The sequence below is a fragment of the Aphelocoma coerulescens genome, chromosome 5, assembly GCF_041296385.1.
Source record: "Aphelocoma coerulescens isolate FSJ_1873_10779 chromosome 5, UR_Acoe_1.0, whole genome shotgun sequence".
NCBI lineage: Eukaryota > Metazoa > Chordata > Aves > Passeriformes > Corvidae > Aphelocoma > Aphelocoma coerulescens.
Window position 1 is genome coordinate 17,496,798 of NC_091019.1, and position 142,202 is coordinate 17,638,999.

A 142,202-nucleotide genomic window follows, 5' to 3' on the forward strand; every position below is an offset into this window, starting at 1 on the left:
GGGGTTGAAATTAACTTTCACCACCTACAGCTACTTAAAGCAGCCCACCTAGGGATTTTGGAATAGTAGTTTGAAGTAATCACTCTGAGCTCTCCGAGCAATCGTTATAGGTCTTGTAATTAAATGTTTACTATTACTTTAGACCATTTCTACATTTTATGTATGGATAGTGGCATGTCCTTCCACACATCAATTCCTTTTAGAGGGAATCCAATACTCCAGGATTTTTCCTGTTCTGGTTCATCTTTCTTGCTGCTTCAATTAATAAAGCTAGAATAGCAACAAGGTGCCCTGGCACGTGGCTGCCAGGCCACTGAACTTAGCCAAAGGTGTTTCCCCTTTCTCTGCATCCCTTTGTCTCCTAGACTCTTTTTGTGTCCTTTCTGTGAGTATGTCACCTGCACCTACACTTTCAGTTTAAGTACATTATCTATATATACAATTAATTTCTTTTAAAGTTTGTGGTTTTAAAAATACTTTTCTTTGTAAACATAAAAAAAAAAAAGAAAACCCAAACCCCAAAAGGATGAAGTAAGTTGAAGTTTTACTTGTCAGATGTGTAGTTCTGCAGCTGATGGCAGGTTCTACTCCCAGCATTTTGCAGTGAGCATACATACACAGGCTGTACAACACCATGCAGCTCACGAGCAGCATTTACACCCTTGCAGACATGGACACAGGGATTCAAGAGGCTCTCCTGACTTCTGTGCCGTTTTTCCTTACTCTCGCCTAACCGTGGTCTTATTCTGCACCTTTTCCTCCAGAGGGCGGTACCTCCATAAATGTAGAATGGATGAAAGCCTGTGTCGGGGGAGAGGGTTTTAAAGGAAGAGTGAATTGCTGCGTTGCCTGGTGCTGCGAACGACCCAGGGAAGGGTGCTTTATGAACACACTCACCACGCTGCTTTTAGGAATCCTGAACTCTCTAGAACAGTGTTTCCTTGTTTCCACTTCTGTAATGGGACTGTCATTTGCCACTTACTTCTTTTTCTTCACCTCTGAGCACTTAGGGGCTGAGATGAGACAGCAAAGCAAGTGGCTTCTGCTGAAGAATTTCGAGAGCAGAATAAAAAGAAGCCCTGTCTTCATGGATCAAGTGACAGATACTTAAAAGAAAAAAGTGACAGATCTTCTGAGTGAGCCAACATATTTGTGTTAAGAGCTGCTGAACAAACTGGGCTCAGGAATGAACAATCCCACTCTGTAGTACTGAATCATGAGGGGTAAGTTCTTCCACCCAAAAAATAGGTTTTACACTTCAAAACTCCCCACACCCCAATTTATTCTAATTTTAATGGCTATCAAACAAGATCATATGATAACTGTCAAATTAAAATTTAACTGCTGCCATATTATTATTCTGCCTTTAGAAGCTGAGTAAGGCTTCAGAGGCTACACAGTGTTAGTCTAACAGGAATTAAGCCTCACAAATCACCTTGCAGTACGAGTAGGTAGGCAGAAGAAAAGAGATCGGAGCTGGTTTTGCAAAGCCACAGGAGAAGGCATGAGCAGGGCTGGGAAGAGGGCTGAGGAAGCAGCCATGCTGCGTTTCCTGGCCCCACTAAGACAAAGGAATGAACATTATAAAGGTTTTTTTTATAATTGAAGCATTTATACAAAGCAACAAAAAAACCTCTGGTTGCATCTCCATGGGCAGCCTATCCCCTAACACCTTTGGGTCTGAGATGGGTCCTATCCCTGAGGAAAACTGAAAGTCTGGCCTTGGCTTGCACTGTCTTGCAGCCATTTCAGTACAGCCCTTTGCTTAGTAATGCTTCACTGCCATACAAACACATTTGTGAAGCTGGTTTAGCAGCGACTCCTGGGCTGCCTATCTCGTGGCAACAAGGTTTATTGACTTGGATAATGTCATCAAGCCTCACCACCACAGAATAATGTTCTTGGGTACTGCTTCTGGTCACTGGTGAGACTCTTAACCTTAACCCTTTGGAGTTAGGGGCAGGAACTCCCTGGGACTTGGCCCTTTTTAAATAAGAGCAGATAAAATGTGCTGAGGCAATGTCCTGTCCGAGTGGCAGCTAAGAGCCTCCCTGTTCACACATACTGATTCAGTAGCGTGGTACCATTAAAAAGACAAGTAATTGTTGGATATGAACGAACTCACTCTGCTCTCCTGCAGTGCTGCTTTGGGAAATACAAGCCCCATTTAAAATGGAAATGTATGACTTTTACTTTGAGTTCTAATTTCTTAATACTGCAAGATAGAGTACAGCCTCCTTAGCAATATGCTGTGTCCTTTCCTCCCCTGCATTCCCTTCTGGGTAAGGTTTTCAGAAGCTTGTGGAATAGGAATGAGTCCAAATTGCAGTGTCAAATCCCAGGCACTTAATTAAAAGCACAAGAAACCTCACTTCTCTGCATCTCTCCCCTTGCCACTAGAATCTAGGAGCTTCCACAGATGGCTGCAGCGCCTCTGCAGCATGAGTTTGAGGTGCCCTGAAGAGCAGTGTTTTCCCAAGCCTTTACAGGGTGAGGTCCTGCCTTAGACCAGTACTGGGAAGCCAGGAGACAGCATACACAGTAGCTGTAGCAGAAATGTGCTCTGTGCCCTTCTGCTCCCACTTCTCTCTCAGCTTTAATGGAAGCCTGGTATTCCAGGGTAAAAACACACCAATAGTTCTGCAGCCATTTTTTCTTGGACAGTGCCCAGCAAACAATTCCCTGGAGGAGGAGAAAACTCCCAACTGTCCATTTTCTCTCTCAAAGTGTAGCAGGCAATGACTGAGCTCATGCCTTTCATCTGCATAACCATATCCGACCTCCTGACTTTTACCACAGTTCTTTCTACACTCTCCTCTCGTGCCACTTACCTGCTCTTCATTGTTGCCCAAATAACCAGCAGCCAGATGCTACAAATACTCTGCTCTGGAACTGGTAACAAAACTTAAACAGCACCAACAGTTCTTCATTTTCCCTGGCTCTCTGCTGCTAGAAGTAATGCCTTAAAACATCACATATCCTATGAGAACACAGTTGTCTTTTTCTAGAAAATAAAGCCTTTAAAAACAGGTTCCAAACTAATTGAGTAGGCTTAAGAGAGAGAAAAAAAAGATAAAGAGTTCTCATAAGTGCTAAGAGTCCTTCAAACAGAGGAAGTAACAAAAAAAGAAAAAAAAAGGTCTGAAGGCAACCTTGCTGTAAAAAGAATAATGGTGAAAAACACATTGTAGCCTTCCATTGGGTTATTGACATTCTAACCCTCTATTAATGAAAAAATCCCAGAATGACTGTCACAGGGCAGGGATAAGTAGTTGTCTAGTGAAATTAGGATAATTTCAGTGGTTAAAAGTCATCTTAAGTATACAGAATTTATTGGTAAGGGTCACAGTAAATCTAGAAACACCATGACACTGGGTGAAATCTGTGAAACTAGGAGATGATGAGTCAAGCTCTTGTGGCCCTGAGCTACAGTGAAAGGTTTAATACTGTTTATTTACCAGACTTGGAGGGATAATTTCCAGATGAATTGGTACATCTGCACTGGTCTGGAAACAGTGTACATTAAACACTGATACTTTATCACAGCCTGCCTCCTTTGAGCTTCTTCACAGTTTGGGAGGGAGCTGGCTCCATCCTGCTTGGAATCAGTGTAATAGTATATACAGTGGGCATAAAGACTAAATCAGATTGTGATTAACTTCTAGACGGTATTAAAGGAGAGTCTAAAGCACAACTCAGGCACTATCAATAAACCACAGTATAAAAAGTGTTTTATAGATTTTATATTTAGATATTAAATCTTTACAGAGTCATTTGATTGAAAGAGATACAAGCTTTTGAGAAATACCTTTGGTATATAATTTTTCCTTCTGCATTTAGTCAGGCACGAGCATTATCTACAGTAGGGCTATGACATGTAAAAAATAACATGTTAATAAATGACAGGGGGGGTTTGAGAGCTATGTAAAAACCTCCATGCTGGTTATGTTTGCTTGATGTGTATCCTGTTGTATTTCACCCATGTAGTTTGTTTTCAACTATATTTCAGGATTCTTTGGCAGCAAATAAAAAGAAAAGTAGTTGTATACAAAAAAGTAAAGTACACAGATAATTCCTTAATGCTTCAGATGGAAAAAATGGCTCATTTTATTAAAAAAGGAAAAGCTCAATTTATTATGAAATAATATTTATTTACAGGTATTTTACATTTTTATAAAATAATAAAACTGTATTCTAAAATGCTTTATTTATTTTTATTACTTATCTGCTTGTACAAAAGAAGCAAAGACACTGTCTTCTTGTTCTAGCAGAACCTCAGGCTTGTCATATTCCAAAATAACCCCTCTCTTCATTACAATAACCAAATCTGAATTGAGGATTGTGTGTACACGGTGCTGAAAAACAAATAAACAAAATACCAAGTCAGTGGATCTATTCAATATGTTCCAGGATAAGACAGACTTCCACAAATTAATTTTCCTATGAAGTTCAAGTTTGATTAAGGCTACTTATCCTTCTTTTCATCCTAATTTCTGTGCAAATACTGCAGATAAATACACAGAGCAAGAGCCAGGTGGATACTCAAGGACCTAAAAAGTACACAAGTCCTTCAGTATGAAGAGTCCTGTGAGTTCCCAATAGAATGTCCCCAGCCCAGAGTCCTGCTATCAAGTGGTGTCAAAAGAAGGCAGCCAGGCAGAGTAGGAACTGGTCAAGAGAGTAGGAAATGGGCACCTGAGGAACAGGTACTGCCTGTGGGAAGTTGAGAATTCTCCCAGTCCTGGATTACATCTGGGTCTGGGGTGGTTCCTGAGTTGGTGTGGTTTGTCTATGTAGAAAGCTGATCTAGTCAGTTTCACAAGACTTGGGCCATGTCTTCTCTTGAGCTTTCACAATCATTTTGCATCCATATCCTTTGGAAATTCTTTTCCCATACTTCCTGCCTGCCATATGAACAAGTACTCCCTCCTTTTGTATGCTCTGGGCCTTGTTGCTCAGAGTTTCATCTGATGCCCCCTTCCTTGTGACTTTGCAGACCTCTCTCATGTTCTTACATTGTCCTTCTTCCAGGCAGAAGAGCCTTGGTCTGCTCAGCCTCTCCCCTTCAGGAGCAAATCCAACATCTCCAAAATCATCCTGTGCTTCTCAACATTTTTTAGTTGTAACGTGTTGTTCCGGCCATGGGGAGACTGGAACTACACACAATATTCAAGGTATGTGTGAACTGTGGACTTTGAGTTCAGCCTTCTTGTTTCTAATCATCTCTTTTATTTCTAAATCCATACAATATTTTTCTATCCTAACTCAAGCATTTCCTAAATAAATAGCATGCATTGTTTCCATCTATTTTTTTAAAATAAAATGCTTCAGTGATTTCCCTAATCCCTGTCAGATTCAATCTCCTTTGCTGCTTCTTTTAGCTTTTTTTCTCCCCCCATCATTTATTTTTGGGTTTAGTTTTCTGCAAGCCTCTTCATATTGACAGAATTCCACTTTTTAACCTTAAGTATAACTGCATAGGATCTTTTGGGTCTGCATTACTCTTGCAGGGATGTTTAACCTCTTAACATTATGGTTGCTGTTATACAGTTGCTCTTCACCCATAAGGTTCCTAATCAAGTCTTGGGCATCCTCAGTACCAAAACAAACTTTGTATTTCCTTCTCTGGCTTTCCTAGCCAGATTTTCCATACAATAACCACTGATGGCATCTACAAATCTCATCTCTTCTGCAGTTTCTATGACATTTATCCAGTCCACAGGCAGGGGAAAGGGACTGAAATATCACATTCCAGTTTAACCTGCTGCCCTTGTCTGATCTCTTTTAGTGTAACACAATCAGTGCTGCCACCCTGGTAATTGTGAGTAACAAAGAAGATTATAGAGAGCCAGTACTGTAACTCCTACTATTCCTATTCTTCCTAAACTGAATTTAGGAATATATGGCTTTCTCTGGGAAAAATACCAACACAAAACAAAACCACACCCCAAACCAACAACGCAAGCAAAAAAACCCCCAAAACCACTACCCATCCCACAAACCCCCTAAGTTATGTTTCTACTGCAGAACATTTGGAATACAAACCCACTTGCTGTAAACCACATTCACAATTGGAAGTAAAAACATTCAAAATAAGTTTATTACAAGATGCTGCTTGTTTGAACTGTGCAGTTTAAAACTGACTAAGGGAGTAAAAGACTAATAGAGCTTTTTCAGCCTGTCCCCAAGCAGACTGAAAAAGATACATAAATCCAGAATGCAGTGAAACTCTGAATTTTGATGCAGAGAAATCAGGAAATGTCATGCTTAAGATTCCTTTGCTCTTTTATAATGAGACACTGGATGGATACCATAAGATAAATTAGGTTTTCTATTACACATTTACTAGGTGAAAATAAATGATGCTCAGAGGTTCCTGAGCATACATTTCTTACGTTGAATTTTTGAATGTTAAGAAGCATACTGAATTCATTTCACCTCCCTGAAATGTGTATTTACTTGTCCTTATTTAAATGATTATTTTAGCTTGATGAAACTTATTCTTATGTTTCACAGCAGTCAAAGTATAGGGTATTTTAAAGTAGCCTAAAATGGGAAACAGAAGATAACATACTTAGATTATGTACCTTTACAGGTAATTTGACTTAACATCGTGCAACACATTTAAGAAGCTACTCATGAATTTAAGTAAGAAATTAAAAAATGGAAAAGAAAGCTTACATTTAAACATCACTTTAAAAAAAAAAGATGAATGGCCTAATTAACACATATATTAACACTGACAAGAAGTGACTAATGGGGCATTTCTGCTCCTTGTTTGCATGAGAACTGCAGCAGGGACTGTACTTACTGCTATTGTAACCACAGTGCGGTCAGCAAACGCAGTCATGACCACCTTCTGGAGAATGTTCTCCTAGGGAAGGAAAAACATTAGGTGCTTTTCAAACCACAGAAATTACATGATAGACAGACACTAAGAAGGCTTAAGTAACCACTGACTATTCCATGCTTGTATTTATCCTCTATTGCAGGATCTATTGCAGGAATGAAAAATCAGCGACGTACCCGAACTAAGCCAGAGCCTTGTCTCTCCTGCCATTCCCACTGCCTCTGGGGTTCAGCAGACACCAGAGCTGTGCTCTGGCCCCAAACTCCTGCTATCCTGGCCTCAGTTTTACAATGAGGAAATCCAAGGTGAATTCTGGGTGCTGCCAGGCTGCCTATGCTGGCACCTCTGTGGCGTGTCCTTCACCCCACTGCAAGCCCAGGAATGTTCCAGCACAGGGGGGACATCTTACACAAAGGGGTGGCAGGAAAAAGCAAGGGACTGTGCTGTACCTGGCATATTTAACAGTGGAGATGATATTTAAGATGGCCTTAACATACATAGCTCTCACTCAACAAGTACTCATCCTTTGCTATTTAGGAGATGCGTTCTTGCATTCCAAACTGCCTGGAAGTGTCACGAGCACAGAGACCTTCATTTTATTATCTGCTCTTTAGAGAAGTATTTCAAATGAGGAACTCTATTCTCAATGCATCAAAATTCAAAATGTATTTTAACTGGGCTGCATGCACTACAGTTCCCTTACTGAAGCTCAACACATGAACATTTTACTGAACTAAAAATTGGAGCTGTTCTAACAAACCCTTCCAATTATGTTCTTTACTTACAGCAGAAAGAAGACTGAAATATTTCCTGTAAAAACATAACAGATGAAAAAAATGTACTATTCTATTTGGCTAAAACCCAGTCACTGCACTATTACTGAATGCTTTAACATCTGCCTAGAAATCCCAGGCAATTAATGCAATAATCCAGTATGTCCTTTCTGTGCCTGTGTTTATTTCCTTGATTCTACTTTCAAACCATCTAACTTCTTGACTTGTCCTGTCAGCCATGCTGGGGAAACTTGTCATTTACCAATTCACCCTTCACTGACCATCCCATCTGACCATCCCAAGCTTTGTTTACTTTAGAAACTCCAACTGCCAATTAAAATAACACGCTTTATTTTCATAATGCAATCAGTTCTGGAATAACTACTAAATCCCTAGTAAAATGGTTTAAAAGCTCTTTAGATCTGTTAGCAACGACTCACAACTACCTGGGCTTGTAAATATGTCTGCACTAAATATGGTGTAAGCTTATTAAAGAATAGACAGAATTGCTTTCCACCTTTTTCTTCACGTATCAGTTGTCTCCCCCTCAAGGAAAAGGAAATCAGAAACAATCCAAACTCACTGTTGCCATGTCAATAGATGCTGTGGCTTCATCCATGATGAAGATGCTCGTCTTCCTCACAAAAGCCCTGGCCAGACAGAACAGCTGCCTTTGACCCTGGCTGAAGTTTTCACCCCCTTCTGTGACTATTGCATCTGGAAGTGATACAGCAAAAGCACTGTTTATGGGGGATATGTGTATGAGAAGGTCAGATCAGAAGATATGCTTGGAAAACAATGTCTCACTTTCAGCATAAAGTATATTTCCTAGGCCTACAGCTGCTGGTGACACATTTTTCCCTGCTTACTTCCAAAGTTCAAAACAATGAGTACTTTTGTCTCACTATATTCTCTCTATCTGTTAGACATCAAAGTAGCTAAGGATGTTCAAGAGTGAGTTTCTCTGAAACATGCACAGTCTAGGACACTGCACCCCCAGTCAAAGCAGCATCCATCACTTCTTTACCCTAAGGCTGTGTAACTTCCCATTTTAAGGGGGTTTATTGGTGGTTTTGTGCTTGTATCTTGTTAGGTGTTTGGTGGGGGTTTTTTTGGTTTGTTTTTTTTTTTTTTTTCTGCATGGCCAAATGATTCACACCTTGAAGCTTTAGAAATCTTCCTCCCTGGACTTGACTATTGGAAAATACAGAAGATCGTGTTCTAGATAACACCTGATTTGTTGACACCTTATTTGAATTCCCAAGACCCATAAACCTCAGTGCTTCATAAAAAAGACATACTGAAATAAAATAATTTTACCATTGATTTGAAAAGAAAGAAGATTCTGCCTCACAGGTACAGTTGGTAAAGGAGTTATACAGATATAGCACATTTGCCTGCAGGCACTTTTTTGTCACCTTCCATAAATGTTAAAAGCTCTTTCTTCATCAACTACCCTTTTAATAAATAACTGTGAAACAGGAATATTGTGAATGCTGGAAACAATATTCTCAAAAAGAAGTCTCATTACCTAGGCCCCCAGGCAGTGCCTTCACCACATGCTTGAGCTGTGCTATTTCCAGTGCTTCCCAGAGCATGCTGTCAGTGCACTTCTTCTCAGGGTCCAAGTTAAACCTGCATCGTGGGTAATTCAAGAACATCAGTCAGCAGAAACTGCTGCAATGGATTTCTTCTTTTAGTGTGCAGATACTGAGAATCCTGTGCTGAAGATCTGGGCCTGATTCTGATCTCTCATTGGTATAATTCCACTGAATTTTCCAGTCTTAGTCAACATTTATGTCAATGTGATTAAGACAAAACTTTGACTCTCAGTTGAGCAGAAAAGGAAAAGCTTCCTGGTTTTGGATATCTTTATGGTTTTAGAATTTATTTTGTTCTGTATAAACCAAAGAAATTCTCATGTTCTACTCGAAAAAGCTGTGACTGTACTCAGTTTAAATTAACATTCAGTTTTAACAAAGGCCAAAATTCTACCCTCTCTCTTTCTAAATACAATATCTCTTTGTTCTTTACCGCTATAGGAACATTAACAGAACAATCCAGCTTCATCCTGCATTATGAAATTTAAGTCTTCACTGCAACTGAAATCTTGGATTCATGAACCGATGAACATTATTTTAGCTTGCTGTGGCCCAGAAGTGACAGCAACAAATGTGAATTTCACATCATACTACATTAACATATGGAATGACAATAAAAGATTCAATGGTGCATAACACAATTTTTGTGTTTTACTCCTGCTGTACGAGTTGTGAAGGATCGATGCTGGCCTAAATATATTTTTTTAATAGGTTAATGTCTAAAACAAAGGAATACAGTCACATCAGCTTCCACTGTGTATGAATCATGCTCTGTTCAGGCATGTCCAGCAAACCATAGAAGCCTGTATCTTTTTCAGTGAACTCTAATGACTTAACATAGAAACTAAAACTGTAGGTGTGCACTGAGGATTGTACAGTTCCTTCCTAAGGGAAACGGCACAGGGAAGGACATTTGTTGGAAACTGGAACTTTTTGCCATTGTTTCTACTGCATCATCTTCTCAGAGAAGTAGGAAGAGAACGAAAAAAAAAAAAAAGGTATTTGGTGCCACAGATGTATTGGCTCAAGGACTACGGAAGAAACATAGATAGAGGCTCCAGGATAAAATAGCCCAGTCTCCCTGTACTTCTCATGTTGTTATTTTGCTTTTTCTTTGTCTACAGCAATTTTTTAGTCTGCATTTTTTACATCTCATATTTTAAGGCAGACAGATGAAAACAGATGTAGGAGAAAGAGGGTTTCAAGAAATGCTGGGTGGTTATGGGTATTTGATCAGTGAGCTAAACTGGTTACTGGATCCTGGAGGAATAAATACTGGCTTTCCCAACTTCCCAAGCATGTTGGTCTTCTGCCAGCAGTGTTCTGTCCAGGCTCAGGCACTGGGAAAGGGTAGTCTGGCAGGGGTTAAAAGCACAGACAGAAGGCAGTGATCCTCCCTGTTCTAACTGAGGAGACCAGAATTGAACAGCTTGGCATAAAAATCATTATATAGTACAATATATAGTCACATTACATGACATATAAGCAATTACATGGTTTTTATTTATTGCTGGTGCTTAATACTTACCGGATTGTTCCACTGAATAAAATAGGATCTTGGAGAATGATTGACAGCCTGGATCTCAGTGTCTGTAAGGGGAGCTTAGCGATATCTATACCATCAATGATAATCCTCCCTATTCAAAAGAAAGCAGACAGTGTGTTTATTGTGCCACATAGCTGCTGGCAAAGATGTGGCTCACTTCCAGGCTGAAAGGCAGTACAGCAGGAACAGGTCTTGTATCACATACTCCCTTCTTCACTAAAGAAATATGCTTTGACTAAAAAGCAAGCACAGCTTTCTTGAGACTAAGCCCAGCTGGAAAGCGTACAGAGTGTACCTGAAGTATCTTATGAATGATTAGATACACTACTTAACTTCTTGACCAATATACATCGATCAAACAACAAGGTCAGACATTACTTCAATCAGGGATTAATTACCAGGGGCAACAAGCATTTCAGAAAGCCAAATTACTGTTGAGCACCACAAAAATTTATCTCTGAGTACAACCATCTGTCTCTGCACGGGGGCTCTGTGGGTGATGTGGCTGGGAAACAGGCTGACATCTTTTTGGGATGCACTCTGTGGGGCACATGAACATGGCACACAGAGCAGGAAATATGGCAGGAAATTCCAGGGCAGCAGGCCAAGCTGCAACCCCCAATTGCTGAGTTTTCTGGGCCTAGTGGATCCCATCTGTGCCTTGAGCACAGATCCTTCATTACACTTGGACACCTTGCCCTTTTATGCTTTACTCCTAGTGTTGTGATTTAACAGCACAAAAGGCTAAAATCTGTCACTCTTGGACTTTTGCTTCTATCAAGCAGAATTTCTATTGATCTGACTTATAACTGGCACAGCTGTTAGGTGACAGATGATATCAGATTTAAACAGGGCCAGAGAGCGTGTCCTGCAGATTTGAGAATCACACTTCAGAGCTGCTGCTGTTAAGGAAAAGACTACCAAAGGAGTAGCTCCTGCCTTCAGGAGCTAAGCTTGACTGACACACAAAAGTGTTATCTTACCCTCAAAGGTGTCAACCATTCTGAAAAATGCAAGAGAAAAGGAGGATTTTCCACTGCCTGTTCGGCCGCAGATCCCAATCTGTAACACAGAAAGCAGATGAACATCAGGCAACGGAAACAGGAAACATCGGAAACGGATAACATCTGTACTTGACACTTCAGATGAGAGGCTGGAGGAGCTGTTCTGATTCACATGATCCTCTTCTCCTGACAGATCAGTCAAACTGAACCATAACAGAATCACTGTGTTGGCTTTTTTTTTGTCTTTTAGGGGTCTGAGCATTTAAGGATAATCAAGGCCAGTTCTATAACAGGAAAAACAGGAGAGTGGTAATGATGGGCATAAAGGCAAGAGAGCTATGTGAGAAGGATGGAAAGTAGGTCTAGCACAGTAAGGGCTCACTGTCACCTCTTTTGGCTGTGCTGTGTGCTGACAGGAGGGCACTGGGATACTGAGGGGAGGGGGATGTCTGTCTCAATACATCAAGGTAAGAATCCCCCACACTCCTTTCCAATGCACTACATTCTTTTTGAGAGAAAAAAAAATTACCTGTAATTCAGTCATCAAAACATTCTGTGGTATGTTTTAACTCTGATTTATGTGATGTGGTAGTCTAAAGAGCTTCTGAGAACCACTGCAGTTCTTTACCTTTTGTCCTGGTGAGATGTGAGCATTGACATGTTTTAGCACTGGCTTTAAGTTGCTGTCGTATCGGACACTGAGGTTCTGGATTTGGATCTCCCCTCTGTCTGGCCAGTTCTGGGGAATCTGTGAGGAAGCTGTACCAGGAGCACAGGGAGAAAAAAAACCAACATCAACCCTCTTGTAATAAATTAATTGGTTCATTAGGTGATTTACTACATTTTTCATGGCAACACACTGCAAAATCATTACAATTTCAGCAAGCTCTTTCTGCATGCCGCACAAAACTGCACTTACAAAGGAGCCCTTCGTAATTTTCAGCTTCTGTTTTGAGAAGGCCATTGATTCTTTTCACTGCCCCCAGCTGGATCTCCATGTCAGCCAGGTTACGAACCATCCAATTCAGATAGTTAGACACCTGGTGTAAAGCAAATACAGGACTGAATCCCAGATTTTTAGTAGTTTGCATCATTTGACCAGCATGCAGTTTATATTCCTACACAGGAATGCCTCAGTAAGTGGAAGTTGTGAACAAACTGGATGGTACACAACAGGGAGGCAACAATGACTAAGGGTTAAATTTCCTAACTGCAGTGCACAGATACTTTGCTACTATGGAGATCTGATCTACACTAACAGAAAAGAGGGTGGGGGAACAATAAAAACAGGTGAAAAGACATAATTTTGGTAACTTAAGTTTGGACAATCTAGAATGATGTTCCAGGGCATAATTACAACTGATGCACTGAAAATGTATTCTTTACAATGCAAGACAGTATAAAAAATTATGATGCAACTTGTCTGTGTTTTGTTGACATATTTGAACTAATACCTCAATGAGATTTGATCTCAAAGCTGAAGAAAGCATACACTCAAATATGTCAACCATCACATGTGAACTGAAGTAAACACATGGTTTCAGTGATATTACAGTACCCACTATAGATGTACAGACACCTTCAATCTTCCTGTTCATCTTTGTGCCCTGAAGAATTACAAAAAAATGTTTGGGAGAGACAGAAAGGATCCTGAGATTCTTACCATAAGAGCATAGGTTAGTCCCAAGCCTACAAGTCCTGAAGTGATTTTATTATACAGGCAACTGGTAATAGAAGTGACAGCTGCTATGAGTACCACACAAGCTCCAATGTACTCCTGAAGGAATATGAATAAGCTCCATCATTATAAGTCTACAAAGGATTAAAACGTTCTTATAATTTTTAATACCAAATAACAAACCCATTGCACAGTTTGGAATACAGGCAGAAAACCCCATGGAACTCCATCAAGACCCTGCCTAGGAAACCACTGTTACTGCTTTTAGTGGGGCTGTGCTGGGGAAGTCAACAGATATCTTAAGCATGTAATGGAGGTGGCTGAAATCATGCAGCTGTTACCTGGGATAGGAGGGAAATGCTCATGTATTCCATCTCTGGGGCTGATGATGAACTGCTGGGAGGCTTTGCTGTTGCTGCTGAGTTCCTACCATCCATAATTGCTCAAACAAGCCTTTCTTGCACAGCATGTACCTATTACCTTAAGGGGCTCTTTCTGCTTTAATTTAAATCATTGCTGATTTGACTTCCCACAGACAACTCTTGGAGTAAAATTGTGTAACAGAGTAGAAAACAAACCCTGTAGGAGGGAAACTCTGATTTGTCTGTGTTTGAACTGTTTAGTGATACAGGCATTGATCAGAATTAGGGAATTCAGGTGGTCTAGGCACGAATATATGAAAGGGTAATAATATTTTATTTAAGTCATACCCAGTATCTGAACTACAGTAGCAAAAGATCCCAGTTAAAAAGGAGTCCAAAATGGAGCTAAAGAGTGTGACATGAAAAATGAATTAACATACATTTAGCACTTCTAAAAGAAGCCCATGTTACCAGAATACCATTACTACACCTGCACTTAAAAATCTGATATAACATTCCACAACATAAAATTCCTTGACGTGTTTCTTAGGGAATTATTTTTAATAAACCATTTCTCATGCCAGGCCACTTCACTGAGCAGAAAACAGGCCACTGAATATCTCTGGTGTTCTTCAGATGACCCCAAAACAGACTCAAACTTATCTGCATCCTTCTGCTCATTAGGAGAGCTTCCAAGACATTGAAATGTTCCTAGGGGGCCACAAGGCAGAGGCTGCTGGCACTGACTGACATGGTCCCACAATGACATCCTGGCTGGTGGCACAGCTCAACTCTGATTCACTCTTCACACACAGAGGAGCCAATGTGACCCATGAAAACTATTCCTGACTTGGAAAAACAGCTGCAGGCTACAGGGAAAATTCATACCCCATCCAGTGTCCAGGATGGGTTGGGCATGTGCTCATTATAGTCAGAGAGACCTAGAGGGCAAAGGTATAGCTTTGAGATGAGGCTGGAAAACTGTTAGATGCCTCATCAGATTACTTGGAACAGAGTCAAAAATTCCTTGTGTATACACAACAATAATAATGTACTTGCCATGCGAACTTCCAGCCAGCGATTGGCAGCTGTGAGGAAAAGGGAGGCAATGTTGTTGGAATCTGTGTATTCAAGAAGTTTTTGTCGAAATTTGGCTTCATACCTAAAAAAAGGAAACAAAGAAAGGAAGAAAGCAGGAAAGCAAGAGGGAAGGAGAAAAAACGGAGTCAGGCCTTGGGGTCTTGGAAAAATAAAAAGTAAAATTTAATTTCTGAGGTATGTGCTTATGGACAGCTTGGCACAGGGTATAAATCAGCCTATCAATAGTTCAGAGTGACATCGCTTGTAGTCTTGTATTAGACACAGGCAAAGTGTATTCATGCACTATTCTGAGAAGTAATTTATGGATATTATTGCATTGATTATTGTATTGAAATTCTGTGGGACTTCCAGATCCCACTGGGCATTTTATAAATGTATTTTGTGACATGGTAATTGAGAGCAACAAATCTGAAACTAAAAGAATTTAAAATACGTATGAGAGCTATAATACATGCATGTACTTGTGAAAAGAAGTATTAATGCCACAGAATTCGTTTTTTCTCAACCATATAAACTCAGGTTTTAAAATTTGTATTACCATAGTGCCTAGAAATTGTAACAATTTAAAAAGTATTAACTCAAAGAACTTCCCATTATAGTAGAACCCATATTAAACAAATATATTTGTCCTTATCACTACACAAACGGAGCACTTTGGAGAATGGAAGTCAAGTACATGGCGCAACAAAAAGTATTAGATTGGAAAGAGCTGTGTTTCCCCTCCCTCAAGGAGTTACACAAAACAGCATTAATCACAAATAAGCCTGTTTACAATTTGTTATAGTGAATTTGCACCCACTCATCTGAATAGCTGCACCAATGAAATCTGCTGTGAATTCAACAGGTATGGGAGATGATTCCCTGCTGGCTCTCGGCAAGTGTGCAAGTCAGCCAGTCACCCCTTTTAGCTGGGCATATTTAATTGCATTGTTGTAAATTAAAGTGATGTTCATAATCAAGTATATCAACAATTACAGCTAGTAACGCACAAGCCTGGCACAAAAGTCTTTTCTAGGGTAGTAACATAAGCTCAAAGGCCTGAAGATTTAGTTTAAGCACCCACTGCCTTTTCCCCCCTTCTATTACATGATACATGATCAAATTTAACACACTTGATCTCCTCTTCTGAAATTTTACCTTATCCTTTAGCTATTACGGCTGCGACAAGCACTGATTATTTATAAACTCAGCTCTCCTTATACTGATATAAGAGAATGCCTAGTACATGGCTCATAGAAGCTTTCAAATTTGTTCACTGCAGGGTACTTTAATCCTTCTTCTGAGTACAGTAAAATAATGACTTTACATAAAAAGTTTATGATTTTGAGGAAAAGAAATAATTCAGCTGTCCACAACTTAGCCATATGCTAAAACATGAGACATGTCTGCTGTGTGCAGTGGGGAATCATAGAATGGCTTGGATTGGAAGGGACCTTTGGATCTTTAGATCATCTCATTCTAACCCCCTGCCATGGGCAGGGACACCTGTCACCAGAGCAGGTTGTTCAGAGTTCCATCCAGCCTGGCCTTGCACATTTCCAGGGATGGGGCACCCACAGCTTCTCTGGGCAACCTGTGCCAGAGCCTCAGCACCCTCCCAGTAAAGGATTTTTTCCCAACATCTAATCTAAATCTACTCTCTTCCAGTCTGAAGCTGTTACCTTTGTCCTGTCACTACTTGTCCTTGTAAATAGTTTCTCATAGGTTCTCTACAGGTACTGGAAGGCCACAATCAGCTCACCCCAAAGCCTTCTCTTTCCCAGGCTGAACAAACCTAACCCTCTCAGCCTTTCCTTGTAGAAGAGCTGCTCCATCCCTCTGATCATCTTTGTGGCCTCCTCTGGACTCACTCCAGCAGGTCCATGCCCTTCCTGTGCTGGGGACCCCAGAGCTGGATGCAGCACTGCAGGTGGGGTCTCACAAGAGCAGAGGGGCAGAATCTCATCCCTTGCCCTGCTGGTCACACTGCTTTGGATGCAGCCTAGGATCTGGGCTGGCTGTGAGCATGTTGGCGTGTTTGCACAGCAGAATGGTTGTTTCTGAAAACAGGCATTAGTGTCACCATGTCAGAGCTAGGGAGCCCTTCCTTTCCTCAGGGCTCATTGCCCTCAGTGCCCCACCATGCAGATGTGACTGTGCTGCTTCTGGAACCAATTCAGTCACATTTAACTTTCTTATCTCTATACCATGAGGAGTTGTGCAGATATGCCTCAGAGAATGTGAGGTATGCATCATGAGTCAGTCATGCATATGCACGTGGAACAGGGATGCAAAGTTACCACGGTTGCTGAACTGATGCAAAATACCAGAATTTCTCTTCAGAAAGTATCCCCAGGTTACCAGGCCTCTCAGAATACAGAGCAGTCTTTGCAGAAGCCTTCACATTTACATTTTGTCGATTTTTTAACATTAATGCTATCTGAAGTATAAAAATAAACTATAAATCAGGCCAGGGCATCTGCTGAAGGTGTTTTTGTAGGTGCAGCAGTAGCAGTCTTGCTGATCTCCCCCAGATTTTTTTGTACATTTCTTTCCATACGCATGCTGAATAAATTCAGGACGGAGATTAACCAAGGGTAAGGACGCTTCAGGAACAACTGGCACCTCCTAACAGAATGGATTCCTGAATTAGTGTTATTTTTAGGGATGCTCACGCTAGCAAGTCTAAACTCCACTCCTGCTAATATGTTAGGCAGCTGAAAAGCTACACAGTCCTAAAAATAACTGGGTTAGCAGCTGAGGCAGGAGGCTGGCAGACAGATGGAACACAGAACTCACTGAACACACTTGGCTGGCTGGGTCAGAGACACATCACTTACTGCAGGATTTAAGAAAAGCACAATTCTTTGACAGAGGAATTCATTCCAAAGTGACAGGAAGAATCAAGAGGGAACGCTCTGACAGACTGAAAATATTAGCTAGATGGCATTGAATATTGCTTTCTGTATCAACACCAGAAAATATACAGCCATAATGCTTCAAAGATCCTCTTTATCAAGTAAAAGAATATAGGAACAAGAAAAGCAGAAATTAAAAGATAAATTGATTTTCCTGCAAATTGAACATAGACATAACTATAAACTATAGAACACTGTTGGCACTTAATGAATTAAATATTCAGTAACAGTAATTAATAATGGAAAACACTAAGCTGTTCTACCACTCTTGGGTAAGCTACCTTCAATCCAAAAGAAACAAACTCTTAAATTGGTTCTTCTTTCATTGAGCTATTTATAACCTATATAAGATAGTTTAAGTTAACTTTGTGCATTGCTTCTACTATAAAATTACAATTATAGGAAAAAATAAGCACTACTTTTTTCAAGGACAGAAGGGTAACAGTAATAATGAACTGACAAAATTCATAGACATCATCTAGATGAGAATCTAGTGGAAAAGTTGACCGTGTTTGAGTCAATTGGGAAGAGACAAGAATAGCCCTAGTGCAGGGAAAGCAGCTGGTAAGCTCAGCAGTGGTTTTATTGGTACCTCTGAGGTATCAGCATGACTGCCAGTTTTCTAACACAGATACACAACCCAGGCACATTATCAGATATTCCTGGGCTGCTCTCCTGAGAGCTTATGTGGATGGGGAAAAAAAAAACAGGCAAGGAAGCACTTTGTCTCCAGCTTGTGCATTTCCAAAATCAGTGTAACCAGCCACATCTTCAGCTAGCAACCTGAAAAATAGTGTAGGGTGCTACTGTAGCCTCTGAAGTCACCAGCATGCACAGCTTAACTGCCCAGGACATCAACACAGATCAGTCTGTACAAGTTGGTGCATATTAGTCCTGTCATGGAAACTGTCCAAGCCCATCGTCTGCCACACCACACGCCACGCTGTGGTAATTGTGGGCTAATTTAGCTTCTTAAATCACATTTGCCCTCAAGTTCTTTTTTCAGGCTGTATGCAAGTGTCTGGACAGCAACCACAGGGCAGATGACCCACATGAGCTTGTTTTTTTTACAGCAACCTCTCTACATACAAAATGCTTAAAATTCTTCAGTGTTTGGAGCTCCCCCTTACCTGTGTTTTGGGGACTCTGGATTTTCCAGGCAGAACAGTGTAAGACATAACATTACCTCACTTTTGAATATCTATGTTTCTTAAAAAAAACAATACCTGAAGGCTCGGATGGTGGTAAGACCTTCAACAGTCTCTGAAAAATGGGAGAGTAATGGTAGCTGAGTGCTGTCATCCAGCTGCTGCAGGTCCCTGGAGAGGGTTATGAAAAGAATTTCGTAAAAAGCCACTTTTGTTGTGCAGTTATTCTCTTGAATCATGCCCAGGAATCAGTGAAAAGGAATAGCATCACAATAATCATATACATAACATTCAGACAGATTGCAAAGCAGTGCTGCAGGGAAATGAATTCCCCAGGAGGACTTTTCTTTTAACATTTAACTAGCTGGAGTTCTGAATGGGTCTTTTCACTGCCTTCCCTCGTTTCTCCCATATTCTTATTTCTTCTGCTCAATTTTGTATTGATTTAGACACCATTCTGTCTCTGTACTGAATGTCAATTTAATGGAACACTGCAAATAGGAGCTTGAGTTAAGCAGAAGGCAAAGTGCACCCCCAGATAACAGCACAGCTTCTCACTGAGCCAACAGTGTAACTCACACACTCAGTAAATGAGAGTCTGCACTCGTCATTAGCTTGCACTTCTCAATGTCATATTTAATCATCATATCAGTAGAAGCACATGCAGGGTGAAATCTATTTAGTCTCAGTTTCTTCCAGCAGGAAGTCAATTGGTTGCAGACTCCCTTCCAATCTGTGCATACATGAGGGGAATATATGTATTTTTGCACTGCTGCAAACACTTCACAAGGTGGAAGATCTATCACCTTAGAAGGAGTAAGGTTTCAGATACAATTAAAATTTTTCATCTTTTTAAAAACAAGAAGGGATCCAGAACAGGAGGCTCGTGCACACTGGATCCTTAATGGTCGGCAGTGCCACCATAGTTATATTGCATTCTGCAGCCTCTCCTTGACTTTACCTATTTCCACTTCCCCCTGGCCAGGCAGACTTCAGTTTCCCTGTCCTGTCACCACATTTTCTTGGACATACCCTTGGGGAGGACAGAATCCAGCTGGTTTTATTGTGTCCTGTGAACTGCAAAAACCTTTGATCATGCACAAAGACCCTGCTCATGCCTCCGAGAAGTTCTGCTTGAAGAGCTGCTGACAAAGGCACTTGTAAAATGACACATTTCCACTGTAGTGGATTTGTCCCACTTTCAGACAGTGCCAAATGTGATTTGGTCCTTGACAGGACCAAATTTAAACACGAAGCTCCCCTGCACTGCAGTTCTGCACTGCAGGAGAGCTTTCCATTGCCAGAATGACACCGGTCTGTGCTCTTACCGGGATGCAACTCGGAAATACTTCTGGATGAAGTAGCACATGATTGCCAGGGGAACCAGGGCAATGAGGAACATGGGTGTGACGTACGAGATCACAGCAAGGGCAGACACACACAGCAAGGTGGAACGGCTCAAGCACTCCAGGGTGGCTGGAATGTGCTGTACAGAGAAGAAAAAGCACACAGGATCTTCCATAGCATGCTACGTTTAAAACAATACTTCATTTTCCTTTCTCCTGCTTCCTCAAAAATTTGAGTCTTCGTGTATTTTAAGCACTAAGCATACAGGCCTGGACTTGAATTTACTGCTGGGTTTTGGGGACATCTGAGAGGATTTCTGTGGGGCTGCTTCACATCTGCATTGTGGAGCACAGTCCTCCTGTCAGAGGATTACAGATGGGATGCAAGAGATGATTTTAGCATCTGCATAAATCCTATGAACTGGCAGTGCAGTCTGAGGTAAGTAATGGTAATCTGAATTTCAGTCATTTTTATTCTGGGCAATAGCATTTGCCTTTTTCTCATTTCCTTTGCTCAAATGAATGTGTTTACCCACTTACAAGAAAAGTAGATACTCTAATTTGGGGATATCACTGCGGATATAATTTTGCTTCCCTTTTCTATACAGGACATCTTATCAAAATAAATATTTTTTCAATGTGTGTTTAAGATGAGGAACTCATTCAAAATGATAGTTCATCTAGATAACTCTGTAATAAATGAAACCTCACTTTTTCAGATTAAGATAGGACAACTTGAGAGCTCAAGTGTCTTTATTCAGTACCTGGTCGATGGTATTGCAGTCAGCTGAAAATCTGTTCAATATACTTCCTAGAGGTGTTGTTTCAAAAAACCTAAAAAGGGACAAGGAATGGCAAAGTTTACAATACTGATATTAGAACTGATCCATTTTATTATTTTGTCTTACTAAGCTAGGTACTATATCACAGAAACAAGCAAATAAATTGACAGCCACAGTAAAATTTCTCATTTTTCCCAGTACCTGTGGCTTTCCAATTGAATGGAAATGTCTTGAATTTACAACCACAAGCACGAACCTACAACCACTTAGAACCCTACAACTGCAAGCATGTCCTCAGCTCCCTCTACTGCCTAAGCCACGGACATCACATGATTACACTTGAAAAAATCCTTTCAGATTTTAATTTGAAGCCCCTTTAATTAATGAAAAATTTAAAAAAAGTTAAATCACAAAGTCCTGCATCTTTCTGGGAACAGAAAACTGTAACAAGAAGAACAACTGTTAGAATAATATATAAAAAGACATTTGGATATGCAAAACGCAAACTACATTATTGCTCTGCAACTTTTAGCTGTTCCATAATTCATGTGCAACCTGAAGTCTAATTTTATCCTGAAATAAAAACCTAAAAAAAAATTCTGAGGTTTTTCATGTATGTGATTTCTCCATGATTTCTCGGTCAGATATAGTTAGCTTAAAAACAGCAAGGTTTTTTTCCTAGAGCTGCAGGTTTGAATCAAGATACACCTTTCCTTTCATGCATGGGGGGGAAAAAAAAATACTTATGGAAGACAACATTCCTTTGCTGGAACAAAATACATCCCAGTGTACTCTAATGATGCCTGTAATGACACTTGTCCAAGCTCATTACCTTTCCTAGACTTGCACAGTCACTGCCTGACAGTAAATATTTCCAGTGATTAAGATGATGAAGAACGCTATGAATTATCTGTACAACATATTGATCAATAATTGCATTTTCTCCCTAATTAAAAACAGCAAAGAGAAATTAAACATGCAAGGAAGTAAATCTCTGAAGCCACAGTCGGGCAGGAGAGGCACTTGACTTGTGTCTAGGAACTCAAGCAGCCTGGGCACCATTTTCAAAAACTACTCAGAAATTTGACACCTGGTGATTTTTCAATGATATCTTAAAAAATATGCAATGCACAGTCATTTCTTAGTAAAAAAGTGCACTTAGCAGACTGCCTTGAAGTAAAGAAGACAAAATGACTACAATGTAATTTGCATTACAATCAGAGAAATACCTCATTGGAGCCAAAATGATTTTATTTAGTAAAGAAGAGTGCAGCTTTTTGGTGACTTTCAAGCCAGTCCACTCCACTGCTATTGATGTGACAAGACATAATACGATGCCAAGGCAGCAGAGAATGCTGAAAACTTTTGAATATGGAGAATGGTCAAATTCCTAAGAAACAAAGAGCAACACAATTATTCACTTTAAATTTTGTTTAAAAATTACTGTGAACACACAAGCACAAGAGCGAAAAAATGTAAGAGTATATCCTTTATGCTCCCTAAATTAAACTGTCCATGATTTAACCCATCTTAAGTCATAATTTATTATCCTCTGGAGAGGGAAGTGCTCACATGAAAATAAGTGATAAATTAGAAATTTTAAATCACAGAATACTATAAAAAGCCTAGGTTGCTATGAGAATGCAGCAGTACAGGGAAAAGAAAAAAAGAACTATGATATCAAAATTACTTTAGAGACCCAGGTTTAGGTACATCAGACTAAAATACAATAAATCTAGCAAAAGGAGAACAACACACCAAACTTAACTTTGTTTTACTGCACTGTGTATGCAAAAATGCAGTGAGCTTCAAAATACTCTGGAGTGGCTTTTTTATAGAAAAATAGCACATTGCATACAAATCTTGGAGCAGAAGTTGACACTGGGAGAACACCCCCCATTAAATCATAAGAGGAAGGTGAATGAGGCAGTGCCCACCATGCACTGGGTGCAGTTTTTTGTCTCTGGCTCTATCTTGATAGAAATGGCATGCTCGGTCCAGAGTGCCAGGCAGTAGTCGATGGCCACCATCACTGTGTGCTTCAGCAGCTGGGACAGGAGCAGCAGGGGCAGCAGGAGGATCCCTGCTGCACTCAGGTACTTGCCACAGGCTCTCCATGGCATCTTGGCTCTCTGATGCAGCACCGAAGACAGGTTGTCTTCATCATCACTCTCTGTTACTTCTTCTGCAAGGTGCAAGAAAAAACAGACAGCCATGCTGACATACATATCAAAGGGACTGGCCAGTGGCAGCTACAAACCAAGTCTTACCAGCCAGGATAAAGAGTGTCTTTAAGGTGAAAGTACCTGCTCAGGCCTGCATGTATTAATCTGCTAAAGTTGGTGGTAATGCACACTAAAAAATTGCAAAAAACCTCAGCACTTCATAATCAATTTCTTCAACCATGTTTTTGCAGTTTGAAAGTACTGGCTTGATAAAAATCAACTGCAATCTCTTTCCTATGTAAAACCTTAAGCAAATGTGTTTAGCTATTGACAGGTGAGGTTCACCCAGCATATTGTTTAATATAATTCTTCATTCATTATTAAATCATATTCACATATAAGAAAAAACCTCAATAGTCTGGAGGAAGGGACGACTTGTGAACGCTTGCAATCACTCTAGTCCAGAGGTCAAAGCAATGGAAACTGCACTCTTATAAATCATTACCCACATGAAAAATGATTTGTTCTCTTGTCAGTTTGAATGGTGTTAATTCATTCTAATGTAATTTAGCTGTGAAACAGTAATATACTGGCAATGGGCTCAAAGGGTGCCCTTTACCTTCATCCTCTTCATCATCTTTCAGCAATGCTTCCCGGGAATACATCGTCCTCCGGAGATTTGTTCTCTCCAAAACAGGGTTTTCCTCAATAGTTGTTTCCTGAAAAAGGGGCAATTAATGTATTTTCAACCAGAGAATTAATACAAAAAAATTACTAGTTGTGATAAAATTGTTTCCACTCAGTGAAAAATAGAAGTGGGAATCTCACAGCAGGCAGCCATAAGTGATTGATTTGCTACCTCCGTGTAAAACCAAAGGAGACAAATTAGATATCTAACATTAATTTCAGGTTGTCAATCCCAACCCTCTTGGAATCTCAGCTTGGACAGTTATCCCAGAATTAATAAGAACTAAGACTACTATCGCATTCTTCCTGTGTTATAAGTATGAAAGACAAAACATCATCATTTAAGGAACTTGATATAGGCACATCTGAAAAGCTTCAACCCAAAGCAATGGTTGAATGCAGGTATATTTACAAAACCAGTAGTCAATATTAGCAAAGCTTTTCCTAAAATGGCCCTATTTAATATTCCCTAGATAATAATATATTGACAGGGCTTCCTATCAAGAATGGATTGGAACAGTATCAAGGAAATATGAGATGTCCAGATGAAGGAATTTATCCTAAGAGATAAATAATAATGGTAACACTAATACTACATTCATACTAAGTCAGACATCACACACAGCATGTCAATTGGTGTTCATCCTTTCAAACTAAGACACAAAAAAAAGATGTTTTCTTGCACATATTGATTGCCCTGCCCATCAAAAACCTTCTCCAGCTCTTGATCTTGTCGATTCATTAATGTCTTCCAGTGTTCAAAGAGCTCAGTCTCTGATTTCTGAATGTCCTTGAGTGTTCCTTCTCTCTGGATGTTACCATCTTTCATTGCAATTATCTAAAAAGTCAGAAACACAAGTGGTGAGATAAATAGCCGGGTATGTCTATTTATTTTAGAGCTATGTTGCTGTGCTTTGACAGGATTTTCTCTTTTCTTAAATAAATAATATTTCCACAAAAAAAATCTGCCTTCTAAAAAGACAGTGACATTATCTCTCGACTCTATCCCTTTCATTCAAGATGCTGAAAACCCAGAAACTTCCTGCACTCTGTGTTTTCAGAAAAGGCTGCTTTTAAGAAAGAGGAATGGGATCCCTGTTGGCAGACAGGGGGGCACACTATTCCTAAATACAAGTCATTAGCAAGATAAGATTTTAGAGTTCTCTTACCTCCTAAAAGGAAAAAGCTTTTAGCAAGACATTGAGTGCAGTAGGTTTTGCCCTCATTCAGGCAATTAGATATGAGCATGATGGCTCCTTCTCTGATACCGTGGACTGATAAGGAAGAGCCAGGGAATTTGAATCCCTAAAGCTTTAAAAGCATAAATAGTGGACACAGTTTGGAAAAGAAAAACACATATGCAAGACAAAGTCTGCAGGGAGCAGTTTCAGGTTTGTGTCAGTGTAACTATGTTATACACACAATGTAACTATGGCCACTCTGGATCTGACAGGGACAATTGGAAAATGAGGCATGCAGATTGCAAACCCACATCATTAAAAATGAGTTAATGCACTATTTATTTTTCTCTCTCCCTGGAAACTAAGAAATTTCCAAGGGCAGGGGGTGGAGAAATAATCTATTCTGTTTATTGCTAAGAATTTACACCAGAGAGAAGGTAAAAATAAAGCAAACAAGGATCTTCTTGTGATCAGTTTATTCAGGAAACCTGCAATTGGACTGAACCTTGAATTCTTCTGAGGGTTTTGTTGAAAAGATTTAGGGGGACCATGACATATACTTCAAACTATATTTTTATTTAAAATTTCTTAATAAAATAAATATTCCCTCCTCACTCCATTGGGTAAGAATTGCTAAGGATTAATGAAACTACACTTAGGGAAAAAACATGAACTATTTTGTAATAAATATCTTTTAATTATAAATCATACAAATCCTTCCTTTGCTACCATTTGAAACAGTATGTTTCATAAAAAAAATACACATCTAGAAGACAATAAAAATAAAGCAATTTTCGTACATCTCATAAAACACCAACATATAGAAATGGGTCTTACATTCACAAAGAAAATTAAAACAACTATACTGATGAAAGGCCACAGCTGTATATACTTTAAAAACAATTGCAAATATGTAACAATAAAAAAAGTTGTTAAGATGGACCTCATAGGGAGGGAAAAAAAGCAGAAAATTCCTGTATCCCAAGAGACACTAACCAGAAACCAGAACTGTGTTGAGAACAGTGGTAACTCTTAAAGGTAAATAACTGAGGGACAAGGTCAGAGCAGAGACCATAAAGGAGAAATGCTGCCCACGAGAAACCTGATCAGAACAAGATGAATGTCTATCTGCAACTTTATACCAAGCCAATATGAAGCTCAGGAAGCAGCTGAAATATTATTATTTCTAGAGACCAGGAAGCTACTGCTATAGCCTGTGCAAGATGTGAAAGAGAGAAGTCCTGCTAGGAGGCATAACTGCAGTCATCAATCACCATGGGCAAGGAGACCTGGGATGCTGCAGAACTGCAGGACTAAGTGCAAGGCCAATGGGAACCAATGAATTAGAAAAAAAAAGAATCCAAACCCCTCCAAATTCCTTCTTCATCTTTGACATTTCCAATTACAAACCGGTATAGAAAGCATACCTCCATTTTTTCTTCTGTAAAGTAGAAGATATAAAAAAGAAACCTAACAGAACAATCAAATACAAAAAATTTCTTGAAATCTTGCCAACACACAAATGGGCAAAAATGTTTTTAATATCTTATATACTAGTACTAACCACAGGGAAATACTGGGTTTCTCCTTTTATTTCCATACCTCTAAATATCCACCTTGCATAAATGCACCTTTTCCTTTGATAGCACAAATTCCTAGTAACATCCCAGCAGAGGCAAAGGTGTTACTCAAACATTTCACTGTTTTGAGATTAAAAAAATTAGCCAAAATTTTCCAATATAACTAATATTTTTGGATACTCAGTATATTTTAAATGCAACCTGCTTTCATAAGAGTATTAAGTAGCTCTACGAAAATCCAACCTATTTAAGCATTCTAAGATAGGAATCTCAAAATTACGGCACCCCTAGCTGGCTAATTTTCAAAAGATCTTTAGTATACTTCTTCTCACTAAACTATTACTTGGTGGAGAGATGAAATGAAAGCATTGTTTGCAGCAAGACATGTTCCTGCCATGTTGCTGCCTCCTCAGAAAAAATGGGAAGAGGTTCCTTACCCAGTCAGCGTGAGGCAAGTACTGCAGCTTGTGAGTCACCAGCACAATGGTGCGCTTGTCCTCCCGCAGCATTTTCAGGATCCCTTCTTGCATGAGATGGTCACTCAGGTGGATATCCAGGGCAGAAAAAGGATCATCCTGTCATGAGGATAAGGGGTCAGCTTTTGGAGCCAGAACTTATGGGATCTAAGGAAACTGACAGGTTTTAATACCAGTAAAACCAGTTACATCAACATCAACATACAAAAGGGGCCATCAGATCAAAATTGTGCTGAGGAACAGCAAACAGAACACCAAACCTTCAGCTGTGTTTTTGCAGGGACTCAGAGATACAGTAATGCCAGCTGAGTCAATGCTACAACTCTTTGGGGTTTTCTGGGACCTGCTGCTCTCCCCAGATGTGTTCATGGCCCACACAGCTGGAGAATATGGTTTCTGTCAGGCTCCAGGCAACGCCCCAGTGTAGGTCTGTGGCAGGTATTGTATAGCTGCTCCAGGGACAGGGACAGTGACCATATTTCTGTTTCCCTTGTATATCACTGCTTTCAGATTCTTTTTTTTATTCACAAACCAATACTGTATTAACAAAGAATCACCAAAAAAATCTCAAAAGGAGCAATATTGATCATTTCCATGACTCAGCTCAGATGTTTGATTTGAGACCTAGATTGTCTTATTGAATCAATCAATTATATGCAATTCATTTAGGCATAAATTAATCTCTACCATCTTTTGGCAAACTTGTTTACCTAATCCTAATTTTATGGAATCACAAACCTTGCAATTTGATATTTCTGCTTGCTATAGCGATACTGGCTGTAGGATTTACTTAGAGTTACTATTTCATACTATAATACACTAAACCCAGGCTTTTAAAAATCAGAAATATCTGAAATCAGCAGTAAGATAAATACAACCACTTAGACTCTAATAAACCAGAGCACTTGGAAAGTGCTTTTGAAACACAGTAACTTCATGATCCAGAATTTTCTCTCAAAAGTGTGTGTGCAACTGTGTGTGCACTGTGCTTGCTGAGCAAGGATGTTGTCAGCTCTGCTGCTGCTCTCCTCTGACCTGGCACAGACCTAAAAATCACCTATATGACATTTATACTTGTGAGAGTGAAGTTTCACAAGCATTTCTTTACAACATCAGCCTTAAAAGAACGGAATATTTGCCAATATTGACATATAGGATTCCTGATCATTTTTAAAATATTAATAACTAGAAATAAAGTTTATACTGGAAATAAAGGTGTTTTTACATTATCAAACCATAAGAGAACCTGCTGCTATTAGCAGGTTATTGAGTGTCCTTCACAGAAGGACAAAAAGGGCAAAAACCAAGTTACAGCCCAATAGTGGATCTCCTGATTTGCAGCACCTGACCCAACTGCTCCCTACTCTCCTGCACTCTGATCTTTGCCTGGAAATGCCCTACACAAGAAGCAAGCACAGATTGATCAGGGAAAGGTCTAAATAGCCTCCTTTTCTTTTAGGGGTGACATCTAATGTGCACAGCTTTTCTAATCCTACGTGATTGATGTCTCAACAGCTAGATTCAAACCTTCCAGAAAACGGAGCTACAGAAGGAAGTCCTAAATTGGACAGCCAGCAAGCTCACTACAAGTGAGTGTGGAGGATGCATCTGTTTTCCCACCTGTGAAGCTGTTAGAACCTGCTGTCACTCTCTTTCCATAGCTGAAGCTGGGACAGGATATACAACAGGCAGTTCAGGGTGCAAAAGCAGCTTAGTTTGCTGCAGAAAGGAAACACCCCAGACACCAGACAACATTAATTTTAGGCCTGAGACAGCTTAGGAATTTCATGAATACAGTTGAAACTATTACATTTCGAAGACCCAAAGATAAAAACAGGGATCAAAGCGAATTTTCAATATACTGAGAGGGGAAGCATCAGCATTTCAATGTGCAATACCTATCTGTCTGCCTGCAGCATTTACAAAATGCTTCCTACCTGCAGGCTAGCTGACAACAGATATAAAATATACAGTGCACATTTGGCTTGGCAAAACACAATGTGCAGTGTGTGACCCATGAAATATTCTAAATGAAGAAGCATCTCCTGCATCTGCATGGAGCATAAACAGAAGGGCACCTACTCACCAGGAACACAACATTTGTCTGCTGGTAAAGTGCTCGTGCCACGCTGATACGCTGGCGCTGCCCTCCAGACAGATTAATACCCTGGAGATAAGCAGGAGAGAAACAATCAGACAGTTAAAGAAAACATCAACTGAATATTCATATTTATATTCTGACTGGATTATCCATAGAAGACTTTTCTGGGCAGAGAAAAAAAGAGAAATTTTTCCAAAATGTGAGCCTTCAATGTATCCCTGTGGTGTTTTAGGGGGTTCTTTTGTTTGTTTGTGACAGTGCCAGTATATGCTAGAGTAAATTGTTTACAAATCTGTGACTTCTGTTTCCTTTCTCATCACTCCCTAATCTTCCCTGATATGATAAAGCCATTGATTAAACACCTGCCCTTCTGTAAATGAAAGGGCTCTAAAAAAAAAAATCTATGTATTATTATTTATTCTTATGTTACTTCTAAAGAAACCAAAAAATGTCCTGTTAACTCAGGATATCTGCAATAGCAGCTGCAGAATAGTCAAACATTCTGACAGCAGCACATTTAAATCATTGCACCTCACATTAATGACAGTGTTTCCATATTTACCAAGCAGTGAGCTTTCAGACTAATGACCCAAACACACACTTAACTAAAAGATTACCTTTGTTGCCAAATAACCTGTAAGATTTTAAGAAGCAAAAAAATAATAAACTCCCCTCTATATATTTAAACCAAAAATAGAAGCCTGCAGCTGTTTACTGACCCTCTCTCCAATCTGGGTTTGGTCCCCGTGAGGCAGAATGTCAATATCAGGCTGGAGGGAACAAGCATCAATTACTGCTTTGTACCTGTGGAAACAAAAAAGGCAACAAAATCCACACAGATACTGCTGGAGAAGCACATTTCCTACCTGCAGAGGAACAAAACTTAACCAGCTGGAAAAAATCACATGGTGGAAAACATATTTGTTAGCTACTAATTGTTCTAATGGGATCTCTCTCCATCACAGGTAAGTAATATTTCAGCTAAGAAAAAGGATCTTAGGTCAGCTTCCCAAATAAAAATGTTAAATAGTTAAAGCCAGGAAAAACAAACGTAACTTCTTCCAAGGTATATTGCTATTTTTTAGCAGTTAATTGTTTTTCATGCCCAGGGCCTTTATTTCTTGTTTCAATATCCAAGGATGACAGAAAAAAAATGAGTCTAGGATGCAAATACATAGTCAACCACTTTTTTTAAGGGTGCGGGAATGGAATACCAGCAACTGATTGTAAATATTTTACAACATCTGGTGGGCATTTATACTGAATAAAAAGGCAGTCCATTAATTCTTTACAAACAACACTCCCACTTCCAAACAGGTGATGTCCTTCCAGGAGAGGAAAACTAGTCAATCAGGTGTGAGAATACTGCATGCTAAACAAACATGATCCTTGGAAATGAAAACATTTGTACACTTGAGTTCAAGTGAGACAAACCCTGTCCCTTGTGTCACTCAGGAAAAACATGGTCAAAGGGGGAGATTGTCACGTTCAGGCAGGTGCAGTAGGTTTGTTCCTACAGGGAGATGGGCACCCATGTGTGACCCACATGAACCCAATATTTATGGAAAAGGGGAGTAAAACACAACAGTGCTGGAACCTGTTACCTCTGTTTGTTAAAAGAGCTTTCAAATGTGATATTCTCTTCCACTGTGGCATTGAGCAGCCAAGGCTTCTGGGATGCATAAGCTACTGCGCCTCTTTTCCTGGGGAAAAAAACAAACACAAGAGTTCCCAGCTTACCAGTGCAACTGGTGCTTTTGGAAACCATTTTCTTGTAAATGAAGAAACTAGTAATAAGTCTTGAAGAATGTCTAATTTCTTTCTTTAGGACAATTTCCATCAAGGAAATACATAAACTGATAAATTTCCAAGAGAATACTGAAACTGTTTACCCAACTGAATTTCCCTTTGTTCCCTCTTTTCCTGCTGTGTGGTGGGGTTTGAAGAGTCTAGCTTAATAAAGCTGCCTCTCGAGCAGAGTGGGTGTCAGGAAGAAAATTACCAAAGACTGAATCCCAGCTCTGTTTGGACAGATTAATAAAAAAAATTCAACTGTGTAGCAGATCACTAGCTAGGCAACACATTTCAGGAGGGACATTGTAGAAAGATATTTTTCAAGTATTTGAAAAAGATCCAAACAACTCCACATATGCACAAAGGCAATTCTCTCTATCTAGAATGGGAATTATTTTTCCCATTCTAAGAAGAGAATTAGAGTTAGAAAGAAAATGAGTACATTATTTTTATGCCTATAAAGGCAAGAAAAGAGAACACAGACCAAAAAAATTTGCTAAATTTCCCCCAGTGAAATGGCCCTCAATGTACCATCAGAAGGGACAATTTACCAGCGACAGTCAACAGGATGTCACTCACCATGCATGTATTATTTCATAGAAATTACTATTATTATTATTACTACTATTTAAAAAGGAAAGTATCTGCCTACTAGAGAATTTGTGCTTTTGTTGCCTGTGGTGCATTAAGGACCCCAGTAAGGCAGAGCTGGGAGAAAGGGAACAACTCTTATCAGAGCAACTGATACTGTTGGAAAACTCATTGGTATATCAGCCTTTCTCCAGAAAAGGGCCAAAAGGGGATCATATGCCTAAAAGCATATCTGTTTTCTTCCTAGCTCTGAGCTAATCCAATAAAAAGATAGGACCTCTCACCCCAAACGTGGCCTTTGTCTGCTAGACAGCCATTATGGCAGCCTATTTCTAGTTGGACCTGAAAGCAATTCAAACTATGACTTGACAAAGTACATTTTATTTATCTTTATAGGTTAAGGTCATTTGCCCTGCTCATTTTTTTTAGGGTTTTACCAAGCTTGTTTAGAAACCAAGATAGGATCCAATTTTTGTTGATGACCTGAAAGAACACACAATTCCACTATTCTGCTAACATGTTTCCAAGTTGAAATTTATGATGTTCACTAGAATTCAATTATGCTTTATGTATCTTCTTTACTGGAAAATGAAAGAGAAATAGCAAAACAAAAGAAAAAAAAGACAGAAAATATCCCTTAGGCAGCCCAGGCTGCAGCTCCAAAATCTAATTCAAAGAGCATTCAGGTCTGCCTCAAGAGAGAAGCATTTTTCCAATTAGTATGAAATTTTCATCCCAATAATTGAAAAAAAATTGCTCTTAGCATTCCAAAGTAAAGATATATTCCCTTCCCCTCCTTTTCATTGCTTGAAACTGTGCCTTTGCAGCTCTTAATTCTCAATGTGATCGAAAAGTTACTGCTAATTTAGTTTTTGAAAAATAGCAGTGAAGTTTTGAGGAAAAAGCTTTTGTAACTTTTGCACAAAGTGTTCTTTGGTTGAGTGAAGATATGGGCCCTGGCAATGTGATGCACTCCATGCTGAGAACCAGAACAATGTCTGGGAATACCACTTGCAGTTGGATTACATTCTGCTTTTAGGACATCAGTGAGAATTCATTACTGCAAGGAACTTGGCAACAAGCAATGAGCTTGCCAAAACTGATTATGGACTGAGGATTTAGGAAGCTCCTCTAAATTAATCCTAATTGCAAACTGACACTAGGATGACATATCAGATCATATTTTGACATAAACAAAAAGTTTGCAAGTGTGTGTAAGCTTCTTTTTCACATATATATGAAATCTATTGCATGTCCATAGTACTGCTCACAGTAAAGAGACAATCAAACAATTGTTACTGAAACTGTGAGAAACTTGTGGCTAAAAATCCAGAGAACAAAATATTCTGCCATGAAATGTGCAAGACTTGCTCTGAAAATCTGCCTTGAACATACATAAGGGTTCACAGTTTTAGGACTGAATGCAAACCAATGGCTTAGCAGACAAAGGCATACAAGGGATTTATTCAGTGGGTGGAAGTGATTGCTTCCTGTCCCCAGACTGCATAAATAACCACGTTTTCATCAATGGAGTGTATGTTTTCCCCTCTGATAACACAACAGACTAACCATAGGCTCTTAATTATCACAGAAATGCAGACAGAAAAATTCAGCCTTACAATAAATAAGGACAACCTTCCCTGAACTCCCTGGAGAGTGTGAGCTTTGTCTAATATAGAATCAAGCCGGCTTACCAATTATGAATGAGATTAATTCATCAGAAACAACATTGTCAAAAGAAACAACATTCACTTCTTTACAGCGCAGGTGACCAAGCAACAGAACAGATTCTCCAGAGAGGGTGTGGAGTCTCCCTCACTGGAGATACTCAAGAACCATCTGGACACAGTCCTGTGCAATGTGCTCTGGGATAGCCCTGCTTGAACAGGGAGGTTGGGCCAGATGACCCACGGTGGTCCCTTCAACCTTACTCTTTCAGAATCTTTACTGATTCTGTGATTTTTGTGAAGACAGATTATTAAGTTTAAACAATCTCTACTTTCACATTTCATTTTATTAAGTCCAGGAGGCCTGCTACATCTTCAAGGTCAATGAAAATACAACTAGTTAAGGGACATTCATATATGCATCTCAGTGCCTTAATAAACCTACCAAATCTGAAATGTTAGCAATTATTAAAAGAAAATAAATGCAGTGGAGTTAGGATTATGATGATAGAGGAAATAATACATTGCAAAGACTTTCCTGTGTGTTTTGGGATTGCTCACTACAATTTTATCTTGATTTTGCACAATTCATTAACTTCTACTATCTGTCAACTCAAATTCAAATGTTCTCCAGATATGAGAGAAATGTGTACTGTTCTGTATTATCACTGCATATGCAAAAAATATGCTTCTTGTATTTTCAGCCTGATGGAAGGCATTGGAGCATTCCAGTATTGCCAGTCCTGAGCATTCAGGAAGAAATCTTTCTGCCATTATTAAACTTCAAGAGTCACTCGCTTGTTTTTATTTTAAATCTTGCAGTAGCTGCATACAGAGACATCCTGTTTGTCTTCTAAGGGGAAACATTAAACTCATTAACACCAGAGACTGCTGAACAATGTTCACAGAGTTACAGAATGGCTGAGGTTGGAAGGGACCTCTGGAGCACCCCCGTTAGTTTTTAAAATGTTGTACCTGAATTCCATGTCAACAGGAGATTCTTTCTCTGGGCTGTGGAAAACAAACACAAGGGTTTAAAAATAAATTAAATTCTTTCAGACAGTGCAAGTAGCATCACTATGCTATAATTAAAATACAACAAAATGACTGCATAACAGAAATACAACTCTTTTTATCCTAAAACTCTGCACTATGTGATATTGACCTAAAAAATGCATAGTTAAAGCTTCAGTCTTGAGAAGTGCTAAACAACCTTTGTAGAAAGCCTTCAACACCTATGAGCAAATGCTCAAGACCTCAAAAGACTTTGGCCCAAAATACTCTCTCTTCTGAGAACACCAAAAATGTTCTACAGGCTGCGAGTGCAACAAAACCACCAAAGATATTCTTACAGCACTTAACCCACTAGGATTCCCAGAACATATGACAATGTAGGTAATTGTTTCATCCAGTCTAATATTCTTTCCTACTTTTTAATGCTCTTGCCATACTGTTGTGCATGTTATCTCACCCTTTGCCATCCAATTCCATAAGAGTTTCAAACATGTGAATGTCTAATTCTGATCATACTTCTCTTGTATCTTAATGGGTTCAAATGGTTTCCCTTCAACTTGACCCAGAAATTTCAGTCTCTCTTAACACAGAAAGGACTGTGAGATTTTCCTTTACCATGAGGCTTAGACATGAGGTACATGAAACTCCCTCTTATACTACACACAGATGGGAGCAGCAGTTTTGCAGGACTCAGTCTGACAACCAGGCAACAAGTCTGAGAAATAAGGTAAATGGGAGAGAAGAAGCTGGAAAATCTAAAGAAAAGGCAGTGGAATAGTTGGAAAATCACAGAACCAAGAAAATATTCTGGTCAGTAAAAGCCACGCAATTTAGATTAAGTCAAGAAAAGAGAGGCAATATGGCACTGCTGATTTCAATAGCAAAGTTCTCACTGAGTCCAACAGGAACAGGATCATCACTTTTACAGGGTTCACCATTCTGGAGGTTTGTGCCTGCCCCAAAGTCATAAAGCTTTATTCTTAGTTGATTTGGTAGATATTCCAAAAATACAAGATAAGCTATGTTAATCAGGTAAAAATAATTCCTGTGCCAACAGGTGGACTAATCTCTTACTCTCCACACTTCTGTGTGTGTGCCTGAAGAATGGTAGGTGAGAAAATGTTATGACAGGATGTAAAAAAATGAAGAGAAGGGTAATGGGGAGAATTTGCTTTAATAAATGAAACCTTTAAATACTTGATACTATTTTTCAAAGTGCAGCATAAGCTGGTTCAGAACTTTAGAGAAAAATTTTCAAAGACATATCAAGATAAAATTTTCAAAGCCTCCAAATGGCAATGCTTTCATAACAGAAATCCAACTCTTATTTTTAATAACTTGCATAAGTGGTTTCAAAAGTTGTATCCTGAGATAATGCTGTTAAAATATCACTGATTTTCAGAATTCCGACTCTTAAGAACAGATTTAGAAACCTTTGGTTTTTTCTGCTGCAATTGATTTAGCAGGAAAACCAATAACTGCACACAGTACCATACCTGAAATCTTCCCCCGTCTCACTGTCAGAAGTGCAGCTGCATCACAAAGAGAAAGCAAAGACTGTTTACTTAAGTGAGCACAAGCAATCCGCCCCAGAAAGAAAAACTATTAAATTCCACTTAGTGCACAGGCTGCAAACATTACTTATCACAGGGCTGCAGTGCAGCATCTGTTCCTTCTACACAAACTGGCTTGATTTCATCAGGCAAAAAGATTTGGTGACCTTTTTTTTTTCCTTTATAGACATTAATTCGACTCAACAAATAAAATCACCTTCACCCTGTTCTGGAGGTGCTAGCAGAACTGAGAAGTCCTGCTGTGACAAGGATGCAGTTCCATTAAGAAAAGCTCATTTTCTCGAAAAACAAAATGATAATTTGTGATATTGTTTTTTTTTTCCCATGACAGTAACAGCACCTATGCTGCATATAACAGGTTAGTGTGAACCCCACATCCCACCTTCAGTTGCCACATACTCTTTCGTGTGGCAGCCCGATCCTTGGGATGAGGTGCCTGTGTTAATGTGGGCAGGTCCAAGGGACAGACAGGTTGTGCTTTTGCTATTTCTGAACACGTACAAAGATATTCAGATTTGTTTTGACAGGATGAGTGGGCATACTTATTACTGATGCTAAATTCAGTTCCATTCAAAAAAGTGAAAAATCTGTAGGTCAAATGACATAAACAAAATCAAGAAGGAACAAAGTCTTTCATGCTTTAAAGAGGACAATCTCATTAACTTTATGCCAACACAATTTGCTTATAAATATCCAGGAGAGAAAACTATACCTGCAGATTAAAAGGTTGGTTTGAGACACTTCCATAAAGTTTACACATGATAAGCAATGACCATATCTAAATCAAATTTACAATTTGAGAGCACCAGCCAGCCACCAGTATCTTTACTCCAAAGGTCTGTGTACTGAACAAAGCTTTTCAACAGTAAACTCACACTCCACTGGTCTTTAGTGACCATGTGAACTCAGTGGCCCCATCTCCAAAAACTCATGAGCTTGTTCCATATGATTAAGTAGAAACACATTCTTTACAGGAACTATTGATAGGCTGAAAGAGAAGATACCTTTTCCAGCCCTTCCATGCACAACACAAGGACCCTGAACCAACTGTGTATCAATTCTCTGATCTCTGTTTCTGCTCTGTAGCTGGAAAACAATTATTCTCCATGTGGAGTTTTAGCCCAAACTTCTCAACCCACTTTTTCTCACTTTGTTTTATCCCTTCTTTCCCCCTTTTCCTGCATACTCTTGGCAATTAAGGATGCCTTGACCTCCTACCAGTGCTGAAATGCCAAAGTAACATGTTTGATAATGAGGTCTAGATCTAATTTGTCAAGGTATTTTAGATGTCTAATGATGCAAAGATGAGCCTACTGAGATTTTCAAGCCTTTTCAAGACAGATCTTAATTTCCCACTTGAATAAAATTGAATATCTGGATGTTTCTGTATTTTTAAATTTTGTAACACGTATTTTTAAAAATCAATTTACTTCCAAGGTATAAAAACTTTAATTTTTTTAAAATTTGATAGAAACAGTCACAAGATGAAACCTACTGTTAACAACCTTAAACCCTCTATCTTCCTTCACATTATAAGGACTCAAGATTCACATGTAAGAATGTATGTCCTGTTTAAAACAAATGACATAATTACGTTTGAGCAAAGTATTTCTCCATTAGGTCTGTTTTCTGGTGTTATTTACTCCAACAAGACTTGATTTGGGACTATCAGAAGTGAGATACTGCCCAGAAGAAATTAGCATGGCATACACTGTAATTATTTACTCAAAACCAGGTAAAATCATTACCATTTACTACCTGTGCAGAATGTAAATAACGATTTCTCTATTTTTATTAAATCCCTAACCATATTATAAAATATTTATACTGAGATGCTCTCAGCCTGCTTTGGACAAGAGGGATTAATCTGAGCGGGATCTTCTGGACACACACTGTAACACAAACTGAAAAATCACAAATGAGCCATGGCTCACTTCTGATTATCTCCCTCCTAGCCCAGGAATAAATTACATTACTTTTCAAGGGTTTGAAACAAATAATTTTTATAAGAAACAAGCGAAGATGATATGCAGTTAATCCTGTTTTATTCATAAAGCATGGGGGCAAAGAGTAGGGAAATGACTTGTTATCCATTAGACCAAAGGAAGGCCCAGGAATAGCATCCTGATTTCCTGAGCACTGAGTGACATGTCAGCAGGATACATCCTTCATCTTCATAGCTACGGCCTTGGAGGAAGGGAAGGGAAAGGAAATTTGGATGAACTAATTCAGGTCTATTCTGTAACATGAATGACTGAAGCCAAGCATTCCCAAAGAAAGAGCTGTAACAAGGAACTTACTGATTTGGGTGACACTTTTCATGGCCTGAGCTGAGCCCTGGTGATTACTTGATAAGACTACTCTCCTTGAACCTGGAATAAGGTTGCATGTTCCTGGTCAAGCATTAGTATTTTCTTATCAAATTAAGGGAGCTTTCATCTGATAGCTTTACAACACAGGTGTGCAGCCCACACCGGCTGCATCCATCACTCTAAATAGGCCAGTGCACCTGGCAGCAGCTCTGAAAGATGAGACAACACATAATCTGTCCCAGTGCAGCCAGCACTTACAGTGCTCAGATTGTTTCAGCCACAAGTCCCTTTCTACATATCTGGCAGATAGCAGAGCAAATGTGATAACAACTGAATTTCACCTTGTGATACTTTGGCACATGGAGAAGACAGGAAAAGCAGTTCTGACCTTTCCACTGTTGTGAAGCACATACTTCTAAACAAGTGCTATTTAAAAGCCCAGCACAGTTTCTGATCAGAAACATCATGTCATCTGTTTTAGTTTAGCATCAGACATTCAAATTACACTTCTTAATCATGTTATGTCATCTGTAAAAAATTACAGCCTTGCTGAAATGAAATTAGTTCACCTAATAAGGCTGCAGGGATTCTGTATGGTTCCTCACCATGGTCTGATTTTCTGCTTAGGGAAGTATATTCTCATGGATAGATCACCACATTCTGGAACTTTGGCTTCTGTTCTTGTTTGCCTCACTAGCTGAAAGGGTCACCTTCTTATGTTTCATTTTCCCCACCTATAAAATAGACAACCTTCCTTCCTTCCTTGGACTATTGCTATAAAAGCACGTGCAATTCTGAGTAGTATGACTGGCACAAGGGCTGGATATAAATCATAGCTCTTTACAAACACTCAAGGAATTTAGAGAACTGTTCCACAAAATCACTGCAGAATCCACTGTGTAACAATGACACTTCGTCCATCAGAGTACGTGGATTAGATTTATAAGTGCCCTGTTTTTCCTTCATTCCCAATCAGTTGGAAATAAAATTAACTGTTTTTCTAGGTTCTTCTGCAATTTGTTGAGATTTACCTACAAATAATCACAGCCCAATGGGCAAAGTGCATGGGTATGAAGTCTGGAACTGTGAAATAAACAGGCCAAAGATGTTGACACACATCGATAAACTGTGTTTTAGAGATGGCAGGAATTTACTGGAAACCACATACAGGAGCTGCAACTTATTTTACCATCTGTCACCTTGCCTCAGGGTCAAGAGAACAAGTCCCAACAGAAGCTGCTGGAGTTCAGTACTAATTTTTTCCTTCCCATCAAGGCCAGTACAGAAGTTAGACACAAGTGGAATCTCTAAGTGGCTATCAGAGTCCGGGTGCTGCGTCCCCTTGGGAAAGGAGGGAAGGACACGACTGACTCACTCCTGTCAGACCAGGCAGGATGCACTGGGGAGGACTCTGAGGTCACTGCCACTTGAAAGACACTCTTCAAATTCTCAGGCATTAGCCTGGTGCTGGGACGGAGCACACATCTGAGCCAGGCACTGCTCCTAGTGAGCCAGTACCTCTTTATAGCTCCATGCAAAGACACGAGCTCAGGCCTGGAAGTGCAAACAGCATTCTGTAGCAGCACAACTCCTCAAGCAAATTATTTCTGATTCCAGATTAGTTACAATTTCACTCAGGTTATGTTGCTGGAGTGCAGAATGCCCAAGAATGGTTGTCCATTCCTGTTAATGGAATAGACAGCTTGTTTCACCCTGGCTGGGGATTCTTGCTGATGTGAGGGTAAGGTTTTTTCTTGACTGTGTATCTAGAAAATCCCTAACTCCACAAGTTCCCAGAATAGATTTTGGGCTTTTTCTGCATTACCGCTCTAGTCAAGCTGAATTTTAAACAAAACTAGAATTTTAAATTAAATGCCCCTACCTGCTCCAGGATATGTTCCCAGAGATCTTCTGCATCTCACCAAGTATGGCCAGCAAGAGAGATGACTTACCACAGCCCACCTGTCCTACAATCATTGTTAGCTGACCTGTGAGACAGGAAGGTATACACAAGATTATGATGTACCAAATACTTATGGAAAAACATCTTATTCTGTTTATCTGATGTAATTTTGTACCTTGAGGGATTCGGATATCAATATTGGACAATGCTGGAGGACCTTCAGGTGTCCAAGTGAAAAATCCATTTGTGATCTATACCAAGATGGGGAGAAAAGACAAACAGAAACCCAGCTTTAGAACTCACTTTTTTTCCCCAACATCAGAGACACTTCTTTTTTCCTTACACTGAGCACAGGAACAGAGTTAGCCTTTGCCCAATGCAGGAAATAGATCTTCAAGGGAATGACTTTGTAAAGGACTGTACTTCCATGGGCAGAAATCTCTGAAAACAAACAAGCACTATTAGACTATTAGAAGATTATTGAGAATTCATGAGAGAGAAAAAAATTGCCATTTAGCATTTCCCTTGTATTTATAAGGTGGGTACATGTAATAAGTGAAATGATTACAACACAATTAAATTACATACATGCCCAGTTTGCTCTCTGCAGAGCCCTGAATATCTCACTTGATACACAGTGCAGCTTATACAGCAATTACACCATCCACATTCGGAGCAGACCTGCAGAACCTTCCATGAAATTAGATGCTGCTGCTCATTACAGCATTTTCCTCTGTATTTCTGACATGATTCTCAGATAATCTAGGTTTTGCTAGATACAGAAATTGTTTCACTGGAATAGACTAAAACCAGGAAACAAAGCCTCAGACTTTAAATGGAGATTTCCATGGATACTGTGAAAAACAAGGAAGGGGAGACAATTTTAAAAGGCCTACATTTATACAGGACCCTCTTCTCTCACTCTTTCAGAGCCATTAAAGCCTTCAATGCCTTTCAGCTATGCAAAGTACAATAATTTTTCATCTAAGAAGAGTGGAAGGGGACACTTTTATCACACCCTTAAGAAAAACTGATACTCCTATCTTGAGCAAAAGCAAGCATGGTGTTCCTCCCTCTGGATTACCAAAGGCAGCCAGAGGATCCTCTCTCAACTAATGCCCCTTCCTGGGCAAGGAGCTGCAGACAGAGAGTACCTGCACAAGTCCCCTGACCCAGGGGCCGCTGGTGACAGTGGTGTCAGCAGATGGAGCCAAAGATTATCCCTGGGCGTAGCTTTCTGCTCAAGCCTTATAAATACTGTCCTTACAGATACTACTGCACTGGCCTCTCCTTTGTGACTAACTCCTCTGCTGTCACTCCAGGCTGTCTTTTGACCCAACACTGCCCCCAAAACCCTCTTTCAAACATTGCTCTTATTTTCCTGGAAGTCTGTTCAAGAAGGATCCTGCACCAATTCAGCATGCCTAAAAAAACCCTGAAAGCATTACCAGTTGTCCTACTTAGTCCCATGAAACTGAATTATTCATCCTCTTTTGCTGGAAATGCAAATGTAATAGCAGACTTCCTAAATAAACAGCTTCATCACTATAACAACCATCAGGATTTTTATTACTTCTGGCCATTTCCACAGCAAATCAATAGCATCAGTCTTCAAAGTGGCATGGGTAATTGTAATTTTTTTCTTCCAATAAGTTAGGTCTTTGGGAGTTAGTTTTTAATTTCATCTGGGGAAAGGCCACTAGAAATTCCAAAAGAGGAAGGGAAGATCCGTGATGACATTATTTTGGGAATATCTAGAACAAATTCTTTTCGATTTTCTTCATCCCGTTATGCTGTACAGACCCTGGAAATAGAAGAAAGAGTCTGGCATACATAAAAGGTTGGGCCAGATGATCTTTTGAGGTTCCTTCCAACCTAGGCTGTTCTATCTTTTGAATTAAGAATTTTGGACCTGAGAAGAGGGTAATGATTTAAACACTTGAAACAGAAAAAGGCTGGGTGAAATCTAGAGGAATAATTGCAACTAATCACAACCTAGAGATTAGTAGTTAATTCTTAAAAAGGAAGACAGACAAGAAAGGTGGAGGTTAATCTCTGACAAGTGCACAAGCGTCTGACAGTTCACACCAAACTCTGGTTCTTGAACTTGAAACTGCCATCAGAATACAAAAGCGACTATTAGGGAGCTAATATAAGTGTTATTAGAGTGACCTTCATATCACCTTTACACAAAAATCATCTGCTTCTGTGATGTTAATGGGTCTTCTTGTGTGAGAGCTGTAATTGTTCCAGTCCTCCCTGGCAGGCCTCTTGCGGTTCACAACCTTGAGTGGCTGTGCAAAATCAGAAAGACAGAAATAAGCACTAATTGGTGGCAGCATCAGCAAAATGTCCTAGACCCTAGCAACCTTAGTGTGAACGATACAGTTCAGGGTATTAAAATAGAGGTTTTGCAATTGCAAGAAATAATCAGTAGGAAATGGAGAAGTGAAAAATTTATTCTGAGTACAAACTACTGCAGCCACTTCACTGGCAGTGAGACAGCTTTACTCACCACTGCCTGGTACTTGCTGTGATTATCTGCGCTTCTTAGCTCTGAGGATTTATCATGCTCTTCTCCAATTTCTTCACTTGACAGGAATTCACTCAGTTTCTGCACACTGAAAGGGAAAAAACCACAATTCCCACCTCAACCTTGGAAGTAAAACTTCTGTTCGCTGCAATGTTTATTACAGAGCATCCCTTCTGGTGCTTCAGCTGCTGTCTGCTGCACAGTTTGTTTTTCTTGTTTTGTTACAGGTATATGAAAATATGCAATGGGAAGTTACTGCAAGGAAGTTTTCAAAACCTGTCCTGTTGCCTATTAACAGTGATGATTTTTTAATAGTTTGTGCCGATGTTCCTCAAGTCTTGTCTCTTCTGACACCACCAGAGAGATCTCACACAAAGGTTTTTTCAGGCACTTGGTGGGACACAGAAGGACTACAACTGTGACTTGTTTTAAAGCCACTCACCCAAGCAGAATTAATGTCATTCATGCTGAACAAGTGTGGCCCAGCCAGTCTTACTGAACAGTCTTATCAACACTGGCTGGCAGTCTGATGAAAGCTGTACACTGTGAGCCAAATTCAACCAGCTGTGGTGAAATATTATTTGCATAAGGTAACCAGATAAAGGAATATACTTTAACAGAATAGTATTCAACAGATGAGATATAAAAGGAATCCTGACAACCAGCAACAAAGAAGGCGGCATAAAATTTTCACTGGCTGCTTTAAGATTTAATTAGCTAAGAGATTATGTGCCTTTATTGAGACATTTAACAGGGCATCAATTTTATCTCTGTACCTGAGTTTATAAAATGTATGTCTAATCTACTTACAGGGACAGCAAATGAAATTTGTGAAAGAATTGGATTGAATCATGAACTCAACATCAAAGGAGCTCAATTAGCTGGAAATAAGTTAACTATCAGTCTTCAAAACGATAAAGTGCCAGAAGGCCTTGGGTTCCTAAAAATAAATTTATGGACAAGAGCTGAAAAAATTGATTTTAATCTTTAGCCTTAGGCTAAGTGGGGAGAAAGAGGCAAACAAGGCAACTGAAGCATTGTGATACGTGGTGATCTGTTAGGAAGCAAATCTTAAAAAATAAAAATAAACTCATCAGCATTTATTTTGCATTTCACTGCCAGGGGTTTCTTCTTTAAAAGGAGACTTAGTTTCCTCTTAGAAGCTCATGAGATCCCCCACTGAGGGCAAAATGTTGTTGTATCCAGGCATTACAGCACTGCCTGAGGCAGACTCCCTGTACAGTTAACACTTGTCCTGCAAGCAGAGATCAAAGTCACCTGGGGACTCCCTAGGAGAGAACTGGTTCTACAGTTTTTCTGTCAACCTGCCGGATTGCTAATGGCAGCTGAGGACTGACATCAGTCAATCTCTTAGTGCATTCAGTGGAGGGAATTTAAGTAGAGCAGGTACTACAATCTAAACAACAGAAAGGGGGAGAATAACTATTTGGGATGGGATAAGAGGAATAATTAATTTGGGATCAATTTTGGGTCAGAATTCCTTAATGGGAAGGTCTTTTATCTCAAAGGAAGTGATTAGAAGCTTCATTGCTAGAGATATTTACATCTATTTGCATAAAGCTCTGAAAAACTGGGCTAGGAATCCTACCCTTTTTATTCAGTGAACCAGATATTTAAAAGAAGACTTCGAATGTCTTTACATGGACCAAATGATGGTTTAGATGGTGCCTATATGGATTTGATATACAGCTGCACCTATATTCTCTGTATGAAAATTACACAGATATTTGAGAAATTGCTCTAAAGATAGAAGGAACAGACAGAGAAGTCCCCCATGGGTCTGCTCCAGGGTCTAGAGGGGTAGGAAGAGAAGAGAGCAAACATTCTCAGGCCATGCATATCCAAACACGACTATGTATTAAGCCATCCAACAATTTGATTTTATTTTCTAGTTGTGTGTCCATGTGCCTGTACTCTCTGCAAACCCCTGCCCAAAGCTCTGCATAATTCTGGAATCACTGCCCCTGAGGCAATTACTGAAGAAACACAGTAGAGCTGTGAGAAAATCTTGTGTTAGAGGCAAGAGCTCTTATTTCATCGACACCAGACTGTTCTAAACTCTTAAAGAATAGAAAAAGGACATTCTCTGCAGAGCTCTTGCTGACAGAGCAATTTCAGTATTCCAATATCTCCACAGGGGAACTTATTTTTAAGCCATAGAACAGACATATTGATTAAAACATGGTTATTTGCACAGCTGACTGGAAAGGTGGTTTGATACTAAACCCAGTAAGATACATAATGCCACTCTTGCTGCTTAACCTTTGCTGATTGAAAATTGCACACTGGACAATGTCCCTGAAGACTCACATTGAAGAAGTACATCAATTGGCTGCTCAGTTTTAATTTTCAACGGCAGAAGCACTCCACATATTAAAGAAACCCCAAAGCACCACTTTTCAAAGAGGTATCAGAATTTGTCACCTTCCTAAAGACTTTGAAGTTGCCCCTCTCAGAAGCAGACACCCAAGTCCATAACTTGACAAGTTTTCAGGGGTCCTACATGGAACAGCTTTAAATCGGTCAATCACACAGTGGTTTTGAGTGTCAATGACAATTCATAGGGATACTTTGCAACTGGGGACATGTGTAATGATCAAAGGTACCAGTGAGGTTTTTGGTCAATATTACTGTCCTTGATAGCATCTGGCATCAGAGACTGTAGCCAATATTAAAAGAGCAGGGTTTGTGAAGTGCCTGAGATGCAAAGCCAGTAACACCCTCTTACTATCCTTTACATGCTGGTTTCACTGCTGGATCATCTTCTGCTCCACTTAGTCCCTGTCACTACAGGAGAAGCTGTCTTTGCACACTTGCTAAAACCAGTAAGAGTATCTCAGCCTAAAGAAAGCTGAAATACAACTCTGCCAAGTTAGGTCACCTTTACCTCACCAGCTACTTATTAGCAAGAAGGTGTAACAGCAGGACAGAGTTACAGCAAGCAAACAATAGCTGTGCTCAATTGGTGCAAACTCGACCGTCTGCTTTTTAACATTTACTTAACTGTTTAAGCAAGCACATCTCTGCATGGGTTGTAAATTCCTGGCGCATGCTTCCAAAATATTGATCTGAAGAATGAGGCACTCTAGACAGAGTAGCACCACCAGCACTATGGAGCAATGCACTCTGGAACACTACCTGAGTGATAGAGACAGCCAGAAAGGCAAGGATCATGTCAGCTTTGATACAGAGTTTGATTCCTGTCTGCACCACAAATGGCAGGGCAACAGCCTGCCAACAAGAAGGTATCTACAGAATAACCCATGAAGAACTCCTAGCTAGCAACAATTAATACTTGGCCAATACTAACTGCTTTCAAATTGTTCCTGTGGCATTAACAGACACAATTCATTTGCAAAGAAATCCTTAGACAAGCCAAAATAAATGCCTGCTGGTAATAGGCAGCGTCAGTGCGGGCTCCCAGACACTTTGTTGGCTGTAATTTTTGCACGACAATTTGCCATGGCTCTAGGGACTACCTCAGTGGCTGCAAAACATTTCCTGCCAGCTGCTGATGCTCTCAGATTTCACACTCCTTAGGAGAGAGGACACAGCTGTGACTTTGCACTGTCAGGGAATTTTCAAACACTGAAGGTAATCTCAGCCTCGTGCTGTAGTCTCCTTTCCATCTCCAAAGCAACACAAAGGTAATTAAGCAAGGGCTGGTGTCCAGTATCTGTCCCACAGTTTAAATAAGCTCCTCAGACAGCTTCATTGGAGGTCATGAAGTTGTCCTAATGAAGAAAGAAGCCCAAACTCTGCCTCTCCTATCAGTCAGGTAGAGTTACACTGCATATGAAAAAGCATTAGGAGGTTTTTTCAATAATCTGCTGATACTCAAAATCCCCAGTGAAGCAGCAATTCTACTGGCTGTTGTTTGGTTAGCTTTTGAACACTCAAACTAACATGTTCATCAGAAAGTAAAAATTCCTCAAGTCTGGATTAGGCATTTAGTCATGAACTTACTGTGACTCTTAAAAGTGATTTTTAAGGTTTTTTGTTTGCTTGTTTCAGTCTAACTCTGCCCCAACAGGCAGCCTCTCAGGCAAAGGCTGAAAAACAAGAGATACACACGGAAACATGTCCTTTTACCCTTCTACGTGCTTGATGGAGGGGGAGAAAGGTTGGGAAGCAGTTTACAAGAACAGATAAAAAAATCACCATGCTGTTTCTAAAGCTGCAGTTGTAAAATGAGCAAAATTCTCAGAAACTGGATAAGTGGTAGCAAAGACATTAATTTTACAGTTCTCACCTTACTAATGCTTTGACAGTGGATCTAACCACACTTGAGAGCAGGAACAACGGAGACACAAGGATATGAAACAGGGAGAGGGAGGCAAATGCCACTGACGGGGAGAAGTCAGCCTTCCTTGTCAGATGAGCATGGACAACAAATGTCTACGAAGAGACAAACATCATCGTCAGTGCTTTGCCATAAAGAAGGAAACAGATTTCATATTTCACAAGCATTTCCTTTACAGAATCCTAAGTCATACTCTTTTAACAGTTTGGGGAAGTGCTGTGTGATCTGGCTGCTTCTGGTCCCAGAAGGCAAGTAGCAGGTTTGCATCCCATTCTCCCTCCTCAATTCCACATCACTTATACTTGAAAATGCAGTCATAATCAACACTATTTAGAAAAGTCCATACTTACTATAAGTACAGCTGCAATTGGTATTGCTGCATTCATAAAGACTGTGAAGGAAAACACATAGGAACACTTAGAAACAATTTTCATTCAGACATGCTAAATGCTAAAATACTACTAGCACTGCTTTACAATGGTATTTTCTAGGCTCTTACTGTCTGTCCCCTCTGTCACAACCTGAGGATATTATTTAATCACCACCTTTTCAATTTGACCTTCACTCAACTTTATTTCACATAAGTAAACTACACAGAGAAAGAATACAGACTCTAGAGCTAAAATAGAACACAAGCATTGGTACAGGTGTAACAGAAAAATGCTAGGCACTTCTTTTGTGTTTAAACTGTGCCTATCCTTTTCTCCTACCAGATAGAGCAACATTTAAACAGTAAAAGCTCCCCCCAGTTACTTCATCTGAAGTGAAGTGTCATTGTTTGACTCCCCTGGTTGACTGTTTTGCCATCCTTTTCTTGGCATAAACCCCTGAAGGACTTTATATAGTGTCAGATATTTCTCTTGCCTACATTTAGATGATCTTTAATGAATCCTCTAACATATTCATAAACTCTGTACTCGTGCTTATATAAAATAGCTGAGTTACTGCACAGAGCCCTAATTCCTTGTCAGAGAGGAGCATTTGAAAATATAAGTACATTAGTGTAGGTAATTGCAAAATAAAAGCTTAGGCTTTGAAAGACTAACATGTCTCGAAGTCTAGAAATGCATAGTTTACACCTCACCCAAGTTTAAAAAACCCATATTTTTCTGAGGCAAGTGTTCTTGCTGTGTTGGAATACAAAGCAGCCTCTCATGTCTCCTCAATGGTTCTACAACCCGACCAGTTTTGACATTTTGTATCAACTCAAGGTAGTTACAGCACAGAAATTGCAAAGAAGGGAAACTTGCTGCCTGCAACTCTGTCCTTCCAAATGCCATTAAATCCTTGCCTTTGCAACGTGCCTTTGAGACCACTGCAGTACACGGGTTTGCTTTTAGGAATGAATCTGGTGAGAGAATCTAGCAAAGCTGATAAACTTCTCAGAGATAGATCCTGCTCTTCTCCTGCCCACAGTACAAGATCATACCTGTCAAATACGAAGCTGGATGGAATAAATACCCTGTAGGGTTGGCAAAGCCTTCTGTAGTTCAGCCATCTAAACTACTTGGTGCTTCCCAAGAAGCTGATCTGAATTTTGCTATTATGTGAGATCACCAGTACATACAAGGACTTTAAACTTCTTTCAACCAAAAAAATAAGAGCCTTTGGAATTTGGGGGTTGTTTTCCTTTTTAAAAAATGTATTTAGTTTTTTTCAATTATGCAAGTGTCCAGAATAAAAAAATGTTTTCTAAAATAACTCCATTTTGCAGCTAAGAGTTCAATTAGATTTAGTCAAAAGGACTTTGTTATTGGAAAAAGGCAGACTAAAAACTGGGAATGTTGAGTTGGTTCTCAACATTTTAGTAACAGTAACCACTGTTATTTTCCTGTGAGAAAGCCTGCAGTTATTTTGCTTCTGACAGATTAGGCAAAAAATTACAGAAGTAGGAAAACCCCTCTTTTCTTTCTCTGTCTTTCCTGAGTTTTAATGTACTGAATACTGTAAAGATGACACCCAACTTTGATTCTGGTGGGGGCATTTCATTAAAATATAGGAAGAGCTAATTTCTATAATAGCTCTTTTACCACACATGAACAATTTCATGTACATATAGCCTGGATCCTGGCACAGGGGTGAGGCACACGAGATCCAATTTCCATGTGGTCTTGAAATTGAATTTTCTTGTGGTCTAGCCAACACTTCCCTGAAACTTGTAGGTATATTTTCTGTAATCCAATGCAAATCTCTTCCTTATTAATAAAATAGCTCCAACTCCATTCTTTATTTTTGTTAATAGCTATGTGTACTTAGAAAAGAATTCCAGACTCTATTCAACACTCTGTTAAAAGAACTATATATAAAAATCCCTTTTTTTGATTTCTTAGTGTTCTAGCAACTGTCTGCCTTCCTCTAGATCACAAACACATAAAATCTTGGTCCTCTACTGCCTTTTAATTTTTTTTCTTAAAGAAATTAAATCATGTGTTCACTATAATATTAGCTAACATGTTTTGGGCTGATTATGCCTCTCATTCTAATTATACTTATGGCTAGAGAAAAGAGCAAATTCTCCTGTATTTATATTCCCTTTTTAGTCTGCAAAGGTGCAAGTTTGCAAAGATAAGTGTAATTTCTGCTAAAGTCTAAAGGTGTAAGGAACTCCCAGGCTGAAACAATAAGAACCTTTATAAGGTCAAAATTATAAGCACCATCAACATAAAGCTGCATTGCTTTACCCAAAGCTGAGAAATTAACTCCTGTGTACACATAATACAAAATAAGAATGCAACCACAAACTTGGAATGTTTCAAGAAGCATCAGTAAATATTTGAAGTTGTTTCTCATAATACAGATTCTTATATCATTGCTTCACAGAATAATCATTACTCCTGGGATGAATACACTTTTCCTAGCTGTTACAAATGACATTGTGAGGATTTAAAATCCAATAAGCCTTCCCAGCCCTCCAGCTGAACCCTTGGCCCTGACTATAAATAGATTTTAATGCCACATGAAGCCCTGCAGACAAAGGGAACCCACCTATGTTGACCTGAGTGTTAGACAGAGTTTCTGGTCTCACAGCCTGCAGCTAGATTTTATGTCAAAGCAGAAACTCCTCTCCAAGCCCACAGTGCTTAGGATCACCAGAGAGAAATTCTGGTCTCAGAAGTCAAAGAACACCTCATTTTAATGTCACTTAAATTCAGTGGGATCACGATCTTTCCCTTAGAGTGCATTACCTATGTGATTACAAGGACTAGGCTTCCTTACTATTCCAGAAGGTGTTTGTACAGGTACCTTGTAGCACTCAAAAACTTCTTGCTAAAATTTTCCATTTCATTAATATCTCACAGATTATATATTCTTCAGTGTGACTTTACTGATTATTTCTAAATATTACAGTAACAATTATAGAGGTATTGCATATAATCTTCTCAGATATAGAGTTCAATTTGCTGTAGGTCTTTTTAGAGGCACAATAAAGTCTTAAAGCAGCTTGAAAAATAACAGGAGAGGAAAGAGTCTGGATACAGAATGATGAAATTGCCAGGATGCTCCTATTTTTCTTTCCAGGGTATAGAAATTGTTTTAAGAATCACTTATTTTAACAAGAAATCCAAGTTTTGAGTAAGAACATGTAAGTCTGTTGGAGCTTCAGTGCAAAGACAATGCCTGTCACATATTATTTGTATGCTCTGAATTGTGCAAAATGCAGAAAAAATCTCAACAAATAAACTTCAACATCAGCTTCCTTTTGAATGCTGTGTTCTAGAAGAGAATTTTGCTGGCTAAATACAGTCTGTGAAACCTTTGTCCCTTAAAAGCTTTTCTCCAGAAAAAGTCAATTCTATGCAGCACTGCTTTTCTCTTTTAGGCATATTTCCCATACAAGCAAAGTTCTACTGAATTAAATGAAGGGTCTGACTGGATGGAAAGTGAGGAGTATGGATCAAAGCCTAAAGCAACTGAAATAATCTTGACAGAGAAATGGTAAACTCATTAGTATCTAATAATTCAGTAGCACTTAGCTGAGCAGTGGGTTATAATGAAGGAACTTACTGGATATGGATGTATAAAGGGCAAAAGACTTGAGGCTAGTCATTTCTTTTTGTCTGGTTTCCTCCACACTGCTGTGAAATATGTGCTCCCAAGCATAGAGTTTAAGGAGCTTAATGCCTCGAAGCATCTCATTTGTCTTCTTCAGTCTCTCATTGGAGTACTCCTGCAACATTTACACACACATTTACCTGAAGAGTACAACAAAAACATCTGTTCCCTAGGCATAAGGACAACACAAAAACTGTAAGCAGCTTCCTTGCACAGAGCAGACATTTCTACCACAAACAGCACTGCTCCCATCTGCAGGAATTTCTAGGTGACACTGACTGTATGATTGGATGCTGTAGGGGACAAATGCCGTCCACATTTCTGGAAGGGTGCATACTGTTGATGGGAAGGAATTCCTTTTCACACAGGAAGATGCACAAATAATTCTCATTACTACCCATGATCTGTGGTAGAAGAGATTTCAGCAAGCTCTGGCTCCATTACAAGCTCCTGTGGCTTCCTTGGCAGTGCAATACTTGCTGAAAGGGGGAATAAAGTTCAGAGCAGCTGGGCATGGGAATTCCAATGAACCAAGGTAACTTTTTCAGCAGTGATGCAGGTGATTCAAATTATAGACAAGCCAAGTGAGGGATCAAGGAACAGCTTGTGACATAGCAGACCTCTAGGCTGCCTAGTTGAGGCATGCACTGTGGAAGTTAGGACTTCACAGGGTTTGTTTAAATAAATCAGTTTGATAGATTTCCACACTTGGGGTCTGAGTCTGGACGCAGCATTCCTACTTCCTTTCCCTTTGGACAGCTTGCCCTGCACAACTTGCTTATTTGTGCATTGTCCAAAGCTAATTCAGTCAATGACTACTGACCATTTACATTCGTAAGTTAGAAGGTTTTCATGTTCTTTTTGCTCTTAGGGAACCATGCTTGTTGAAAAATATAAACCCCCCAAAATAGGTTTTTACTGCTTACACTTACAATCTCACATTCTTGAACATTACTAAAGGTCTGAGAAGGAATTCTGGGTCAACATCCATGGTCAGCTTTGTAATTCCAAGCACAGACCAATACATAATTACCAGATATGATATTTATATAACAAATGAGTTTAAAGACACTTACCAACGTGCTTCTCTGGGCCTGTGAGAGTTTTGTTGCTACAAAGTACTGAACAGGTGCAAGGACTATGATTACTGCTGCTCCAATTAAGGCACTGATTCCAAGAAGGTAATAGAGCAAAAGAACTCCTACAATTATCTGTTGGGAGAAAAGAAGGTGAGGGAAATATTTTGGCTTCACTTGGGGTATGCACCACAAAGATCAATTTCAGGGAAAGAGACAATGTTCAACCAACAGCAGCTGCAGTTACACCCATCCCAAATGTCACAAGTTCAGCATTGCTGGTACAGCCAACGTGATCCGTCAGGGCTTCTCTCAGAGACCCAGACACCCAGCCAGTGCTCCTCCCCAGCCTCTGCATTCTCTGTATTTCTGTTTCTGAACTCCTCCCCATTATGTGAAGTAAAAGAAGGTTATACAGGTTTGTGTATGTTCTATAATTTAAGTCTCAAAGCTATTTAAAAGAACTTTATTTAAAAATATATAAATTAGTAAAAACCATCTTTAAATAAAATTTGATTTAAAAACACATCCAAGTAACACATTATACCACTGAGAACATCCACCCCAAATAATCTCTGACATAAACTGGCAAGGACCTGTTTTAAGGATCTACACTGACAGGCTGACAATTACTTTTGAAAAAGGGTTATAGAAACAGTTTAAAAAAAAGAAGCTTTGTCTTTGGATAAGTAGGAATCTAAAAAGAAAGCCACAGTCTGGATGGAGAGGGTTTACTGTAAGCAGCTCAATAAACACAAACAATATGCACAAGCTACCAAAGTTAATTATCACTATTCTAATGACTGACTCTTGAACAATCTCCAACATTGACCATCTATGTATTTAACAGTGTAAGCTGACAAATGAATCAGAAGACACAGTGACAGAAAATTAATTTCATACATCATTTCTCTTAATGAAAAAAACCCAATAACTGGAATTTCCTTGAAGTGTTATCTATTACTCTTGCTATGTTTGTACACTCTCATATCCTTAACAGAAACAGTCTCCCATCATTTCAAAGCTCAATGGTCATACACCTATTTTCACACATTTACAGGAACTGGCTGTTCACATGAAGAAAAGGAGTCTGTAGTTTCCACAATTCCATCTTGACAATTTCATTAATTTAAAGCACAGAGAGAGAAAAGATTTTTTTTTTCTTCTTAGGAACCCTCTGATGCCTCTCTACAGCTGAACTAAACTAAAACATGACTCTCAAAATGAGCCACAGTATTGACTTAGAAAATATGCAGTGATATGAAAGTAAAATCCTTTTGTACATGCACCACAAATATAGTGAAGGTTAAATTGCAAATTAAGAAATCTTTCAGTGATGAGTAAGTGAGCAATCTGTTTCCACCTGAAGCAAGGAAATTAATGAGTGTCTGAAGCCAAACAAAACACGCAGGGCCTCTGCCAGATACCCCTGTCAGAGCTCTCCCCCAAAACACAAAATGGTTTTGGTCTTTACAGATCAAGATTTTCATTCCCAACTGCTTCGTCATGGGCAGACACTCTGGGCACTCAAAATACAGGAAAGTATTGAACAATGAGCAGCCACTGCAGAACCCTGACTACCTGCTTCCCCTCACTACTGGTTGATTGTCAAGGACGTTATGGGACCACCTGGTTCTAAAAAGAGAGCATCAGCTTCTCCCACAGACAAGGAGAAAGCTATCCCAGCAGGATGCTGAGGGAGTTGCTAGCTCACAGCTGCTTTTCCACCCCTCATCCTAGCTATTGAGAGGGACAGTCTTTGCAACAAAAAATCCCATGTTTCCAATAGGTTAAATGATGCCATGGTGATTTTTTGCCTTTTCTTTTATACTCCTTTTATACCCCTTTTAATAGCTTTTGCATTCTTAGTGTTTTTTAGCCTACATTCTTAGATGTATCCTGTCAAGCTAGGAGACTAAAAATCTTAGAAGCCTCGTAGTTAGGGATCAGAAAGCCCCAGACCCCAAGGTCCTCTCCAGAACACATTTTGTAAACCAAGATAGAACCATCCAGGGGAAGGTCCCTTGGGGAGAGGGGCTCACTCGAGCCTCTCATTGGGGAATCTTTGATAGATGTGCTAATTAGTAAGACCTATAATGTCAGACCAGATCTATTGGGGGGTGCATTGTGGTGTGCATTGGGGTGCATTCCACCTGGGTGTGGTGCACCTAAGGATCCTGAAAATAAATACAGAGGTAAAACCCCTTTTTCCCTTCTAACTGTGTTTAATTCTTGATTTTAAGACCAGGAAAAGGCATCAAAAAATGATCCCATTTTCATCTTCTTCATAATGTAATAACACAGGCAAACTTATGAAATACATTCAGCATGTATGGAAAAAAAAAATGCAGATTGTATCTGAAAAGAGCTGAAATCTTATTGGACGTAATTCTGTATCACATCACAAAGTACGGAGTCAAGAATAAAGAGTACACAGATAATATCTGATCTCTGGAGGACAGTATCTGGCAGATGGGAAGGCTCTCATCAATATTCCTGAGAAGGCAAAAATCATATTTTAAAAAAAAAGCCTGTGCAATGAAACACTGCTTCTCTTTCATCAAAATCCCAAAGCTCTTCTCTGCCAGAGATATATATCAGGAGCGAAAAGCTCACCAGTAGCTCAGGTTATTTTGCCTTGATTATTTATTGAGGATGGCAAATACTTTCAGCCAGAAACTGCTTTGTGGGCAGTTTTGAAAGAGACAAATGTCCTTTCACTGCAAGTGTAAGCTATCCCTACCAACGAGCCAGAGATATGAGAATACAGGATTTTTTAATAATCACAATGAAATCAAACAAGGGTGTTTATAAAATGGAGGCACAGAGGGAAGGCCTTTATAAGGTCTCATTTTGCTCCCAGGGTTTGAGCCAAATTTACTGAGGGCATCTTTCAACTGATTGGCATCCCTGGGCCTCTTCTCATGGACTTCAGTAACATTCAAACAGTAACTTAAGGCAATGATAAAGCTCCCATTGACTCCAGTTAGAGCAAAGATGGGGCTCAAATTATCTGGGCCGTATAGAAAACCTAACTTGTCATGAATGGCTATTACAAAATCCACAGCAGATGCTGAAATGTTGATTTCTAGATTAAGAGCTACAAAACTATTAAAAACCTGTTTCAAATAATAATGGAGTTTGGGCAACTTAGTATTAGCCATTTTTCAAGTAGCCAGTAATTGTTTTCACTGCCTTATAAGACAAGGTACTGAATGAATGCTATGGAAAAATGTTTTGAAGAAGCCTTTGTGACCAATGTGACTCACTGATTTTGGCAAGGAGTGCACCATCCACAAAACAGGAGCATGATCCGGCTCTAATCGTCCTCATCTGGTAAGGAGCATCACAGGGGGAATTTTAATGCAAATATAATTAGATTTTCTGCAGACTGTCAGGAAGTCTTTATGAGTCTGTGACTTCTGGCACATTAGAGCAAAATGTTGTTACAGAATATGCAATGAAATTGGATTAATCTCAGTTGCACTAAAGTACTCTCTACACTGAGCTGTCAGAGAGTCCTTATAAAATAAGTGTAAATGAAATTGGTAGCTTGTACATAGTTTTTCTATAATAACTGATACTCTAGACATTGTCATTAATGGGATGGACTCTTCTTAATGCTGCATAGCTTTTCAGCTATACCATTTTAGCAGTCTACAATCACTGACTTCTTACAGTGCTTCCCATACATGGAATGAAAATACACTGATATCCAAATTATTATAACAAACTGCCAATATGTAACCATATTTAATATAATATTTCCCAACAGTTTCTTTTCATTATAGCTGTCCTCTCTTTTGCAACTGGACGTCAGTAGTAGGACATTTTCCTTGATCATTGGGTTTCTTCCCCCACTTTAAAATAATCTGGTTCCCATTTTTCCTCCCCCACCCATAATTTCATGGAAACCATGCCAAAAAAGTCAAATTGCTTTCTGAAAAATTCCAGACAATAATTGCTTATATCCATCACCTTCCCTTAATTCTAGAAAGCAAAATGTTTTAAACTGCCATACAAGTTCCTCCAGAGTAGATCAGAAAAACTAGTCCATACTTCTTGTGCAGGAGTAACTGCACTGGAAGAGGAAAATACAGTTATACTGTGTGAATGCAGCCACACTGTGACCTAAATATGGCTACAATCCCTTAAATCTTAATATTTTAACAGGCACAGTTCTATACACAGTTCTATCTCACACATGTAGAAAGCACAGTTAAAAGAAGCCATCAGTAAGTAAACTGCTGATTGTTTACACCTTAATATGCTCACTATCCTGATTTGAGGCTTTCCACAAGTCTCATGGAGCTAGCAAGAGTTTTATCAGAGACTCAGACAGATTACTTCTTCCTCCACATCCTACTTCAGTCTCAGAAGCACTGAGATAGTAGAAACCAGAGATAGTACCAGCACCAGAGATAGTAGAAAATCTGTGGTAGCACAACAGGTTTCAGACACGTGGCAAAAGTGTGAAGATTCAGAGTATTTCAGGAGGACGCTAATTGGTTTTTCAGAGACTGAACACTCCCCAAGATTAAGACTACACAAGAGGATACAAGATGAATTCAAAGACTCACTATAACTGATAATAATAAAGGACCTGCATAGCCCCTCCCAAGTATTTTCCTCAGTGAGGGAAAAAAATTCAGGGCAAAGAGTTAAATCAGGCTTCCCCCCCCCCCCAGGTTAGGAAATCAATCTGGTTTATCACATGATCAGATGTTCTGAAGACCTGATTTTAAGAGGAGTTGCTTATCTGATCTGTAGTAGCTTGACAAAAACCTCTTGCATTCAACAGGAACAAGTACAAAATCCACTCAATTCTAGTAAATATCTTTATTGTCAGAAAAAGTCCAGATTTCTGGATGGCCAGCAGCCTAACACCTCACTCTTTGAAAGACATTCATACCATTTACCCAATCATCTGAATGGCTGGCTTTTCTTCCTCATCCCCAGCTTCTCAATGTCATATTCTTACATGCTTAACATCTTGTAGAAGAAAATCACTAGTATAACATGCTGATGGACACAAACTCCTAAAAACCACATTATAAACTGCCTGGAAATACGATCTGTCAGTTGCAGTCTACATACAGTCTCATGAAAATAATTCAATTTTTGGGCAAGGGCAAGCAACCCAAAATGCAAAGCTGCTGGGTAGATTACTTGCAGGTTTCTGACTTACACACCAGCCAAATCAGCCTCTGTGTGGTGCTGGAAACAGACTGCCTTTGTGACATGAACACAATGAAGTTTTCATCATGTTTTTGAAACTAAATTATACATCTAGAAAATACCAAGTGAAATTCAACTTTACTGCCCCTTCTGTTTTTATTTACTGCTAGCATTGAAGCACACCCAACAAAAATGCACTGAACAGCTGGAAGAAAGCAGGAAGATTTGCTGGGTACTGAGATAGTCTCAGATGAAACTTTGTTCTTTACTGTCAGCTTTTTCAGGAAATTCATAAATGGAAGCATAGGATGTGGGAAAGGAGACTGAAGGGACTGGTATTTAGAGACAGGAGACCAAAGACATCACAGGATTAGTAGCAAAAACATTTCAAGTTACAAATATGTTATTAAAAAAAACCAACCTAAAACAACAACAAACTGTGGAGTTTGTCATCCAAGAAACAGCAGTAGTTTCAAGGGATCACATCAAAGCAATCATATTTATGCTACTTCTCTTGCTTCTGCTGGGATTCAGAAGACAAATGATTGCAATATCTTCCAGTTAACTCCCCTGATGTAATAAATGAATGCACTGCAACCTGCTGCACCCTATAAATTCTGGTTACAAATGCAAAGCATGCTTGGCAGCAACCAAGATCCTAATACAATCATAAATACCTAAAGTCCAGTCACAGACATGGAATCTATTGCAGGCAATGTTTCTAGATGTTAACAGCTTGACATTTTATTTCAAGTTATTCTTTAACTCCTTTAATATCTGCACTTCCACAAAATTCATATGCAATGCACCACCACAGACTCATTAAGAACAAAAGCACATTCAATCACCTTACCTGTACCGGCATAGCCCAAAGGTTAGGGCAGAGGAAGAAGAACCACATCAGCTGATTTGTGTCTATGGCAACCAGGTTACAGATCTGGCCTGCTGTCATCTCCCCCATAGACATGTTAGAAGTTGAAAGCTGCATAATTTTATTGTAAATTTTTGTCTGGAAGAGAGATCAAAAGGTGTTAGCATATAGAAATAAAATTAGATTTCTAGCTACATCCACAGGTCCAGCATATTGTGAGAAAACTACTTTTCCAGTAACTTGAATGAAGAGCCTAAAGTTTGGTCTTTTATGTTATTTTGTAAAATTTAAAGCTACTATTCTTCACTGACACAAAGCACAGTGCAGTTACCTGCATCATGGTTCTCTGAGTACTTACTTTTTGCATCTCTGTGCATCAATAAAAGAATGAAACCTTTACTGCCCCAAAATGCCCAAGAATCACATTAGCAACGATGATTTATACCTCCAGCATCTCCACAGAGTGCCCTTCATGTAACTAACACTAAGATACTATTAGGTTCAATATATAATCCTCAATGTATTAAAACCCTTGTTATTTTTCTCTGGCAATTGATGGAGGCTCCTGGCTGAGAATGTTGCTACATTTTGCTTAGAGAACTCATTTCCATTACAAAGTTTAATTCACAGACAGCGAATGTCCCAGGTACAATTCTGTATTGAATTAAGCAGTTGCCTCAGTGCAGACTCAGGCACTGGGTATAAAAATAACAGTACAGAATAATAAAAGCACACTTTTACCAGCTGGTTTGGTAAAAATCATTTAGGGCACACTGAACAAGTGTAGAGTTACACAGGAGAGGAAGAGAGAAAAGATTTAAAGAAAAATTGTAAGGAAGAAAATGTATAAAACCTCTGGCCCACAGACTGCCACTAACACTAATCTGCTGCTTAGAGTGATAGCTAAAAATTTTCCAATTTGGATAGTCCAACTGGCATTGTCTGAACCTCTAATATCCAGAACAGAGAATACAAAGCTTTTCTTAAACAAAGTTAATTCAGCACTATTTTCCAACTATTCCCCTTCTACACTTGCTGTGGTCCATGTATTTTTCAGTCAGTTGCAGCTCTTCCACTTAAGACATGCAAATTTTTTGGTCTTTTTGGGGTCAAGTTTTTATTCCTGTAGGACTGTCCTACTTCACTCTAGTCAGAGAAAACCAGTGGAAGGAATCCAGAAGCCTGGCAGCTGACAAGTGCTTCCAAGTGTAAGATCAAAAGAGAATTAAACAATTCTGCTGCTATTGAAAGCATCCATCCATCACGGAGACTCCCCACAGGATCCATGTAGCCCAGTGGATAAATAGTGTAACTTATAAGGCTGGCTTTCAGGCTGCCACAGGGTAGGTTTCAGCTAGTGCCATTGGCAATCCCACACTGTAATCTTACACCAAATTCTCTCATTTCCAGGCACAAAGCTTTGTATGCTACATCAAACTTTGATCTGCAGTTCCCAGTTATCCAGCGATTACAGACCCCATTTTTGCAATCTTATGTTCAGTGCTTACAGACTCCACTGTGCCTGGCAGATTTTGTGGCATGACCCATGGAATAAAACACTACTCCATGCATTGGGAATACAATCTATCCTTCTGTCCAAAGTATATTTACAAGACATTTTAAAGGTGCATTATTTGCATGGGATGTGATGTTACAAAAAAAATGGCTTTGAGATGGGAGAGGTGCACTTCACACCTAAACTATTTCAAAAGTTACATTCAGTTTTACTGTCAGAAAAATTTTTGCTTGAAAGTAAGAAGAAACCCAGCATCAGGTATTAAAAATGAACATTTATATAAAATCATCAAAATAAGAATGCAAAGGAAACAGAATGCAGGGCTAACACAATCTCTAATAGTACATTCAATACATTTCAGGAGAGCAGCACTTCAGAATTTAACAACTATAATTATAAATTGTATTTACAGATGCACATTTATGAGGGTGTGAAAAGGTTAATTAGTAATATATTGCATACCTGTATTGCACCTCTCAAGTTGATTCCTGTTTCAATAGCAACATAGTATGATGCTTGCAGAAATGTCCTTTGTAGTAGAAGGGCAAAAAATAAGAGTACAGCCAAAACATAAGCATTGGACAGGAACTCTTGTGACGAAATAAAGAAAACACCAAGAATTTTAATCTATAAAAAAAGGAGAAAGTTAGAAATCAGGTACAATGGTAATTGAATTACCTGCTTTGCATAATTAATAAGCAGAGATAAACAGTTTGTTACTTTGAAAGTGCTCCCAACCTTGTCTGAAACCTCACAGTTTATCAATTCAAAGACAGTCTCATAACATGCCAACTCAGTAAACCTCACTTAAATGCAGAATGACATTTATAGGATTTCTGATATCCTTCCAAAACTCTAGGACACTGAGTAATTCCATATGGTCATTTACCAAAAAATGTGCACTGCCCATCATCAGAAAGGAAGAGTTAACATCCTTTGGGAAAAATTACTCTCATTATTTTAACACCTCAGGTTTCTGAATACTAAAACCAACCTTCAGAACTTGTAAAAAACCCAAAATTCCTGGAACCATGCAAATGATTTTGGCCTGCAGCATCTTGTTCACTTTTATTTATGGTCATTACCTTCTAGCAAGCTCATGAAATCACCAAAGTGCATTTTGAAGCACGTCTACAGCTTAATGGGAAAACAGTGCATTTGTTTCAGACTGTATTTAACAAACTGACCCCTTTGGTGCAACAACAAGTTGAGAGATTGGCTAACCATGGGAAGCCTCCTGTAACTAAAATGTCTCCATCTTCCTCTTTCTCCTCTTGGCTCCTTCAAAACTTTGATTGCTGGATTGTGCTTCCATTTAAAGGCAAAATTAGGAAGAGGACTCTGTTCCCTCTCAGAGGGCTTCTTGCCATTCACACTCCTGCTGTATCCCTTGCTCAGCACATTTTTTCTTGCCTACATAGTTTCTTTGCTGTTGAAGTTTTCACAACTGCTATAACACTTAATCAGCTATATTTCACAAACTCTCAGTGTCTGTACATTTTATTAGATCTGATCTGCACCTTGCAGTCAACTTCATAAAAACCCCATATGGCAAGTTTATACAGAGGCAAAATTTAGTTTTTAAAGCAGTTCTTTTGGCTGAGCCAGCTGGAAAAGGAACAAACTTCTCCCTATTCTTATTTACACCTGGGTTGCTCCAACCTGCACACTTCTGCTGCTTACTGTGTACTAGCTGGGGAGCTAACTGGATGCCTTCCTGAGCCAATTCAAATCACTGAGATAAGAAAATCAGCCCAGGAAAAAAATAATAGGCCATATGAACCAAAAAAGTGGCCAGTCAGTGTCAGAGATACAAAGCAAAGGAGAAAATGGGAGCAGAAGTGACAAGGAATGTGAAAGAAGGAAGATTTTTTAAATCTGTATCAAGTGCAAAACTCTGAACAATTATAGTACATCAGCAATTATGTTCAGATAAAGAGACATTTAACTGCTATTTTACCTATTTGCACCCTAGAGGGATTTTAAAGCCCTAATTTATTATACCAATAATACCCATACCAATTCAAATAGGCTACAGCAGCATTTTATACTACAAATAGTCTATAGTACACTAAAAATTAGTTTCTCTTCCAGACTATTTACAGTCTTACAAGTTCAGATTTTCAGTGCTGTCCTACATGTACATCTGGCCAGTACTGCTAATTTCTGCAGCTAATACCACTTTTTACTGTATGTAAAATACATGTTTTTTTCCGCAACTGTGTTTGACAAATCATGCTTGTCTAGCAATGAGATTTTGGTACAGCAATGACTCCCATCAAAATATTATATAATAGACTAGGAGGGAGAGTGACATGAACATTCTCATCCTTTCTTCTACTACTCCCTTGAGAGAAAAAGAGGACAAACATATATACATAAAGATCACACACTTGCTGATAGCGCCAAGACGTTGTCCAAGTCTCAGATGCATTATCAGGCCATTATGGCTTACAAAGTCACTGAACATACCTGTGTTTACACTACAATAGGTGTCAACACACACTTGCCAGCCTGCAGAAAACACAGAAATACCTGAACACTTCCTGAACCTTTCACTTATGAGGCAAATAACCTTGTTTGAGAAGTTGATGCAAATAATTAGATGTTTTGTTTTCAGAAATGGCTTTGGGAATATTCAGTGTCCCACCTTCTTGACAACTTCAGGGTAACATCAATTCTTAAAAGTGGCTCTAACCAGTAAAAGGCTGAGCAAAAAGCTGCTTTTTAAAAGCCTAAAGACTCTGGACTCACACAATCCTAATGTCAGGACTGGGCTTTTTGCTACACTGGGCCCTAAGACTTCTAGAGCTTTTTAAATAACGCGTTTGGTCCATCTCTGAATGTGTTATGTCAGCAGCTACTCCCAATACTGGAACTGCTAATCCTAATATTGCAATGTGGAAGGTGCTACCAGCAAATTATAAAGGTTATCATTCTGTCAGTCTCTTCTTCAGTGTGAAATGATTAACACTCAGAGAAATCCGTGTCATAGGAACATTCTGGGGTGGCCATAAATATTGATACTGGAGTTATAAATAAACATGAAGAGCATGACAGAATTTAAGACTATGTCATGCTCTGACTAACTACAGCACTAACTAGAGCAGTTAATACTGCCTGTGACACCCATGTGATCTGAGTTACAGCTCCATAGTGGGTTATATCTGTCACAAAGGACCTGAGGAACAGAACAAGTATATCTCTTCGCCTTCTGTTTCACAAAGATTATTTCTGTTTGAAAGATACAGCTGACTCATTACAACATCTCAATCTAAACTATTTAAGACGTAGATGGGTAAGAGATGGGTAAAAGACACCCTCCATTGTACTCACACCTTATATTGCTTGTCTGATTCTGCCCCACTGTGTGGCAACTCTTTTCCAGTGCCCTCAAACTCAGCAGCACACCAAGCACAAACACTGTTTCCCGCAACTTATCTTTACCTTCCTATGACACCTTTTTAGAAAGCTTGTTTCTCACACCTATGAGGTTCACAGGTGCAAACAATAAGGCAAGGTTCTCTTCTTTTGACTCATTACAAGCAGGGATATAACATTCCTAGCAGTAGAGCTGGTGTATTTCTTTCCAAAATAGACCAAGTTGGCTATTTTCTATGGCTATGTTCACTAGGTAAGTGAACACCCATGGGAGTCTTCCTGAACATCCCAGTCTGCTTCCAGGTAGCTGGGATTGAAACCCTTCATTAGAAAGATATTTCATCTAACCCAGCAAAAGCAATTTTCAAACATAAATGTAGTTAGACACTTAGCATAAAAAACAATGTGTATTAATCAGGTCAAAACATAAGGAAAAGCCTCTTGGAGACATTTTAGCAAACCTAAAATACATCCTTAAGTGTCACTTGTGGACTACCACCATCAGTGATTATTGCTGTTAGGTGATGCCAAATTAGTGTAAATGACAACAGTGAGGTTACTGCTTAGCCAGTGAGTGAGGATACCAGGCTGGATGAAGCTCTGCTTAGGGCCTATAAAGGACCAGACCTGAACTTCTGTTTTCAAAGAGAAGCAGTAGCTGACACTTCTACAGGAAAATTAAATAGGACAATCTGTAAACTATAATCAAATCACAATTTCATCTGAAACAGTGTCCCAAACAAATTATTGAAAAGCAGAGCTCAAGACCTTCCACAGTACTTTGCTGCAACATAGCCCTATAGTCTTAATTTTCTCATTTCCTGCTAGAACTGGTTTGCACTGAACCTACTTGCTATAATAAAGTTTCCAAATATTAGGATAAGGATTGCAAAATGGACAAACAGTTAATTTTAGCCTGAGGCCTTTGTTAAATTTTCTGCACAGCAGCTGATGGACTTCAATATTTACAGTGGACCTAATCCAAAGTGTACTTGAATGAATGGGTATATTTCCATTAGTGTCAACAGACTTTATTTCTAAAGTCTTATATCAGACACTTAGTGAGCTGCAGGAATAAACTATCTATCTCATAGAAATCCAGCCTGAGTGACCTCACCTTATAATGAAAAGACGCTTCCTGAGTTACTTTTTTTTTTTGTTGTTAATCAAGAAATATGTCTGCTTCTTCTTGGAGAGTACTCATTTAAACAGCATGCTTTAAAAATGTATTTCAGTTGATAAAACTAACTTCCCCAAAGGCACTAGTGGAAATTCTTGGTTACAGTTAAATTACTTGGCATTTTATAATGATGACAAAACTCTGCTTTAATCCTCTTAGACATCCCTCATTTTTGGATATGAAAAGCCAAGCCTATTAAAAACACACTTTTCCTTTCTGGAAAGCACTCAGTCACATACTTGATTCAATCTCTACTCAAGACTATACCTAAATTCCTTATGATATAAATGGAATTCTGGATATGCTTCACTGTTATCTTGAATGTTATTTTCCAGAATGCAAGGCTGACTAGATGCATGGGTCACATATTTTGCCCCCAAAAGAATCACAGAATGGGTCAGGCTGGAAGGGACCACAGTCCTGGCCCAACCTCCCTGCTCAAGCAGGGCCATCCCAGAGCACACGGCACAGGATTGCATCCAGACTGTTCTTGAGTATCTCCAGTGAGAGAGACTCCACACCCTCTCTGGGCAACCTGGTCCTGTGCTCAGTCACCCCCCCTTTAAAGAAGTTCTTCCTCATGCTCAGGTGGAACCTCCTGTGCATCAGTTTCTGCCCATTGCCTCTTGTGCTATTGCTTGGCACCACCAAGCAGAGCCAGGCTCCATCCTCTTGACACCCTCCCTTTGGATATTTGCATACATTGCTGAGATCCCCTCCCAGTCACTTCTTCTCAAGGCTGAACAAGCCCAGCTCCCTCAGCCCATCCTTGTAAGAGATGCTCCAATCCCTTAGTCACCTTTGTTGCCCTGCACTGGCCGCACTCCATCACAGTATAAAAGTGGGGATCAGGCAGTACATTCCCACTGTCACTTCCAGCATTCCCAAACACAGTGCAGAGTGGCTTTCCTTGCTGAGGACAAACAATACAGAGTCACAGCATCACTTCCTTGACTCCTCTCTTTTGATGACATTTTGACAGTACCTGGGGGCGGATGGTGTTATTTCCTTTTCCAACGTTGTGAACAATCCCGGAGATGCAGAGTGGCCCGGCGAATCCGAGCAAGTCAGCCAGAATACGGAATGTGCTGCTGAGAAGTAAGGGTCTTCCAAAAGCACAGCAGAGAGCACGCCAAATGGATCTGGATCCTTGGGGAGATGATGATCTTTTGTTCTGGTCAGAATTAAACTAAAATTAGTAAGAATTATGTTATAAATTAGCCTCAGGTCTGATAAATCATTGGTATTTTTATCAGTGCTTTAATTCATTGACAACCATTTGTAATCTCTCAGCTAGAAAAGCAGAGGAACTACAACTATTGTTTCATTTCTTTTTATAGTGTCAGAACAAAGCATTAATTTGTACATCCCTCCACTTCACAAAAAGAACCATGATTTCTCTCCTATCCTTAATAGCAATCAAGTAAGTATGCTGTTTGTGGCCTGCTGAGGGAGGAAAAAAAGAAGAGGGAGGGAAGTGACAGTTTTTTATTCTCTAGTGAACACAGAGACTGGAAACCTACACTTTTTAGGCAGGATGCAAACAAATTCCCTTACAATCCTGAACACGCTCAGCTCCCACTGAGGAGCGAAAATTAATTTGAGCTGAGGTAGTTTCAGCCCTGAACTCTCTTATGGACAAACTCAAATAACATGGAAAAAAAAAAAATAGCCCTGTAAGGCCTCATTAATACTGACTCTTTAATTGAATGTTTCCAAGGTCTTATTAGGAAGAATAATGGTGTTCAGTGAACACAGTTCATGCTTATTTTACACATCAAAACAGAGGCCATATGCATTTGACACACATTTAACCAGTAATGTGTTTGACATGCACATTTGGTTAGAGAAATTCCATTATTGCACGAGGTACAACTGAGTATGTGATCTCTTGGTGTACGGGCAGCTATGCTAATGGATACTTCATTTGCATAATATCTGTTTGTATCACTTTGTATCATGCTTATATGATAAAAACTAATGAAAAACACAAGCCCTGAGTAAGCAGACAGACAGACATTCCATGCTTTGCATACCTTCTGTGCTTCAAAGGCCTCATTAAGGCGAATGTAATTGGTCAGAGCTCTCATAGCAATAGGAAGCTTGCCTATAGTTTTCAAGTCTATTGGTTTTTTATGGGCAGTCTTGATGAATGTGTTCATCCACCAGTATGTTCCTTTGGATAACAGATTCACAAAGGGCTGCAAGAATCGGACACCGAGATCCTGGAGATCCTCAGGAGGTTTAACTTCTTTAGGAGTTTTGAAGAAAACATACCTCTGAAATCCAGAAAAATGCCAGCAGAATCACAGTAAATGCATAGAAAATAAAAGTGCACAAAGCACAAATAAGAACATTGCAGATAATCAATGAATCAGTCTTGATTTCTCAAAAGACATTCAAATTCAACCAATACAGCAATCCAGTTTCCCCAGGTACTGAGGAAAATCAGGCATCCAGTCTAGAAATAAATAATTCTTATAATTTACTATAATTTCGCTTATGGTGCAAAAATTTGCATACTTGTAGGAAAAAAAACCCCACCTTACAGAATCAGAATCATCACAGTTGGAAAAGACCTTCAAGATCATCCAGTTGAACCACCAAACCAACACCACCATAATCACCCCTACACCATATCCCCAAGTGCTACATCCAGACACCTCTGGAGCTCTTCCAGAGGTGGTGACTCCACCACCTCCCTGGGCAATTTATTCCAGTGCCTGACCATTGTTTCAGTGAAAAAGTTTTCTAAAAACTAATCTGAACCTCCATGGTACAACTTAAGGCCATTTCCTCTTGTCCTTTCACTTGAGACATGTCAGAAGAGACTGCCCTCCTCAATTATTTAAACAGTACAGCCCCAGCATTGCTTTGAGTTCCAGGCAGCACAAGATGGGAGACAGGAGCTTAGGCACAGTCCTGAGGTTATCACTGGGATTCATCTCCCACACCACACTGCCTCACATTTGTTAGCTCAGCACATGGAGCTACTGGTGCTGAAGCAAGAAAATTTACATGAGAATATTTCTTTCCCTCCTAAAGTTAACTTTTGCACACAGTTGGTGAGTGCCACCTGAAGGGAACTTTGGCATTTATGTATCCAGAAGTCTCCAAAGTCTCAGTTTAGATTATGACTGCAGACACTGCAGAGGGGGAAAAAAAATATAGCTGGGAGGAACCCCAGTAGCCCAAATAAATCACTTATTGTGATTGTCTCCTGGAAAATGAGAGATGTCATTTGTGTGTCTACGATATTCTCTGATAGAGCAGACAATTCCTTTCTACCAGTCTTCCCTTGCATCAGAAACACTTGGCTGTCAGGACTGAAACAGAATCATTTAAAAATTTGCAACAAACTTGAACAGATGAAATTGATCTTAAATTAACAACAGAGTCTGGCATTTTTTGAAATTACAGATTCATCTGGCCTAGTAAAATAGCATTAACCTTTGATTGCCAAATAGATTTCTATTTCTAACTGGTTTTTCTTTCTTCTTTAGCAATGCATTTTACACCAAGAACCCAGAAAAGGGAATAAAACAACCAATATAAACCACAGAAGGGGACATTTATGATAGTTACTTACCCTCACCCTAATGACATTAATTTCTACAGCTAGTAGCATTCCATAAAGAACAACCAAGAGTCCTGTGAGGCAAAATCGAAGCTGAGAAAATCCAACCCCATTATCACAGAACTTTACAAATTTGATGGTTTTAGTTATGAAAGCTAAAGTCCAGTAGAACAGCAATGCTGTGGAGAAAAAAACAAAACAAATTAATCAGCTCATAGTTGCAAAAGCATACAATGGCACTATAAAATATAATTAAGGAAGAATGCAACAAAATATATAAAACCAGAGAGTGGCCTTTCTCATGTCAAACAGAAGCCTAATTCAATTCCACAAATATTAAAATATTAAGATAATGTTAGCTCTAAATGCCTTTTCTATTAGATTTAGTGATATTTGAAAAGTTTCACAAAGTCTGCTGAAGGAAATTTCCATCTGCTGTAAACATGTGTCCACACGATCAGCTCAAGGGAGGGTGTTGCTCCAAAAGTGAAGGTGCCTATGAATGATGTTCTTCAGACTTGGTTAATGCTACAATACAAGACTGCTACAAATGTAGCTTGAAGGAAAATTCCCTGCAAATATCTGGGATGTGTCAGGAACAGATATTAAAATACTTATCCAAACTGATGCTGCATTCTCGTTCAACACAAATTCCATCTATGTAATTCACAATGTAGGTAAAACAGTCACATCAAGGAAGGATACTCTGGCATTCACGGAATACAACTTTTACTTTTTAGTGTTCTACCAAACCTCTTGTCTAAAGGTGCTCGTGCTACCATTGGCTATAGATAAATAATCCCTGAGATAAGCTCTGGTGATTTGGAAGCACTCTCCATACCATTTGTCACACCCTAAGCCAGTTCCTGTTCCCTATTTTTAAGGAAATTCCTCCCAGGGTTATATTCTTTTAAATGAATCTTTCATTGCTGCTGTATCTGCCATGGTGCAACAGATGGAATGAGCTCTAACTGCCAAGAAAAGCTTGGATGTGCTTTCCAAGTGTCTTGCCGGAACATCAGAGAGAGACTTCAACCAAGGCATTAGCAACTCTAAGTCTAGCTTAAATATGGATAATCATCAGGAAGTTGCATAAATTTCAAAGAATTGGATGTGTTCCAGCTACCCTGAGGCACCAGAACGCTCTCTGGAGATGTACTCTGGGGCTACCCTTTCCAAGCAAAGCTAAATTCAATGCGGAGAATCCATGTGAGATTTGGGACTGCCAGTCCTGCTTCTACAGAAATCAAGTTAAAACCTCTCCTTTAAATGAGGACAGTAAATGGAACAGTACAGGAACACCGTGCATTAGGACATTTGCCAAAGGAGCCTCTCTTCCTCTAAAATTAACAGGCCAGTTCATAAGAAGAAAACAGAGTGGCCAGGTATTTGCACACTGTACTTCAGTGGTTGATGCAGTTGCAGAGAAGGTTTAAAAGATGTACTTACCAAATTTTTCTCATAAAACTTCAGGTTTTTTATGTGAGGTTTCCTACCATCTTCCCAACTTAGATTGTTTCTCATCCTGTTTCAAACTGCTTCCTTTCTTTGAGGCACTATTCCTCCCTATTTGCAATACTTCTGACTATAAAGTCTCACTTCACCCAAGAATTACATTCCATGCTGTTCTACTCTTAACCACCTTGATCTGTTAATCCCTGTTTTGTCTAATTCTTCTAACAACAGGCTGAGAACACATCCCTCTTGGAATAAAAGGGACTTAAATGTTGCACACTGAAAATATCCACCAGTAGAGGACTTCCAAGAAAACAACCAAGCCTACAGGCATTTGAGTATGGCTTGGAATTATAAATAAGAACTAGCAGAGCCATTCTCCTACTTAGGGTTTAAATAAGGGTTAATATGACCTTTTATTATTATTAACATTAATCTTTTATCTTAGAAGTATTAAAAAGTGCCAAACACAATATTCTCAGGTGATATGTGGCCACTTGCTGTCACAGTTCCTTAGAAGCAGTAAAGGAGTAAACTTGAATTTACTTAGCTGGTCATTTTTGAACACAAGTGTATCTAATCTGATCTGGACAATGCTCACAGGCCACTCAAAATAAGGCTCCTTGGAACATACAATTATGGCTCTATTCTTTACAGATGATGTTTTCATCATCTGGCCGGTGACTACATCTCGGCTGAGAGTTTTTAGAAATTATTTCTGAGAACTTCCACTGGTCTGAACTGTGAAGTGATCAGACCACAGAGGCATGCTTGCATTTACTGGATTGCTTTAGACCTATTCTAGATGCCTAAATGATCTCGGTTTTTCTTGGACCATGTAAGATACCTCAACCCACAACACCAGGGGGTAGATTCCTTCCTGGGTCACACCTCTGAAAAAAAGGCAACATGCAACTCAAACTCTTCTACACCTTTATTGAATTAAGTTAAATCTAAAAAGCCACACACTTAACTGGATGGGATTTACTAATTAACCTCTGCCTGTTTGGAGAGAATCTTTTGTGCTAAGCAATGTGTGTTACTGTTATGCAGGAAGTTCCATTTTAGAGAATAAACTAATTCCAAGGGAAACAACTCCAGTGTAAAGGGAGAAGAATTTTAAAGTAGAAAAACAGATCCCTGTGTAGTAGTAGTAAGGCAGCCATATGATTAAGATTGGTTAAAAAAGAGGACAGTTTTCTTAAATAAAAAAATTAAATGCGTTCCCACACTACCATCCATTTCAGATTAAAAACTCAAAGTCCGGTTGTTATTTAAAAATTTTCTCCTACTATTAATTTTTGAGGTTTTTTATCTATAAAACAAAGAAACTAACTTAAAAAATAGTGGAATCAGACGCTATCATTCAACTGCATATTTTGAATGTTGAGAAAGAAGGCAGGTTTTCCAATTCAGTATGAAAACTATTCTTAAATGAGTCCTGCTAAACTGTACAAATGTTATGCTTCCCTGGGGCACAAAGAACGTCAAAATCAGCATTATTATGAGAGTGCCCTGGTAAAGAGCATAGGAACAGTTACATTTGTTGAAATATAATTAATTACAGACCAAAATCATATAGAGAAAAACATATTCAGAACAGATCAAGGTGTTCCAATAGTTGGGACACTCAACTGCGTCCGTGGGCTCAATCATTAGCTTCAGTGAATAAATATTCCAAACCTTGTCAACTTTTTTTGATAAGAAATACCAAGAATGACTACTTCAAAATAGCCAAGTTCCTGGGCTAAAGCTGAAAGGCAGGCTCAGTAGAGGAACTTTGAGCCTTCCTTTTGCATATCCCAAGGAAACACACTAATCCCCATGTCTGTCATGGCATCTGCCTCTTACTTGTTTATGAAGAGCTACAAATGGTTTTGGTTTCTTTAAGGCACAGAGTGAAAAGGATCTTTAAAAAAAGAACACATCTTAAAATTTCAAGAGAGTGGAAAATTTCACCCTGTTCAGAATTAATGAACAGACCTTTAAGGGTCCACTGCACTGCATAAGTGAGAGTTACTCTGCTGGGTGTAATAGATTTTGGATAAGGCTCTGTTAGCCTTTGTTTTAAACAGCTACCATTCTTTGCAGCTGTGAGCATTCACCCTGCAGCTGAGGCAGATGATGCCCTGCAGTTTGCTGGAAATTCACTGATGCTCAGAAGCAGCAAGATGTCACATCAGCTCTTCTACTTTGTGTGTGTACATGTGCAATATTAGATCTCTTCTACACAAGCCCTGTTTCCCATACACCCAGCAAAAAGTTTATCACCAACTTTAGCTTTGCCTCGTGGTTCTCATTTACCTCATAAAATGAGGCTCCAAAGCTGCTTCATGGCCACACTGCACTCTAGTGGGTTGATGTCAGCGTCTGTCAACAAACGGGATGGGGAGCCTGGACAGCTGATTTAGCTGAATCCTAAATCCTTTTGCTTTGTTTTCTGAAGCCTGCTTTTATTTCTCACACCTAAAATCCTTTCCACCTTTTGTGTTTCCCCACAGGTTGATAGCTGAGTAAAGGCATAACTTAACTACCCATACTGGGCTCATTTGCATAAAGTGCTCATTGCCTCATCCCAGATGTCAATACAGAGTAGTTGCAATTAAGATTGAAAGATGACAATCCTCACAGTTTGTGCAGTTAAGAGCAAAGGATAGAGACTTCCAGAAACATCTGTCTTAAGACAAATAAAAGAAAAACAAAAGAAAAAGTAAAATAAAAATCAAAGACCATCAGCTTGTAAAGACTTTGGACTAAAATTCAAATCAGACAAACTAAGTGGGAAAGACTGTGATAATCTAATTTTCTTTTTTCCTAAGAGCTATTAAGATCAGATTTTCTGAGGGAGTCTATTCCCTGGAAATTCTTGCAAAATTAAAATTCATCCATAATACTTAAGTAAGTGCTGGTATTCACTGGTACCACTATTTAGTATTCAACAATTGTCCAGAGTTTATCCAGCATCACCACTCTAAACACTGAAAAACATTATCATAAAAAAGAAATCTCTACTGAGCAGGAATTATGGAAAAATGGGCAATGAACTATCAGCTGTAACTTTGTGCTACCCTTCTCAAAGACTTCACAGCAGGAATGTGGTAGTGACACTAAATTATTTAACACTGCATTATACATCAGAAATAACAACAAAAAGTCCAAACAACAAAACAACCACAAAAACAAAACCACAAAAACCACTGCCTGCTTTACAGGCAATTGTAGCAGTCTAGCAATGCTTCCTGAAGCGTAATGCCTTCCTGTGAGAAGGCATTAAAAGACTGTTGACTTACTTAAAAAGCAACTAAATGACCTTGCCTGTTCATAAAGGATAAAGAAGATCTTACTTAAAAGAAGGGTACAAGAAGAAAAGCAGTCCCAAATGAGAAGACATAAAGGTTGCTAAGCCTGGATAGAAATCTAAGTCTTCGGAAAGGACTTTTTTTACAAGAGGTACAGCCTTCTTCTGCAGAAGAGGATTCTCTCTCCCCACAGCACACAGTTCAAAATAATCTTCAGTATTTAAAACTTTCTCAAATCTAGTTATTACTGACTTTTCCCCACCTGACAAAAACTAGACCGAAGCTTTGAGCTACAATGGCACAAGACAAACTTTAGCAGGATCTATTGATACAGAAGTCCAGCCCAAACAAAATTTAATGAGCCAGAACCACCAAAGAAATAACAGGTAACAGGATGTGACTAAGCATGTAGACATCCCCAGCCTGCAGTCTGCTTAAACAGAAGAGAACACATCACCAACTGCATGACTGTCAGCATCAGTGGATCTTCTATAGCTACAGTTTATTCATTATCTTGCAAAATACAGAATAGACTAGGTAGCTCTCATACATAGCATTTTTCATTCAAAAGGTCTTAAAGCAGTTTTCAAAGGGAGTTTTAGGAACATGAAGCACAAGCAAGCAGGCAGAGTAATATATTCACAACTGAAAGTCAGGGATATCATTCCTTAACTCCTTGCATATTTCAACAGACCATGCATGCGAAGATTTCTTCACTCTTACATCATGCTTACACACAACATGCTGACAAGGAGGGGGTTTGGATTTAGAGTTAACAATTTCCAAGGCTACTTTTCCCACAGAAGTAGCTTTTCCTAGAGAAGCCTTTGGCTCATTGGATCCCCAAGAACACTACACAGAATATTATTAGAAGTTAAAAGCATTAAAAATAATGAACTGTTTGAGCATACAGAGAGGGGTAGCTTTGGTCGTACAGGACTGCAGTGACCTGTAACTGAGGGAGCAGACACACAGCACCACAGTCACACTTCCAGGTTCATAGGTTTTGAGACATACCTATTAACAGCTTGGGGAAATTGGATGTTTCGATATTGTGGTAATAGACAACTGATGTGATGGCTGCCAGGAATGCCATCCCAGCCGGCATGTATAGGTGTAAATGGCGGGATTCAGAAACCCTTCGAAAGAAAAAACATCTGTTAGAGTCACCTCTCACCTATTTAAATGTTTCCCTTTTAATTCATTAATTGTACCCTGTACCCGGCTCTGATGTAAGATTTTCTAGAATGAGTTATGGATGCAAACCTCTCCAAGTTTTAATTGAATTTATGCTCCTAAATCACACAGGTGGATTTCAAATTCCTCCCCTGTGCTTAACATGAAAGGTGTGTACTCCTATTTCCTACTGAAACCAATTGGAACATTGTTTAAATTAGGACAAGCAGCTCATCTCCAAAATGAGAGAAGTTAATTTAAGCTAAACTAGTTTGGGAGCTGTCCATCAACATATGCAGATAAGACCAACTGACAGCACAGTTCAAGATTTTCTACAGAAGCATTTTGTGGAAGAGTTTCATTTTTTTCAGTTTGGGAGAAGGAACAGCACCACAGCACAGGAATTACTTACAGTGAGGTCTGTCTTCAGTGACTGCAAGCCACCAAAAAAATCCCTATAAGATAATCATACACCCTGATGTTTTGTCCTGTAAAGCAAAACAGTGCTGATGCTTTGCTTCAGGTAGTAGCAAAAGGGGTCCTGCCAAATACAGCCCTTTGGGGCAATCTTGTTGGTTTGGGCAGCATTCAACAGTAACGTGATTTTCCCCCTTTCCTCCTAGTTGTTCTCTCTTCCTTCCCTCTCCCCTTTTCTTTCTTTCACAGAAAGAATTGGGTGCCCTAGGCTATCAAGACATACAACTTCCTCTTGTCTCCCAACCAGCTTCAGGAGAAGAGGCACCAAGATGACGACTTCAGGACACAAACATTTAGGGAAATTCACACCTTGTCCTCTGAATGGATTTCTTCTTTCTGCATCAAACACTAATTCTGTGGAGCTTGGAGAGATAAAAAGAACTGTGCTGGGAGGGAGATGGGAGATCATCATAGGACATCACATTTCTGAGAGCAGAACTTCCCAAATGTCTAGCAGAACCATAGGAGCTCAGGACAACCATTTCCTGCATCTCTGCTCTAGAAAGGAGAGCTCTCCCTCAATGAAGATTGTGGTGAACTCTGGCTGAAGCCATGCTGACAGTCTGTGACATGAACACTCAATTCCTCTTGCTGACAATAGCTGGATGTCAATACAGCAAAATGAGAAAGGATTCTCTGAAATTCCTAGTAAAGCCAGGAGGTTTTGTACATCAGGGCTGAATTCTCAGCAAGGACAAAAAAAAGCAACAGGAACAGATTTCTTCAGACAGCCTAAGCTTCAGTAGGTAACACGGCAGCAGTGGGAGGCTTTTTAAAATCTATTTATTTCACAGTTGCTGGAATTCCCCTATATAACTGTACCTCCAATAGGCTGCTTCCATTGCTGAGATGCCAAAGCCTTGAGCACCCAGTTGCTGTCAAAAGGACTCACCAGCACGATCCATTTTGGTTCTTAGAAAGCTGATGAGTCTCAAAACTCTCTTCTATTCACTGGAGGCCTTGCCAGCCTGCTGAATGCTTGGGAAGCATGACTGTGGGCTGGCACTCCCCCAGTAGAGCTCCGAGATTTGTCTCATCAGGTGACACCTATTACTTAACAGCAGTGTTCTGAGTCAAGTTAAACAGCAAATAAACATAATGAGAGGCATTGCTAAAGAGCAAAATAAGGGAGAAAACTCAAAGCAGGAGATTCTGCTCTGAGCATCCCACACCCTGATAACTCTGAACAAGCAAGAGAAAAAATCCTTTTAAAAAAAACTGGCACCGAGAAACATCCTATTTATATATGTTTAAGAGAAGTTAAAATAATAGTGATGATATAATTTTCTACACCAGAAGACTGCAGTGCATTTCACACTGGTTGGTGGATACTTGTTATATAGATGGCTAATCAAGGAGGTTTTGTTCTATTTAATGAGGAGCTTCGATTTCATAATCCTTGGGTTCAAACTCATAATCATTAAGAAAAATCATGCCTCTCTTCAGAGGAAGAGATCATATTCATTGTTATACATAATTAGCTTTTTTCATAATACATCACTCTCCTGTATCACTTGTTTCACTTGGAATAATTTTTTTCCACAGATTTCTGTTTAGAGACATCCTAAACTGAATAACAGATGATGGCTCATGCTCACATAATGCGAACTGCTCTGCTCCAGGTAACAGACGAGATACAGTGCACAATCATCAGAAGAAACTGATGTGTGACATAAGGCCAGGAAGATTCATTCCTTTTATTTAGATGAAGAGAACTCAGTTTGGGGGGGGAATGGTGTGACCTACTGTGCACATGGGAGTTCCTCCTCAGTAAGGACTGTGGGACTGGGTCCTTGGACATAAAACACATCACGAAAATGTCACCATCTGCTTGACTCATTAGAATTTATCTATGATTACTCTTTGGAAAGATAGTTCATTAAGTTGAACTAAAAATGATTAAGGTCAGTTGTGTGTGTGTACATCACTTGGCAAGGTCTGTGGAATTTCTGATACAAGGTTGGTAGGTTAATCACTAACAAAACAGATTATATGTTCATTACCACAAGGAATGTGATTTAGATGAGAATTTAGGCAGGGAGAAAATATCTACCCTGAAATGTTTAAACTGCTCAGTGCTACCAGGAGAAGGCAGACATACACTTACCCATCAGACACTATGCCCTCGGCAATTTCACACACCAGCACAAACAAGAGGATAAAAGTCAGTATCCAGCGTAAATTGTGACCAGGAAAATGAAGCCATGTGCTATGATGTATATGTACTTTGGAACTCTGACTTCCCCATCCTAGAAGAGAAAAGAGAATTATAGAGAGCTTTCTTAACAAAAGTGACACACAAAGTTCCTGCATACAAAAAAACCCAAAACACATATGTAACAACCTAGCATACCAACGCTGACACAGCTGTGCTGTTAAACACACATGCATTTGAATATTATCAGGACTGTGTTCTCATTACCTCACTTCATATGGAATAAAATCAATAATGCAGACAGGACAAAGCCTTAAATTCCTATACTTCTAGCAACTTACTATCAAGTAATTACATGCACTAAACATTTTCCAAATCTATTCACAGCTTTAATGAACAACAAATTAACATTTTGACAAATACACACAAACACTATAATAAATGCACTACTTCTTTTCTCTTCGATTCTTTTAAAGAGTTGGAAAAAAAAAAAAGAAAGAGAAGGTGTGAAGATTTATCTCGCTAAAAATTAGCATTACTGAGAGATTCCAGACAAACGCAGAGGACCCGAAGCAGCTCTTCAGTTGACCCCGTTTCCACAGTCGTGCTAGCTGATTTTCCCTCACCGGACCCTTTACACAGGAGCGAGTGTTACCCCAACCCGTGCCGTGGCTCCCCGCGGGCCGGCCCAGGCTGGAGAGAAAGGTACCCGGAGCAGTGACAGCCCCGTGTGCTGAACCACCGGGCCACCTACCGGCCCCGCCAGGCTTGTGACATCAAATCACACCCTCCGCAGGTACCGCAGGAGCCACTGCCGCCGGGCAGGACTCGCAATGAGGGGGGGCTGCCCGGCGGTGTGACCCCGCAATAATTGCTGGGAGTAACGTTCCATAACGCAACACTTACTTGTCAGGTTTCCTGGGCTTTTAAGAACACATTTATTTCTGCTTCCCCCGCTGCTGGGCAAAACCGGCAAGGCAAATCCTGCGGTCTCCTCCAGCATCACCCATCCCTGCCCTGCCCGCGCAAGGGGTTTCACCTGCGGAGAGCCCCGCGGGGAGCCCCGACAGACGGAGATGGGCCCCGCTGCCCGGGCGGAGAGCGGGCGGTGCGGGGGCAGCCCGGGAAGAAGCGGCCACCGGAGCATCCCGCAGCTCGCACCGCATCCCAACACCCTCCGCAGCCTCCCCGCGCGGCACAGGGGGCAGGGCCAGGCCGGGGGATACGGCAAGGGGAGGCCAGGCGGACGGGGGGAAACGCGGCACACACGCGGCAGCGCGGGGGAGGGAAACCCACGGCGACACAAAGCCGGGCGGGGGGACACGGCAAGGCACCACCGGGGGTGGAGGAGCAGAAGGAAAAGGCGGGGGAAATAGGAGAGGCACAGGCGGAAAGGGCAAGGAAGAGCCGCAGGCACCCACCGATGAAGAGGATGGGGAAGGTGATGAAGAGCAGGAAGACGTGCGGCACCACGTTGAGCGCGTCCACGAAGCAGCCGTTGTTGAGCACGCCGTGGTCCACGTTGTAGGCGGTGGAGTTGCCCTCATCGCCGCAGAACGCCAGGGCCATGGCGGGACCCTGCGCGCAGCCGGGCGCCGCCTCCGCCTCCGCGCACATCAGGCGGGGCCGGCGCGGCCGCGGCTCTGCCCGCACCTGCCGGGAGCGGCGGCGGCCCCGGCCGCGGCCCCGGCCCCGCGCTCCGCCCGCCCCAGAGCTGCCCCGCCCCGGCACCGCCCCCGTCCGCCCCGCGCAGCGCCTGCGAGCAGCCCCGAGCGGGGCGCTGGGGGAGCGCTCCACGGGGACGGGGGCGGGACGTCCCTTCACTGACGCGGCTGGGACCGATGCGAACGCACCGTGACAGCCCTCGGTACCCCAGAGCACAGACCCCAGTGTCCCAGCTCTCGGGACTCGGTACTGAGCGCTTTTTGCATCGTTAATATGACAGAACGCTGAAAACCCGACACTAAATTAGTGATGACAGAGGAATTATAGATTGCATAAAGTGTGTTCTTTCAACCTTTTCATCTTTGGCTTTTTTCTCCACTATGATAAAGATATTATTAGATTGTCACGTATTCAGTCATACCCTCTTCCCAAAGGAGACTTCAACATCATGTCCTGAACAGCTGTTGTGTTTGTGCCTTACCTTTTTTTACCCCTAAAATGAGTTAAACCCTAACTGTTTTTCCCCCTTCACCAAGACTGCAGCAGTCTCTGAGAATCAGACCATTAATTTGAGTGGGCTTCAAATTACTCCCTAAGCATTTTTATGGACACCAAAGTAATCTACAAATCAAGCTTTCCAAACCCTTTTTTTTTTTTATTGAGTAGAAGTTAGGCTCAGCTGAGCCGAAGCCAAACAAAAACGCTGATCAAATACCTCCCTGCTAGGGGATAGTACTGGAAAGTAAAACATGATGTGCATCAGAAATCTGCACCTGGCACACAATTCCCAGCACAGGCTCTGGTGTGTAGCCATGAAATACTCAACATAAAGATTCATAGCCAAATCCTTTCCCTTGGAGCTCTTTTCATTCCTAGACATGCTTCTCCATTGCTTTGCTGAGTATTTAGCACAACTTGCCACATCTTACAAAGAGAAATGCAAACAAATAATGCCCATATATCCAGGCTTCACTCTTCAAAATGAAAAAGCTACAAGTTGGGTAAATGCCTCTAAGGGAAATGACCCCATAAATGAAAAATTTCCTTCTTCTTCCTTCAATGTAACAGAGTACATTCAATTTCTAGGACAGACAGCTCCACTAATAGACCTGAAAGCGACTTTTGTCATGCTGCTTGTATTGACCTTGCTATCGGACAGGAGCAAAGAAAAAGCAATTCTCTGCATGGAACATTATTTCCTATATATGGTCTTTTGGAGCCACAGCAGTGTGGTTAAGAATAAAAATTAAAATACAAACCCCAAGCCAAATCCCGTGTATATGTATTCTCAAATGTGAAAGTTACACCCACACTGGAAAGACTATAATTATTTTAAGTTTTGGACACAATCCAGCATTCATTTGAGCTTCTGGTCAAGCTCAGCTCTGTTATCCTAATAGTTATTTAATAAACAGTATGAGCAGTTTACATGCAGATAATTTAAAAGTCATTTACATTCTAGCATTTCCTGAGTCCCCAAGTGACACAAGATCTCTGTGTTACACACGAATAAAGAGCAGCAATGAACTCTTGACAGTTTACACTCTGGAGGCTGAAATCATGGTTAAGATTTGAGGAAGGAATAACTGTGGCCAGAGAATTTAACACAGAAATTAAAGTTTGCCAACATCTCCAAAGAAATCCAAGAACTGAGCTCACATCCGCAACCTCTGCATGTCTTCTGAACCTTTAGACAATCTTTCTTTACTACAAAGTGTCAAACATAACATTTAAAAAAGCATGTATCTCATACAACAAAACATCACAAAACCCCATGATTTTGAATTTGAAATTTGTATTTTCAATGATTTTCAGAGCAGGCTGGATTACATAATGTGGTGGCTTAAAATTAATGGTTTTGGTTCAGGTCCTACAACAGATCTGCACCTGTGACAGTGCTAAAGCTGAGTCAGAAATGTGTTGGCACCCTGAACAGAAAGATGATGGATTAAATGGGGAAGAATCTTCAATTATAATTATTAACTTAATGAAATACAGAAAAAACCCAGAGTGACAGGAATCAAAACAGTTTGTAAACTGAAATTGGTAAGCTGAACATTCATAGCAATAAACAGGGACATGCACACACACACAAACTTTAAATAACTCACACTTCCAATAACAGTGTTCCAATTTTGTCCTAGCTGTTACAATGAAATCAAGTGAATAATGTGGATATATACTGTTTTTCCTCACTAAAGCATCAAACAACAGCTTCTTTTTCACTGACAAATGGTGAAACAGCCATTCTTTGACTTCACAAAATAGTGCTAAGACATAGTTTGATCCTTTTCTTAGGACAGGCTTAGATGTGATTGGGGTATCAAAGGACTTCTTACCCAGACTCTCTCTGCTAATCCTGTGGGCTTTGGAGCAGGTCACACAGGAACAAAACTGTAATTTCACAAAGCTTTGTGAAAGCAAAATTACTTTTCAAAGTACAGAAAAGGCAAAGAAAATACGACACTAACAGGTAGACAGCCATGTTTATCTGCATGGTGCAAATGCAACCTAATTTTCCACTGAAGTCCCTTTAGATCTTATTTGTCTTACTCCTGACTATTTCCATTTCACAAGAAGTCAGTTTCCTACTTTATTATTTCAGTATATCTATTAGAAATGAGACATCAAGTTAGATGCTGGCAGCCACTAGCACATTCAGTAGGTGACTGGAAATATTTTGAAAGCATTTTGATTATGTAAAATTGACTTCCAGAGAGGCAAGGGCAATATTTTTAACTCAAGGAAAAATCAGTTTTTATGCTTGCCTTGGAATTTGACTTTGTCTACAGGATGCAGACAGGTTTGGGTTTTGTAGTAAAGCACTGACACTTCAGAATTCAGTTGTTTTTAACAGATATTCATTTATGCAGGAGCTTTCATTTTTCTTTCCTACTTTTGTCATTTGTTTCTCGCTCCTCTTATTCAGCTGCTTCACACAGACCTCTCTTTCTCATCAGTGAAGTGCTCTCTTCCTAAAAATCATGGTTTGCTACTGTAGATCACTCTGCAGCTTTGTGCTTTTGTTTGCATCTAGAAACACAGATGCAAAAACCCCCAAAGTTTTGAAAGTTCTGAACAGCCACAGCCTGTGTTCAAAGTTAGAATAGTTAGGCATATAAATTTAGGCATCAAGCAGGAAAATTTCACTTTCCTGTGTATTTGAAAGTTATTAATAAGACCAATTATAAACAGGAAATCTTAGGGAAAAAATGCTAATAAAGCAAATTCTCATTGTGATTTAGAGTTAGCTAAACAAGATGCATTTAACTATGACTTCTGGTTCCTATCAAATTCTGCTCTTGGAAGAAGACAGGAAAAGCAGTATCCATGTGGGAGGAAGCCACCAATCCCTTTCTGAAGCACGTTGGGAAAGGTTGAGGGGAAAAAATTGGAGAAAATCACCTCCAGAGAAAACTGTTATTTTATTCTTGTGGAACAAAAAACTCTGTTCTATCATTTCATAGAAGACATCACTTAACAACAACAAAAAAAATTCTTTGTAAAAATAGCCTAAGGTGGTGCTATTAAAATTCATTCAAAAAGCATAATCATAGAATCCTAGAATGTTGGGGATGGAAGGGACCTTAAAAATCATCCAGTTCCAACTCCCCTGCTATGAGCACCTTTCACCAGACCAGGTTGTCCAAAGATCCATCCAACCTGGCCTTGAACACTGCCAGGGATGGGGCAGCCACAGTTTCCCTGGGCAACCTGTGCCAGGGCCTCACCATCCTCACAGTAAAGAATTTCTTCTTGATATCTAAACTAAACCTGCCCTCTTTCAGTTTAATAATAGTGCAGAGATTCACAGAAATAGCTGTTTTTCTCTAAATAAACCTTATTAATTTTTAATTACAGTGCCTCATTAAAAATGAAGAATGAACTTATGAGTAAGCAGATCTATCTTTGAGTGGAAACAAAATACAAACTCTTTGTTGGACAATTATCTTCAGGCAAACGCTCAGACAAGTGTTTTAGATTGGAACAGCTTATCTTTAAGTGCGTTCAGAGATGTTGTGGCTTCAGCCACATCCATGACCTCTATCATTGTCATTTTATGAAGCACATTCTCCAACAGCCAATATAACATTCAGGCAATTATTCTTGCTTTGAACAACCTCCTCGTTTTAACAGTACCTTCCTGGTTCAATAGAGCCAGAGCAGTGCTTATTTGGCATCCAAAACCTGGTGAAAAACTCGCTTTTCTGTTAATTCACCCTCCTTTGCAGTGTTAAGCAGACACTGACACATTTGGGGCTGTCTGGCACAAGTCAGGGTGAATTACCTGAAGGGCTGTAGGCTATTTCCCTTACCAGCCTGACCTAAGGATATGCCTGATGCTCCCCTGCCCTCCTGCATTAACCAGGATTCATGACAACAGCGACAACAATTCTAAACCAACTTCCTATTCACTCCTGACTATCCTTGTGTGCAGATGAACTTTTACCTCTGCATGATCTCACTGATCACCTCATACCTTAGTTTCTTCTCCAGTATCTAAACAGTTAATGTTTTGAGTACTCCCTGTGTAGTACTTGTAGTACAAGTGTTGTGTTTTCCTCAGGGGAATAAGTTGAGTGCTGTGAACTAACCCATGCCAATAAACAACTCGCGTGCTGGCTCCAGTGTGGTATTCTTCAGCAAATGTTATTTTAGTTACTGATTCAGTTAAGTGCTGTTATCATGCTTGCCTTTGTATATGGGCTCTTGTATATAAAAGATTATTTCGCCTGTTTGTACTAAAAGAATTACACACCCTAACAAATAACCATAACAAATATCCAGCATTAATTTCCAAAAAGATAACCCAGCTAAAAGTCACTGGCCTTTCTAGGAACCCTTTCAAAAACCAGAAATTAAACTGAAAACTAAGATTTGAATTGTTTTTCAAAGATTACTAGCAACAAACCAAAGATATCATCTTTCCTTTTCAGAATATAAAAGAGTTTTCTGCTCAGGCATACAGAGTTTTAACTAGTTAATTTATTTATTGACCACCAGGAATTGTTCCAGGATACCCTCATTTTCTCCAGTGGGTAAAATTGACACAACAATTAGAGAGAAACAAAGCTATAAGTTCAGACTTGGATTTGGAAAGTGTTTATCTTGTGCTGCTATTTGACAAAATTATATAGAAAATTAACAAAAAGGGTGTTGTAGTTTAATGAAGTTTTGCACTTCAGAATTTTCTTCTATTTATTTTTAATAGGTTGCAATGTGGCATTTATTCTAGCTCTTAAAATAATGACAAAAAAATCATATTATGTATTCATTAAAAAAAAATCGTGAGTATGCACAAAAGGTTTGTTCCTGTATAGCAAATACTGTTAATTCCCTGTGTGATTTATATCATATACCTAATTAATTTTAAAAGTCCTATTTCAGGAGGCTTTCCTCTTGAGTTCAGCCCACATGCAGACTACATTTGGGATTTTCAGAGGCTCAGGGGAGTTAATCAATACCTATTGAAGGGGGGATGCTGCTCAGCACCGGTGTGCCGTGACCTTCCTAGACAGAGCGTCCTGCAAAGAGCAACTCTTCCAGGGGCAATGGCAGACCTCCCTGGGCAGCAGGGGATTTCAGCAAGTGTAGCAATTTCTCAGCTACAAGTGATTCCAGTCCTTGTGATTCAGCTCTTTGTGAAATCACCCAAGAGGACAGAGAGACAGGAGCCTCATATGGCAATTCCACAGGGGCAGCTTTTATTGTCCAGCAGCCCCTGTGAAGGGAAGGCCAGGGACAAAAGCTCCCTAGTCAGGGGCAGAAACAGGGGCTTTTTATGGGAAAGGCAGGGGGTGGGGTAGAAACCAACCAGCCAACCGGGTACAGGCTATTGTCATATAGAAACAAGGCACGCTAGGGATGGTTCACTTTGTCACCATGACCTGGAGGAAGGTTGTCTATCTCTGGGGAGAGTCTTTTTGACATCAGGTATCTCTCCTCCAAGGGAGTGCAGAGGGCTCTTGTGCCAAGGGCTCACAGCCCTCCACAAACACCCATAAAAAATACAAAGAAAATTAATTTAATAGTTTAGTAATTGAACTTCCAGCCAGTAGTATTTTTTCCTATCTTTTTCCTATTTTCATGATGACTTAAACCTGAAGCTCATTATCTCTTGGAGTAGTACAGTGTTGTCTTTTTGTACAGCAGAGTGCTGTATCTCGGTTTGCAGGTGGGGAAGCCCTGCAAGAAATTGAATTGTCTATGACACTCTTACCTGGCAGCAGTAATTCCTGAATATCCTCACTTAGGGCAGATGTCCACAGCCTCAGCCCTCAAGCCAGCCAGAGATCCTCTGCTCTGGGTAACTATTCTTAATACTGTCAGTATTTAGGAGGAATTAAGTAACTTTTGTAAAAGGGCAAAAAATAAGAGATAGCTGTATAACTCCCTCCAGTATTGAAATCTGGCATTATTTTTCACTCTCTATAGCAAGAGAAAAAAAATATTTTTTAACATTGTCCACAAATTTGTATAGGAAAGTTATTGTAAAAACAAAAAATAAGACAAACTGAGTACCAAACCTTTTGCCTTAAGCTGGGCAAAATAATGCAGTATCAAGGGGGCTAAAACTATTTGCAAGTTTGGGTCCCATTTAATTAGTGTTTTTAGCCAAAAAAGGAAAATTCTAGACAGGAACAAAAGCAAATAACAGAAAATAACACCATGGCAGTCATGTTAGCACACAGGAAACAGGCTTTGCTGAGACAGGCCAGACTTCCAGCCTTTGAACAACAAATAGTTTGTCCTTAGGATTCAGGGTCGTGGAGTCTCTCAGTTGTTCATGCAAATGCCACAGGTCCCTCTCACTGTGAATAGCACAGAGGAATCACCTCACAGACTGATCATGCCCTGGTATTTTGAACATACTCCACTCATACAACTAGGAATTCCTTAGTGGCTGAAATAATGGGTGAGTGGGAGTAGTGGATATTCAGATTAGTTTTAATGTGTTATACAATGCATTTACAAGTTGCCTTTTTTAAGAGCAAATAACAGAAACAAGAGCTTTGTACAGCCACAGCATCCTCTAAACTTAGTGTAGTAGAGAATGGGTTGAAAATAATTGAGAGATTACTCTCCAGCAGTATTTAAAATACTACAGCTATCAGCAGTCCTGGCTCACCAGGGAGGTCCCAATTGACTGGAGGTTAGCGACTGTGACACCCATCTACAAGAAGGTCAGGAAGGAGGATCCAGGGAACTCCAGGCCTGTCAGCCTGGTGTCAGTGCCTAGGAAGGTCATGGAGCAGATCATCTTGAGTGCTATCATGTGGCACAAATGGGACAACCAGGGGACCAGATGGGTTAATGAAAGGCAGGTCCTGCTTGATGAACCTGATCTCCTTTTATGACAAAATGACCTGCTTAGTGGATGAGGGAAAGGCTGTTGATGTTTCCTACCTGGACTTCAGGAAAGCCTTTGACACCATTTCCTACCACATTTTCCTGGAGAAGCTGGCTTCCCATGGAGTGGGCAGGTGCACTGTTCACTGGGTAAAAACTGGCTGGATGGCTGAGGCCAGAGATTGGGGACGAGTGGATTCCATCCAGCTGGCAGCCGGTACCAGTGGTGTCCCGCAGGGCTCAGTGTTGGACCCAGTCCTGTTCCAAATCTTTATCAATGATCTGGATGAGGGGATGGAGGGCACCCTCAGTCAGTTTGCAGGTGACACCAGCCTGGGTGGGAGTGTTGATCTGCTGGAGGGCAGGAAGGCGCTGCAGAGGGATCTGGACAGGCCGGATCCATGGGCTGAGGCCGATGGTGTGAGGTTCAACAAGGCCAAGTGACTGGTTCTGTCCTTGGGTCACAACAACCCCAGACAGTGCTACGGGCTGGGGCAGAGGGGCTGGGAAGCTGCCCAGGGGAAAAGGAGCTGGGGGTGCTGGTGACAGCAGCTGAACATGAGCCAGCAGTGCCCAGGTGGCCAAGAGGGCCAAGGGCATCCTGGCCTGGATCAGCAATTGTGTGGCCAGCAGGACCGCGCAGGGATTGTCCACATGTACTCAGCACTGCTGAGGCCACACCTCGAGTGCTGTGTCCAGTTCTGGACCCCTCACAACAAGGAAGACATTGAGGTGCTGGAGCGAGTCCAGAGAAGGGAAACGAAGCTGGGGAAGGGCCTGGAGCACAAGTCCTGTGAGGAGCGGCTGAGGGAGCTGGGGGTGTTCGGCCTGGAGGAAAGGAGGCTCAGGGGAGACCTTATCACTCTCTACAGCTGCCTGAAAGGAGGCTGTAGCCAGGTGGGGGCTGGCCTCTCATGTGACAAGCAATAGGATGAGAGAAAATGTCTGAGACTTGTGCCAGGGAAAGTTTAGATGGGATATTAGGAAACATTTCTTCACTGAAAGGGTTTTCGGACACTGGAACAGGCTGTCCAGGGAAGTGGTGGAATCTGCATCCCTGGGGTTATTTAAAAGCCATTTAGATGTGGCACTTAGGGACATGGTTTAGTGGTGGACTTGGCAATGCTAGGTTAGAGGTTGGACTTGATGACCTGAGAGATTTTTTCCAAACTAAACAATTCTGTGATTCTGATTTTATTCCTATGTAGGATTATTCTCTCTCTGAAAACAAGAGTATTTAGAGGTGGGACAATGTTTAAAACATCAGGAATCTGATGCTGAGTGACACTTACATGCACTATCATGATACAAATGGTAGCAACAATTCTAGGTACCCACATCATTGCAGGATGTAAAGCAGCTACAGATGTCTCCGTAAGAACTGCTCTGAGGAAAGTATGAACTATTGGTAGGAATATGATGTGCCTATTAGGAAAACTGGCATAATTAAAAAAAAAACAACCCCTACACTGTTGTAGTAAAGAAAAAAGTTGAAAAAGTTCCTTGTGTTCCTGACAATGGTTATAAAGAGAGTAATTCCTGTTTCCTTCAAAAGTAGTTCTCCCCTCAATGTGTGTATTAGTTTTTCCTGACTGGCAATACCACACAGCTGAGGATAATGTTTTATATGCTATATCTCTTCTTAAAAGAGAAGCCATATTCTTTTGTTGTAGATTTTCTGAAAAAAATAAATATTTTCTCAAAGTTGAATGTTTTCATAAGAGCATATGTTGCACTGTTTCAATCTGTAGCATTAGGTATGAAAATAATGCTGACTGATGAGTACAGCAGTCAATTTGTAGTGTGCAAAAACTGTGAACACAACTGTGATTGGTAGAGCTGAAATTCACCTGAGGATAAAACGAGGATTGACCAGCAACATGAATGAACACTGTGTGGTGTTCTATAGTTTTTAGAATAAATAGCCTATGAGACCAGTTTGCAAGACATAGTAGATATAAAATGACTTTCTTTACAGGAATTAGCTTGTAGAGAGTTTGTAGTCTCTTTGGGTAGAGACTTGTCCTAAAACAGTCCCAGGTACTTCTCAGCCTAAATCATGGCTCCCAGTAGGTACCTGGGCAGCCATGTGCAGGCACAAACACCCTTGGCTGCCCACCTGACACTACAAGGGCATGTGTCAGAACCACCTATGCAGGACATAATTCCCACACTCTGATCTTCCCTCCCACATGGAATTACTCCAGATTCTCTCTTTCTCTCACGGCTGTAGGTAGCCTTTCTCAGCATGCTTTCCCCAGGCTATATTTGTCTCCTGTGATAAGGCAGCAATACGAGCCAGTGGAAACGTTCTGCACGTCTGCATTTTGGCAGCCCAAATGTGAAGGGGGATGTCAAGTGCTGAGGCTCAGCCATGGAGGTTTTTCACGTGCAACTCTCAGCTGTCTGTTTTTCATGTGCAGAGTAACAGGAACACAGGGGAGACAAGGACAACCATATCCAGCTGGAGAGCACTGACAAGGGATGATCTTCTCATGTGTGCCAGGGACACACCCTCAGGACACGATCACAGTAACTGGGCAGGAAAAGTAAGATCCTGGAACTGGCCATGGCTTTTTAAACAAGCTGAACTTAAATTCTGAACTGACTGTTCTTTTCACCACATAAAAAAGCACTTGCCATTTCCCCATTTGCTTGTAGTTTGGGCAATGAAAGCTCAAGATGTTGTAAGGTAAGGGATGGATCATGCTACAACTAGGCGAAAACTCCTCTCTCTTTCACAATTTGGAGCACAGCTGACTATAATGATCATTGCCCTGTGATTAAGAGACCACCTCAATATTAAAGAAAGAATAGTTGAGATTTTAATACTCAGGTGTTATCACTTCCTAGGAAAATGGTGATGTCCCTTGTATAAAAGTCACTTGCATTGTTCTAGTGCAAAGAAGAGTAAGCATTTCGTCCCTTTGTGTCATTTATAAATCTAGCCACTTTCCACCATCTATTTACTGTGATATTTTAAACATCTATTCATGTACACATGGGTTTAAAGAAACTAATAGAAAAAGCAATACCAGGTAATTTTATCCTTGAGAAGTTATACTCTTCCTGATGTACTTCAATAGCATAATAGAAAAAAAACATCTCTGCATCTGTTTGTCTGGCTGGAGACAAAGAAATGTGAATATTGTCACAGTTGACAACAAACACAGCTTTCCTGCAGCAGTACAATCTGGGACAGATCATTACAACTTAATGGCAGCTTAATACACTCAATTAACTTTTCTGTGTGAATAATCCAAGGACAAAATATGCCCACCACCTCTGTTTCAATCAGCTCCGTGGGTGTTAACAGAAATTTGTTGCAATCAAATTCTCCAAGAAGAAAAGCAACATTATAAATTTTGTACCCACCTGCAAATTCTGAAATGACTGATGAGAAATTTATATGTTAGTTGGAGAAAAGACTTGTGTGTCCTTCTCTCAGTCTGGATTCCTGCTACGTATGTCACTCCTCTGCATTAAGATGGAGCTGCCTTATTTTCACTGAAGAAGAGTATGCAATTTCTTCTGTCCTAGCAGGTTAGTAACATTCAGAGATCTGCTTCACCACAAATTTTCGTGAATAATCAAAACAGGAACATGCATTTCTCCTCTCTTTCCCTCTGTCCTTCCTTGCAGTTGGAATTGCTGCTAATCAAAATCTGTTACTGGGTGTCTCTGCTCTGAAAATTCCACATTTTATACTAGAGGGGGAGAAAGAATAACAAAAATACTGGTATTTGCAAAATTATAATCTACTTAGCTTCAAAGGCTAACCCTGAAAATTATTTCACCTTGTCCTTATCAGGGAAATGCTTATTACAAGATTTTAGTCAAAGCTTAATTTTCTCTCCAGCATTTCTAAAAATGTTTTATATCTAGTGTTCTTTGCACTCTGTTAAGTGGAATTAATCCTCAAGAGCCTCAAGCTGTTGCCAGCATGAACATGGGGTCTCAGTGCTAAAGCATCCAGAGCTGCTTAGGGGAAAGGCAGGAGGAAGAAAACAAAATTTCAGAAAAAGTAGTTTGAAACTCTCTTGGTTTTACATTTGTGTGTGTAGCTTTGCATACAGAATAACCATCAGCAACTTTCCTGCTCACTTCCTTACTGTTTAGAAAAGTCCTTGTCCTCAAAAGAGCTGTCTAATTTCTATCTTAGTTTATGTTGGGAGAATCTCAGTCTCTTTCTCCCAAACTTTACTCTACACACCATATAAAAAAACTGTTATAGCTATTGAAGACAAATGAGTTTCACTGATGTTTGAAAGAGAAATGATGAGAAAAGATAAGATGATGACAAGACAAGAAAATGGCGGGAGGAATAACCTTTAAAGATTATTTGAGAAAATGAGGAGGAGCTAAAATTCAGTATGAATACTTCTACTTCAGCATTAACAACTTTCTATACTAAGCATGTCCAGGACTAAGGCATCAATTGACTTCAGGCCTCCATCCAGCAAAATACTTAAGCCTGAGTAGGATTATTGAACTCAACCTATGTGAATGGGACTGGCTCATATGCTTAAATTTAAGCATGTACTTAAGTGCTTTGCTTGTTCTAGTCTATGACTGCTTTCTAAGTGGCAAACATCTATCAAGCACAATTCAGGTGTGCAAGGGATACCCATTGCTAATCATGCAGCAAGTTTTGTGAATCATGAAGCAGCTCTCTGCAGGATGTCAGACTCCACATTTTTTCCATGTAGACAAACATTCTGAGTTCAACAACAGCCATTCAGACTTACGTATCCAAGAGCTGCAAATTACTCAATGCCTTAAAATTTCCTTCTGGTGGCTTTAACACTATTATGGTATGCATCCATCATGACAGTTTGGAGAATTTTTTTCTTAGCTGTAAGCCATGATCCTCTGAAACTTCACATTTCAAAAACTTCCCTTCTAGATAACAGAAATTTTATTCATTGATTTTCCTATGTCTGTCTCCACTTCCTCTTTCATCCTAGATGATTTCAGTAGAGACCAAGCACAAGTTACCTTGTTGTAAATATAAATAGACCCTGATTCTCATCAAAGCGTTGTGTTATTATCTGTGTCCTTCAGTAACATATCAAATGCAGATCTGGTAATAGAGGAAGAAGTATTCCAGCAGAGGCCCCCAGTATTCCAGCAGAAGCAAACCTTTAGCTGCCTTCCCTAGGAAGAAGGAAGAAAAGCATCCTAGTCATCCTTGAAGGACCTGTGAACAGCCCACCTGGAGCCACCTCAGATCTCAAGTCTGCAGAAAAGCAATTTTGAAATCTGTTCCAGAAACTTCTGTCAGTCAGAAAAACAGAAACATCCTGAGAACAAGGACAATGGCTAAAGATAAAATTGGCAGAAAAGATGTGCCGAAAAACACTGAAGGTCAAACTCAGTATGAGGATCAAGCACTAATTAGCTTATCATAAATCGATTACAAGGGACTCACCTGATTTATAACCCCAAGGGTCAGGTCCTTACATTTAAGATACTGGTTTTTCTACACTAGACCTGGTTCTTAGATGGTATAAAGGTATCTGTTCATATGAACAGAGATCCCAAGGGGATATTTCTGTGGCTAAAAATTCCACAGCAGCTACCCAAAGTCTGACCACACTTTATCAGGGTCAACATAGAGCTGAAGCAAACAGGAGAACCTCTATCAACTATTGCATATCAGGCTCCTTACAACCAGACAGGCATCCTTTGATACAAAACCATGATTTTTCACTCTTTTTTTTTATGGTGAGAGTGTTTGTAACAACTTATTTTTATTCAGAGGTAATATCTCATATTTGTGAAGCTGAGATTCTTTTTACATGTGTGCTCCTCAAATAGTTGATTTTAAAAAACCTTATTGGTGTATGTACATGTATACACCCCTCCTTATGTCGTACATTTGTTTGTGAATAGAGCATTTTTTAGAAACCATAGCTTCTCTGAAATGTATGCACAATTTCTAAAAGATGCCATGGCCACATGACAAATAGTAGCTAAATTAAGAATTAGCAGAGCAGCAGTAATAAATAGATCAAAGACTTCCCTATGCTAATATCCATATGAGTAATAAACCATGGTATTTCCTATCCTGTAATGCATACCATGGTTCTGATCCATAGGGTCTCACATTTTTTGCCTGCACGCAGGCACGCACAGGCTCACAGAGCAGATGTGAGAGTCGCGAGTCTCTAATGTAATTCATGCTCCAGTTCAGCAGCTGTGAGGGGTTTGCTAAATACAGTGTGGCCAAGAAATTCCTGAGAGAATAAGAATGGTTGTTAACAGTTCTGAGAAAGTCTTCCTCTGGGTTATTATCCCAGAGAGAGAGATAGTGGGGTTTGGCGGTCTTAACCAAACAAACAGCTCTGAGAAACTACACATATTCCCTCTGAGATTACAGCAAATGAAAAACAAAAAACCATCTTCTCTTAAAAGTGGTTTGAAGCATTCGTGATACTGTCAGTGAAGTACTTGGGCTTCTTCCTGCTTCGTGCATCAGGTCACAGTTTCCATACTCCCAAAGGAAACTGAACATTGGCTGAAAAAGAGAAAGTCCCATTTACTAATACTGTTATCTTTTCAAAGCTGGCCTTGTTGAACAGGGGTGAGGCACAGGCACATGTGATGACTTACAGCCACCAAAGAATAACGCAGTAGAAATTCAAAATGGGCACCCTGTGTTTAAATTATTTACACCTGGGACACTCTGCTCACACACATCCAAGTAAGTGAAAATGAAGTTGCTTGAAAAACATATTTTCTTGCAGCATTTTCCAACCCCTTGAGATAGCTGGCAAATGAAAGATCGGATGCAGTCCGAGGGCACTGGAAGCCAGATATACAATAAAAAACTACCTGGATAATGGCTTAAGATCATTTTAAGATTTCAGAAGTTTCAGGCTCCTTTTTCCTGACACCACCTCCTTACATTGCCTAAAGTGACTCTGCCATCCTACCACAGGTTAAACTCTCAAAGCAACACTTTCTTAATATACCTGGAGTACTGAGCAGGAATTATTTCCTCAACTGCCTCTCATGCATTTTAAACTGTATCCAAGCAATTCAAGTTAACAGGGTAGATAGGGAAAAGAAAGTAGTTCTGTGACTAAGAAGCAAGGCTACAACTCAACTGCTGGTACTCCCACAGATTTCCCAGCTCAGTCTTCTGTGCTCCTTCTGCCTCTGAAAAAAATCACACCAGTAGAAATAGTTCTAATATCTAACCTCTAAGTTTTGTTGTGTTATGTTTCTTAGTGTGCTGAGACAGTGTTTAGCACAATCAAGCACTGGTTGCAGGCTGAAGTTCTTTACTGGTGCATTATTGTGCCTCTCTATCTGCTGGTACAAAACATCGGAGCAGCCCTCAAGGGAACATTTGATAGCACCACTTATCACTCTGATGCATTGTCATATGGTCCAGATGGTTGCAGTATGTAGGCAACTGGGAACCAAAGCAGCAGGAGAAGTACATCCTGCTGCAATTTCCTTCTGGTGCTGATCTTGATGCATTCAGCATTTAGATTAGTTTGCTGGTTAGGAAGTCTACAGCCCTGGGTAGATGCACTCTAAAACCTAGCAAAAAAATACACTGTAGCAACTGCATTCAGTAGCTTGCCAATTACCAAATGAACAGACTTGCCCACTACCAAATGGCCAGACCTGCCCTCAAAAACTCTGTAAGATTACTGCAGCTCAGCCAAGTGACAATAACCTTCTGTGCAGAGTGAATTCTGAGTTCCACAAGGGTGGCAATCTCTTGCAAATGGGTCTGTTATTGAAGAAAATCTCAGAAATCTGTGTACTTTAGCAGATTAACTATTACTATGATGTACAAACCCAGAGACAAACAGGAAGCTAGACTTCTTCCATTTGGCAAATGCAATTTTATTTCTGGATTAGTTGTAAGAGTTAAACATGTTAAATACTCTAACATATATACCTCACCACACACATTAATTGGCATATTGGAAGAATGCTGCAAATAAAGAAAGTCATCACAAATAACCATCTGCATATAAGTACAGAGTTCTTAGGAATGTAATTTTTCTTATTTTCTTATATTTGTTATTGTTATTTTCATGTGCTGGAGGAGGGCTTCCAAACCTGGAAAAGGCAAGACTTCAGAGGGAATTTGATATGCTGACGAATTATAAACTGTCTGTTGTTAGAACAGGTGCGAAAAATCTAAAAGCAACATGACAAACAGAATACAAACTGGCAGGTACAAGGAAGGAAGAAGACAATGCCATTTCTAGGGAGGTATCTCATTAATATCAGTCTACAACTGTAATAATACCTAAAGCCAAGCTGGTATCCATTTTATGGTCTTGAGGAATTTCTTCAGACCTAAGATACACAGTCACCAAGAGCAGAATGTTACACTTGGTGGCTTCCTGCACAGTTTAGCCACATATATAGGCTCACTGAGAACAAAGTACAGAACAGCAGATTGTGAATCACACCCAAATTTTCCACCCGTGACTATATGAGGGAGGAATTTTTGCCACCAATACAAATACTCAGTAGTATGACTGTGACTATGCATAATTATTTTATCTGGACTACTTGCTAGTTATTTACTCTGCTGATACAGAAGATTCTCTATACTGTATGAGAAACACAATCAAAATTATTCCTTATAATGCTAGTATTCCTGGTATTCCCAGTTCTTCCACCAGCAGAAATACAAAAATACTTTCTTTGTATTCAAAAAACCCTCACAACTAAGACACAAAAATGGACATTAAGCTACAAAGAATATGACTAAGAACAGAAGTTACCTGTGTACTTTCCCATTTTCTCAGAAAAATCACTATCTAAGAAGTAAAAATACAATCCTTTTCACACCCAAACTGGCCTGTGAATGTGTATTCACAAGTGTTGCATGTGGGAACAGACATCTGTGTTCTATCTTCATTTGTCATTTTAGAGTCTATTTTCAGGAAAACGGAAAGATAATTTTCAAAATTTGGCCCCTCAAAATAGCAAAAAGAGATCAAGCACTCTCAGACAGAACCATGCTGGTCAGTAGTTCTCAATCATCTTGCAAAAAAAATGTTTTGCTTTCTGTCTACAGAGTGAAAATAAATTATTTAAATTATCTGAAGAATATGAAGTCTCTAGTTCAATTTACAGGTCAGTCAATAAAGGTGCATTTCATGTGGTTATTGATTTCCTATTAATTTACTGAGCAGCAGGTTTCTGCAGAGGAAAGACTCCATTTCAGCAGTTGTAGTCTTCCTTAAAAAAATGTCCTGTGGGGAAAAAAAAGGAAAAAAACAATGAGAAACATGGTGTTAGCTCTCATGCAACTTTTAATCTTTCTAGTAAGCACAGTTTTGAAACTGGATCTTAAGTAATTTTGATTTGTATTATAAATAATAATTGAGAAGACCCACATGCAACAAAAAACATTACCTTGACACTTCTATAGATCTATGACTGTACTTAGAGTGATGACAGCCACAGAGAAAACATACAGAGTAAACTGAATTTCTGAGACAAGGATAATTTCAGAACAAACCCATTGTATAGGTACATGACAAACTAACAGAGACAAACTTCAGTGAAAACCAAACACTCATGAATACTTGTTTACAGGCACACTGTGAATAATACAAATGGAAACTTGTTCTTTGGACAAGCCTTCACAAGAAAATAATTTGTAGTTGCTTATATACTTATGAACTCACAAAGCCACAGCAGTGGTCCACAGATAAGGAAAAAACCTCAGGTTAATCCTACTTGTTTCAGCAGGGCCTATTTATTTAATAGTGTGGAAGGGGATAAACCAATTCTGCAGAGGATCTCTAAGGGACTTTATGAAGTAGAAACGAAATACTTATATTTTAATAGCACAGGCATGGCAAAAGCCCAAAGAACACTCCAGCTCCAGCATGCCAGGAACAAAAGCAAGCATGGCAAGCAATGCACAGGCAGGCACATGCTGAAAAAATAACGCAGCCTCACAATGGCCAGTCATGTTAAGCCAGGTGTGCTATTCACCATGAGGGACACTGCAGTGGCTACAGCTGCAGGAGATACCCTTGTCTGTACACAGGTGCACTGCCTTCAAAAACCTTTCTGTGTGTGTTGGGACTGACTGCTGATGAGGGAATGCTAGGGCTAAATAAACAGGATATGAAAACAAAAGTAACAGTGACAGTTATTTCCTTGCCCATTAGTTTATGCAGATATTAAACGAAATTTCACCTCAATCTGCAGCTGGTGTTAGCCAGTAAAACTGATTTACAGCAACTAATACTCCAGTATTCTGCACAGAACAAGAGCCCAGGTTAACAGTGATTACAAAACCTTACTCTGCCATTTTACTTGGTAGTAAGGATATCTTCAAATCTTTTCCTTCAAGCAAACTACAAAACACACCTCTTGCTTTTGAAACTGTTTGTCCAAAGTAAAGCAAGTTGTATAGACTTGATACCTCTACCACACTTGTGGCTATGGATTCTTCTGTTTCACACCTAAGTTGAATATCTTTAAGACAATGATTCTGTGAACATCACAAATTGCCAAGACACCCAAATCACTTAACCTCTTTTGAAAATGTTACACATAAATTTGAGCTTGTTAGACAAGAACAGTAACTGCAATCTAATTAAAAAAAAAAAAAAAACAACAAAACAAACCAAACGAGAATTAAATGTCTGGTTGTGATGTAGAATGCTTACGGGGTTTTGTTTCCCTAAATTATGATCTATGGGAGTATAGTAAATGATTCAGACTGAGGTTAAGTTTAACTTCTAAAAAAACCTGAAATCCTCAAACTTTAAACTGAAAGTTTGAGTGTGTAGTCACAGATAACCAATTCTGAGAATTACAATTTTGCAGTCTGGGAACCACTGCTGTAATGCATGACAGCTACTTGTAAATGTCAAATTAGCAACCACGTAAAGCAGGAGGTTATACAGTCTGCAAGAAGCCAATACTTGAAAAATGTCTGACAAAAAAAGCAAACTGACTATTGTTACTCAGCTTTTAATTCCCAGAGAGAAAAGCTTATGCACTTACATTTCATCATCATATTCTTTTGGAGGTGATGCTGCAATGACTAAGTCAATCCAATCCTGAAAAAGAAAAGCACAGGTAAACATGTGCTGCTAAGTACAGCTTTTAGAGGTGGCCAGTGGACCACCATGGAATGTCAGATAGAGAATCAGGGGAGTAATCTATTCCTGGAAAACCACAGGGAGCAGCAGAAAGGTCTCTATTAAAAACTTCTGTAGGAAGACCATTTAAAGATTGAGCTGGGTGATTTGCATCTTGAAATTAAAGAAAAATCCACTTGCAACAAGATTTAAAAAAAAAATTATTCTAAGAATCATCCTGTATTGGTCATGTGAGCAATGAATACAGTTCTTGCTGAGGAAACACTCGCTGTACAAGTGTTGCTTGTACATTGAGAAATCAAAAATAAGCTATTATAAGAAAATTCCGATCAGCTTGCAAGTAATTTTCAATATCAAAGAGTGATTCTACAGATAAAGGTACTATAATCACTCAGAATGTCAGGTGTTTAAATACCAGTCTTGACCTATGGATAAATGCCATGAGATTTCCCAGTCAATTACACACATGGCTTTCAGAGATGCTACATACCAACATCTTCTGCAGATTTTAGCTCACTTTGGGCGTACCTGACACACCCACTACTTTTGATGTTTGTAACCTTAGTTGTGTTGATGTGACAATGTCATGACAGAAAATTATCTCTCATATGAGCTCTATAGGTAGAATGAAGTAGTATTCCAGGTTACTTACCCCACCCATGTTCCAAGCTTTTGCTAGAGTTGCCTGTGCTTCTGCCAGCTTGCTGTCAATCAATATCTTGCCATTTACAGCCAGTATTTCATCCCCTTTCACTATGCCTCCTGGGGAAAAGACCAATATGCTATACATACGTATAAGCAAAACAAAATTCTAGGAGACTTTTCTGTGCCATATTTGTACAGTACTGACTATAATGAAAAGTGTTCTCACTGGATGTGAAGGTCTGCACTAAAAATTGTAGGAAGTTTGCTACGAACAAACCCAAAGGGAATTTTTAAGCATGGCAAAGCCAAACTAATCTCTTATTGATCATGACCAGTAAGAAATTAGTTCAGCAAGATTTTCCACAGTTTGCCTGTTTGGGTAATCCAGCTATTCATTTTACAAACTGTGGCTGACTGTAAGCTGCTACTACTATGCCCCATCCCTGGAAGTGCTCAAGGCCAGGTAGGATGGGGCTTTTGAGCAACCTGGTCTAGGGAAGTGTCCTGGACCATAGCAGTGGCTTGGAATTAGATTATCTGTAAGGTCTCTTCCAACCCAAATAATTCAGTGATTCTACAAATATGTCAAAATTAATTAAATTCCCAAAGGAATAAAATGGCATTTGTCAAGGGTTTGCATGACTCTCATTCCTCTGCAAGTGTATGTCTAATGTTTGCTCCTTAGAACTGATTTTGACTTGCCAGTCTGGAATGAAGCACAACCAGTTAACTGGGACTGGATTTGAAGAGGATGGTAAGGAGACAGCCTTAGTGGTGAGAGATCCTAAAAAGAGTGAAGGTTCAACAAGAGCACCAAGGAGACCAAATGGCTGAGATATTTTCACAGCAAGAGTGACTTGAGCTTAGGTGCAGGCTGGGACAAGGACAGCAAAGACAGTGTAAGGGGATATTGCCCTGTCTGTTGACCTGGTCATCACAAGAGTTCTCAAGAAAAGGATGGCAGATACTTCCCACCAGGTGCAAAGCCCAGATATGTTGGTGAGCATGTTCTTCTGCCTTCAGAAACCTAAGCCTCAGAGGCTCTGGCCTTTAGCTGGGTTTTGGGAGTAAAGCCACCTCTTTAACTAAACAAACTGCTGTTTAAAGTAGCATAAAGAACAAAACTAAGCAGCATAGTATAGCTATGGTCAGGTAATTGCTTTGCATGTGGAAGTACTACAAATGTCATTGCTCAGAAATTGTGAAACAATGGAGAACGTATTCCTTGATTAAAGAATACACCAGAGAATCAGGTGTTGGTTTTTATAAATTTTACATAATTATTAATTTAAGAAGCACATGTGGCTGCCCTTTGTCTTGAGACAGAACTTGGTTCTTTGGACAATCTAAGTGAGCTGTTTTCAGTACCAGGCTATGAAATCAGCCAACCATTCTCAGCCAGTGTAAGGAGACACTTTGCAGCAGCATTCAAATTCCCCTTTGTTGCTCACCATGTTTGTCTGCAGCACCATCCTCGTAGATGGCAGACACAACTATCTTTCCAATTGGAGAATCAATTCCTCCCTCAACTGCAAGGTCCAGTGATCCTTCCTATGAAAAAAACAGTCCTAGTTCAGAAAAGGCTGTTAATTTTTGCCACTAACAGGAGCTTAGTCTTCCCTTCTTCCCAGTAAATGATGCTGTACATCAAATGCTTACAGGAACCCTTTAAATATCAATCAAGCAACAGAGCATTTACCTTTTTTATTCGTAATAGCCGTACATCTTTTCCCATAATTTGGTCTGGGGTAAACTGTGAAAAGATACAATGATTAATCATTTCCACTTTGGAAACACAAAGCAATTAGGATGATCTATGTAGTTTCTGGGGGAAAAGGGACCTTTCCCTCCTCTAATATAATGTTATAGGAAGATCAGAATCCCACATCACCTTTTCCTGCAAGAACACTCCTGTTCAACATGACTAGAAAAGTCAAATACACAAGACCCAACAAGCAAGAATCTTACCCGCTCCCAGCCCTCAAAATCAAGGATTTGGCTTTTTCTCCAGTGTATTTCATATTAAACAGTGAGGCATGTTTAAATTCTCTCCTTACCACTGAATATGGATCAAAATCTTCCACATACTTCTGGAAGCCCTGAGAATAAAATGATATTTAATTGCAAAAACAGCAACTCACACACACACTTAACACACAAACTCCATCTTATTTATTAGTGAGAGAACATGTAATGCTGTAAGCTATGAAAGAAGACAGTAACTGGAGAAAAGCACAGAGAGACAGCAAAGAGTCCATCCTGACAGTCAGAAAACATTTCAAAACCTCACGGCAGATCAATAATTTGAGTTGGTCATATAATGGAGAAGTTCTGAGGAAGAATTTACCACTCTGTCAGCTCCACAGTTCCACTCTACACCTGACAGAACAGAAACAAATCTTGAAAGCATCATAGGCAGGTATGTTCTGCCACATTCTTTGGAGCAACATTTCTTATCAACATGTTGGATGGCAACAGGTAGAAATGACAGGCTCCAATTCATCTCTCAGCAACACTACTCCACACTGGGTTTTAGGATTCTTTTTCAGCCCCCTTCTCTCCTTCTTGATGGGGAGTTTCAGGGGGTCGGCTCCATACCACAAGCAAGCTCAGAACAACAGTTTGTTAGACAATTTGCAGGACAACACGATTTTTGTTTTCATATGGTTCTGTGGAGGACTTAAAAGCTTTGTCAGGCAATGTTGGAAATGCAGAAGATAATACTGCAGTTAGGCAGAGCAAGATTTAAGCTTTGAGATGGCCCACAAAACGTAGTGCTTAACACCTGTCAGACCAAGACTGCAGAGAAAAGCAGAAGTTGCCTTTTCTCAAGGATGGGAGCTCCTGCATCAGCAATCTGGAATGAATGGTGTTTGAGTGGCAGTTTCCTGAGGAGGATTAGTAGCTACTGGGTGAGACTGCATGGCCAATGCTGGGGATTTATAAAAGCTCTGCACTTATCCTGCATTCTAAAGTAAAGGACTTCAGAACTTAAGAAAATCTTTACTGAGGCACCTAGCTGCCATTCTTGTGGCCTCAAGCTGCAATAACCTGGTGACAGGGGAACACAGAACCACACAACCCTTTGCAGACATATATCTGACACAGACCAGTGGTTCAGTGCACAATCAAGCTTGATATATTCATTACTGGCCTCTTTTCTACTGGATCCATTTGACAACAAAATCTATTCCACTGGCGGACTCAGCTAAGCCTTTTTCCACTTGTAAACCAAACACACAGCTTCAGATTCCTCTGGTATGTTTTAGGGCTGGCTGTAAATGGCAAAGTTGCAGCAGAAAATACTAATGCCTTCTCTGCTATACTCTTTATTACCTCTCTCAGTTGCCTAATTTTGATGTGAGTATGAATGACCCTCTGGGTTCTGATCTCACCCTTAACAGCACTGCCTTACATTAGGTTTGTTACACTGCATTACATTTTTTAACCAGATAAATGGGAATTTCATCACAGACATCAGCAAGGGTAGAATTTCATCCTGGGGAAAAAATGTCAATCAATCATTCAATAATTTACAAAGTGTATTAATATGATGACCCATTTAACTAAAACTGTAAGAGAAACATTTTACAATGATAGCTACCTAAACAATTAATACTTTGAACAGCTGAATTAGTACTGCCTTTTGGAATCATAGATAAAGTAGATATCTATGGTTTTGGAGCAAGCAATTTAGAGAAGAGAACTCCAATCTCAGCCAAGTCACTAAGTCATTATGTAATCTAAAGGAAGTCAGTGAACTCTTTGTCCCAGGTTGCCCTCATGAAAAACAGATGTTGCCCTTGAAGGAAGTTTTCCTGGGAAAATAATCTTTAAACAGGAAAAAACCAAAAAACTCCATGAAAACAAACACACAAAATTAAAAAAAAAAAAAAGAAAGGACCACCAAAAAAACAACCTGCAAGCAAAAGTCATAGAAACATAGAATATCCTGAGTTGGAAGGAACCCACAAGGATCACCAAGTCCAACTCCTGGCCCTGCACAGACTCACACTATGTGCCTGAGAGCCTTCTCCAAACATTTCTTGGGCTCTGCCAGGCTTGGTGCTGTGACCACTTCCCTGGAAGCCTCTTCCAGTGCCCAACCACCCTGTGGGTGAAAAACCTTTTCCCAATATTCAATCTAAACTGTTGTCCACTTGGGTTCATATCACTATGTATCAGAGATATGACCTGGATCCAATAATGTACAAATATCTCTAAGACAGAAAAAAGACATGCACTGAACTGTAATAAATCTTCCCTGAAATGGGCACCACAAATTCAAAGATCAGAGAGTGCACTCCATATCCAAGCAGGCAGCAATGAACCAAGGAACACCGTGTGGAAAGCACAGTCCTAAGCCTACCCTCCCACCACTCAGGACATTTCAGGTTAAGCAGTTAAGACCATTCAAATCCCTTCTTGACTTACAAAAACATTCACAGGACTGAGCATAAGCTGAAAATGGAACATTAAAATATTTGATTGCACTGAAATAACTTCCTGTCTGGACTTCCAGATGAAAGCTAAAGTTACTATTTAAAGAAAAAACAACCTCCAAAACACAAGCACTTATACCAAAGTTACTGCTTCACAGGTTTCTAACAACAATAGTCAAGAGCAATTGAGACCTGAAATAACAACAACAAATCACAAAGAAAGAAAACCCAAGCAACAACAAATAATTGAAAGAGAAACTCATGACCATATATTACAAAATTTTCAAAAAACACCTCTTTTGAGAATACAACTCATATATCCAGAACATAATGGCATTCACTGGCAAATAAATAATCTTAAAGGTGGATCTTTTTCAGTCAAATGCAGTTTTCCCTTCAAGATCTAGACTGAAACTGATTAAAAGAAGAAAAATTTATTATTGCTCTTAATGGTTTACCACTCAAAAGCTCACACTGGGAGCTCACTAGTGTGTGTTAACTTTTCATATAACATGTCAATGCATCTAATTTAGCTTGGACTAACAAAGGGGTTTTGTATAGAAATGGGCACATTTTGCAGCAGCAGAGAAGTTTAGCATGAAGTTCACTTCTTCAAAGGGTCATCTATTGAACCACCAGTCAACCAAATGGGAGGAGGTGAAAACGTTATCACTGTGACAGAGGAAAGCAATAAAAGTACAGCAGGAAAACCCTACACAATACAGGAAGGCTGAATGAACAAGTGCTTTCCACCACCAGTTCCTCTGATTTCCCAACAGTAACTATGGTATGATGATAGGTCTATTTGTTAAACTAATAAAGTATTTTATTACTGAAAGCATTGCAGCTGGACACTTAGAGAAACAGGGAAATCTTAGGAATATCAGTATCAGATCAGTTATCAGTGTTCAACTATCTTAAAGGTTGCACTTAACCATGTAAGTAGTTACAGATGGTTCAACCTGAAGGATTTATTCCCATTCTTCTTCTGCTTAGACTAACAGGAGACACAGGCACACACTTAAAGCTTACAAAACTAGCAGGTCTCATGCACTAGGGCTGCCTTGCATCTTCTGTTTTAGAAACTGAGCAACAGGATTGGAAAAGAAAGTTTTAAATCTATGATCAGTCAAACAAGAAGTACCACACAAAACACGGAAAACGTTATTTTACTTGTTTTTTGTTAGATCTAAATGATGAATTGTAAACCACCATCCTTTTAAACATCTCTTGTGGCTGCAAAAGAAAGAAAATTGCCAAACCAGGTATTAACTTTTTAATGTAAATAAGTATCACCTACTCATAAATTATCTTACTGCTTATTTTGCTCTCCTAGCGACTGAATCACACTTGCACTTGTTAGTGCTTGTTCCCTGTATCATTCCAAAATGAGAGAACACACACAATGAAATAGTACTGGATGCAAAGTGGAAAGAATTCTAGAGAAACAACATAAATAATGCACATTTCCATACCACAAGATTTTTAAAAAATATTTTCCATTACTGCTTTTACAACTCTTTTCTTGTGTCTTGAAGAGTGCTTGGGTCTCTTATCCATGATATACCAAAAAAAAAAGAAAAAAAATCAACCCTAAACATGGACAAAATGGTAGACAATAATTTCCAAAATACTGAGAAGTCATGATACATACATGTTTATGCATTTAAGATTTGCTTTCCTACCAGAGATTTCCTATACTGAAGAGGTGAATTCCATTATTAAATGGATTTGATTTTGTTGTGTTTGGCTTCAAGGATTTAAATTCCATATTCATTCTGTTTTTCTGTCACTTCCACTATTCTAACAAAATGGTACACTGTAGCTTGGAATCACTTAAAATACAGAATATTTTATTAGTTTACAGAAGCTTTCAAAAATTAGATGGGCTAAATCCCCATATTATTATACAAAACACTACTGACACTTCCCCAGCCTCCACTCAAAACCTTACAGCAAATCAGGTAATGTATTTGAGTCTTCTGAAAGAAGAAGAACTTCCAACTCTGGAATTTACCCTTTCAAACTCAATTTCCTTTAAAACAAATTACCATGTGTCAGCTTCACTAAGGTTTCTCTCAGTGTCCTATAGTCCTACCATTACGTGGAAAAATATATTCAAGAGTTAATGAAATGTGGTTTGTGTCTAATTAATACAAACGATGAGTTTTTGTCTTGGAGGACTTATGGGCAAGTTTGGAAAGATTTTCCACAAATCCCTTTAGATGCTCTCTAAAAAAAAAAAAAAGTTCAGTTTCAACACAGATTGTTTTGGTACAGCTATAACCACTGCTAATTGAAATTTCCAATCCTCACACATCTTGCCACATGGTATCTAAGCACCTGTCTTGACTTCAGCCCTGCACAATCAGGCTTCAAAGCTTGCAAATTAGAGGAAAGCTTAAACATTTTTTTTTCCCTTCAGAAACTCTTCATCCACCCACAAAGGAATGAGAGAGAAAAAATCTTTTGTAGCAGCAAGTGCACCAGAGCCTTGTAAGTCACACAACAGCATGTTTGTGATAGATAGGAGAGCAGAGACTAATGCTCCTGGTGGTTTTGCTTCTATGAAAATCTCACCACTAAATCATAACAGTCCTCTCCTGTTCTCTGAGCCAAAATTTAATTGGCTTTGCCATAAATGTTTTCCAGTTCACTCTAGTACAGCTCACACCGATTTTGACTCAGAGCAGCACTCAGCGTTCAAGGCCATGCTTAAAATTTAAACATCTCCCATCATTTCCCTATTTATAAGTGAAAACAATTCATTTTCATCAACTGTTAAAAGACCTGGTAATTTTGACCTGAATTTAATTAATAAGATTATTTAAGCCACAACACAGACTATCTGGCCCAACTACCTTGCAGGTAATAGGAGGATTTTATGCATTCTTGCATGGCTGTTTTATTCTTAAGTGCATGCTTTTTCATCTTCTTTACTAGTGAATTGCTCAAGGATAGGCCAACTGGATTAGCTGCTTGAATCAATAAATCCATCAACCTCAGTTTCTAGAGTTTGGTACTCAGGACAGTTAAATTCAGGTAAAAAACAGGTAAAAACATTTATATGCATAATATCAAATTAAGACATAAAAGCCGGAGTTCCATAAGGTGTGTGAAATCTAGGAAGATGAGAAACCAGACAGCAAATGATATGTTGTCTTTGGTGATAATCTCCTCCACTAAGAAAAGCTGAACTGGTCCTGTATCTGAACAATGAACTTAAACACAAACACCCACAAAAACACACAGAGCAACCAAGCAAAATCCACTCCCCTTCTGCAAGAAAACTAATTATAATTCTTAAACACTTCTGGAGACAGGCAGGTACTGTCTTGTTTGTTTTGTCATACATTGGCCTTTTTTTAACTAATAGATGTAATCTCCCTCTTCAGTATCCATGCAAGTTTTACTTCACACAGCACTCTGACTTCATTGAAGTGAGGATGAATAAATACCCTTTACTGCAGTAAGTCATCAATGGAAGTACGAGTTATAGGTCTACCAAACCAATTTACAGACTGATCTTTCTCTCAAAGTCCTACCAGAATGTTGCTCCCACTGAAATTTTGATCTTCCAACTAATATAAGGCAGTTTGGGAAGGAAGATGATTGAATCTGAAAGATTTTAGCAGACTTGTGATTTGGAAAATGTGCATGCATGCATAACAAATCATAAGACATTTCCCTATGGAGGTGTCTTGTTGGCAGTTTCTTAAACTAATTGTATTTAGTCAGTAAAAAAAAAAAAAAAAAAAAAAAAAAGTAACTTTTAAAATTTGTACCAAGATTATTTGATCACACATAAGGGCATTATCAATTTTGCAAACTAGTTCACACATACACACTTTTTCAACAGCTAGATAATATTAACTGCAGATTATGACTTTTTTCATCCTTCCCCTAATGAATTTCATATTGCTTAGAGATGTTAAAATACTGAACACAATCAAAATGAGAGCTCCAACTGAAGGAAACATCTCCACTGGAGGATCTGAATTTATTTTCAGCTCATGTGCCTGCCTTCTCTTAAGCAACTTATAAAAACTGCTTCTAATTATCATTCAATTCATTTATAATGTAGAACCTTCAAAATGACTCTGGCTGTGGGAAAAGTGGTTACTAAGTATCACTTAAATTTGTTCAAAGTGTAACTGGGGAAAATAAAGGAAGAAGAGCATCTAAATTATTAAAATGAAAAATGACAAATCCATTGTATTTTAATGAAACACAGCTAGGAATATTGTGCATATAATTTATTGACAGAAAGAGCTTTTAATTAAATAAATGCAATGCAAATTCATTGGTTTTTCTGTCACTTACTATCTTACAAATGCATATATACATGTGTCCACAAACATGCATTACAGAACACTGATACTAACAGCATAAGCCACAGTGAACCTCAAGAATAAAAGCTACCAAACTGGTCCACCAGCTATTCTAGGTGAATTTCAAGGGCTGCCAGCTGGGAGTTATGACCTGTCTGAGCAATATTTCTCTTTTTTTGTTCAGTAAGACGTGGCTCACCTTTGCTCATATACTAAAATTCGCAAGGATGCTACATGGTTGGTCCTAAATATTTAGCCTCTGACTTTTCACTTACATTTGAAACAAGAAATGGAAAAGAAATGAGAAAAAGAAGCTGATTGTGAGTGAACTTCTCAGTAACACTGCATGACCACTATACTGGAGTCTGATATAACAACACATATTTTCCCCTGGAAATTAAAACATACATATAAATTTATATATATATATATATATGATAAATTATATAATGAGGCATATATCTTCAAGTATGTTTATGACCATTTACAAAGGAAAAATGCAGTTGGCTTAATTTTTATTATTTCGTTTCTGATGAATGAATTCAGAATTTATAAAAATAAAACCCAGCATGTGAATAAATGAAAAATAAGGTGTACAAATTCTAGGGCTTTATGCTGCTCTGGAATTATGCACCCCTGTATAAAAATTGTCACTAAAAGTGGCTTTTCCACTATGGAAAAAAATGGAAAAAACCTGTTTTGTACTTACCATTTGTGAGTGCTTGAAAACATACAGAAATTTAAGTTAGCAGGAAATGGGAAAAAGATTGTTCTTTGAGGACATCTCAAAGAACAATGTCAAAAACAAACCCTCACAGTACTGGAGCATTCAGAAAAAGAACATTAAAAGGCTTACCAGGGCCTCTGATTTGATTGTTGGCCTGACCACGAAGTTTGGGTCAGGATGCAGCATAACTGGTTTAGACACTATTGGTACCCCTGGATGACGTTGGGTAGGTGGACTTGGAGCAAGTTGCTATGGAGTTAATTTAAAAAAATTAACAGTTCTTAATGTAATTTGTGCAAATCCCTAATTTCAACAAGACTCCTCAATCCAAATGGTTTATCATAATGAATTTAACGACACTAATACAATAAAAAGCTTGCAGAATTATTTTAACTAAGGCTTACAAACTCCAAACCAAAACACCATTTCTCTTGCATCCAAGTAGTAGCTTTTCCCCTAAATTCAGGCTTCATCAGCAAGACTATGGATAAATCTCAGCCCTGATTTTAGCATTTTTCCCATAAAGGCAACAAACTGGATGAGAAGTTACAGGAAAACAAAACCTGCTAAAGCTGAGTGTAAGAACAGAGTGAACCCAAAGTAAGATTTTAACTAATCCATGGCTAAACAGATCTTTTAAGATGAAATTCAGCTGGACTGCAGTAAACTGCTTTCCATAGAGAACTTCAAGTTAAATTATCTTGATTTAACTGCAAGGGTTTGTTAGGTAAATACCTTGCCCTTGACTGCACAAAGTACAGATACCCAGAGGCATCTGAGACCTGATCATTCAGCGCACCCTAGGCCAATCCTACACTTCCCACTCAGCCAAAACTCCCACTGACATGAAGCACAGTTTTATTCAAGAAGAGAGTTCAAAACTGAGCCCTGTGGGTTCAGTTTCTGACTTGACCCCAGCAACTCTTGGGACACTTTTCTCAATGTTTCTCATAGGAAATGTGATGTATTCCAGAGATCATTCTTATGGTACAAGCTGTATCCTCTGAAATTATTTATTTGCTTCCAGCAAATGGGTTAAGCCACTTTTTGGGTTTGGTTTTCTGTTTGGTTTTTTGTGTGTGTGTGTGTGGTTTTTTTCCCCCTGTGTTTTTTTTTTCCCCTTTTCCTTTCTTAAATAGTTTTTTAAAAAGTTTGAATTAGATATTTGAAAGTCCCTGTGGATATCCCTCAGCTATTATTGTTCCACACTGCAAAATACTTTGTGTATCATTAAGCTTTCCAAACTTAGAAGATTCAGAATCAACAGATTCACAGATACCAACTTGTTAAAACTGCTCTGGAACTGGATAACTTCTCCTGGAGTTGCACAATTTAGCAACAGATTTTTCTGGAGTGCACAATGGAGAAACCTGGCATGTGACCATTCTGACTCAAAATCAGTGCAAAGGGATATCAAACAAATGTTGGTGGTTCTGAGACAGAACTTGCTTCTTAGCACCCATTATATTTAAAAGACAGATTGAACCTAGCAACTTTTGCCTTGACAGAAGAACAAAGCACATGCTCTGTCACATACAGACATTTGCAACATGCAGATATGGACTGTATTTTGCTCAACTGTTGAGATACGAAATCCTTGGACCATTAGGAGCCACTTCCACTACTCGTGCTCCCAGCACAGCAATGTATCCCCACACATCATTCCACGTGCTGGATTTTAAACAAATTAGCCATGCAGGGTGAAACTTTTGACACTTCCTTGCCATTAGCACTACATGGGAAGCTCATGAAGCTACAGCCATGATTAACAGCACGTGACATACCAGTGGGTTGCTTGACACAGAGGACGCTTTGCCGACGTGGGAGGTGGTTCTTACAACCTAAACAGCAACACACTTAATACTGGGTTCATATAAAGTGTAAAGCTAATAATAATTTTTTTCAGAAACAGACAATTTATTCCAGATATTTTAATAGCTAGTTCTCAAGAATGCCTCTGACAGGATTTTATTCCTTTTGTCAGGTTTTGTTCAAGCTGAATTGGAAATTAAACGATCTGGGTTAATACCAAAAATGGAGCAATGCAGAGAAGATTTCACAGCTTGAGTAATAGAAAAATGAACTTATAGGACAATTACAGTTGTCTTATCTTTTGGCTTTGGCAGGCGTAAACACAAGGTCTTTAATCCATACAGTCACAAAAATGCACTGCTTTTGCTTATCTGTGGGGTTAAAAACTCACTTTGTAAAAGGTAGCAAGGATAAATTCTCAAGCTTTGGATTTTTCTTCCATTTCTGAAACCACACCAGAAATACTGAATTATCTACTTATAAACCAAGCAGCTTTGGCTCAGAATTAATTTTACTAAGAGTCTAGTTATTTCCTCATATACACTAACTATATTCAGTGAAAACTGACATTTATTTAAAAAGCTAGGTTATTTGTTGTTGCCTAACATATTTTTCTTAATTATTAATTTCTTTTCTCTAACATACCCAGCAGTGACAAACTGCCAGAAACACATACTGAAATATATTGATTTGGGGTCAGATCAGTCAGGCAGTTCCTGTATTACTCCATCTATCTGAGTATTTTCTGTTATCTTTAGAAGAATGTATTTCTCCTCTCAACACTAGTATTTTGTACACTTCTGTGTCATTTCACATCATTTTTATTTTGCAAATAACTTGGGAAACCTGCTATCTGTAAGAACATATGATATTTCCATTTTGGTGGATCTAGCACACTCTTGGCATTTCAAATGTATAAACCACATAGATCAAGCACTGTCAGAGGTCCACATAAGTTTAAAAGAGATTAATGGGTCACATAATGGCAATTATTCAGAGAGAGAATCTATCAGTTTCCACCAAAAAGTGATAAATTTGCATATCCTTCCCCACCCCAACCAGAATCATGCAAACACAAAGACAATTTAGTAAACATGCAAAACCCCCAAAACTCAACAATGCAGTCAGTCATCCCATGCAAAAAAACTGTGTAGGGAACAAGTGACCATATGGGATCCTCTTCTGCTGCTTGAAACAAGAATCTTTTGCCAAAACAACAACTCACTACAGTGCTCAGCAAAGGGAATTAGGATGAATCAGCTGCTGTTTCTTTCCTAAAGCAAGATCTGCCACAAGATTTCTTTTATTTGACTCTTTTGGACTCAGATTGCAGTGAGGAGAATGGCACTGTTTTCTCAAAGGGCAAAAAGTCAAAACAGGTTACCAGCTCGCACTTTTTTATTTTACACAGTTTTGACCTTTTAAAAGTTTGAGCTTCCAACTTTAGGCCAATTTTCTTTGTCCTAACAAAGGACGTTCCTTCGTTCCTTCTCACCTAACAAAGCCATTTCATGACACATTTAAAGCACTTTTACAAGTCATCTTCACTACAGGGATGATACTTTTCTGAAATTTAACACTGCTGCCTGCTGTTATTTTTTTCTTTTTAATCAAGTCCAACTCATCTTTTTTTTAACTGATACATTCCACTGAATGTATCTGCAGGTGTTAGGGTTACAACATACATAGGCAGGAGAGCAAACCCCTCCTGACTTACATTTTAAAAATGTTAAAATGAAATCACCACTGGACTGCAATCCCTACAGAAAAAAATGAAGAAACCACCTCATTCCCTCTTTTAACATTGCAAGGGGCAGAAGGGTGGATCCAGTGGACAGAAGGTGACGGATCAGGGCAGGGAGGCACGCAGGGCAACGGTAAAGGCGCATGCATCCATGCAGATCCCGAGGTCACCTGGGAAGCCGGTGTCACCGACAGGGCTGGACCTCGTGGAACATTTGAGGCAGGAAGTGGGTGAGCTGCTGGTGCTGGGGTAACAGTGGGCAGTGGTGGTGGCGGAGGTGGTGGCGCGTGCTGTTTGGGTTTGTCAACTTCATCTAAGTTTATATCATCGAGGTCTGTGGTGTGCAGCTGCAGGCCCCCGGCAAAGCGCCGCATTGAGGAGGCCGAGGGAGAGGCAGAAGGACGTCCACTCGCCAGCTGTGTATGACAGAACAGAAATCTGCCTCAACACTTCTGCCTGAACCAGTCCTGAAGCGACTGATGGCCAGCCCTACAACACTGCTCAGCCTGACTGCTACTGCACAGGAAGCTCTTGGCTTCTCCCACACAGAACATACACAAAATTTTCTCCGAAGGCCTTTCTAAAAGCACTCCTTGGGATTCTAGTTTAAAAAGAAGAAAAATGGGAGTGGTGTTGACAGTAGCTGTTGGGGTAAGGGGGTTGACAAAAGAAACCCCACAAAACCCCAACAGCATGAAGCCTTCAGAAGGCAAAGTCACAGGGCAAATCAAGATAACACAACTCTTGCCTCTCTGGCTCTTATGAAGAGAAAGCAAGAATTATTCCTTGGAAAGGTGATTATTTTAAGAAAAATAATCAAAGACAAGCCCTGAGGTTCTATGTCATTAAAAAAGGGAAAGGGGTTAAAGTTGTGTAAACACAACCACACATTAGCACACAGAAGGAAACTAGGCTTAAGCAGCTATCAAAACAAAAATTTAGTGTGCTATGAAATTCAGATCCTCAAGGGGTTTGAGATCTTATAATTTATCTTAATCCACACCCGATCTATTGGGGGGCTAAACAACTCCAGAGTTTGAAAATAATGAGCAGCTCATCCAAAAAAACCCCCAATGTATGTGAAGGAGTCTACATATGCTGATAGAGTTGCTAACATTCCTTTTACCAGTGATCAAACAGGAATATTTGAGAAAATTCAGCCATTTTGCTATTTTGTAGACTCAGCTGAAGAAACACTACATGGATAAGCTGTCTGACAGACACATCCATCTTACTCTAATATGGCAACACTTCCCTCAAGTGGGTAACAGTTTTCATGTTCTTCTTATCTAACATGCTCACCCCTTTGTACTGAAAAATAGCTATTTCTTTGGCAGAGGTTGAGAGATCTTGACTGCTCTTGTTCCCAAGAAACAGTTCATGCCTGTAGCACCTGAAAACTGCTCAGCTGTACTTACCCCTAAGAAGCCCTCAGGTTTTATGTTTTACATGTTTTAGCTGCTTGGGCAAGTTTGTAGAAAAATCATAATAGAGCACTTATATATAATGTAATGGAAGAACTGATGGAGCAAATACAACACAGAGTGTTGTATTTAAATTCAGGTAGAGCTCTGAAAATGCAAGTGTTTGTCATCTGTAATGTGCCTTCTTACTTTACAAAGTAAGGGGGACAAAGTTCTAGCAGAACACGATCTGCCAAGTTTAGATAGTGAGAGAAAAACTCTGCATAATCATTCCACTAAAGACCTGTACTGAAAAACCACATGGATCTGAGCCTAGGGCCACGAAGAACAAAAGATCAACTGCTTTTTCCAGAGCTGCTCCATGTTGACTTGAAGGAAAATCATGGGAGTGTTCCCCAAGGTCCCTTTTGTGGTTGCAGTTTCTCGGGGATCCCACGGGAGCTCAGCAGATTGAAGTGCTCCTCTTGAAAGTGGCTTTCCTTGGAAGACAGCCAGAGCAGCAGGATGGTGGGAAAGCCTCACTCCACGTCTAGAGTCATCAGGCTCTAAGGAACAATTGCTATCTGCAGATCCCCTAATTAAAGGGGACTACTTAAAGCACAAGCCCAAAGCCTACTCCTTGTGAGTTTTGTATCTTTTTGTGATTTTCTTTACCTGCTCCTTTACTTCATGCAATACAAGGAAGCTTCCAAGAGCTCACTATCAAGGATATCAATAAATATAGCTGGGTCCAGGTTTTGTTATTTGTAGCATGCCTCAGGTAGCCCAAACAGCTCACGGATCAATAAAACTGTTCCCTCTGTGGTAATAATATACTTTAAAAGGTTAATACTAACAGTTCATTAAAACAATGTTTAAATCTTCATAAAATATAGGAACAGCAAATTCTATAGATATAGTCATCAATTACTGACATTCTCCCCCCTCTTAGAAAGAAGGCTGAGGGGGAAAGACAAAGATTTTTTCACTATTAAAACCTGTTGCTTTTAGGAGACAACTTTCAGTTATTTAGAGATCATGCAATATATGGAAAAGCCAGAATTTTACCTCAGGAGACTCATTCTCCACAGAGGAAATCTGTTCTAACCGTGTTTGACAAAGTCTTTCCACCCAGTGCTGCACCTTTTCTGATTCTTCCAAGTCTTCTCGTTCTGTCTCAGATACCTTGACCATAACATTGGTGCATGAGCAAAGGTTATAGGTGTGGTCACAATACAAATATGTTTCAGAAGTATGAAAACTCCACTAAACATAATTTTAAAATAATAATGCTTTTAAGAAGGTTTTCCTATTTTGCTGTCTTTCATTAAATTCATCACTACACATGGACACTCATTAACTGCAGAGCTATCCTCATTTGGGCAAAACCTGACTAGAAACAAGTAAACATGGCAACAAGAGTTTTGCAGTGAAACACCTTTTAAAATTTCATTATCTTTGACATAATTAAACAAGTGTCCTGCTAAAATAATTCCATTAAAAATCCACCTAATTTTCTTTCAATATAGTTTTGCACCTGATAGACCACAACATACCTCTTGCACAAGACGATTTATTTTCAGCTGTTTTTCTTTCTCCAGCATTCCTTCTTTCTCTTTGGCAAGTTTTTGCTCAAACTCCATTTCCTTTTTATTCTTCTTCTGTTCACAAAAACTATCACTTTTTGACTTCTTTCGTTCTTTCCCTTTCTGGGAAGGATTTTTAACAAAATTTTTTACATCAGCTAAAAACACCACAAACTTCAATTTTGGTACATGAGTGCCTGCCTTGAAAAATCTAATTACAGTCTATGCAAGTACGGAGATGGTCTTTTAAAAGAAAATCCAAAGTCCATTTACCCAGCAATTTGCAGGAAGTTCAAATTTTTGGAGGGCTTGTGCCCACTAAGAGATGTTGGATGAGATCAGAGAATTCAACTTTTTTGTTCCTCTGCAAAGTTACAACTTTAGGGCACAGAGGCCCACTACAAAACTTTGAATATTCACTTTTGGTTGGGTCTTGATTAGCCATCTCTCTGTTTTGGCACTTATATATATCTAAGACTGATTGCTTTGAGGTGACAGATGCTCATGTGTAAGTAGATGTGAACAGTCCATGCATACAACAGCTTCATGCATATGCCCTAAAATCACCATTGCATCCCCCAATGAAACTGAAATAAGGAATTATAAAGGAAAAGTTTAGATCAGTGCAGAAACTGAGTCGCTTCCAAGAAGGAACACTGCAAGACAAAGACCATGTAGCTCCTGGATAAAATCTACTCAGATGAGTTAACTAATACAGTACAAAGTGACTCTAAATTTTAGATGTAGGATACAAACAAAGGGAAAAGCTACACAGTCTTTTGGAAGCCTCTGTTCCTGTTGTCTTCAAAACACACACTGCTCCTTATTTCTACTTTAATGATGTCACATTTCTGCTACCCTTTCACATTTGTACAGGTACGACTTAGTTCATATTGGAAATGCCATGTTCTCCTTTTATTTATGGAAAAGAGGAGCAGGTGGCCACTTATTGTCAATTACTGCCACTGCCAGAAAGGCTGTGCCTCAGGTTTGATTTTATTCTCATCACCATCAGCTACTGACTTTCATGCTTTGAATTCCCAAAACCACCACAAACTGCTTCACATTAAATAGCATTATTTGTCTTCCTTTCCCCTTTTGCACGTTAATATTGATAACAAAGCCTTGGAAAACAGACATTTTCCCTGGCAGTTACAAAAGCCAATTCTCCCAGTCAAGCAGTTAACTGGAAATCTGTACTGCTGAGTTCAGTGGGATGTGGTCTATTGCTTCGTGGTTACGTGCTGGTGGTGTTGTAGAGAGGGGAGCAGGGGGAAAAGGAACCCCCAAAACACTGGAGATAAGGCTTAACAACAACAACAAAAATCTAGCTTTTCACACTAACGTTTTAACATAAACCTAATTCTGTGGCATATTTTATTCAGGGATAACTAGTTTTTACCTTAACAATTGCCAACATCATCCTCTAACAAATGAGAAGATACATTTAGTACTGTCTACTAAATGCAACACCAGGCAGGTCAACATTTGAAGAATTACTGAATTCAAAGGCACACTAAGCAGTACACAAGCCAAAGTCTTCCAGAACAAGAACATATATCTGACAATCTTAGCTGCATTCACTGCATTCAGATACAACGGGATGATTCATCCTTTCCTACAATTTTCCCCATGGATTCAGTTTACTTCCTATTATAGACATTTTCAGTACACAGTGAAATTTTGTTTTTAGAACAAACAAAAAAATTCATTAGCAATAGGGAGCAGGATGAAAATTCATCACTGCCAGATTCAAAAATATTTCTAAAAGCAAATTATTAAAAATACATCTTTTCAAGCTTCTAGTGCACACTGTGTGCTAAAGTTCAACTGGAATTGTGTAAGATCTTCATTAATATATGGAGAGGTATTTGGACATTCTCTGAACTATAATTGTCAGCATCAATACAAAAGATTACCTCTTCGTGTGAAGAGTTTCCATAATATGCACTTAAAATTTTCATTATAAAAATCCTAACTGCCCTGGCTTTCACACAGGTTGGAGATCCATGGTGATTTACAGTCAGCAGCAGTACAAAAAGGAATTGGAATGCACCATTTTCTCCTAATCTCTTTTAAGGAGAACAGACATACCCTGGGCACACAGAAGGTTAAAGAATAGTCCTGAAGAGTTACACGAATACTTCATCTGTCAGAAACAATCCTGACCTCCTCTGAAACCTTGAGTTATTGCCAGATACACACAAAAAAATCTTCATGGTGCTTTTACCACAGTTAGTTACCAAAAAACCCACCACCAAAGCACACCACGCAATCCCCCCAGAATATGGCTAATATACATTAAAAGCAATAAAGAGAAGGAAGCAACTGCAAGTATAAAATATTATTTGAAACTCTCAAATTGAAATTGCAATACTGCAGCAGCATCTCTGCAGACACAGAAGTATTCTATCACCTTAAAGATTGTTAATTTTTTTTCCTCATATATACATGCCTAAAAGCCTTCTGCCTTCAGCACTCCTCCTACAGGGAGGTTTGCAAAGGTATAACCATATAATTTTTGTCTCTGTACTGTTCTTATATAAATATATATATATATGATTGTGAATACTTCTGGAGAACATGAAGACATGCACTGCTCACCTGTAATGAACACCTGCTGCAAAGTACTGTTACACAACCCCCTCTGGCAGAACTCAACAGCCCAAAGGACTGAAAAGGACAAACTCCTAGACACACGCATCCCACAAACATCTTAATTTATGCACACGTTAAAAGAAGGAGCATTTGACTATAAAGAATGTTTACTAATAAGAGAGAAGAAGAAAAATGAGGAATTTCAATTCAAACACACAGCAAACAAATTTACATTTCAAACTTTGTACCTTACGGATTGTGGGAAATTTTCCTTCATACCGATAAAACCATCCAAAAGCTACAAAAGGTAAAGGAAAAGGTGTTTTTTGAAGAAAAGCCAAGGACTGGTTCTTAGATCAATCCATGCTGATATGTGTAACTGATTGAAATTTATTTGAAGGCTCAACACCAGAGGTTTGATATTACACCACAAGTTCTTAGTCAAATTCTTGATAAATGGTTCTAGTACATTTAGTCATAAGTTTCCCTTATTTTAATTATATACATTTCATGTCAAAGCAAATGCAACAAGTAATCTCCACACAGAACCACACAGGCATGTGCATTGCTAAGATTTTTATGGTCATGCTCCTACTTTACAGTAGTTTTAGCAAGCCTCATGAAAATTAAGCAGGTGTGCAAACTCATTCAAGCTTGTGGCAGAACAACAGGCTTTTGAGGAGACATGAAAAGCTCCATTTCCCAGGACAAAATATTTCAAGCCCAGTGCATAAATGTTACAAAGTATATTGCTAAGTAAAAACATACAAAACTTTATATAAGAAACATACATAACTTTATGTAAGAAGTACTGCTAACACAGAGCACTCAATATAGTCCACCTTTCTGCAGGATTGTTAGATTTCATACCAAGGTACCTTTAGAATGCAATGACAGCAGCAGTGTCAAAACCTTTCATCATTTACCAAAGGACCACAAATATCGCCCTAGGAAACCCAGATGGTCAGTTCAGTGTCAAGACTGACTGTCAGGAGGAGGTGAGACACAGGGAGAATCTGAATCAGGATAGGAAGCTTGGGCTGAGTGGCAAACCTGTTTGTCCTGCTTCATGTTCACTTCATCCATGTCATCTGTTTCAAGTTGGTCATGTGCAACTCCCTTTAAGTCTTCTAGAGAAACAAAGGAGGAAAGGAGTGAGGAGATAGAAGTGAGAGTCTAAATGGAGGTTCCCATGAAATGAAAAGAGATCAGCAGTGTGTGACTAGAAGTCTCCGGGAAATAAAAAAAACGTAGTTAGTGACAGGATGCTTTTTCTACAAAATTGTTAGAAAGAAAAACTGGCCCTATTAAATTAGTCTCCAACCTCCTCCAGCCCTGAAGAGCAGTTAGAATCTACATGTGGACAATTAGTCTGCTCTGTGATGAAGAGAAGCCTGCAGAGCTTGGTGGCTTTTCCTGTAATGGAACCATCAGAAGACTTTCCCAAAGTCACACACAAAATAATATAATAAAATAACATCAGGTTAGGAATCAGCCCAGGTCTCCTACAAATTATGCAACAAGCACTTTCCACGTTTTTCTTTGTACAATACAATTTTAGTACATTCTCCACATACAATTTGTAGATTCCAATTTAGCTTCTTAACTGCCAACTAAGCTCCAACTCCCTTGATTCCCTCCAGACCAGTAAGTCAGAAGGCCAGCAGCATCCTAGGATGCATCAAGAGCAGTGTGGGCAGCAGGGCAGGGGATTCTGCCATTCTACTCCACTTCAATGAGACCCCATCTGGAGTGCTGCATCCAGCTCTGGGGCTCCCAAAATAAGATGGATGTGGACCTGTTGGAATGGGTCCAGCAGAGGGCCATGAAGATGATCAGAGAGCTGGAGCACTTCTCCTATGAGGAAAGGCTGAGGGAGTTGGGCTGTTCAGCCTGGAGAAGAGAAGGCTGTGGGGAGACCTTAGAGCAGCCTTCCAGTACCTAAAAAGGGCTACCAGAAACCTGAAAAGGAACTTTTTAAAAGGGCATATAGTGACAGGACAAGGGGGAATGGCTTTAAACTAAAAGAGGATAGATTTAGATTAGATACTAAGAAGAAATTCTTTACTGTGAGGCACTGGAACAGGTTGCCCAGGGTAGGTGGTGAATGTCCCATCCCTGCAAGTATTCAAGGCCAGTTCTGGATGGGGCTCTGAACAACCTGGTTTAGTGGAAGGTGTCCCCACCCCACCCATGGCAGGGAATTGGAACAAGGCAATCTTTAAGATCCCTTCCAACCCAAACTGTGAAAAGTTTGACAGGCAAACACTGAGCAAAAACAACATGGAAAACAGTGCACCAAACCCCCAAGATAAAGAGGTTGATGCTTCAGAAAATTTCTTAGCACACTTCATTCTTTTTGCTTTTTCTGCTGCTGCTGCTTGTTAAAAACCATGACTATTTGAGTGGATCTAGATTTTGCTAGATAGGTACCTGTTAATTAAGAGCCATTAAATTAATGGTATGCTTCCAGCCTTCTGAAAATAACCAACTCATAGCTAGCTTGGCTTGGAGACAAACTGGTGATATATTCCATACAGCTCAGTGACGTGTCTGACACAAATACAAGGAGGCAGGCTGAAATCAATGACTTACTTTTGTGTTTGGAACGAGGGGCAGAGTGCACATCTGCAGTTACAGTTTTTAGAGACTTGGGTGGCTCTTTAGGACCCCAGTCTTCTTCCCACTCCTTTTTAAATTTCTCTTCCTCTGCTGTTATCCTAGAGGAAGCAAATGCAGTTACACATTCAGAGTGCAAAAACAACAGCATCAGTATATATTCATTACCATTATCATTTTTCAGCGTATTTGTTTTTTCTCTTTAATATAAGGCATAATTACCTGCTCCTTCCTCATAACCAAATTCCTTTCATCAATCTGTTTCATTTACTAAGCTATTAAGATAATTTGAAAAATACAGTGTAACTGAGTAAGATATTCTTGTTTAATATTGAGACTTATAAGGCCAGTTATATAAACATGTGCACAGATGCTAAGCCATGAATGATACACTACAGTACTGTCACCTTAAATGAAGTAAAAAAAAAAACCATCTCTCACCTAGTAATTTTTCATTTTTATAACTGGAATTACCTGTTAGAAAAAGTCAGTTTCAACTAAAACACTGAGGGACAGAACATCTACCATACACCCAAATCAGATGTCACAACGGTAAATTATACCTAAAAGGTGTGTGTCTTCCTTCTCTATCTTAAATCTATTTTGATGAGTGCTTCCTAAACACATAGTCCTAGGTTGCCATAAAAAGTAACTCTTCCCAAAAAGAATTAAATACTGCTGAAACATGAACCACATTAAATTTCTTATTCTAGGGGAAAAAAGGGGAAAAAAGAATAAAAGAGATGAGAGGGGAATAGATAAGTAGAGATAGAGGATGGGGGTGGTGCAGAGAGCATCACACTTCAGGAAAAGAGCATGCAAAACAAGTAAAGTACCAAGGAGGTACCTAGAATGGCACGATGATCAGAAAAAAGGACATTTCAAACCAAAAAACAGCAAACACCAAGTAGGTCACAGCAGAGATGCTGAATAACCTAGTAACATGTAGCTTCATATATGTAGCCTAAAGTGATCCAAGATCTATTCTTGACTATAGCTGGCCTTGAAAGGATAATGTGGTGCCAAAATTTACCAGGTCTTAGATATATATGATGCTATTTATACTTGGATTATCTTTTGCATCTCTAAATTAGCTAAAACAAATTGAAAAAATATTCACATGGAGTCAAAACACTCTTAAATCTGCAGCTGAGCTCACTATTTAAATTTGGAGGCATTATCAGGGGAACAACGGACAGAATGTTGTTTCATTTCATTTTAATTAAAAAAAGATGGTGTTACAATGCAACTTGCAGTACACAGAGTTAGGGACCTCTGCCATTCAGGCACATTTGAAATGTTTTCAAATCTAAGATACCAAAAAAGGGCACAGTGACTTCACACAATGAATTCCTGCAAGAAAGGATTTTTAAAAGAAGGTAAGGCAGGATCCTTACAAACTATTAATACAGAAAACCAACATATTTTAGCCTGTCACAATTGCTCATGAAATCTCAGCTTTTAATTTCATCTTTTTTCCTCTGGTACCATTCTCCCTCCTCCTCACCCAGGAGAGATTGACACTGACTTAACTGTTTGGATTGTGATATGGAAAAGCTTAAAAGTGCTTGAGTGACACTTGATAATTATACAAGGAAGTATAAAGCTGTGCTGGACCTTACACTAAGCAGCCCTCAAGGCATGAAAGCCCTCCCTGAGTGAGTAAAGATGCTCATAGTGCAGAAGAACACGGCAAACATCCAACATCCATTATAACAGACAGGCAATCTAGACTGGGAGAACAGAATCATCCTTCACATGGGATGGCCTGCTTTTATAGCAGCTTTTGGCTATTGCAGGAATTTCTGTAGAAGGCCACAATAAAGAACAGGATGTTACCAATTCCCTGGTATCAGAAAAGGGAAATGCACAAGAATTCATCCATGTGCTGCAGTACAGCCCACAGCAGGACTGTCAGAAGATTTTTCTCTTGTGACAGCTGGAGAATATACTTCTTTTTGTACCTTGGAAATTCAGAAATCCCTGCACTTTTTCTATCAGAAAATTTTAGCTAATACAGGTACATGAGAAGGAACTTAAGTGAATTAAATTAATTAAAACCCCTTTAATATATCAAAGGGGCAAAGCTGAAGACTTGAGGGTCAATCTTAGCCCTAAAGGGCTGAATCAAAACAGGTATTATTGTGCTACTTGCATTTTCATGCAATTTCCCTGCATCATTTAGAAGGGAAGTTAATTTTTGTGATAACAACTGATTAATTTCAAACTTCCAAATGTAAAAGAATGCTTAAGTAACAAATATAGTACTGATCTGTTTCTTAAAAGTACTATTTTTTCTGTTACAATTAAATGTAGTGTTTCAGTGACAAGAGAGTAAGCAAGTTCTAAGACACAGAACTTCCTTAATCTTAAGTTTCTCTATATATTAATAACATTTTAAAAATAAGTGCTCTACTTCAACTTTACATTGAATTTATTATTGCCATAAGCCTCATGTTTTCAAGGTGCTGATTTTCAGAACAGTTTCCTATTCTCTAACAGTCGTGTACTTACTGATCTGTATTGGATCCTACATTTAGCTAAATGGAAATACTACACAATTTTATTTGAAAGGAACATGCAGAAGGTTTCCAGCCAGACCTAATACACAAGCACCCTTTTCCAGGTGGCACACTGCCACCTGGAAACACTGTGGTTTTTACTCACTGCTCTATTTCTCTGCGGTATCTCTCTTCCTCCTCTGCAGCCTTCTGGGAAATCTCCAGCTTTCTTCTATAATAAGAGGAATTAGGACACCATGATAAAAATAGTATTTTCTGAGTAAGAACCTGAACAAAGTGTGTCAGCATTTAGTTAGTAAAAGACATAGACAGTAAATATGTATGTATTGGGGGAAAACACTCCTTTTTAAAAGTCATCACTAAGATACCAAGGTTTCAGTATGGTTTCATAGGAACCCTGAGGACATTCCTGACCACCTGCATAATAAGAGCATATCATCTACTTAATTCTCTAAGTCACTACCTCCTTCTGAGACAGGTCTATAGTGTGGTTTTTTATGAGTATAAAATTTCTAACTGTCTTGCTAAAAATAAAGCATGAGTGGATAGCATCAGGAAAATAATGAATATCACACTGAATCATTGGGGTACGACAGTCAGGGAGCAGAATGACCCTTCTACTCAGCATGGCTTTGAACAATATCAGCTCTGAAAGCCCAGAATATCAAGAGCAACATAGGATAAACATTTTACGAACAGAGACTCTGCAACAGCAAAACAAAGTTCTCTAAGTTCAGAATCTTCTCACTTCTGTGAGAAGCATCACAGAAATAATCATGTGCTCCTGTCTTCTGTGCCCTCTCCAAATCCAAGCTAAATTTTTCAGACTGCCCTGTAGAGAGCTCTTACAATCTCTCTTTCTCTTGCTGCTCTTTGATGATTTTGTTGGTCTCCAGCGCAAGCCGCTTCTGATGCATTAACTCCTGGCGTTCCTGCTCACGGAGATGTGCTTCTCTTTGCCTCTCTTCTTCAGTCATGAACAGCTCCTTTCCCTGGAATCAAAACCACCACCCAAATCAGTCATGAAAATATCTCATGAATGCAATTCTTCTAGGAAATAATAAAAACCCAGCTACACAGTAGCACATCTGCCATTTCCTTACACCGCTCTTCCTGAGGAACACACCCCAAAAGATCCTCAAAGATCTGACTGCTTACTCCAAGGAGCTATTCTACTTTCAGCCTCTAAGTTATTATGTGCTAAACACCTCAGAAGAGATTGCAACTACTGAAGTCAGCAACAGCACTGTAAGGGTCATGCCAAATACATGCTCAGTGTGTCACCCAGAAAAAACTTCACATTATACTTTCTTGAAATCTTACTGAGCAATGAAATGCCAGAGAACAGAACACTGAATGACTCCCAGTTTGAAGACAACTACACAGTTACTGTGTTTTAATCCCTGGTTGCTGCAGAAATGTGTCATCATTCAGGGAACCCAAATACAGGGAATGTACATCCCCCATACACTGTATAGTTTATGTATTTCAGTTGGTTTTGTTCTTGTTTCATTTGCTTTACAATTAAGACACCAGCACTATTTTCTGTTCAAGAAAGATATTTCCATTGTGCTATAGGTAGAACCCTTTGATAACATTAATCTAATTTTCATTTCTGAAAAGAAAATCCCATGGTAATTAGGAAGGTAGGATTTTTCCTGCCTCTAAAGCACAAAGTAGACATCTTGAACAAAACCAGGCACTGAAGAATGCCTTTGCATCATGGTAGGGAAACTGTTTCCTTTTGCTATCTGTTCTCCAGACAAAGACGTTTACTGAGGAGAGACATGCAAGGTGAAGGAGTGAGGAACAGAAGAGTTCCATAGCAACAATTTGCCATTTTAAGGATACCACCCCAGTGATGCATGCTGAGGTAGATCTCGTATTTTTAACAGTTGTTAACATAACTGGGAGTTGAAACTAAGTCCTTAGGATGTTGAATTCCTGGAGCTTAATCAACTAGCCCAGAGCTTTTGTTTAAACAATGTCTACAGTGCCTTTGGACAGCTTCATCTTTTGTTACTATAAGAGTAGATCAAATAAACCATTAATTCCTTAATGTAGCTACACAGTACACACATGCTCTTAGGAAGCAGCTGAAGTGACTTACTAAATCTTTTTTTTCCCCCTATTTAAGTCAGTTGCAAGGCAATTAGAAAACAGTCTTTTATTAGTCTATGGAACTTGATTATCCTCTTGTATTTAACTGCACACTTTGCTATAAGAAGGATTAAAGCAGTAAAAACATTAAAAAAATTATTGAAAGTCACACTGAAGTCAGAGGGAAGATTTAATTAATTTCATCTGATTTTAGATTAGGCCCCAAAGGCTTATAGTTCTGCTGAACAGAACAGTGGGAATGAAAAACTGAGCAATTTTCAATGTGTCAATACGCTAATGAGATCAGATTAACAGTTACAAAAGGAACTAATTTGGAATAAGACTTAGGCATCAGCTAGTCAGGATTAAAAATTATTTGTCTCAAATCCAACTTTCATGTTTCAGGAGATATCTGTTAGAACAGAAGCTCCCAAACATGAGGAACCATTACGATAAAGTTAATTTCCATTCCTTGTCAAGGGAACGGTTTTGCATTGGCCCACAATTATGAAACTGTTTTGAGAATACTTTGTGTAGTATGAAACAAGCAAAAGCCACTCAAACTCTCCTGGTTTGACAGAGGTATAGATCTTATAAAGAAACACAGCTTTTGTTCTTAACCATTCATTTTTACCATTTATTTGCCCACAGAGTAATTTTCACAAATATTCTGCTTTTAAAAATACACTACTTACAGCGCCTGCTACCACAGAGATAGTCAAAGTACGACTACTCTTGAGCACTCTGACAGCCTGCAAATTAAAACAAAACAAAAATCAGTGTGAATTAAGTGATAAAAGGCCAGTATATATTGGATGAAAAATGCTGGTTGCCCAGGCTGGAATTTCCACAACTAAACAGGGTGGTAGGTATGCAAATCTTCAAATTCCCATGTTCTTCAGTAGCCCAGTATCAAAACATACTTTTTGTGGACAGGGAAAAAGGACAGATATTAAGTAAACTGTCAACTACAACTTCAGAGAATTAAGAGGACTTGACTTTACCTCTTTATGATCCACATTAGAGAAGTCCACACCATTCACCTCAACAATCTGGTCACCAACCTGAAGAAATTAATGCAAATTTTAGTACAGATGCTAAGTTAGTACATATATTAAATGAAAACAGAAAGAGAGGTGCTCTCTAACATCCTTCATACAATGATCACAGGTACCAGCAGAGTGCAAGGGAAACAGACTGGAAACTGGCCAGGCTTGCACATCCTCCTACACTCAGATTTCCTATTGCCACTGCTTGGGATCAAATCCTGAGCTTGAAAGAATATTTGTCTGATCCAGGCCACTCATGTTCTTAAGATTTTAGCAAACTACCTTAATTTAAAATGTAGCCATAAGGTATTTCTTTCCCATGGGAAAGAACCCCCCACCAAACAGTAATACCAACACAGCTAGTACTTTAGAGAGATTCAGAATCCTAGAAGTTGTGAACACAAACCAAGAATTCCTTGTGGTACCTACCTTGGAGGTGGCAAACTTACCTCTAAGCCCACTTCTGCTGAAAGAGAGCCTGGCTTAACATTGCTGATAAAAATGCCCGGTTTTTGTGTTGGACCACTGGAAATACTGGAAATGTAAAAAAACTCCAGACATTAATAGGATAATATTTATGGAATAAAATTTATGAAATAAAATTTATGGAATAAAATTTATGGAATAAAATTTATGGAATAATACAGTGAGTAGTTTTAGTTGTTTTCTCGTAACTTGTTTTTGATTAAAGAATATTTACACTATTAGCCAACTCTGAAACAAACACCAAAACTTGCCAGTACACAGGGTTTATCATCCTATTTTTCTTTACAACACAAAACTGGTTTTAAAGAAAAAGTTAAAATAAAAATATTCAAGCTTCTGTGTGGGGAAACACAAAAGGTGGAAAAGCTTTAGGTGTGAGAAAAAAGTAGGTTTCAGGAATCAAGCAGAAGAGTTTAGGGATCAGCTTTGGCTGCGAAAACTTGATACAATTATATAACAAGCAAGGACATTAAAACAATGGTTAGGGTTTTTAGGTTTGGCTGAGATAGGTTTAGAAGTTGCAAAAAATATGCTTAGCAAGATAGGCAAGTTTCAGCTTAATAATGGAATATTGTGTGTTCTTATATAAGGTACAACAAGCGAGTATTGTGTACAACAGATGTATGTGTGCTGCTGTAGATTAGTTAAAACAGTTGTCTGTAACTTCTAGAAGCATGCTAATTGGCTAAGAAGCCTTTAAGAATGCTCTGTAACCAGGAAGTCTTTGGATGTCTGGGACAGCGTGAGCTTTGTACCACCTCTGTCTCAACTCTGTATGTGAGACTGATAATGGAACAAAATAATATGAGGCTCCTGGAACGCTTGTCCAGGCTCCCCGTCCCATTTGTTGATGAAAACGCCGGCACTTCTGTATTTCACCTTACATGCTGAAACTTCTATGTATGCTGACCTACACTGTCTAAAGGACCAGGACTAATGAGATTCAAAATCAAGAAAGCAACCCAATGAAGAATTACCAATTGTTCACTGAACTTCAAGAGACTGTATGTATAAAACAGTGTTATTTTCTTAGGATTATTTAATAGAAGCAAGAAGGATGTTTCATCCAGGGGCCAACATCTAGCTCAGGAACTTTAAGCTGCCATCTAAGCTGGGCCCAAACACAGAAACTACTTTTAGTCATGCTGAGCCACTCCTCCAGGTTTGTAAAATAATTTAAAAAAATATCTTTACATCCTCCAAATTACAGGAGAGAAAAGTCCTAATAATTTCAACTCTATATTTCTAAAGATAGAAGAAATCCTACAATATCCCTTCTACTCCAAAACCTCTGTAAGTATTGCAAGGACAGGAGTCCAAGAATCCCAGAATCATACTTCTAAAATCTCTTCCAAATTCAACACTAATTTTAGGAACTGGATGGTGTTTTAGCTCTGAAAAGGGTCACAGAAAGCACTCTAAGGGCAGGGAGTGAACCTGACAGTGGATAGTGCTGGAATTTGCCACATCACCGAGCAGAATTTTTAAGTATTTAAAAATGCAAAAGCATTTAAAAGATCCAATTCCATCACAACTTGTACTAAGGCACTTTCAGTCTGCTCTTATTCTTAAATTTAAAAAGATTTTTCCTTTATAACTGAATTTTTAACACAGGTACTTACACTTTGCCTAAAACTATGTAGTATGTGCCACAGATATCCTGCTGTTGCAGTTTGCCTTCCTGATCCAGCATGGATCTTCATTTTCCTGACATCTTATCAAAGGATGGAAATAACCGCCTTGAGTGTCTCATTTGAAAAACAGTGACATTAAATAAAAAACGTGACCCACCTGCATCCCATGCCTTTTGTACCAATCAAGCTAATGAAGACTTTCTTCTCTTTATTGTCTCTCCCTCCAGAAGAAGCAAGCCCAGCAACACTGCCCTTTCCTTCCTGCAGAGGGAATAAACAATGCTGCAGATGTTAATTCTGTCTTGAATTTGTATCAAGACAACTATAAAATTTCATGTAGCCAGGATGAATACCAGCCAGCATCAAGATAAGATTCAAGGTCCTATTCAAGGTCCTATTCAAGGCTCCAAGGTCCTATCCTGCTGGAAATGAGTCTGAAGTAGGGTTATTTCAGTGGAGCTGCATGGCTGAAGTGAAAGACTGAACTTACCTATTTGGAGAAGATTATTTCAATAGTCAAACTTTGTCTTCAGAAAAGGTTGAAGGAAAATTAGAGGAAAGTGATATGGCAAAATAATAATTTAGATGCTCCCTGACAAAAGGGCTGAAGAAATACATGATAAGGCTCACTATTTAACTAAGTCTTTCTTCCCAAAAGCAAAAGAACAGTAATTGTGGTATTTCTTTTCACTCCTGCAACCCTTAGAAGTGACTTGCATTCAAAGTTGTAATTCCTCCACTAATATGCCTAAAATAGGCCAAATAATCTGATAAAGGTTTATGCAGTAGAACTACAGCCTGGGAAGTTAATAAGCTCAAGCAAAATGAAGTACCAATTAATGAGCAAAAGTAATTTCATTTGTGTCTTGCCCTTTCCTTACCTAATAGCTCTACAATCATTTCATATCACAAAAGATGTTTCTCACAGAATACTTTCAACAAGATACTGCATTATAGTAATGCATACAGTAAGTTCTCTAAAAAGGTCAGAGGAGAAAGTGTTTCAGAGCCATTACAGATTCCCCAGAAGACATTTAACAAAATATTGACCTCTTACCCCAGAGTCTGACACAAATTGATCCACATATTGCCATTTAAGGGGTTCATCTGCTGAGCTGAAAGGAAAAAAATAATTTAAAATAATAGGACAAAATAAATGTCAATGTATTCCAGCAGCTACTTTGGAATGCGGCCTTCTATTTTGCATCCACAACTTTCTTTGGATACCATTCATATCCGGTTTATTTTCCAGGAATTTAAGCAGAACATCAAACAAGTGTACAATTATTTGGGCTACTAAAGGTTGAATACAAAATTGATAAAGCCCTCTCAAGTGAAAACACTTTAGGAGACTGTAAAACTAACCATAACCACTCGAACATCTTACACAAATGTCTATGCAGAGCAACAGCTGCCATTAACATTTCTCAAACATTCTGCTTAAAGATTCAGCTTTTCAACAAACATTGGAAGAGAAAAACAATTTTAAATTTTTCTAAACTCTGAAGCCATCATCAAATGCTACATACACAGAGAAATAGTGGAGCCCTCCATCAAACTAGGTGCATCGATAATGAAATTTTGAGGAGATGCTCATGACAAATGAGGAAACAGAAATTGGTTCATTTAAGTAGGCAACCAGTATAAAATCAGATTCATCAAGCAAGACATCTGCCTGTTCATTAAAAAGGATGTGACATTTTAATCAGCATTCACACATTTTCGTAATTAAAAACTGATTCTTTTGATAGAAGAGGCTGTGTGAAAATGAATAATCTAATTTGTTTTCAAATGAAAAGCCATTACCTTTTCACAGGTATCATGCCAATATCTGAAAAAAAAAAAAAATTCGGTTAAGTTTCTACAGACCACCAGCAATCTATCAATAGCAATCTTTGTGACAGAGGTGATTTTTTGTGTTACTTACACCTAACTTTTATGGACACGATTTTCTTTGTACGAATGAGGTTTATGACTTCCTCATGTGTGCATGACGAAATGGAATATCCATTGATGCGCACTATCTCATCTCCAACCTCACAAATGGAAGGGAGAAGAAAAAATAATTGTGAGTTAACATTTTAAAACGTTTTTAGAATCAGATACAATCTGGCAGTAATTTGATGCAAAGGTTAGATAATGTTCATTCGTGAATACTTTCTGAATTTCAGGTAATGTCCAGATCAGACTTACCTGTATTTGTTTTAAATTAATACCAAACACCAAATGAGCAAATTAATGGCCAAATAACAATTTTATAAATACTTTCTACTACAGATCATATTTGTACTCCACAGATTACCTTAAACAGAAGACCCTGTGTTTTAATTCAAATAATTTTGGAATTGTTTTCTTCTTTTCTACTTCAGCGTAAGTATTATGCTTTTAAAGTTTGCTTTTACCATGTGTTTTCTGAAATACATTCTTAACTATTTCTGATGTATAAAAAATAAACTTGGTCTTTTTATCTTGCCTGATTCTGGATTCAGAAAATGCATTATTTTAATGGACTTTACCCCTTTGTCTTTTTTTGGGGACTACGCTAACATTTGTTAGCAATCCAATGGCAGCACCCCAAGGACAATCCCTGGCAGTGTTCAATTTACTAGTGTAGAGCAGACAGGGTGATTTCAGCCGCCTCTATAAAATTTCAAATCTCATTTATCAGAATACAATCAAAAAGTTTCCCTTCCTCTAATACAAATCCAAATTTGATATGCTATGATGACTGGAGTAGAAATTTCCAAATTTCTATGAACTCTGCCTAATGATCCTCTTATCCAGGCAGGCTGAAAAGGAATCAATGATTAATACACTGCCCACTTCATTTAGGGCAGTGCCTTATTATCTGCTCAAGATTACACTGAAAAATGCAAGGTCCTGGCTAGAGCACCACAAGCAAAGACTTTTACTCAACATGAACCACGTGACGTGGCTGTATGAAAATTAGTTCTTGATTTCTTCCATTTTTAAAGCAGATTCACCCATTGCACAATAAGATATACAAATGATTACCAGGAAATTACCTTAAAAAAAAACATCAACAGTATCATCTTATACCTCTGACCTCCACAAGGACAAAGCCAAGTACTTTGGCTTTACTTCTCTCCAGTAGCATTTCCTCTGAAGTACTGTGAATATTTGTTATGTAAAATGTATTTGATGACACTTTTCTCATTAACACTGACAGCAAGGGATTTTTTTCTTACTTGATGAAACTTTGTGTGCGTCCTCACAAATGTGTCTGGTTTCACAGCAGCATTATCCCTAGTTACGATTGCTTAAAATGTTGCATTTAAAGACTCAAGTGTCAAGCTCCAAATACCACTTTAGGCTTAAGTTTTCCATGCTGGTATCTGCGTGAAGCTGATTTCAAGTTTCAGCAAAGCTAAAGCAACTATTTTTATTCAACAGAATTTGAATTTGGGTGGAATGCGTTATCATGCTCATTTAAAAAAAACAAACCAACAATTACTTTGTTGAGAGGCTCTGTGCTTTCATTTTATATGAGAGGAGTGAGTGGAACTGGAAGTAGGAATTCCTCAATATAGCCTGTGTTCTAGAGGCTGTAACACACACAGAGACACAACACTGGGTGACAGGACGTCGGGCATGCTGTCACCTTCTGCCTTTTTCCTTATGTACTAATGACCACTGAATCTTCCTACTGTGATCTGTCCAATTGAAAAAAAACAAAACAAAACAAAACAAAAAACAAACACAAACAAAACTCCCAAAACCCCAGCAATGTATCTTGTTTATTTCTTTCACAAGCTTTTCTAGTTCTTCTGGGAAGTGTCTCATGCTCTGCAACACTACACAAAACATTAACATGTCCACTCTACCAGCTCCTGTATCACCCTTTTCACTGAAGCTGAACATTTCTGTCTGACACAGCACAGCATGAGAAGGCTACAAAAGCAAAGAAAACTGTCCTGCAGAACGGAACACACTCGCAGAGGCAAAACAGGACTGTGGTCCCAAGCCTCTGACCAGTGGGACATCCGCTCCCTCTGCTGGGCATCCAAAAAAATCTCATCCAGGGCGACGGCCTGCACTCCTAAGAGCCTGACAGTTTTTATTCATGCCAGTTGGATTTTTTAAATAATCTTTAATAAGAGCAGAAACAGGTCAGTAATGAGGGATTTTGAACATACAACCTGTGGTAAAACTACAGAATCAGACAAGAAAAGCACATGGGGTCTGCAGTTTAGAGTTACACCCCTGATAGCTCTTGCTGTCACTCATTTAACCAACTTGTTCCAAAGATTCAAAACCATCCATCCAATCCCTTTTCTGTTGATTTTACATATGGGGGGGGGGAAGGTTTGTTTGATTTTTGTTTAGTTCAAGATACTCCCTTTACTCACATCTTCCACATCATGCAGGCTATAACAGACCATGGAGCCTGGGTTTGCAGAGACCCAACCCTTTAAAAGGGTCACCTATCATTCTGTTACTGACTCCAATGCCTTAATGCACAGAAGCCCCCAGTTTTAGGGCTGCAAATGGCAGTGCCATCATGGGGCTTCTTTTTCAGCAGAACTTGTGTTGTTCTGAGGATGTCAGCATTCACGGAGTCAAATCTGTTCTTATCTCCTCAATAGGCACTTACAAAATTACAAATGCACGCAAGAGCATTTTATTTTTTCCCTCCAGTACGGGAATGAGCTTTTCCCATACAGATATTTTCAACAATCCTCTTTACTAGACTGTCATCTAATTTCTGAAACTCAATGCTCTTCACTCAACCTAACAACATATATATTGCTGACAGACAATGACTGAGGGTACTTTACAAATAACCCAATCTAGGTTGAACTACAGGAGATGTATAGGCATACAGCAAACTGCTTCTCTTTAGGATACTTGAACAGCTTTTCCTGAATAAAGGTGTCTCATACTGGGATAATTAATAGCTGTTTTCATGTATTTTGTTACTTTTGTACTGGTATCACTGTATACCAACCTAATGAATCAGAGCTGTAGAGATAAAAGTCTGTGGGACTGAGTAGAGTAGACAGTAACAATTATTTTGGTATTATATCACAGTTTCCCCTTTCCCTATCGAACAGGGAGATGACAGACTTTTTAGAAAACAGATGCAAACCTAACTTTTCTCAAGTAAAATGCCTATTATTTGTAATTTTTAACATGAGAAATATAATATTTAGTGCTTCTAGGAAATTGAAGGGGTTCATATAATAACATCAACTGTTTCAAATTTCCCATTTTGTGTACTTCTTCCACTTTCATCATTCACACCAATCGCTTTGTATTCAGCAGGATCCTCACACACAAGTATCAAAAAGCAGTGGTGGGGGGGGTGGGGAAGATGAAGTCCATTTCTTAATGGAAGGACAAAACACTTGTGCCTTTTAGAGAAACTGTAGTCAAAAAAGGGTCAAAACTACAAGTGCCACAGAACCTTCATTATTATTTGGTCATTTTAACGTGACTTGGAAAGTACTTCAAGGAGAAATCATGCAATCTGGACTGGAAATTTTAAAAGCAGCAGGATGTAAAACTGATGTATAATAGAAAATCATTATACCTTTCTCAGACAGCATTTTTGGGATAGAAAATGTGTAGAGATTTTGTTAAATAAAGCAGGTGGGTGAAATTTCAGAAGCAGTTGGCTTTACTGTGAGACAGCAATTTAGAACAATGGGCTGCCTGTCAGGTCTTGCTATTCAGTGAGGTTCAGAAAGTGCCTAGTGCCACCTATTATTCAGGCACTTTAGGCTGAGCTTTAACACCACAGATCAAAAAACAGAAGCCAGGCAGTTACAGGAGCTGCAAAGCACCATCTGCCCATATTAATTCATAAAATCTAACCCTAACAAAATCACAGTCAAACATAGTTCCCCCTTATTGTACCTACTCTGCCTGCTAAACACTAACCATGGTCTGAGTTGCAATAAAGTTTGTACGCTCCAGCCTGAGGATCCTTCACAATCCCACTCACTGACACCAACATGTACCACGATGACCTCAGTCACAGAAAGCCATGGGGCCTTTTTGTCTACTGAGAAACTAGGAAAACTGACATCCTTATAGGAGCACAACAGCTGAACATAACTCCTTATCCTGTGATCATGTCAAAATGTTAGTCTGAAACAAGCAGAGCTGCAACAGAGCATTAAAATCTATGTACTAGCATGCCAGTTTAAGCTCTTTATTGATCAGCATCACTAGAGCTTTCCAGTATTTTCCAGGGGATGTTACAAAAGCCATATAAGTGACTGGTCTTGGTCTTTTTCTCAAGTTTCTAGCAGTGGAGGAAGGAAGCAGATGGAATCTCTCCACAGAGCTAACCACAGCCCAGGAACAACTCCCTTGTGTGTACACTTCCCGTTCTTGCTGTGTAATGTAGAAGATGAGGTACGTGAACTTTTGTAGTGCAAACTCTGAGAAGGTTTTAATCTGAGAGAGCTGTGGGATAATACTGAAGCATATCTACAAAACATGCTAGCCTAATTAAACACTGCAATGAATCTTGCCAGTCTAACATATTTTGGACTAGTATTAAACATAATCCTTAGCCATCAATACTTTCAGCAAATATTCAGGCTTGACAAATTAAAAGTAGAAAGGCATATTAGCCCTTCCACTCAGAAACTCAGACCTTTAATACACCTTATCAGATTCAAAGTCTGAAAGAAAGATGCAGACATTTGCCACAGCAATTTCTCACTTCACTTCTCACTAAGCACATGCCGCAACGCCACATCCAAAAAGAAACCAAACACCCAAAACTTCATTAATGCAAATTGCACAAGTATTGCAGTGTTTCTACATAATTATTTTTGTCAACCTTATTGGCAAGTTCATGTATCTAAAATTCAATACAGGAAGTGCAATTCTATGCAGTACAGAGGACACTAGGATGCAGTACAGAGGACACTAGGAATAGCTAAAAATATATTCTTTCTTTCATTGCATAAAGCAAAACCCCCACAATTTATACATGAAGTTCAAGTAAGCATTTTAATTGCACAAATTACATCAGTGCAAGGTGGAATTAACACTTTCAGTATCTATATGCTCTGTTCTACACTTAATCAGAACTTGGCAACTTAAAACACTCTTCCACAGTCTAGAGATCTTTCTTTCCATCTGCCTACATATAACCGTTGCTACTCATGAAGTATAAACATTCCAGAGAAACCTTTAACCTTCAAAAATTATCATATCCCAAACAAGAAAAAAAAAGGTTTACATATCACTAAAAACAACAAAATGAACAGTTTTAATTACTTGATTCACGACTGGTATAATGGTATTTACCATGGCATTGACTTATATATCTTAGGAATTCTACTAGAAGAGACAAAGAGCACCTTAGCAAAAGCAATTTCTAAACGTTAAAGAACAACCTTTAGCACCTAACAGTACATGAATATAATTTTCTTACCTGAAGTCCAGCATTGTCTGCCTGTCCTCCTTTAACTAACTGGGAGATGAAGAGGCCACAGCTGAATTCCACTCCACCTCTTACACTTAATCCAAGCCCTTCAGGATTCAAACGATCCAATCTCACCTCTTTCAGCTTTCTGCAAAAATGGAAACAGTTGAGTGTTCAGCTGCATAACACCTTCCCTCAACAACGTTTCACATGAAAGTTAGACATTATTTTTCTCTGATATAATTTAGGCATTTAAAAAAAAGCAAGTTGACTGAAGTTTGGATGGATGTGTGTTAACTAAAGCCATCAAGTTTATTCATATGAAAAGACATTTGCAATCACTGAAACTGCTTTTAGAGGGTTAGAGCTATGAGAGGTTTTTTTAATTATTAAATGCAGGAAAAATGAGAAAATATTGTTTTTGACTCCTTTACCCTGCTTTTACTAGATTAAACTACTTGGCAAACAATTTTAGGCAGCTGTACTTCTACGAAATATAGCAAAAGCAAAATAACTATGCCCAGCTCTACAAAATGAACACTATTTTACTCTGAATTTACCTGGATACTCAGTATTTCCTGCTTGTATTTAAGTTAGCTGTCTTTTTTTTTGTTGTTGATGTTCTGCATTCTCTTACCGTGAGCGTTTGGGTGTAAGCTGATCATATTCCACCTGGTGCTTTAATGGGATGAGTGGGCGGATAGCATCGAACAGAGGCAACCTGCTTGGTTCATTAATCACCAGTTTTAGGTCCCCCACAAGCACTGGGAGATTCATAGACCTGCAAAAACACAGTGACAAACAAGCACAGGTAATCAACACACCAAGAAAAAGCTTCGTTTTATAAGTTGTTGTGTATGTGGCTTCAATGTTTGCGTGTTCTTTCAAGCTACCAGAAAAGATATTTATGCAGATACTGGTTTGACAAAAGCAAAATAGCCTCTGAGAAAGCAAACCTTCTGTAAATTAAGAATACTCACTTCAAAACATGTGACATCTTCTATACATTCACTTGATCCTTTACAGACATGCACATCATGTTTATAGATGACATCTCCAATTTCATTTTTGGAGTACCCACAAGATTTTATGGAAATGTTTGAAAATAACTCTCCTGATTAGACATACTTGCCTAACTAGATTTTTTTCCTTACTAGTTAGGAATCCTTGCATATAAATCTAGGCTACAAGCTCCTTCCTTTACTGAACTTAGAGGACTGAAAAATTGCTTCAATCCAGGAAATAAAAAATCATCACAATATTCAGCAGCTAGAGCGAAGACTTTGTTTAAGTTTCAATTTTTGTTCAAAATCGGATTTGAAGGGTGACCAACTACTTAACAAAACCTACAGAAGTTAAACTGCTGTGAACATCTCTTTCATGAGAGCTAAGCAAAGTGGTCTCCTTGAAATTGTCAGCACGGAGATAGTTACAGGTTCCAAAATACACTTTGTTGTACAGCTCCAGGAGTGGAGGAACAGCTAAGGTTCATTGGATCTATTCCTATAAAATATCCAGTTAAACTTACTCTGTATTATTTGCTGTTCCCTTTCTTTTAATTTACATTTCCTGGCATGCAACTTCTCTGAGGCATGAGCAGTGAAAATACGGATCAGGAATACCTATATGGGATTAGAGGTCAAATACTTCTGGAAATGCTATTCACAGTGAAGCAGACATTAAGTGTTAGCTCCAACAGCAACTGCACATATTTTTGCCCTGGGATATTTCATAATGTATTACCAGGAAGTGATATGTGATGAGTACAGGTTCACAGAGATATTGAAAATCTTGCCCAAGACACTGCAGTCTTGGAAATTGAAGAAAAGTTGCCATATGCATTGTTAATTTTGTAACTGCAAGAACATTTTAAATAATTCAGATCTACTGAACCAAGTGGCTTTCCAAACAACAGTCTTTATGAATGGAAAAGCAATTAGACAGACCTGAGTGAAATTGAATCAGATAGGCAGCTGAATACCCCCATAACTCCAGCTCAGTGCAAACATCAGGTGGCAACGTCTACATTTCACTCAGCTCAGATGCTTTAATTACGATATTAATGGAGACAATGTCTATCAGAGCCACTTGTCTATGATTAGTGGAAAATACATTCTCATCTTCTTTGAAAAACAATGGTTTAGAGGTTGGTGTCATTCTCAGTGATACAAGTCCGAGGCAACCGTGGTTGAAATCAGTTCAGCAAAAGGACTGGCAAAAGGCCTATCACCTTACCAATTTTTTACCATCCCTTTGTAATGAGCCAGAGTCATTAAACATGCCAAACAGATTCCAAGACTAAATTTTGCCAGTTTTCTGAAAAACAGTTGCAAAATTGTTATCTGAAAAGTTAGCAAAAAAATTCTTTGAAAAGTTATGTCAGTGAAAACCTTTGTGCATGTGGCATTAATAATACTAATCCAATAAGCATTATTTGGAAATGTTATGGAATTTTATTAATGCTCTCTTCCTGTTTCCCAAGAACAGTTCTATCATGCAGGAGCTTCCCCCCACACACCCCCAAATATGAATCCACCAAATGCTTTTACAAAGCTGCGAAGTCATAAAACCAAAGTAACTGTATAAGTGATTACAGACATGCTCCTTCTTTGCCTGCAGGTTATGCTGTGAAACCACAAGATTTCATTAAACGGGACAAAACCCTCTTTTTCAACTACATTCCTAGTAGCATATAGAAAGACTATTTAAAATTTTGAATATTCATTTTTCACATTTAAGAACATTAGAAAAATTCTACATGAACACATATAAAGCTAGACCTTACTGGTGGTACATCCGCAGCACATCGTAAAGGTAATCCTTCTCTGCTTCATTGTCAATTAATAGATTGACCTGAAAACCCAAAGACATAATCATTAATCTCTGACTTAATAGCCACAAATGCTGGACATAAGAGATTTTCACAGATTCTTAAGCCATAGAGCAAAGATTTCATCAAGGAAAAAGAATTTTTTTAAGATAAACATGTTTTTGCAACAAAGCATTACCTCAAAATGTCACACTTACAACAAGACTTCCTAAAATTAGTATTACAAATCATAAGAAGAGGTGGTGAATACTGATATATTCTGTGTGCTAGATCTCCCCTCAGTATTAGTATTGTTACAACAATATCATATTTGTCTTACCTGATAATCACTGTACTGTTGAATGAATGTCTTCAGAAACCTTTTTGGCCACTCATTAATGTAGCACATGCTGTCACAGATAAAGCCACCACCCTGAGATATAATCGATGTCCTGTCGTCCAAACCACCGATTTCAGGAGCTCACTTATAGCATTATGCAAACTGCTACATCTCTGCTCCTCTTTGCTCCAGCTCTTAACTGATAGAACTTGCTAGTTATTCTTTCCTCCCCCACTAATAGTACCTTTACCTAAACCAGTGTCATATTACTATGCCTGCTCTTGGATAATTACAGTAAATTAAAGCAAAAGAAAACCAAAGCGGAATTCTTACATGAGGAGTTCAATTTATATTCAGTGATAGTGAGACCCCCCACTAATCTTACTTGTAGTGAGAGGTCACATCACATTAGTTTTACATCTGGACAAGCCTGATGTTTAGGAAAACAATTTACATCTGACCTAAAGGGTAATATTACTGTGATGTGAAGACTGAGAAGCAATTTGCATACTTAAAGAAAGGCCCTTTCTTTCTAGGTTTGCAATGGTTTGTATTATGTTCTAAACTAAATACATGCTTCATATTCCTTTTGTCCCACTTGGCTCTCAAAAGCCAGCAAGACTTCACATACCAGTGGTTTTCTATTACTTGTACCTTTTGGCTCTCTAAAGCCAGCAAGACTTCACATACAGGTGGTTTTCTATTACTTGTCTCATCTGGAAAAAGACACTTTGAAAACACCTAAAGGCCAGAAAGCTACACGCAGGTCAAGATTGCTTTACAGTAACACCAGTGAGTAAACCAATTTATTCACAGTGAATTTCAAAACACAGAGGATAAAGTCTGACTTAAAAGGAAATAAAATGTTTGCAGTCAAAACTTCACCAACACTGTGCAAGGCTAATTGTAAAGGTAAAACTCAAGATAAAACTAATTCTAGCATCCATTTTTTCACTTCCCTGACAGGTAAAATAGAGAGCTCAATCCCCAGTGCTAGCTAAGATACTGTATGAGCAGTGTCCCACAAAGAACATTAAATGTTTAAGTGCATCAACCCTGCACAGCAAAGGGCAAAACCATCATCATCATCTCTTCTCCTGATGGGGAAAACAAAGAGTAAAAATATTTCATTTTTCTCCCAGTATGCTAGCTGGTGGATACATCCCCATTTCCTCTCAGAAAATGGAGGGCCACATCTAAATTCTGCTATTTCTTCTCACAAAACTGTCAGTCTTCCTGTTTGACTCCTACACTTCTTATCCTGCACCAGCAACTTTCTTATCCCCTGACAAAACCTAACACCCACACAATTTCTAATATATTCCGAATGCTACAGCTGGGTTCATCATCCTGGGCCACCCCTACTAATGGATCATTCTCCTCCTTCTGCCCTATTCCCCCAATTATCACTGCATCATATCACCTGCATTTCTTGCCATTTTCCTAATTCTTTAACTCCTCAGGATAGAGTCTTACTGTAGTCATTTGATTTACCTGGGCTTATCACCAGCTTCTAAAAGCTGACTCTAATTTCTTAAATCCTAAAATATCATGCTCCCCACCACCTTAAAAAAAAAAAATTAAAAACCAGTGGTGACATGGTATAACTTGGATCACAGAAGCATTTTAGGACCTATTTCTTGAGAAAATGACGGTAGAGTCATGGGATAGGTGATTTTCACACCTTTTAAAACAAGGATATGAAACAAAAAACATCTGGACACAGCCCTGGACAATCTGCTCTTGGTGGCCCTGAGCATGGGGGGTTGGGACAGACAACCTCCAGGTGCCTGTTCCACCCTCAACCCTCTGTGATTATTTAAAGAGTCTTCACTTGCATGATTTATCATCCTAGAATACAAAGAGTTGCTTATGCTCTATTTCTCACTACATAGATTGCACTGTTTTTCATAGAAATTAATAAGAAGTCATCACAAAATCTGCACACACATATCAAAAAAAAAAAAAAAAAAAAAGAAGTCTGTCAAGAAGTCTACCTAAGTTTATTCAGTGGAATAGAAGCTGTGGGGAGCAAAAAGCATTTTTTGGTGTGGAAGAAGTTCAAATAACAATAATGCTCTACGTTAACACTAGCCCAATCTGTCTGGTTTCAAAGAAGAGTATGAAGTCCTATTTAAGCTACACAGATTTTGGAAAACTATTGAAGGAAAGGGAAGAACTGGTCAATATACTTGCATATATCACATACTTTACATTGCTGCTTGATTGATAGGGAAACTGATCAAAATTGCTAAGAAAAAATAAACTAAGAAAAAAGAAAATAAAGAAAGTGGCCATTAACTCAGGAAATTTAGATCCTGTAGCTGAGCATCTTCACCGGTGTGTCATAGAAAAAGTAAGCATCCAAGACTGTGGATGCCACAGAGGCCACTAGAAGCAGGAGGATAGAAAATGAAGAAAGAAAAGACCAGTTTCAATGCCTTCTGACTCAGATAAAGTTGTCACCGATATCTGCATCGCAGCTGTTTGCAGCAACATTGACAATACATCTTACGTTATCGGGGTGGGGCTTGAATGATTTATGAATTGTAGCAGCAATGAAAGGGAGAAGGTTTAAAGTTCAAGACAGTAACCACCCACCTAGAAACCAGACTCTCTGAAGAAATGTTGCACAACCCACTGTCGAGTTATACAGTAATAGGGAGCAAGGCAGAATCAACGGGCTGGATGGCTACAGTCATTACTACGGAATATCCAGGTCCTTAAGGTTTTTGAACTCCAGTTTGACGTACAGTGGGGTTTTTTTTGCAGTCCCTCTAATTCATCCTAACAATCCTTTAGTTAATGTGTTTATCACCAGGTGACAAATACTTCTATAAAACTTCACAGAAATTGTGTGTCCTAGCTGACAGAATAAAAACAAAAACAAACAAAAAAAACCAAACCAAACCGAATCAACCACAACTTCCTTCACAAAACAACCCCCCACAAAACACTACAGAAAACTTTAATCTGAGAGAGTCCTAAACGGCTTGGCAAAAACATCTTTTCCAAGTGCAAACTATTTTCCTCCTCCTTTCCTTAATTAGAGCTTTCTCAGCATTCTTCGCTCATACAATTTCGCGCTCTGCCGAGCACTTATTTAACCGGGTAAACGACAAAGCGACGGTGCCAGGCAGCCCGAGCCGCTCCATATATCGAGTGCATTTGCACATGAGTGCACACGCACAATTGCGCCGGGGAATGTTCAGGTGGAACCGCAGCGGGCCGGGCCCCGGCTGGGCGCTCCAGGGCTGAGCGGGCACCGCCAGCGCCCGGACTCCAGCACCTGCCCTGCGCCTCCCCGGACGGCACCGGCTGCAATGGGGCTTTAAGCAAAAATAAATTGTACCAAGCCCTGGAAAAGCTCGTACACTGGGGAACGTTCCTCTTCCCCGCCTCTCTTTCTAAGGGTTTTAACACCCATCATCCCCTCCCCGGAGGCTGCCACCCGCGCCATTGGCAGGGCAGCGCAAAGTCCCCGAGCTTCTCCCTTCCTCCGCCGTGGCAGAGCCGTGGCCGGCCAGGGGGGATGCGCTGCCCCAGCCTCTGCTGCCGGGGAGGCGGCCCCGGCTGTCCCCGCTGCCTCACCTTGTGCCGGAACTCGCGGGCGACGCGGCGCTCCATGGTGCGGGCTGCGGGCGCTGCGCGGGTGCGCTGCGGGCGCTGCGCGGGGCGGCTGCGCGGGCGAGGCCGCGCCCCGGGGCGGTGGGAGGCGCGCCCGCCGCCCCTTCCAGTATTCCCGACAGGGCAGGGGATGAGCAGCTGAGCACCCTGCGACCCCCGGCCTGGGCTGCTTGCGGCCGAAACGGTGGAGAAAGAAAAAGTAAAGTAAACATTCGTCCGTACACGGCCCCCCGCCCCGCGGTGTGCTACCTGGGCTTTTCCCTGGGCTGATTTTTACTTCTGGTGCTCCTCTAACGGTACAGAGCTCCCATACGAATTTCTCTCCCGTATTTGTAGGTATGCATGCGTGTCACTAACCCCAGTAGTTAAGGAAAGCACGAGGATGTGAAATTTAAAGCATACTAACACACGGGTTAAAACACAAAGCAACCAAACAAAAAAATCTTAAGCCCAAACAAGGAGAAAAATTTGCTTCAATAAATTGTTGTACGGCAAATAATCTCAACTTCTTTATTTTTAGGTAAGCAGAGTGAAGCTGATGCATCACTGTCTAAATCTGACTTCCCCCAGCCATTCCCACTAACAGAGTGTTGTTGCTTACAAATAGAACCTCTGACGTGGCTGCTGTGAGTAACTGCAGAAGAATCAAGCTCGGAGCACCTGAAAAGGAACCTATTTCAGACTAATCTCTTTCATACTACTTTGTCTTGAGCTGGTTCTTCTCCCACTTTCCCTACTGTAGTACAAAATCATAGACTTCTGCAGTCAGGAGGGTGGCAAGTGGAGGACGTGCTAACCCAAGTCTCTTGGTCTCCAAGCAGAATAACCTTTAACCACATAACTCCAGAGAGAGCAGGGTTTGCTTAAGCACAGGTAACTTACCTGCTCCTCCTTCAACAGAGTGGAAACTTATATGAATGCATATGAAGGTGTGATTTTAAAAAAAACTGACACTGCCAGAAAACCCCCATGATTCTTTTATTATTTCTGTGTCATTACAAGGAGATACAAAAAATTTAAAGCACACATTAAAAGCCATATTTGTCGCCTTTAAATTTACATATAGACGATAACAGTTATTGATATCTATCAATCGTTTCTAGAAGGCTTTACAGGAATAGATCTTTTACAAGCTCAAAGTTACATACATTTGAAAGAAAACAATTGGTTTTTATAACACAGATAAACTTCCCAGGAGTCAGAAACTCCTCCAAGTAGTAAACAATTGTGGAATTAACTTCACTTGGTGATGAGAAAACTGCTCTGAATCATCATGTAAAGGACACAGTGCAGAAAGGAAGACAAACTTGGTGGGCTGTTAGCCTGCTGTTACATGAATTTCTGTGCTCTGCTGTGCATAAATACAAGGCAAACAAACACACAAAGCTAACTCATGCTCCAAAACTGGAAGCGGAATAATCAGGAAATGTATGAGATGGTTTCTGAAGTCTTCATTGCTTCGAATGCACCATATTAAAAGATGGTGCAATTATGACTGTTTAGTAGTTTTAGATAATGAAATCTTTCCTAGGAAGAAATCAAATTGCATCTAAATTAGCCTAAATTCTTCTTTGCTACTTGTGGCATTAACGGAAAATGAATAAAGTGAGCAGCCCATTTAGTAGGCAAAGAAATACATGAAAGTGTGTGTGGTGTAACTTGATTCCTGTTGCTTTTATCTACTTTCTCTACTTCCACTAATGTAACCTGGATCAGAGAAAGTGCACCAAAGCCAAGCACATGCTGCACTCAGAGCAGATTGGCTCTGCTATAGGCTAAGGCTAGCACACAATTCTAAAAATCTGTTTGGGGT

General features: G+C 39.3%; 2 protein-coding genes and 1 pseudogene across 6 annotated transcripts; 1 reads left to right on the top strand and 2 right to left on the bottom strand.

Moving 5' to 3' along the window:
- Positions 1 to 4,102: 4,102 nt before the first annotated feature.
- On the bottom strand, positions 4,103 to 78,037 carry ABCC8 (ATP binding cassette subfamily C member 8). 2 transcript variants are annotated; one of them, XM_069016869.1, is made up of 39 exons: positions 77,806 to 78,037; positions 76,337 to 76,478; positions 73,594 to 73,715; positions 67,835 to 68,001; positions 66,282 to 66,524; positions 65,231 to 65,419; positions 60,147 to 60,311; positions 58,151 to 58,306; positions 52,120 to 52,254; positions 50,996 to 51,158; positions 47,341 to 47,381; positions 46,940 to 47,085; positions 42,649 to 42,754; positions 42,317 to 42,427; positions 40,309 to 40,384; positions 40,113 to 40,218; positions 35,841 to 35,876; positions 34,306 to 34,341; positions 30,883 to 30,981; positions 29,998 to 30,082; positions 29,264 to 29,344; positions 27,139 to 27,276; positions 24,653 to 24,778; positions 23,873 to 23,972; positions 23,026 to 23,273; positions 22,318 to 22,478; positions 21,071 to 21,140; positions 20,289 to 20,446; positions 19,039 to 19,131; positions 14,874 to 14,976; positions 13,438 to 13,551; positions 12,694 to 12,814; positions 12,403 to 12,533; positions 11,754 to 11,832; positions 10,753 to 10,861; positions 9,155 to 9,258; positions 8,207 to 8,340; positions 6,812 to 6,874; positions 4,103 to 4,355 (listed from the first exon to the last, which is right to left on the bottom strand). In XM_069016869.1, exons 1-39 carry the CDS (start codon positions 77,999 to 78,001, stop codon positions 4,218 to 4,220), a joined length of 4,791 nt encoding a protein of 1,596 aa, XP_068872970.1. In that variant the 5' UTR covers positions 78,002 to 78,037; the 3' UTR covers positions 4,103 to 4,217. The 2 variants fall into 2 exon arrangements, with proteins under 2 accessions (XP_068872970.1, XP_068872969.1); XM_069016868.1 differs by having other exon boundaries at positions 65,231 to 65,434.
- Positions 78,038 to 85,411: 7,374 nt separating this feature from the next.
- On the top strand, positions 85,412 to 86,507 carry LOC138112040 (uncharacterized; annotated as a pseudogene).
- A 6,734-nt stretch (positions 86,508 to 93,241) lies between these two features.
- USH1C (USH1 protein network component harmonin) lies at positions 93,242 to 140,427 on the bottom strand. Of its 4 annotated transcripts, none has more exons than XM_069016872.1 (21): positions 140,354 to 140,427; positions 136,399 to 136,466; positions 134,251 to 134,394; positions 133,623 to 133,761; positions 128,133 to 128,241; positions 128,012 to 128,036; positions 127,263 to 127,320; positions 126,363 to 126,466; positions 124,535 to 124,619; positions 124,041 to 124,100; positions 123,732 to 123,788; positions 121,786 to 121,928; positions 121,082 to 121,147; positions 118,391 to 118,515; positions 116,849 to 116,925; positions 99,210 to 99,251; positions 98,852 to 98,905; positions 98,604 to 98,703; positions 97,160 to 97,269; positions 96,410 to 96,465; positions 93,242 to 94,635 (listed from the first exon to the last, which is right to left on the bottom strand). In XM_069016872.1, the coding sequence occupies exons 1-21, from the start codon at positions 140,387 to 140,389 to the stop codon at positions 94,623 to 94,625; spliced, it is 1,671 nt and encodes a 556-aa protein (XP_068872973.1). In that variant the 5' UTR covers positions 140,390 to 140,427; the 3' UTR covers positions 93,242 to 94,622. The 4 variants fall into 4 exon arrangements, with proteins under 4 accessions (XP_068872973.1, XP_068872972.1, XP_068872974.1 ...); XM_069016871.1 differs by lacking the exon at positions 140,354 to 140,427 and adding an exon at positions 136,763 to 137,007; XM_069016873.1 differs by lacking the exons at positions 99,210 to 99,251; positions 140,354 to 140,427 and adding an exon at positions 136,763 to 137,007.
- Between the last annotated feature and the right edge of the window lie 1,775 nt (positions 140,428 to 142,202).

Coding starts and splice junctions, on each gene's coding strand:
- ABCC8 (XM_069016868.1), bottom strand. CDS start 78,001: ATGTGCGCGGAGGCGGAGGCGGCGCCCGGCTGCGCGCAGGGTCCCGCC. Junction 60,312..65,230: donor ATAACACCATCCGCCCCCAG/GTACTGTCAAAA, acceptor CTTTTTTTATAG/ATTAAAATTCTTGGTGTTTT. Junction 23,274..23,872: donor AGATGATGAAGAGGATGAAG/GTAAAGGGCACC, acceptor TGCACCTTGCAG/AAGAAGTAACAGAGAGTGAT.
- USH1C (XM_069016871.1), bottom strand. CDS start 136,831: ATGTGCTACATTAATGAGTGGCCAAAAAGGTTTCTGAAGACATTCATT. Junction 128,037..128,132: donor CGTGTCCATAAAAGTTAGGT/GTAAGTAACACA, acceptor TTTTTTTTTCAG/ATATTGGCATGATACCTGTG. Junction 97,270..98,603: donor TGGTGCTGCAGACAAACATG/GTGAGCAACAAA, acceptor TCTTTTCCCCAG/GAGGCATAGTGAAAGGGGAT.